We start from the raw sequence: 144,179 nt of genomic DNA on the forward strand, positions 1-144,179 counted from the left end.
GGAGACAGCGGCTAAAAAATTTGAATAATCGAACCCGCAGATACGGAAACCGCAAATACGGAGGGAGAAGTGTACTTTGTTCATGGCTCACATTTACTGCAAGCTGTAGCCTGGATCAAGGGAATTTTTCAAGTACCTTTCTTATTTCTAATCTTAATGTATATTTTCTGTAAACCGCTTAGAACCTAACGGATGTAGCGGTATATAAGAAATAAATTACATTACAAAAAAAAAAAATCATGGAAACTGCATTGGTTGTAGAACAGGGGTGTCAAATGTTGGTCCTTGAGGGCCACAATCCAGTCGGGTTTTCAGGATTTCCCCAATGAATATGCATGAGATCTATTAGCATACAGTGAAAGCAGTACAAGCAAATAGATCTCATGCATATTCATTGGGGAAATCCTGAAAACCCAACTGGATTGCAGCCCTCAAGGACATTTGACACTCCTGTTGTAGAATGACTCGCAAATCCAGCTGCAGATCTGTCTCAAGATTCATAGTTCTCAACTTTCAGTGCATATTAGAAGGCCTGTGTGAATGGAGAATTATTATTCACTCCAAATTGTAAATTACTCTAAACTCATTTCCAAATACTCTATTCATTTATTACCATGGAAAGGATGAACATGAATACAGATATCAGCTTCTGAAAAGGTAAATCAATGAAGTAAACAGAGAATTAGGAACACCAGGCATGCATAACTTCAGAGCGGGGGATTATTACAAAGCAAAACCATCTGGGCTTTGAGGATTTTCCCAAAATGTCATATCTCAGAGGTCTTGGTCACAGAGATGTATTACACCTTCAGTTTTCTGTAAGCGAACTGATAAGAAGGCAAACAGTCACTACAGAAGGAGATAGAGAGATGGGAACAGTAGATGGACAGACGATGTATTTATTATACATGCTGAGGTGTAAGGGTTCTCTGAAATGTAATTCAAACTGTGGGAGCAGCGCAGCCCAGTGGCACAAACAGGAAAGTGCAAAGCCTGTAACCTTTCAGATTCTACACCCATGGGGTTATCCTGTCTCCAGGCATATGAATTCTGAATATTAGTGTACCTTAATCAATTTACTGCATGCTAAATTGATTTAACATATGTTAACTTACAAATGAACATGCATTTAAGTTGAAAATCATGCAACATAAAGTTCTTTTGTGTTAAAAAATATTTAATTAACACAAATATGTGAAATGAATTGGGAAAAAGAAATCTGAAAATCAGGGAACAATAGCTCGCACTAAATGAAACTATTTGCCCTGTGCACATCTCCTCCTTAGCAGCTAACAGCGACCCTATCTTGTTCGTTCACCAGGTGTCAGTCTTGGTTGTGCACAAAAAGACAACAGAAAAGGTGTGTGGTGGGGGGGGGGGGTGCAGAAGGGAACTGCCCACAAGGAACTGGTCCTTTTTAAGAAAAGAGGAGCTTACACCAGAGAAAGCTAACTTCACGAGTTAAAATTACACTAATCCATAGGATCTGTAGGATAAGTAGACATGGAACACAAATTATAATCTATAGGCAGGAGCACTGAGAAGGAACAAAATTATATATGACTCAGGCCAGCTGGAATGTAATCATAGACCCAAAAGCATAAACACAGGAAGCAGGGATCATGGCTAGCTAGAATCAAGAGTATAGACCATGACCACGCAAAACAGGGCAGATATAGTTGTTTATTGAAAAAAGGCATATTCTGCACTCTGTATTTTCTCAAAATTTCTAAGTGGAATACAAATGTACACACATGAAATTTAATAAAAAAACAAAAAAAAAAAACAAAAGACTTACAAATATCACAACTAAATAAAACTAATACAGTACAATGCAATACAAAATATTAAATCAAATTGCCGTAAAGACACTGTACCTTCCAAATCACACCTTCCTCAAAAAATAAAAACAGCGTAATTTAACACGTTATCTTAACCATCAGAAAGAGTCTTTTAAATGCCGGCATTGATCTAATTACCTACACCTGAAATGTTAGCTTATTCTACAACTTAGGCTCTGCTACATAAATATATTGATGCTCTAGAGATTCCTGAAGGCTGATTAATCGAAATGACGGAGCATCTAACAAATACGCTGAAGAAGAGGGTAAAGAATGCATAGGTTGATGTATATGTAGATTAGCAGAAATAACTGGTGAAATACTATTTGTTAGGACTTTGAACACAAGTAACAAAATATCGCATATCGAATTCAATGTTCTATCAGTAATCAGTGTTGAGGTATGATCGAATCTGGACAGTCTATGCAACACATGAGCTACAGAATTTTGTGCAATCTGGGGTGATTTCAGTGCATTCTTTGGTAGTCCTAAGAACAAACCATTACAATAGTCAAAATGCAGAATAACTGTGCTTTGATAACCATTCTAAAATTATGTGGGGTCACATAATATTTAAGGCCCAAATGTTAAACGCCTATTTTGGAGGCACCCAACTAGATAGGTGCCTATCTAAATTGATTAACAAACCCAATTAAGCTTTTTAATCATCACTAATTGAAACTTAGGTGCCTATCAAGAAAGAGCGATTCTGTAACAAGGCGCCTCTAAAAATTTAGATGGCCTTCAAAAAAATAGGCGCCATGCATGTTAGGCGTGGGTGTGGCTTCGTGTTAGGCGCCTTGTTACAGAACCTCTGCTCTTAAGCGTGCTTAAGCGCTCGCATGGGCGCCTAACTTTTAGTTGTGCCTAGAGCTGGCCTATTTATTGGGCACCTCCAAAATAGGTGCCGCTCAGCGTGATTCACTACAAGGCACCCGATTTTTCTTGAATCGCGCTGAACGGTGTCTACTTCGGCACCTAACTTTTGGCCTCTTATAGAATTTGCCCTTAAGTCTTCTTACCAATCTAATCAATTACTTAGTCCAATAGCACAGATCGATGCATTAAATCAGTGTTTTTCAACCTTTTTATACGTATGGACCAGCAGAAATAAAAGAATTATTCTGTGGACTGGCATCGGTCCATGGACCAGCGGTTGAACACTGGGCTAAGTTGTGGGCCAGACCCTGCCCATCTCTACCCAATCTCCACCCCAGACACCACCCCATAATAGTACTAATTGTACCTTGCACGACCCGTGCCTCATCTGGAAGCCTTCCCTCTGATGTTGCAACATAAGAGAGAAGGCTTCCGGTTCAGGCGCAGGATGCCCGTAGGAGCCACTGCCCGTGGCTTTGTGCACTGAATCAGTTAGGAAGAGGGAGCTGGCTCGAAGATAACCCTGCATCGATCGCACCATGGACCAGCAGTTGAAGAACACTGTTTTGGGCCTAATGCACGTGCTGGCCCTATGGACCAGCAGGAAATTTCTGTGGATCCGGCACTGGTCCATGGACCAGTGGTTGAAGAACACCGCATTAAATGGTCCGACGCCCATAGGATTGAACGGGCGTCAGAGCATTTGTCACATGGCCCTCTCGCGGCTTAGTAAAACGAGGCCTAAGTCTAGAAAAAAATAATACCAATTATTTTTCTCACTTGATCTTACACAGTCAGCACTGCATCGATGATCATACCCAAGGATTGAATTATTGATGCGGCACCGACTATGGGGCCCTTTTACTCAACTGTGGTAAGTGCTAGTGCATGCTTACTGCACATTAAAATGGCTTTCCATGGGATGTGCGCTCTCGTCCTGTGGTAAATTTGCCTTTATACATGCATACACCATGTACTAAAAATTATTTCTTAATTTTCAACAAGGGGGTATGTTTTGGGGTGGAGAGTGGGCGTGACAGCGCTAATCAGTGCATGAGGCATTGCTGTGACTGGGTAACAAGAAAACTGGATATGGGGGAGTCCATGGACATCGTGTACTTGGACTTCAGTAAAGCTTTTGATAGCGTCCCACACCACAGGTTGTTGAGCAAGATGAATTCGATGGGATTAGGAGAAACATTAACTGCATGGGTCAATTACTGGCTAAGCGGTAGACTTCAGAGGGTGGTAGTTAATGGTACCCTATCTGAAACATCAATGGTGACCAGTGGAGTGCCGCAGGGCTCGGTCTTGGGCCCAATCCTCTTTAACATATTCATAGGTGACCTGACTCAGGGGCTTCAAGGTAAAATAACATTATTCGCCGATGACGCCAAACTATGCAACATAGTAGGTAAAAAGCACATTGCCCGACAGTATGAAGCGGGATTTACTCTTACTGGAACATTGGTCCTCGACTTGGCAGCTAAGCTTCAATGCTAAAAAAATGTAAGGTCATGCACCTTGGCAGTAGAAATCCGTGCAGAACTTACACCCTAAATAGTGAGACCTTAGCTAGGACTACAGCGGAACGAGATTTAGGAGTGATCATTAGTGAAGATATGAAAACTGCCAATCAAGTGGAGAAGACTTTTTCCAAGGCTAGATAAATGATGGGTTGTATCCGCAGAAGTTTCGTCAGCCGGAAGCCCGAAGTGATAATGCCATTGTACAGATCCATGGTGAGACCTCATCTGGAATATTGTGTACAATTCTGGAGGCCACATTACCAAAAAGATGTGCTGAGAGTTGAGTCGGTTCAACAAATGGCCACCAGGATGGTCTCAGGACTCAAGGATCTCCCATAGGAGGAAAGGCTGAGTAAATTGCAGCTATACTCACTCGAGGAACGTAGAGAGAGAGGAGACATGATTGAGACTTTTAAATATATCACGGCCGTATCGAGGTGGAAGATGATATCTTCTTTCTTAAAGGTCCCACGGCCACAAGAGGGCATCCACTGAAAATCAGGGGTGGGAAATTTCATGGTGACATCAGGAAGTATTTCTTCATCGAAAGGGTGGTTGATCATTGGAATGAACTTCCACTGCAGGTGATCGAGGCCAGCAGCGTACCAGATTTTAAGAGAAGATGGGATAGGCATGTGGGATCTCTTGGGGGGTGAAGTTGGGGGGGTGGGTCATTAGAGTGGGGAGACTTGATGGGCTGAGGCCCTTTTCTGCCTCATTTTCTATGTTTCTAAGGCCCAGATTCTCGTTGGGACACCGAAAGTTAGGCGACAGTAGGCATCCTACTGCTGCCTAATTTAAATGTTTTAATTGGTGCTAAATGATGCGGTCATTGGTGTGGGGGGTGGGGGTGCAGAAGGGAACTGGCCACAAGAAAATGGTGAAATTTCAACAAAACTAGACTAAACTAAACTAAACTAAGCCTTAAGTTTATATACCGCATCATCTCCACGGAAGTGGAGCTCGACACGGTTTACAAAGCTTAAAAATACAAGAAGAGAGGGGAGAGAGAATTTACAAGAGCATATGAAAAGAGGGGAAGTAAGCAGGAGATGTTATATATTAGAGAAAAGCCAGGTTTTCAGTTGTTTTCGGAACAGTTGGAGGGAGCCCAGGTTCCGCAGCGGGATAGTGAGATTGTTCCAAAGGCCCGTGATTTTGGAGAGGAGGGATCTTCCCAGTTTGCCTGCATGGAGGATGTCATGTAGAGAGGGGAAGGATAGTTTTTGTCTGTGGGCTGATCTGGTGGTAGCAGGCGTTAGGGCGAGGAAGGATAGAGGGATTAGTGGCGGAAGGATGCCATGAATTATCTTGAAAGCCAGACAGGAGCATTTGAAGTGAATTCTGGAAAGTACAGGGAGCCAGTGAAGATTGGTAAGTAAGGGGGAGACGTGATCAAATTTGCGTTTAGCAAAAATCAGTTTGGCCGCAGTATTCTGGATGAGCTGGAGTCTGTGGAGACTTTTTTTTGTTAGGCATAGGTAAATGGCATTGCAGTAATCGAGTTTGGATAAGATGATGGATTGTACCAGGACGGTAAAGTGTTTTTGGTGGAAATAGGATCTAACTTTCCTCAGCATGTGAAGGCTGAAAAAACATGATTTTGCCAAGGAATTCAGGTGATCGTTGAGGGAGAGAGAGGAATCGATAATGATGCCAAGGACCTTGCTTGAGAACTCAAGGTGAAGAGCAGGACCTGTGGGTAGAGTGAAGTGGGTGGGCAGGTGTACTAACTTTGGGCCGAGCCAGAGTAGTTTTGTTTTTGATTCATTTAATTTCATCTGAACAGAGAGGGACCAGGCATGAAGTCTCATTATGCATGAGGTGATGTTCTCTTGGAGGTTTGTAAGGTTCTGGTCTGTTTCGAGAAGGATAAGGATATCGTCTGCATATGTGTATATTGTTTCAAGGGGGGATAGTTTGAGAAGCTTCAGAGAGGTCATATACATGTTGAAGAGAATAGGGGATAGGGGAGAACCCTGTGGGACCCCGCAGGATGGTGTCCACGAAGCGGATTTGGAGCCGTTTGCATTGATAATGTAGGAACGTGCGCGAAGGAAGTTTGAGAACCACTTTAGGACAAAGGAGTCTATTCCTATCTCAGAAAGTTGGTAGATTAGTATGTCGTAGTGCACGACGTCGAAAGCTGCGGAGAGATCGAACTGTAGGAGAACAGCAAATTTGTTTCGGGCGTGTAGTTGTTGCACCTTTGAGATTAAGGAAACTAGGAGGGACTCGGTGCTGAAGTTGGGCCTAAATCCGAATTGGTAGTGTTGGAGGATGGAGAATCTCTCTAGGTAAGAGGAGAACTGGGTAGCGATTATGGTCTCCAGAAGTTTTGTTAAAAGAGGGATGTTAGCTATGGGGCGGTAGTTCGATGGTAAGGAAAGGTCAAGATCGGCTTTTTTCAGAAGAGGGGATAAGGCAATGTGACCCATTTCTGAGGAGAACAGGCCCGATAGTAAAGCTTTGTTTATAAGGTTTGTAAGGGAAGAGATGGCCTGCGCTGGGATGTTTTCGTAGAGGTAAGATGGGAAAGGATCTAGGATGCACTTGCAGGATTTAAGTTTGAGGCAGAGTTTAGAGATCTGGGGCTCGGATACAGGTTCGAAAGTAGTCCATGATCTGTCAGCAGGGATAGGGTCGGAGTCTTTCAGAGGAAGAGAGTTGTAAGAGATAGCAGGAGGGAACGACCTCTTTATGGTAGTGATCTTCTCGTTGAAAAAATTGGCTAAGTCATTTGGATATGGGAGGGTGGGGGAGGGGGAGGAGTTGTTTTTAGAAGTTAGGTTTCTGTGGAAGAGTGGATGTGGAAGAGTGTACTGTTTTGGTTTTTTGATCTGGAGATTTTATCTCCATAGAAGATCTTCCTAGCTTTTTTTAGTACGGAGTTGTAGAATTTGATGTTTTCTCTCCAGGATTGCCTATCTGAAGGGGATTTTGATTTTTTCCATCTTCGCTCTAGGGCTCGGCATTTCTGTTTTAATTCCCTGTGGTATGGGAGATACCAGGGGGCCTTGTGAGAGTAGGAGATGGATTTAGTGGCAAGAGGGGCAAGAGCACAGTATGTGGTTTCGGAAAGAGTCACCCAGTTATGCCAGATTGCGTCTGGGTCCATGTGATTGGGAAGAGGAGGGAGTTTGTTGAGGAACTGGGACCAGAATAGTTCACTAGTGATTTTTTTTCGGTAGGTGATGGAGTTTGAGGCTCGGGTAGGGGTACCAAGGACTGACATGAAGACAGGGAGGCAAAAAGAGCCTAGGAGGTGATCAGACCAGGGGACAGGTTCCCAACGGGTCTCATCAGTGGAGGTTTTGTGCTCAGTCAGGTCAAGAAAGCTGATGATGTCGATGGAGTGCCCCTTTTCGTGGGTAGGGGTGGGCGGTGGGGCGGTGAAGCCTAAAGAAATGAGGAAGTCTTTGAAATCAGTTCAAAAATCAGTCTATTCATCACTCGATTTTGCTCGTTTTTCACAAAACATCCCAAATCATTTTTTTTTAAGCTAAACACAGAGGATAAGCCATAAGTAATGCCTTATGTGCTAAGACTAAAACGTAACACTTTACAGGAGTGTATCGCAAACTCTGTGCCTCCTGAAATTTCAGGTGTTCTGCGAGACACTGAGGAGAAGGAGGCACATCCTGTAGGCAACCAGTGCCTTTCCTTCTCTCCATGCGTCTTCCTTGCCGGGGACCCCCCCCCCCCCCCCCCCACTGGTGGCTCAGGGCCCGTCTGGAGGGTCTTTGCACATAAGCGGGCATTGACGTGGTAATGTCACGCATGTGCATGACATCATCACATCGACATCACACACTTCCAGGATGCATCGAGCCGCAGCCACTACGTTGAGTGTGCCACAGAATAGCAAATAGGAAGTCAGTGTGCTTCTTTTAAGAGAGGAGCAACATGGTTAGACATGTGGGCTACAGTGGTCAATCTGATAACCAGATTTTGGGCCAATGTTAATTGGTGTTATGCATAATGCGAAGACCACAGAGTACAGAATTAGCATAATCAAAGTGACTAGATATTACAGCTGGTATCAATTATATAAGAGATTTCTGAGCTAAAACTATATAGACTGATCTAATATGATACAGGTAGAAAAAAAAGCAATATTTTAAAACTACTGAATATGAGAATGAAAAGATAATTGAGGGTCAGATAAAATGCTTACCCCCTACTCCCCCACCCCTTTTTATCAAGCTATGCTAGAGGTTTTTAGGAATTTTATAAGCGTTGGAGCATTTACTGTGTTGGCTCATGCTAAAAACATCTAACACTGCTTGATAAAAGGGGCTGTTAAAGATTTTCAATGTGGTACCCTGGTTTGCGAGCATAATTTGTTCCAGAAGCACGCTTGTAATCCAAAGCGTTCGTATATCAAAGCGAAATTTCCCCATAGGAAATAATGGAAACTCGGACTATTGGTTCCACATCCCAAAAACTTTAATAGAAAATGCAGTACTTGTATTGCAAGATCTCACTTGTTTTGAACAATCAGTACACTGCGGGTGAATTGGGCGTGCGATGTGCGTATGTTATGCGCGCTTGAACTGCAGGTGCATGTATTACATTCAGACGCGATCAGTGATGCGATGCACCTATATTGTGCATTTTTGACGTGATGCACGTATATGTGCTCGTACTACTAGACAACGCTCGTTTATCGAGTTACAATTTAAGAAAATGTTTTGCTCGTCTTCCAAACACTCGTAAACCACGTAACACTGGAATTCGCACCACACTCAGATTGTTCACAATAAAATACACCAACTCAGATATAGTGGCAAAAAGTGGGCCGCAGCTTTATTTTCATTAAGAACAAACCTTCATCAAATCAACTTATCCACATTTTCAAAAAAAAAAACAGTGTAGCTTATACTCAAAATTCTGGAGCTACTCGGTGTCGAACTAGCTCCTCTTCCAAAATTCTCCCCCATTCCCCAATTCCCTTACAGCAAGACGCGTGGTGCCGCAGAGTCCAGCCGCCACCCATGGCGGTATCGCACATGAGCAGTTACAAAATTTAGTCACCAAATCTGTTGCATAGCCACACTGATCCAAAATTGTTTCCCCAACATATAATTTTTTCCACAACCAAACTGCGACCAACCCTACCCACCCACCCCACCCCCAAAACAAAAACCCACCAAAGAGAGAGCCCCCAAAATAGGGATGGGGAGGGTGGGACAATTTACTCCTCCAACCCTAACCTTCCCCACTCCCTCCAAACCCCTAATTCTCCACTGCCCGCCAAATCTCCTCAGAAAACTCCACCAATCCTTAAGCCCCTTTTTCTAGCCAATCCTTGCACGGTTTCACCTACACCTATCTTTACCTTCTTACTTCCACTCCTCCCCTTACCTAATCTGCCTAACAACCCACTACTCATCCTCTTACCTATCTACTACTATTTAATTAACCCTTTCCCCCCCAAAACAATCTTCGCTGGCTCATCCAGTGTTATAAGCCTGCAGATTAACCTGCAAGCCACTTTATTCACTATCCAGGGTTTGATTGTATTTGTAAATGGGAGTTCAACATATTAAACACCTAGCCCTGAAGATATTCATAATCTTTTTCAGCACAAGGCAAGCATATTGTGCAGAACACAAACTTTCCTTATCCTAGTGCTCTCTCTGCTGGACATTTTGAGTTATCGCATGTCTGATTCCATGTGGCTGGCTTGAAGTAGAAAGATGTCAAAATTTGGACTGGGGGGAAAGGAAAACAAGATGAAATGTGGTGTTTTGGTGTTTTTTGCAAGTCACTGAGACCTCTTTCTTTAAACAAAACATACATACACTAGAATATTAGAATTTTCTTGCATTGAAGAGGAAGTGACGTCATCGCCGCGGATGGGAGCTTAATCTGAAAGCTCCGTTCGGGCCCGGCGATCTAACTCTTCAAAGTTGTGTAAACGGCGCTTTTTTCGGCTTCCCGAGTGGTGGTGCGGTGGGTGAAGGCTGGGAGAACCCCATGGCAACGCGCAAAAAAATTCCCGGACACAAACCTGGCCAGCGCACGATGGAGCAGGCGCTGGGCCGGGTAGCACGTGGCGGAGCGGGCCCGGAGACCAGCAGCGGGGAAGCGGCGCACTTGAGTGCACTATCACGGCGGTTGCTGACATGCTGGTTGAGCCTGTGCAGGTGGATGCCCCGCCAGAACCGTTTACTAAAGCGGACAAGCAGCGCTGGATTACTGAAGTAAAATCGGAAATTTTGGCTGTGGCGGTGCAGGTCCAGGAAGCGGTGCAAGAGCTACGCACTGACTTGGTGGAGGTGGGCACCAGGGTGGAGGTTGTAGAGATGAGGCTGGATAGCTGTGAGGAGAATGTGACCGGGGTGCAAAGATCCTTAGAGACTGCCTTTGCTGATTATCAAATCCTCCTGGATAAGGTTGAGGATCTGGAGAACCGCACCCGGCGTAATAATTTGAGGGTGCGGGGCCTACCGGACTTACCAGAGTATAAATATGTGCGAGCTACTACTATTAAGTTGCTTAGGTGGCTGTTACAGGATGATGCCCTGGAACTGGGTCTTGAGCGGGCGCATCGAGCTCTGGGTCTTCGGACCTCTGATCAACCTAAGGATATTGTCCTCTGCCTCCTGAGCTTCACTCTTAAAGAACGGATCTTCCGCAGAGCCCGGGAGATGGGCACAGTCACCTGGGAAGGACACCGGCTGGAGTTCTATCAAGACCTGGCAGCGGGCACGCTCCAGAAACGTCGGGCGTTCAGAGAAGTGACTAAAGCAATGCAGCGTAGTAATTTGTGCTACCGATGGACTTACCCCTTTGGGGTGGTGATTACTATCAATGGAGTTCATACAAAAGTCACTACAGTGCGAGAGGCTTGTGGCTTGTTGCAACAGGCGGGTATTGAAATTCCGGAGGTGGCTGTTCCTGCTGGGGGAGTGGTATCTCATAGAGTGGCGCCTTCCACCCCCTCCCGATGGCAACGAGTGGAGAGAGGATCCCGGAGCGGGAGAGGCGGCCGAGGAGGTGGACCTCCTCTTCCAGTCGCCGCTTCTACATCCAGTGCCCCCCCCTGAGGGCTACCTGACTGTGTTTGTGTGTATGGACCCCTCCTTGGAGCTGGGTGCCTGGACCTGAGTATTGGAATGGTTCAGCGTGGGGGTTATCCGTGGACTGGCTCTGGGGGGGGGGTGGGAGGGGGCAAGTTGACGGGTTATATTGGTGCTCTGGGGGGGAATGTTGTCTTGTGGGGGAGGGGGGGAAAAGAAGGGGAGAGTGATGTGGGGGACTGTGGGGGTTGGCGGGTTGGATGTTGGGGATTGTTGTGGGAATTGTATATTGACAGTTAGTGGTGTGTTGTGGGGTTTGTGTAAGGGGCCTTGGGGATGGATCACTTCCTTGACTGCTGGTGGGAGATCTGTGGACTCTCACTATGGGGGAGGGGGGATGGAGGGGGGGAGGTGGCGGGAGACTGTGGGGACAAGTTGGCGGGGGTTGGGTTTGCATTGCTACTCTTTATACTGGATTATGGAGGGATTCCGGTTAGTCTCTTATAACATCAGGGGTCTCAATTCCCCCAATAAGAGACAAGCTTTTTATAGGGAACTGCAGCGCTTGCGGGCTGATGTTTGTTTTGTCCAGGAGACACACCTACTCCAATCCCATGAATCCCTAGTTAGGGATTCTAGATTTCCTCAGGCCTTTTGGGCTTCCAGGGTGGGCACTTCTAAAAGGGGTGGGGTGGGTATTCTTGTTCGTAAGGGGATTCGATGTGAAGTGAGGGACCCACAGGGTAGATATATAATGTTGGAGGCTTTGATAGAGGGGGTCTTGTACTCCCTGGTTAATGTCTATGCTCCCAATGAGGGGCAAGGGGTCTTCTTTCGTGAGTTGGTGCCTAGAATTCTCCGGTTTAAGGGGGGTGCCCTGGTTCTGGGGGGGGATTTTAATCTTACCGTGACCCCTCATTTGGATAATTCAGGGAGGGCGGATCAGTATGGGAGGTGGGATCGTAAACTGTTGAGGGAGGCCTTAGCTACTCTGAATGTGGTGGATTGCTGGCGGTGGCTCCATCCATCGGTTAGAGATTATACTTATTATTCTAGAATTGATTTTATTTTTGTGGAGCGGGGACTGCTCCGGAGGGTGGAATCAGCGGGGATTGAGTCCCTAACATGGTCGGATCATGCCCTAGTTTGGTTGCGGGTACGGGGAGAGGGTGGTGGCTCGGGACGCAAATTCTGGTGTTTTAATGATAGTCTCCTGGATGATCCTGAGGTGGGAGCACAGATTGAAGGGTGGATACAGGACTATTTGGATGTGAATGTGGAGTGTGGTGCTTCGTTAGAAGCGGTTTGGGAGGGGTTAAAGGCTACCCTCAGGGGCAGATTGATAGCCCTGGCCTCGGCCCGGCAACGTAAACGACGGGAAGAGGCGGCAGCTTTGCTGATTTTGATTGGTCGGTTGGAGGGCTTGCATAAGCGTAGCCCTTGGGATGTTGCATTACGGGAACGTTTGTTTCAGGCACGCCGGGATCTTCAGACTTTAGACCTGGAGCGTTTACACCACAACTTACAGCTTCTCAAGCAGCGTTATTTTGAATTTTCTAATAAAGCTAGTCGACTAGTTGCCCATCGTCTGAAAGTGAGGCAGACGCGCAATCAGATTCTCTCGCTACGTACAGCCTCTGGTGAGCTGTTGCGGAAAGAGGATGCTATTCGGACACGTTTTGTGGAGTATTACTCCCATCTCTACGCATCGGACACTTCTGGGTCCTTACCAGACCTGGACGCTTATTTGGCCTCAGCGGAGTTGCCCCGGATTGCGCAGGATGATGTGGCACAGTTGGACCGTCCTCTCACGTTGGTTGAAGCTCGTGGAGCGTTGCGTTCTATGCCCCTTGGTAAATCGCCTGGATTGGATGGTTTTACTGTTCGATATTATAAACGCTTTCAGGATCTTTTGCTGCCTCCTTTGTTGCGTTTTCTTAACTCCTTGCAAGAGAATAGTGCCCTCCCCTACTTTATGAGATTAGCGGGTGTGACGGTGTTGGCCAAGGAGGGGAAGGATCCCCTGCAATGTGCTTCTTATAGGCCGATCTCGTTATTGGGGGTCGACACTAAGCTTTTTACGCGGATCTTGGCTGACAGATTGATGAGTTGGATCCCTCGGCTGATCCATCCGGATCAGTCGGGTTTTGTAACGGGAAGACAGGTGGGTGACAACACTCGTCGGGTTTACAATTTGTTTGAAAGGGCAAGGGGGGGAGTGAGGGAAACGGTGTTTCTGTCGGTCGACGCTGAGAAGGCGTTTGACAGGGTCTCCTGGCCTTTCTTGTTCAGGGTTTTGGAATCTATAGGTTTGGGTTCGCGCATGCGGGATTGGATCCAGATCCTTTATACTTGCCCCATTGGCTGTATTAAGGTCAATGGGGGCTACTCGGAGACTTTTTCGCTAGCACGGGGAACGCGTCAGGGGTGTCCTCTTTCACCTCTTCTCTTCGCCTTAACGATAGAACCCCTGGCGCAGAGGGTGCGGCTGAATCGGGATATCAAGGGGGTTACGGTGCCGGGTGGGGATTATAAGTTAGCATTGTTTGCGGATGATCTCTTGGTTTGGTGGAGGATCCTGAGGGTTCCCTGCATGCTATCTTACGAGAGCTGGATGCTTATGGTAGGGTCTCGGGATTTCGTGTCAATGTTGGGAAGTCTGAGCTCCTTAACATCAACTTGGCTGATAACCGAGTGGCTTACCTCCGAGATCGGTTTTCGTTCCGGTGGGTTCAGCATTCTCTCCGTTACCTCGGGGTTTATTTTGGACCTCCGGGAGTGGATCTCTATGATTTTAATTTCCCCCCGCTATTTCGCCGCATTCGTCAGGATTTGCTTAGTTGGAAAGATCAGTATTTCTCTTGGTTGGGTAGGGTGGCAGTTGTGAAAATGATGATTTTGCCGCACCTTTTGTTTTTGTTTCAAGTACTGCCGCTCTGGGTGAGTAGGAACACGTTGGAGGGAGTTCAACGGCATATCTCTCACTTTATTTGGGCTGGAAGGAGACCTCGGGTGAATAGGACGGTCTTATGTATGGGTAGGGGTGATGGCGGGTTGGGGGTTCCTAATGTGGTAAAATATTATCAGGCGGCTCAGCTGCGCACCCTTTTGGAGTGGCAGACGCAGACACCGAAACTGTGGGTGGAGATAGAGCAAAGTTTAAGTGGTGGGGTGCCTTTGTTACATCGGCCTTGGTTACCGGGCAGGGTGCGGTTGGAGGGTGGCTTATCCTCAGTGGGAACTTCTTTGAGGGTTTGGAATCAGACCCGGGGTAGTCTATTGCTGGGTAGGCGCCATTCCTGGTTTACCCCATTAAGACACAATCCAGATTTTCTACCGGGAAGGGGTGGTGGAGTGTTTGCTGATTGGGAAACTAGGGGCTTAGTGTGTGTGGGTCAATTGTGGGATCCGGTTCTGGGCCGTATTCGACCCTTTACGGAGCTCCAGGGCAGGTTTGGTTTTGGGGTGAGAGATTTGTTTCCTTACATGCAAGTGGTTCATTATATCAGGGCCTCGGGTCTTTTGAGGGATCTGAGGGGGGGTAAGACTCCCTTGGAACTGATGTTAGGACCGGTGCTCAGGAAGGGAGCTCTCTCTGCTATATATAGATGCCTCAATTGTCAGGGGACTCCACATTCCTACATGAGGGCTTGGGAGGGTGATTGGGGCTCTGCTATATCCTGGGACACCTGGGGGGATATCTGGTCAGAGATTTCTTCGGCGGGTATAGCAGCCTTGTTGATTGAAAATGGATACAAGGTTCTTTTTCATTGGTATTATACCCCTCAGGTGGTGGCTCGTTGGCAGGGAGGTGCGAGTGCTCTTTGTTGGAGGGGCTGTGGGGAGGTGGGTACCTATTTTCATATGTGGTGGCAGTGTGGGTGGGTGTCTGGGTTCTGGATTGAGATTTTTTCTCGGGTGTCTCGGATCCTGGATATCCCCATTCCGGTGGATTGGCGACATGCCTTGTTGTTCTGGCATCAATTGGATTTAGCTTGGGGTGATTCTATGTTCTGTAAGTTGGCCTTTACTGCTGCTAGATTAGCTATTGCCTCCCTTTGAAATCAGGTGCTCCCTCCCACGTGGGCCATGGTGGAGCATCGTTTGCTTACTTGGCAACTTCTTTACCATTTAACAGCTCTACGTCATGGCAAACTTCATGGCTATGCTCATATTTGGCGCAGATTTCGGGCATCTGTGGGGATTAGTGGCAGGGGTGGACTGGGGCACTGAGTCGACTATGCGGATGGATTGGGATAGCGGAGACTGGGAGGAACCTTTATTTATATCCCTATTCCATTCTTTGTTTTTTTTTCTCTGATATTAGATGCTTCTCGACCTAATTGGGTGTTGTGGGAACTGTGTTTTGTCCCTGGGGGGGGGGGGGGAGGGGGGATTTTGACTGTATTTTGGTGGGTTTTGTAGTTTGTTATTGTTGAATTGGGGGGATGATATTTGTATTTGTTCTTGGCTACACTTCAGGTGTTTTTCTTTTTTGGAGTGTGGTTGATTGCATTTTATTTTCTTGCTGCTGTATGCTATATATTTATGTTATGCTTGAGGTGTATTTCAATAAAAGCTGTTATTCAAAAAAAAAAAAGAATTTTCTTGCATTTACATACCCAAGACATCCAAAATATAAATAAATATAAATACATTATGAAAAGTGGAAAATCACTGGACTAACTCCCTTCTTTCTTTACTAACGCATAGTGCGGGTTTTAGCTCCTGCAGTGGCAGTAACTGCTCTGACGCTCATAGACCTATGAGCGTCAGAGCAGTTACCACCGCAGCCAGCGCTAAAACCAGCACTATGCGTTAGTAAAGAAGGGAGTTAGTCCAGTGATTTTTCACTTTTCATATGTTTAATGTGTAAAACATGCAAAATATCTGCCCGATTAAAAAAAAAAAAAATTAAAAATGCTGGCAGAAGCCCTGACAGCACTGACAGGAGGCTGTTTCTCCTGTCACTACTGTCAGTGCTTTAGCGATCCATGCAGTTGGCTGGGGGGCGTGCCAACGATCATCTCCATTTGCATTCAGGCCTTTAGTGAATTCGTCGGCCTGCATGCAAACGGAAACGTATTGCACACGGATCTGAGGGTTAGTGAATCTAGCCCTTTGTTAGCAGAAAAAAAAAACCAAACCAAAAGAAACTGTCCCAGCAGTCCTTTGCTAACAGCTTGCCGAAACTCTTCCAGCAATACAGGCCTTTATATTGTAAAGGTTTTTTCAGAAATTCAGAAAACAGGCCTAAGTCTTTCTCAAATTCAAATTTTTTTATTTTTTTTTCAAACTCTGAACATGGCTCTAGGGTCTGTGGCTCCTCAGGACCCTGCCATTCCATATGGTCTTCTTCTGACTGCTGCTTGGCTTGGAAATCTTACTGCAGCCACTGCTCCTGCACTGCTCTGCTTAGCTTCTGTAAGCTAGGCTTAAGTTTAGCAGGGCCACACCCTAACCTAGCTGAAAGCGAAGCAGGCTTCAGCTCCCTCTGGCTCCCCCGGTGGTCACCTATGAGAATTTCCTGCTCTCTCATAGAAGGGCTGGGGTTAGACAGCTCTGGCTGCACTGAACTACTTTCTATTGTAGGATTGTTTTTCCTTCCTGCCTGGAAGCACAGCTCCTTTCTTTTCCTGGGTGTCAGGGCTGGCTACAAGGTCTGAACCGTCACATGAGGCACCCAATATGCACATAAGTCACAGAATAATAACACTTACTTATGTGATGCATTTACACACGTAAGTGCTAGGCACTATTTTATAATATATGTGCCAAAATCACTTAGGCCTAGATTCACTGCTGTTGGCCGATTCCTGGCTAATTTTAAAACAGCGATTGATTCACTATCTTTTTTGCAATCAAATGATTTGCATGGAGGGGGGCCTAAGGCCCTGATTGGCTCAGGCACCTCGGGCTCCTCCCTTGGGAGCCAATCATGGACTTCCTTAGTAAGTAACCTTAGGAAGTCCCTGATTGGCCATTGCTTTGCCAAATCTCCTTTACTCATATCAGAAACTTGGCTTTCTCATGGCAATTCCGGAACTTGGAGGCGAGGAGGATGGCAGTTTGAGTGCAGAGCTCCTCTCCCTGGACAATCTGCCTGCTTTTAAATATCAGCAGCAGTGGGAGATCAATTGCTTTTACACCTAAGCAGCAACGGGACCAACCCACCAAAAACCCACAGTCCCGGTCCTGCAAAAATATGAGCTCCATCCTCCCTGCAGTTCGCTAGGAAAATCAACTGCTTTTACACCTAAGCAGCAGCAGGACCAGCCACCACTACCAAGAGCCCTTTGCCCCGATCCAGCCAGGCATGTGAGCTCCTCCCTCTGCAGTCCATTGGAGAGATCAATCTACCTGCTTTTAAATATCAGCAACAGTGGGAAATCAACTGCTTTTACACCTCAGCAGCAGCGGAACTATCCGCAACTACCAAGAGCACACAGACCCGATCCAGCCAAGAGTGTGAGCTCCACCTCCCCCTGCAGTCCACTAGGAAGATCAACTGTTTTTTACACCTAAGCAGCAACAGGACCAGCCACCACTACCGAGAGCCCTTTGCCCTGATCCAGCCAAACAAGTAAGCTCTTCCCCCAGCATTCCGTTGGAAAAATCAATATGCTTGCTTTTAAATATTATCAGAAGTAGGAGATCAACTGCTTTTACACCTAAGCAGCCTATAATAGGTGCCCTTGCCCCGATCCAACCAGGCATGTGAGCTCCTCCCCCTATATCCCGTTTAAGAGATCAATCTACCTGCTTTAAATATCAGCAGCAGTAGAAAAACAACTGCTTTTACATACAAGCAGCAGCGAGACCTACCGCAACCACCAAGAGCCCACAGACCCGATCCTGCCAGGAGTGTGAACTCCTCCCCCTGCAGTCCATTGGAGAGATCAATCTGCCTGCTTTTAAATATCAGCAGCAGTGGAGATCAACTGCTTTTACACCTAAGCAGCAACGAGACCAGCCACAACCACCGAGAGCACACAGACCCGATCCTACCAAGAGTGTGAACTCTTCCCCCCATGCAATCCGCTAAGAAGATCGACTGTCGGCTCCGGGCGGCTTTCCCGCAGAGGAGAGAATCCTGCATTCACCGTGGGCCTCATCTGGGGCAGCCTCCTTGGAGCGGCTGGGGCACGGGCAGTGTGTCTGGGAGGGAATGCATGGATGGGAGAACATCGCAGGGGAGGAGACATAGGCATCCTGGGACTGTCTGCCAAGTCTCTTCCCTGAAGAAGCCCTTTCTGGAAACGTCATTCGCTCCTCCTAAACTTACTTGCTCCACTTCATCACTGACGCTGAAACCGTGGATTGAAGACAAAGTTTTATTTTATTTTTCTTTCCAGCTTATGATTTATCTTTAATCTTATCTATTGTTTTGCCTTTTGTCTTTGTTTTGTTCTATTTCTATCATTTAAATTTCTCCAGAATTCTACTGTTCAATGGCTCCCCCTTCTGCTTCTATTCCTTTCTCTCCTCTCTTCTACCTTCCAAAGTATTTAGATCAATGCTGTCTTGTTAAAATGTTTATTTTATTTTTATTTTTCCTCTAACTCTACTTTTCACTTCTCTATTACCCTCCAGGTACTTTAGTTAGATTGTGAGCCTTCGGGACAGTAAGGGAATTTTTCAAGTACCTTTCTTATTTCTAATCTTAATGTATATTTTCTGTAAACCGCTTAGAACCTAACGGATGTAGCGGTATATAAGAAATAAATTACATTACATTAACATATTATGGTGAGCCCAGGTAGCAAGATGCTTCGGGGTCAGGACTAGTGGGCTTATGTCCCACTTTGGTGCTGCCTGGCTTCTTAGTGGGTGGTTGTGGTTCAGTTGAGTCTTCAATAGGCATGCTGGGGTTGGCATTGATTCTGCAGGTATGCTCTGGGTTCCCCTTGAGGGGCCTGAGGCCGCTGTGGTCCTGGCTAAGGGAACAGTATAGGTTTGCCGGGGGTCCTGGGTACGGTGAGGCCCAGTTGTTTTGTCTGGTGGAGAGTTTGGGTGTGAAGCTTGGGGTGTTGGGATGGGTGTTCACATTCTCCTGAGGGACTGTGTTGGTCCTTGTGTCCAGTGGCTGACTGGGTCCATAGTGGTGGCTCAGGCTAGGGGTTGTTATTGGCTCAGCCGGGAGCTGGGTGCACTGGAGACTGTTGAGGAGTTCCAATGGCTGTGGCCTTCTTGGACAACATCTCTGGGGGTACCTAGCTGTCCAGGTTTCTGGGGGTGGGTAGAATGCTGTTGGATTGATAGAGGGAGGAGAGTTCTAATTGATTACTTCCCTCTATTTCTTTGGCGTAGTCCTGATGGGCTGGGTGGCCTGGTCACGGGATTCCCAGTGGGGTTAGGTCTTTGTGGTTTGGCAAATGCTGGTGGTGAGTGCCATGTTTGGTCACCCGTGGGTTTGGGGATTTTGGCTCTGAGTGATTTTGCCCCCATTGTTTTTCTGGTGATGTTCACAGGGTGAGGAACTTTGACTGTATGTCGGAGGCCAACTGGCTGGTCTTTTGTGGCTGGCGGAGCGGCCACTGGGTAAGGGTCATATGGGAGTCCGTGGGCTAACAGGTTCTTCATGATCCCGTATATACTTTGGTTTAACCGAGAGATAGGAGGTGGTCAGCGAGGTCAACTTCCTTGGTCACAGCAGGTCTGGCTTGCCTTGGGGACTTATTTGCTCACATTAGGGGGAAGAGGTCTTCCTTTGCCTTCTTCAGCACGACGGACCGGGGGAGAGGTTGAATCAGCACTGGAGGGAGGCTGGCTTTGGTGTGGCAGGGAGGGAGGGGAAGTGATCGCCTGTCCCATTGTCCTCGCGCACAGCTTCGGGATGCTGTCTCTGAAAAAAGGGACATTTTGGCGTCCCGAAGCTATATGTAGGGACAACGGGACAGAAGATCTAAAAACAGGATGGTCCCGTTCAAAATGGGACGTATGGTCACCTTAAGGATTGGTCAATTTTTACAAGCTAGGAGAATATGTACAACAGAGTTTGATTACAAAAAAAAAGCAAAAGTGTTACAAAATAAATTTTTGGCTAGAGGTTATCCCAAACAGACAGTGCGTCGAGCATATTTAAGAGCCCTTCCTGCAAATCAGGATCTCCTCCTTTCAGACCATCAGGAAGAGACTTATCGAACATCGTAGTTGTTTGAATACAAAGAAACATTCTGCACCGATGGTATCCCATAATATCTCTCATGGTCATACATTTACCCAATTACAATGGTGCGTCATTGAACGAATTCCTATCACATTCAATGGTGATAAAACCACATATCTCTTGATGCGGGAAAATTACTGGATTTTTCATTAAAAAGCCTTTTCTCCTTATGGACATAATGAAAATGTAGATAAATGCCTTTCGGGGTTTATTATGCTACTATGTTGCCATAGTTTTCAGACTTTTATTTATACATACACTTTGTATCCATTTGATGTAATATTGTTACCAATTGCCATACTTGTAAAGACTCTAGAGAAGTGTTCTTTAACCACCAGTCTGCAGAAATTTCCTACCAGTCTCAGCTGCCGGTCCGCGGTGCGATCAATGCGACGTTATCTTTGTGCCGGCTCCCTCTTCCTCACTGCTGCAGTGCACAAAGCCGCGGGCAACGGCTCCTATGTGCGTCCTGCGCCTGAACCGGAAGCCTTCTCTCTGACATCACATCAGAGGGAAGGCTTCCAGATGAGGTGCGGGACACACGAGGAGTTGCTGTCTGCGGCTTTGTGCACTGTGGCAGTGAGGAAGAGGGAGCCGGCCTGAAGATAACACCGATGGTTGCATAAAACGGCCAGGCGAAAGCAGGCCAGAAGTTAAGGCACAGCCTGGAGGGAGGAAGACAACACAGGTAGGGGGAATGATTTTATTTTTGAATTTACTGATTGAATTGTGTCAATTTTGAGAATTTTCATCTGCTGTCTATATTTCGCACTGTTCAGGAAGAAATGCATTTGTTTCTTTTCCTCTGGGGGTTGTACTGCATGCAGAGTCTTGCATCTTAGGGTTTGTTTGTATATATTAGTACTTTTAGTTTTTGGTCCTGTATTTGCACGTATGTGTTCTGGTAGGAATGAATATTGAGAAGCATGCAGTGTGCTTTGTGTAGTTTAATTTTGTGTTAATAAGATTATATTGTGTGTGTGTATATATGAAAAATGAATGGGAAAAATGGTGTTACATTTGATACTATTATGGGGGGGGGGGGGGTCTGGCTCACAACTTAGCCCAGTGTTCTTCAACCGCCGGTCTGCGGACTGGTGGTGGTTCACAAAATAATTATTTTATTTCCACCTGTTCATAGGGGTCAAAAAGTTGAAGAACACTGCTCTAGAGATTTTTGCCTGTGATCTCCTTGTTCTGTGAACTGCTGATTCTTTAACCTTCTTTTCAATTTTTTTTTTAATTTTTTTTTTTTGCTTCTACAGCGTTTGTTGGTTTGCTTTCAAAATGAATAATTAATAACGTTTTAGATAGCATCGTTGTTACATCACAGGGAATGCATTCCCTTTTCACGGTGCGTTTAACCACATCTGATTTTTTCGGCCGCCAATGCTCTTGTTAATGTTACTGCAGAGCGGAGGGAGACAGCCATACTAATTCTCCACTCACGCTTTTTCAGCAGGTTATTTGTTGCTGTGAAAAGTCAGATTCTACCTGCCATTGTTTAAGAAGGGTCATTGGGTTTCTGCTCCTGAAGAAGATAGCGAAACAGAGCTCTGATGGGCAGTGACTAATTTCCTTTGGACTCAGATAAATTGGATTTTCACATGTATTGTTTTTTGATTACTTGTTATGGGGAGTTTGAGCAATGGAAGAAATTAGAAAATGACAGCTGTTTTTTTTACATAGAAACATAGAAACATGATGGCAGATAAAGGCCATCTAGTCTGCCCATCCGCAGTAACCATTATCTCCCTATTGGCTAAGGCTCTTAACATTTGCATCTCGTCTTCCTATAGGCTAAGGCTCTGTGCACCTGCATTGTGAGGCATTATCTCCTCTCCCTATTAGCTAAGGCTCTTAACATTTGCATCTCTTCTTCCTATAGGCTAAGGCTCTGTGCACCTGCATTGTGAGGTCATAGAGCTGCCCATCCGCAGTAACCATTATCTCTTTCTCTTTCCGAGAGATCCCAAATGCCTATCCCAGGCCCTTTTGAAATCAGACACAGTCTCTGTCTCCACCACCTCTTCCAGGAGACTGTTCCATGCATCTACCTTTCTGTAAAAAAGTATTTCCTTAGATTACTCCAGAGCCTATCACCTCTTAACTTCATCCTATGCCCTCTCATTGCAGAGTTTCCTTTCAAATTAAAGAGACTCGACTCATGCGCATTTACATTACATAGAAATTTAAATGTCTCTATCATATCTCCACTCTCTCACCTTTCCTCCAAAGTATACAGATTGAGATCTTTAAGTCAATCCCCATATGCCTTATAATGAAGACCACGTACCATTTTAGTAGCCTTCCTCTGGACCGACTCCATCCTTTTTATATCTTTTTGAAGGTGTGGCCTCCAGAATTGTACACAATATTCCAAATGAGGTCTCACCAAAGTCTTATACAGGGGCATCAATGCCTCCTTTTTCCTACTAGCCTTACCTCACCCTATGCAACCAAGTATCTTTCTAGCTTTCACAGTCACCTTTTCAACCTGTTTGTCCACCTTAAGATCATCACATACAATCACACCCAAGTCCCACTCTTCTGTCATGCACATAAGCTCTTCACTCCCTAATCTGTAACGTTCCCTTGGGTTTTTGCAGCCCAAATGCATGACCTTGCATTTCTTAGCATTAAATTTTAGCTGCCAAACTTACAAACTGCTAAATGAGGAGAGTACACTGAATAGTTTTCACATTATCATTATTATTTTCACTTACATTTATTCTCTTGTTCCTAGGTCTGAAATTGTATTTTGTTAATTTGGGGGAGAGGGGGGTTGCACATATTCACTGGGATATCACGACACCACGAGTGAAGTTCAGCAATCACGTTGACCAGCCACTGCTATTGAAGAACATCTGCAGACACTATTGATACCATCTATATAAAGATAAGTGGACTCTGTTTTGTTTTGTTTTTACAGAGCTGATGTTTTTTTTCTTACACCTTATAAGAATTTTTCCAACCTTTGGTTGGATAGTTTAGCTGGTGCAATGATGTAATAATCATACTGCTGCTTGCTTGCTTGGTGGTTATTTTAAACTGAGCACTCACAATTCACATTTAGATATTATTTTTTTGCTATTCAGTGAGATTTTTCTTTTGATGAATATTAACTTTAAAAAAGTAACACACTGTCAGTGTTTCTGTATACCTTTTGAGCACGTCCTGGACAGTGATGATTGAACTTGACATCCAATAGCAGAGCGACCAATCACTTTCCCCAAAGCCGACTTATCAGGTTAGGATTGGCTACTCTCTTTTTAAAAGCTGAGATGCTGAAGTTACAGAGATAGGACGCTGGCGAGACTGTGAACCAGTGGCGTACCAAGGGGGGAATGGGGGGGGATGTCCGCCCTGGGTGCAGCCTTAGAGGGGGTGCACAGCCGGCCAGGTCCAGAAAATTACTGGGCTGCAACGGCGATGGCACTCAGCGGCATCGGCGCTCTCCTCCCCCCTCCCCCCCGCGATGGCACTCTGCAGCATCAGCACCCTCCCCAACCCCTTGATGGCACTCAGCGGCATCGGCGCCCCCCTCCTCCACGATGGCACTCAGTGGCATCGGCACCACCCCCCGCCCCCCTCGCGACAGCACTCAAGTTCAGCCTCCTTCTCCGGCATCAACAGAACTTCAGATCGGCAACAGGTGCTCAGTCAAAAGCTTCCCTCTGATTCAGCTTCCTGTTTCCGCTCAGGCAGTTCAGTCAGCGGGAAGCTTTTGACTGAGCACCTGTTGCTGATCTGAAGTTCTGTTGATGCCGGGGGTAGAAGGAGGCCCGTTGCCGATCTTGTGTCATTACGGGGAGGGAGGGGGGCCTTGCCGATTTTGTTGCCAAAATTGGAAAGGTGAGAAAGGGAGAAAGATGGGCCTGTGGTGGATGGAGAGATTGAGAGAAGGGGGGCAGATGATGGAAGTGGGGAGAGAGAAGAGGGCAGATGATGGAAGTGGGGGAAAGAGAGAGAAGGGGCAGATGATGGAAGTGGAGAGAAGGGGGAGAGAGAAGAGGGCAGATGATGGAAGTGGGGGGAAGAGAGAGAAAGGGGAGATGATGGAAGTGGGGAGAGAGAAGAGGGCAGATGATGGAAGTGGGGGAAATAGAGAGAAGGGGCAGATGATGGAAGTGGAGAGCAGGGGCAGATGATGGAAGTGGGGAGAAGGGAGAACAAATGCTGAATGGAAGTGGAGAAAGAGAACACATACTGGATGGAAAGAGGGATAAAGAAAAAGGACATATGCTGGATGGGGGAAGAAGATAGAGTTAGTGAGATAGTGGAGAGGTGAAGGAAAGGGGTGGCATGCTGTGGGTAGACATAGTGAAAAGAGGGAATTTGAGGACTGCATAGTAAGTATGAATTTAATTTAGACAGAGGCAGAAAATAAAGAAGGTAGACCAGAGAAGAAAAGGGAAGAGAGAGAGAGGAGAGAGAGATGCCAGAGAATGGGGAAGGAGACAGAGATATCAGATCTGAGCAGAGGAAATGAGAAGAGAGAGATGCTAAAAACCACTGCAGGGAGGGAAAGAGAGATGAAAGGAGAAAGATGCCAGACCATGAGGGAACAGAGGGAAGATGATAGATGCCAGACTATAGGGGGGTGGTCCAGACGAGAGATGGCAGGGGAAGACAGACAGTTTTCTGGATGGGGCAGCCAGTGGATGGAATGGGCAGATGCTGGATTGAAGAGACAGGGCAGATGCTGGAAGGAAAAGAGTGAAAAGAAGATAAAAGCAAAAACCAGAGACAACAAAAGGTAGAAAAAAATCATTTTATTTCTATGTTGTCATTAGAATATATCAGATTTGAAATATGTATCCTGCTAGAGACATAACTGGGGACTGCAAAGCCCAGGCAGTGCTCCTTTAACTTTCAGCTGGCTTAGGGCTCTCTCGGACCAGGGGATACTCTCCTAACACTATTCCTGTCATGTGTGACTGCAGTATTCTGTTAGCATAATATTTCTGTGTAGCATTCTATAATAATTTGGCTTGTTCAGTTTTCTTGATAGTAGAGGGGATATATGTGAAGGGGAGGGGAGACAGGGGTTTTGTTGGTCCTTGCTCTGTATATTTATATTTATAAAATGACAATTGTACAGAATATTGTTTCTTTTTATACTTTAATAAAATATGTTCAATATAAAATCATAACTGAGACTTGTGCGGATGGGATCAGATGGTTTGCGGGGACTGAACTTGCAGAAACGGGGCGGAAATGTGTTTTTTAAATTTCAGTCTTAGAAGTTTGCCGGTCCACAAAATAATTATTTTATTTCTGCCGGTCCACGGGTATAAAAAGGTTGCAAAACACTGCTCTAGAGCAGAGTCGGCAGCTGCGCTGCGGTGCAGGAAGGTCCCCCGATTACTCATCTGCCAGCTTTGCTCCAGAAGAAATAACTTATGTTGGAGGGGGTGGACCCAGCAGACTCAGTCATTGCGGGTCCTTGCTGCAACTCCCTGCGTCTGCCAGGTCAACCCCCTTCGATGTAACTTACTTCTTCCGGAGCAAAGGCTGGAGTCATCACGGGACCTTCCAGCACGCGGCTGCTGATTCTGCTCCAGAGCTAGTACGTCGGAGTGGGGTGGACCGGCAGCCGACAGCTACAGTCATCGCGAGAAAGAAGCAGGGCTGCTGGAATGAAAGAGTGGTGCAGGGAGAGAAAGGGGGCAGGGTGGTATGGAAGGGTAGTGCTGATAGAGTTGATGTACAGGGAAAGGGGAGAGAGACATAAGGGGGAAGGATACAGGATGGAATTGGATTGGAGGGAAAGAAAGGGAGCAGATGCTGATTGAAGAGGGATAGATGGAGAGAGAAAGGGCAGACATTGGATGGTAGTGTGGCGGGTAGAGGGGGAGCCTATGCTGGATGGAAGTGCAGATGGGAGAGATAAGGGAGCAAATGCAGGAAGGAAATGGGAAGAGAGAAAGAGGGGAACAGACAATGGAAGTGGACAGAGAGAAGAAGGTACTAGATGGAAGGGGTAGAGAAAAAGGGCACATGATGGAAGGAGGGGATAAATAAAAGGAGGGCACATGATGGGGGGGGAAAAGAATTGAGTTAGGGAAATACTGGAGGGGGTGAGGGAAAGAGGTGGCGAGTTGTAGGTAGACAGTTAAAAAGAAAATTGATGAGAGGGTAATAAGAACGTAATCTAGATGGATGCAGAAAATAAATTGAAAAGGAAAATGAGGGACGAGAGGGATTGCAGAAGAGAGGTGTGGGAAAGGGAAGGAGAGGAGAGAGATGCCAGACCAATAGGGGTGAAATGAGAGATGGAAGGGGGAGGCATACAGTTTCTGGAAGGGGCATAGAAGGAGAGAAGATGCCATATTGGGGCAGAGAGATGGCAGACAGTGGATGGAAGGAAAAGAGTAACAAGATGAGGAAAGCAGAAACCAGAGAAAACAAAGATAGAACAAAATTTTCTATTTATTGCTTTAGGAGACGTGTCACTGTTTCTGTGGTGTTGCATTGTATGCAGAGTCCAGCTTATTGCTGGTTCAATTTAACCTTTGTCTATGTATTTCTATTTTATCCCCCCTTTTACAAAACTGTGGAGCGTTTTTTAGCGCCAGCCATGGTGGTAGCAGCTCTGATGCTCAGAATTCTATGAGCGTCAGAGCTGTTACCACCGTGGCTAAAATCCACACTACAATTTTGTAAAAGGGGGAGGGGTTAGTTTGTGATGACATATTCCATACTAGGCGAAGGTATTTTCTGTGTTCTGTGTGTTCGAACAGAACAACTCTCTGAATAAAAGTTTTGTTGCTATACCCGAAGATAGGGCATTGCATTAATAAAATGAAATATTGAAAGTGATAAACATATATTTACTTTTGCAGAACTGTGTGAATATACAGGATGTCTGACTGCCCTGAGGAAATGGCTTAGTTCCCATTAGTTGTTAAACACAGTCAGAGAGAGTAGGGAAAGTGATGTGTCTCTCTGCTATTTGATGTCATGCTCAATCATCGCATCATTGTCTTTCTTATCAAGCTGCTTCTTATGATAAAGATTTCCATCCATTATTGATTAGGTGTATAGCTTATAAACATTACAGAAAACTTTTGAAGATTTTTGTTTTCTCCAAATTCTTGACTAGCTAAATTTCTGTGCAACATATTATTTATGTATTTTCCCGTAGCATAATCTTTTGTTAACGCATTGAACTAGCGGTCTAGAAATCTGCTATTATGTTATGTTATCGCTGTCCTGGGCATGCTCAAAAGGTATACCAAAACACTGACTGTGTGTTACTTTTTTAAAGTAACATACCTGGGAGCAAGAGAATAAATATAAGTTGCTCTAGAATCTCAGTCCTCAAAAAGAATAACTTTAGTGACACGTAGGGCCTCTTCTATCAAACTGCGCTAGCAGTTTGTAGCACAGTGAGCCACGCTGCTCCCGACGCTCATAGAGTTCCTATGAGCTTTGGGAGCAGCACAGGCCATTCAGTGCGGCTCTCTGTGCTAAAAACCGCTAGCACAGTTTGATAGAAGAAGCCCTAAGCCACTCATTATGGAAATTTTTAGCCAATGATGTGGGTGGAGATGATTTGAGCTTTAAGCTCTACTATTCAAAGTAACCCATGGTACTGCCCCCAACTACCTAAATAACCGCCTATACCGCTACCGCTCACCCAGATCAAGGAGAATTCAGAACCTATTCACCTTCCCTCCTCATAATGGTACCCGACGGAAGAAACGTTACGACAGCCTACTAGCGACACAGGCAGCGAAAATTGACCCCACCATCACCAAACTGATGATCAAAACAACAGACATCAAAGTGTTTCGAAAATAAATCAAAACAGTTTTATTCAAAAAACACGTCCTTACTTACTAATCTCCTCCCACTCGTACATGCTTTCTCCCCCGTGAATAACACATAAGTCAATCCCTCGAACCATACCTACCAAAAAATATCCAGATTCCTAAATAAGCATCTACCACATGTATCCAATAAACTTCTTCCTTCAATGTTAGGTAATCTTCTTCTGTTACCTGAATATATTGTTATTCTTCACTGTATCCTGTAAGTACTTGAATCTTTACTATGTAATTCCATCAGATAAATTCAGATATCTTCTAATTTGTAATTCTCAACTGTATCATGGAATTGTTATATAATTCTCTCGGTAATGTCCAGATATCTTCTAATTTGTAATCCGCTTAGAACCGCAAGGCACAAGCGGAATAGAATCACTAATGTAATGTAATGTAATGTGATGTGTACTTTACATTCCATTTCATTACGTGTTGTTATTCTTCTCAAAAGAGCATACTGCTTCTTTTTTTATATTGCTAAAAAGACAGGCACATTTACAGATCAGCCAAGTTTATTCCAAGGCAATCACAGTCTAATCTTGGTCTTCTAACTCCATTCCCACATTCTATCTCCTACATGGTGTTTCATTTCTAAGAGAAATTACTAGAGCCAAAGTCTATGGCCTTGGAAATTAGAAAAAGACAGGATTGCAATGTTCTGGAATTGGCTGTGGCAAACAGGCTGAAGATGACGTTTATGCCCTTGCATAGTTGGTAATTCTTGTGTGTCCCCCCTTTGGTTTTGAATTCCTATGAGCATCGGAGCAGTTACCGCCTCATAGAATTCCTATGCGCGTCGGAGCAGTTACCACCGCTGCCAGCGCTAAAACCCGTGCTACGCGTTAGTAAAGGAGGGGGGGTTAGTTCTATACACTCACGCCTTTATACAAAATATCAACTAAGGAATGAAGAAATATACATAATAAAATATACCTAGAATCCAAAGTATGGTAGAGGCATTAAGAAGATAATTTTATAACGCACATCTATTTTAAACATTGTTTCTAAAGAAAAGTAGGGGTCTACAGAAAAGGATGACACAAATGATAAAGTGGATGGGACAATTTCTCTATGAGGAAAGGCTAAAAATGGTAGGGTTCTTCAGCTTGGAAAAGAGATGGCTAAGAAGAGATATGATAGAGGTCTATTTAGCTATGCAGACAACATCACTGTTTTAATTCCTGTACATACTTCTTTCTCTCAAATCAATCAAACTGTTATCAAGATTCTACAGACAATTGAATTTTGGATGGTAGAATTCAAATTGAAAATTAATACAGAAAAAAAAAACAAATTTTTCTTTGCATCACCAAATTTAAATGAAGATGTTACATCTATTACTTTAAATCAAGGGTAGGGAACTCCGGTCCTCGAGAGCCGTATTCCAGTCGGGTTTTCAGGATTTCCCCAATGAATATGCATGAGATCTATTTGCAATTTAGATCCACCTCAATTAAATATAAAACATAGGCACAGATTAAAAACAAGTATTAAACAACTGCCGGGATGCCCAGCCTCCATCCCAGCACTGAGAAAAAGAGTACAGTAACCTTAGTTCTGGGCATTTCACATCAAGAGTACTGTTACATTTCAGTGAAAGTACAAAAACCAAAGAATACAACAATAGAGTTATTGTACAAATTATTCAAACAGGAAAGTTTTCATTGACTTTCTGAATACGTGGTGGGGCATAATCGAAAGGGACATCTTAAGCCCATTTATGTCCATCTCACAAGTCGTCCAAAGTTAAAAAGAGCCTAAGACACATTTTCGAAAGAGACGTCCAACTTTTTTTTACTTTTGAAAATCATCTAATCATACGTCTTGCTGATCTGATCGTCTAAGCCGCTAAATCGTCCATCTTTCTACCACATTTCCGTCCAACTTTCCGTCCAAGTCCAAAACGCCTAGAACAAGTCCTGTTGGACATGGGAGGGGTCTGCAAAGTGATGGATTGAACACCCTGACATGGCACCTAAATAGTGGGATACTTTACAGGGTACCTAAATAGTGGGGACATTACAGGGTACCTTTCACAAAAAGGGTGCCATGGCTTCTCCTCACTACAGCTCCCTTATAGGTGACGGTGAGCCCCCCAAACCACCTCTAGAATTCCCTAGACCCACTTATCTACCACCCCAATAGCCCTTTTGGCTGCAGGAGCCACTTATATGCCAGTCTAAAAGGGTTTTGGGGGTGTATAGGGCAGTGCACATGTTTAAGTATCAATGCATGGGCATAGGTCCTCTTCTCTATGGATTCCTAACCCACCCCCAATATGACTTAAGCTGCCTCTGGGCTGGACGACTAGGCTTTCCTATGCCAGGCGATCAGGTGATGATGGTCTGGAGGCTGAAATTTAAAGTTGTGAATATAATTTTTATGTGGGGGGGTTGGTGATCACTGGGGTAGTGTGTGTTTGAAGTTCTTATCTGGTGAGTTTAGGTGGGTTTTACATGGTCTAAGTCACAACGTCCAAGTTCCGTCTAGGCTCTGTTGTTAAACTTTCGGTTATACATGCTGTACGACTAAGTCTAAGCCGGCCCACGTCCCACCCAACTCCCGCCCTCGACATGCCTCCCGAAATGCCCCGTTTAGCTTTGGATGTTGAGCGGCACTATGAAGGCCTAAGTTGTTTAGAAATATGTCCAAAACCCGGTTTTATTATTGGCACTTGGACATTCTTGAGAAATGTTCATCCAAGTGCAGACTTAGGCCATTTTTTGGACGTTTTTCTCTTTTGATTATGAGCCCCATAATAAGATTGTGAATGTGCAATCAAGGAGCTCATCCAAGAATTCGTTTTTCCAGTTTGAAAAGCAAGTGTCCTTTCCAAAAAAAACCTCTTAAAATGGCAAGCTTTTGGGGTAGGATACGTGAACATGTCGGAATTTCTTGTATTCTTATTTGACATGTATAATTTCAATTGGGAAGATAGGTACGTTGGTAATAAACCAAAGCTACACTATACCTTCCCCCCTCTCACCCAGAAACCTCCCTCCCCCTTCCCAAACCCCACCAACACTCTTCCCCAACCCTTCTTAGCCCTCATACTTCAAAAAAACCTTCATGAGGATCAGTCAACAACCAAAGTGACGCTCACAAAATCTCCCTAGAAAATATAAAATCATACAAAGAATCAGCAAGCACTTCAAAAATACACTTTGCTCACTATTGTACAGCAAGAAATATGCAGCTTGGCATCCATTCCACAATCATTCACAATTCCGCACAGTCCAATCATAGCAATCCCCAAAGTCCCAAAGAAAAGTTCATTTACAGTCAATTATTTTCACCAGCGCTGTCCCCAACAAACAAAGATCGAGGAAATGGTGTTCCCAGCCACATATGCCATCTAGGCCACAAAACACAGCTGAAAGCTGCTCAAATAAGTATAGTCATAGTTAAAATCCCTTTACTTGGTCTGGAAACCATTGTGAAAGTGGGTTTCGGGAACCAGCACTGGTTTCAAATACGAACGGCTGTCCATTCTATAGAACTCTTAGATGCGCTGGGAACTGGAGTGTAAAATGCAACTTCTCTGTGAACTGTTTGCAAATATCCACAAAACCTCACTGCAAGGATGCCACATGCGCAGAATAATCTTGAAAAAGAAGCACTCGGTGATTCTGGAAGGTGAGTTCATAAGAACATAAGAATAGCCTTACTGGGTCAGACCAATGGTCCATCAAGCCTAGTAGCCCGTTCTCATGGTGGCCAATCCAGGTCACTAGTACCTGGCCAAAACCCAAGGAGTAGCAATATTCCATGCTACCGATCCAAGGCAAGCAGTGGCTTCCCCCATGTCTTTCTCAATAGCAGACTATGGACTTTTCCTGCAGGAACTTGTCCAAACCTTTCTTAAAACCAGCTATGCTATCCGCTCTTACCCCAACCTCTGGCAACGCGTTCCAGAGCTTAACTATTCTCTGAGTGAAAAATAATTTCCTTCTATTGGTTTTAAAAGTATTTCTCTGTAACTTCATTGAGCGTCCCCTAGTCTTTGTAATTTTTGACGGAGTGAAAAATCAATCCACTTGTACTTGTTCTACTTCACTCAGGATTTTATAGACTTCAATCATATCTCCCCTCAGCCGTATCTTTTCCAAGCTGAAGAGCTCTAACTGTTTTAGTCTTTCCTCATATGAGAGGAGTTCCATTCCCTTTATCATCCTTGTTCGCTCTTCTTTGAACCTTTTCTAGTACCACTATATCTTTCTTGAGATAAGATATAGTGGTGCGACCAAGTTCCTTGCGTTGATGAAAATTTTGCAATAATAAATCTTTGTGAGCAAAGTTCAAGATTCAGGATATTACTATCCGGGTCTTATAGAGCCATCTTGCTTTCTTCCCACTCTGTGAGCCCATTCCATCCACAGAGGGCCTGCACATGGTGCAACCAGCAGCTCTCCATTAGCCATTTTCCCAGAGTAGGCACAAGATCACTATCGTTCAACAACTCTGGTAGCCCCACAAGTTGGATATTGTTCTGCCTGGAGCGATTCTCCAAATCATCTAACTTCTCATCAAAACCGTCCAGTTTGCGGCAAAGTTGAGTCAGCTCATCTTGTACCGCTGTTATAGAATCCTCAGCCAAACTCACTCTCTGCTTAATTTCAGAGATTCGAGTATTAAATTCTGTGACTAAGGTGAATAACCTGGTAAGATTTTAATTAACCTTATCTAGTCATGAGCTAAAAGCTGCCACCACCGCTTCCATGAGCTTTTGCAAAAGGTTATCACTCACTGTGTCAGGTTCCTCGGTACCCGCCGCCATTTTTCCATTGCTGACTGTAACAATCTTAGCTCTGTCTCGCTCTTTTTCCCCAGCCTTTACCAACATTTCAGAAGCATTTTTTTGCACAAACTTGTCCATAAGAGTAGAAGTTAAAAATGGGTAACAAAGTATACAGAAAATTGTTGCCGTATTTAGTGCCGAAAGGTTAGTAAGGGTGTGAAAAACTGTGGAGCTCAGGAGAAACATGACCTCCTATCTCACTGCATAGCCACGCCCCCACTGCCATGATTTTTTTAACACAGTATTAATTTGCATGATCATTATTTTGAACATGCCATGGCAATTTTTCTGCACTAGTTTCACAGTAGAAAGAATACTCTACTGTGAACCTTTGACCATCGGCCTTTTTGAGCACCCAATTTATGCCTGCTAAAACCTGGTGTAATGCTGGTGCCCAACTTAGGCATAGAAATGACATCATTCTATAACATCATGCCTAAATCCTGATCTCATCAGTGTCTTTTCAACTAAGATTATTGGGAAAAAATTGTGGTCTTAGCCCAACTCCAGGAATTTATTGATATTCATGGCATTTTGGATGCTCTTAAAGTTGGCTTTCCTGCTGCTCATTGTGTGGAAATGTGTTTGTGTCTCAGTTTTGATGTCATTTGCTAGGGCTTTGAATTGGGTGCTTCATGCTTTAGCCTATAACCTGGATGCCCTGGGTAGGCCCACTCTTGCTAATGGAAGCTAAGTAGGGTCAGGCCTGGCTAGTGCCTTGGTGGGGAACCACCTGTGAACACCAGGTGCTGTAGGCTGAAGGGCCCTATGTTGGGCAGCAGCAACATAGTGGAGCCATACCCTGCATGGGAGAAGACAATGGCAAACCACTCCTTACTTGAAACATCACAGGGAGGATTCCTCATTGTGCATGCAGCCATGGGTCATTGGTTAACTCAAAGGCATACACACAAATGCTTCATGTTAAAGACTTACTAGACATCTCAGCAGCAGTGACACAGTCCATAGCAATATTATAATTCAACGATTGGTGGAGTCAAGAATTTCTGGTCATGTAGGAGGTTGAGTCCAATTTACCATCATTATTTGCTTAGATCTCAATATAGTTCAGAGCACATATTTCTGATATAACTAGAAGTCAATATGCTTAATTTGCTTTACATAACACCTCTTCTAGCTAGGTTGAATTTATACGATTTTTCAGAAATTAAGCATACCCTAATATTTCTTCATCATCTCTATCCCTTCCCCTATTTGTAGCATCTTACATGTTTCTTTCAAACATTGTGCATAAAAGCATAGATTCTGTAAAGTGTGCCTAACTTTAGGCATGCTTTAGGAGTCCGATTTAAGTGGATAATGAGTGATTTAAGTGGGAAGATAGATATGTTGGTAATAAACCACATTTAAGTGGGAAGATAGGTATGTTGGTAACAAACCATCTTTAGCTGCACTCACAGAGCAAGGTGGTGTACAGTCTACTGATACAAATAGGAAAATTATTTGATTGCATCAAATCAGAAATAACCTGGTGTGCTATATGAAACAAGATGCAGTTGAATCTGAGCTAGCTTAAACGTGCCAGACTAGCTTTATAAAACAGGTATTTTATGTTTCTAACAGGTGGAGTCGCTTGTAAAGTGGGTGAACTCTGTAACTGGACAAACAATTCAGAACTGGTTGTTCTTTCAGGAACACTTTAATCATATGATTCAGAACATCTGATGGTTCAGCATGTCTCATTTAGTCTAAGTTACCCTTGGGTGTGAGCCACAGAGGCATCGGCGGCAGCCACAGAGCAAGTGCATGAGAGCAAAAGAGGTACAGGTGAGTTAATAATTAAAATAAAGTGTTAAGGAGGATAGCAGAGAATAAACAATATATAGGGTTTATTATCTATACAGTCATTTAGAGGTCCTTTTATCAAGCCGCGCTAGCAGGGTTAGCATGTCGGACATTTCATCACGCGCTAAACCCCGTGGCTGGCTAAAAAACTAATGCCTGATCAATGCAGGTGTTAGCGGCTAGCGCAGCAGGCGGTTTAACACGCGTTAAACCCTTACCACAGCTTGATAAAAGGACCCCTTAATCTAGTTTAATTTGATGTGCTGCCTATTGTGTATACATCAAAGCAGTGTGTAATAAAATAAGGCAAGAATCAAAAGGTTGAAATTACATATAAAATAGTAATGACTTCTTCTGGGGGAGTTCCTTTTTTCATCTATTTTTTCTTTTCTTACTTGTTGTATATCTGCAAAATCACTTTTCTGTACAAAAGTTTATTCATTTTTTTTTAAATCTTTATTAAATTTTCAATGCTAATACAAAGTGCATAAAATTACACATATATTAATAATCAGAATCAGCACTTACTGTAACCCCCTCCTTCTCAGACTGAGGTAAAAGGTATCCCAAATCCGCTTCATGGACACCATCTTGTGGTGTTCCACAGGGCTCTCCCTTATCCCCTATTCTCTTCAACATATATATGACCTCCCTGAAGCTCCTTAAACTATCCCCCCTTGAAACAATTTACACATATGCAGACGATATCCTCATCCTCCTCGAAACAGATCCAAACCTTACAAACCTCCAAGAGAACATCACATCATGCATAATGAGACTTCACGCCTGGTACAGATGAAATTAAATGAATCAAAAACAAAATTACTCTGGCTCGGCCCAAAATTAGCTCACCTGCCCGCCCTCTTCACCCTACCCACAGGCCCTGCTCTACACCTTGAGTTCTCAAGCAAGGTACTTGGCATCACTATCGACTCCTCCCTTTCCCTCAACGATCACCTGAATTCCCTGGCAAAATCTTGTTTTTTCAGCCTCCACATGCTGAGGAAAGTTAGATCCTATTTTCACCAAAAGCATTTCACCGTCCTTGTACAATCCATCATCCTATCCAAACTCGATTATTGTAACGCCATCTACTTAGGCCTAACGAAAAAAAGTCTTTGCAGACTCCAGCTTATCCAGAACACTGCGGCTAAGCTGATTTTTGCTAAACGCAAATATGACCACATCTCCCCTCTACTTACCAATCTTCACTGGCTCCTAGTACTTTCCAGAATTCATTTCAAATGCTCCTGCCTGGCTTTCAAGATCATTCACGGCATCCTTCCGCCCCTAATCCCTCTATCCTTCCTCGCCCCGACACCAACTACCACCAGATCTGCCCACAGACATAAACTATCCTTCCCCTCTCTACACGGCATCCTCCAGGCAGGTAAACTGGGTAGATCCCTCCTCTCCAAAATCACCGGCCTCTGGAATGACCTCACTGTCCCGCTGCAGAACCTGGACTCCCTCCAACTATTCCGAAAACAACTGAAAACCTGGCTTTTCTCTAGCATATAATAATCTCTTCTCCTGATTACATCCCCTCTTTTTATGTTTTGTAAACTCTTTCTCTTCTCTCTTCCCATATTTTTTAAACTCTGTAAACCGTGTCGAGCTCCACTTCAGTGGAGAAGATGCGGTATATAAACCTAAGGCTTAGATTAGTTTAGTTTAGTTTATCCCTCTTGAAATAAGATTTGTTTTGTAGTCGTGCACACAAAGGGTTAAATTGATACCTTTCCTCAGGAGAAGGGGTGAATTACATAAACAAAATAATAATATGTTATAACCTTGAAATAAAAATAGTTATTAAATGTATAATAAAATAAATATAAAGAAGCACTAAGGATTCAGAATTTAAATTAGAAATAATATTTAATAAACAAATGCTGTAAATCAAATCTAAGCAAAGAGATTCTACTTCTCCTCTGTAAAGTTCTTTCCTCAGATTTGGGTATTTGAGGCTTTATTTTCTTGCTGTGTAGGAGTACCATGTAGGCGCGCTGTTGCTAGCAGAATCTCTTGCTAGCAGACTCTTTTGCTGGAAACAACCTACTATTCTGACTTAAACAAACCAATAAGGGAAAACCCTATCCTAATCTAATAACCCCCAAATTGCCTAAATATACTTTCTAAGCTAGGAAAAAAATAGATAATTGATATTCCCTATACTTTTCCCTCCCCAGAATTTCTTATTTCTAAAATCACTGAAATTTCCTTTATCTCAAATCACTCAGATTCTCAATAAACTTTACAACAGATATTCTCAGGAAAAGGTTCCCAAAACAATTTACCAATTTTCTTTTATCAATATTCTCTTATAACATTCCACAGGAATCTGTCACAAGATCTCTCATAAAAATCTCCTCGAAAAATCAGCACCACAGAAGTCACTCAAAAATCCTCTCAAACATTTCCCAGAAGAGTCTCACAGAAGAGCAGACTGAAACTTTCCTCAAAAAATCAGCACAATAAATTTCTCACTTGTAGAATCTCTCAAACACTTCAGACGATTCTCACAGAATATCTGAAACTTTATTCAGAACTCAGCACCATATATTTCTTAGTCAGGGAATCTCTCACACATTTCCCAGAAGATTCTCGCAGAACATCACAAAAACTCTGTACAGACTCTCAAACATTACCAGCATCAATACCAAACTTCAGACCTTATCCAGAATTTCACAATCCTTCACAAATTCAAATAAAAATCACCATAATTACCTTCTCACCAGGCACAGAAACCAAAACACCACCACACAGATCCAAGTCACCCTCCCAACCGTCAAATCTGATAGTTAGAATGTTCAAGCAGCTGATGCTGATCTCTGCATGAGGACAGCAAACCTGTGCAGGAAATTATTAACAGAAAACCTCAAAACTGCACCCAATACAAACCATACAAACTAAACCCCTCAAAGTAAGAAAAAAACGCAATTCTTGAATTCCAGACCCTCTCTGCTTCTTTAAACCCTGTTTTTTCACTCAGTATCTTTTAAACTTTTAACCCTGGTTACATTACAATCAATAACAATACAAAATTAATTCTCCCCACTCCCATCCACCCCCACCCTTCCCATGATTAGATATTTACTTAATACTTATATATAATAAAAGTAGTAATGACATAAACTGGTAGAAGCTGTAGTTTGTAAAAACTACTTCACCCTATGGAAATTACAAACTATTAGATTTTACTTTGAATTTGCTGCTTTTAGATTATTGGTTTAATCGCTTTTATTAAGTCTCCTTGATTATTGTAATATTATTTATTTAACAATTACTAAGAAAGAGTTAGCGAGATTTGTACTGATACAGAACACAGCGGTCAGAATGATCTATGGTCTAAAGAAATATGATCCCGTTACGTCTTTTTACTGTGAGTTGCACTGGGTGCCTGTGGAGGCTCGTGTATTGTTTAAGTTGGGCTGCTTCTGTTACAAAGTTCTCTATGCCATAGCCCCTCTATACTTGGTTAATAGATTTTCCTTGGCATAATACAGACATAGTAGAAGAACTGTAATCTATTTGCATACCCAAGCATTACCGGCTGCAAATACAAAACCTTTCCGGATAGAACTTTTATGTACCAAGCAAACAAACAACAAAACTGGTTACACAACTACATTAATGGAGTAAGACTGATCTATGACGCCTTTAGAAAAGCCATAAAAACTTCCTTATTCGACAGAAATATCACCTAAAAAGTATCTCCACTCCTGATATAAGTAAAAAGTATGTCCACTTCCTGCATATAAGTCTGAATCTTCTAACATTTGCTAACAATCTGTATATTATATTTTGCTGCCTTTTAAGATTCTGTATGCTGTATATATTATATTTCGCTGTCTTTTTAAGAATCTATATGCTGTAACTCTCTGACTTCTGCATATTGTAACTCGCTGACTGTCCAGCTCTCTTCAATGTAAACCGTCTAGAAGTCTCACGACTATGGCGGTATAGAAGAATAAAGTTACAGTGGTGCCTCGCATAACGAACGCCTCGCACAGCGAACGCTGCGCACAACGAACTTTATGTCTTGCTCCCTACAACGAACTTCGTTTCACACAACGAAGTCACCCGAGCTGCATCCTTCCGCGCAGGCACTGCGCTTAACTGCCCTCTCTCCGCCTGGCTCCCTCTTGCCCCCCCGACTCCCCGACACGATCGGGGCAAAAAGGAGCCCAAGCCCTCTTGCCCCGCCGATTCCCCAACTCCCCGACAATATCGGGCCAGGAGGGAGTCCAAGTCCTCCTGGCCACGGCGACCCCCTAACCCCACCCTGCACTACATTACGGGCAGGAGGGATCCCAGGCCCTCCTGCCCTCGATGCAAACCCCCCCTCCCCCCAACGACCGCCCCCCCAAGAACCTCCGACCGCCCCCCCAGCCGACCCGCGACCCCCCTGGCCGACCCCCACGACACCCCCAACCCCCTTCCCCGTACCTTTCTGTAGTTGGCCGGACAGACGGGAGCCAAACCCGCCTGTCCGGCAGGCAGCCAACGACGGAATGAGGCCGGATTGGCCCATCCGTCCCAAAGCTCTGCCTACTGGTGGGGCCTAAGGCGCCTGGGCCAATCAGAATAGGCCCGGGAGCCTTAGGTCCCTCCTGGGGGCAGGGCCTGAGGCACATGGTCGGGTTGGGCCCATGTGCCTCAGGCCCTGCCCCCAGGAGGGACCTAAGGCTCCCGGGCCTATTCTGATTGGCCCAGGCGCCTTAGGCCCCACCAGTAGGCGGAGCTTTGGGACGGATGGGCCAATCCGGCCTCATTCCGTCGTTGGCTGCCTGCCGGACAGGCGGGTTTGGCTCCCGTCTGTCCGGCCAACTACAGAAAGGTACGGGGAAGGGGGTTGGGGGTGTCGTGGGGGTCGGCCAGGGGGGTCGCGGGTCGGCTGGGGGGGCGGTCGGAGGTTCTTGGGGGGGGGGCGGTCGTTGGGGGGAGGGGGGTTTGCGTCGAGGGCAGGAGGGCCTGGGATCCCTCCTGCCCGTAATGTAGTGCAGGGTGGGGTTAGGGGGTCGCCGTGGCCAGGAGGACTTGGGCTCCCTCCTGGCCCGATATTGTCGGGGAGTTGGGGAATCGGCGGGGCAAGAGGGCTTGGGCTCCCTTTTGCCCCGATCGTGTCGGGGAGTCGGGGGGGCAAGAGGGCTTGAGCTCCCTTTTGCCCCGATCGTGTCGGGGAGTCGGGGGGGCAAGAGGGCTTGAGCTCCCTCTTGCCCCGATCGTGTCGGGGCTGCCAGGGACCACACGGAGTCACCCACCGTACCACCCGATTCGGGTAAGCGCAGGTATCGGTGGGTGGCTTATTTGCGGGGGGGGTGCCTTATTTTACATTTTTTTCTAAAAAGGGGGGGCTGTCTTATTTGATGGCCCTGCCTTATCATCGGGGAAACACGGTAGAAAAAAAAAAAAAATGAACAGTTAAGTCCCAGTTTTTGCCGCTGAGACTCTGCCCTCTCTCACTGTAAAATTAGACTCTACTTAGTCTGTCTTTAAATTTAAAAAATGTGTGTTGTTTTAAAAAACAATTATGTTTTTAGATGTATCTAAATAAAAATAGTAACCAAAAATTTATCTTTTTTTATGTCACCTTAGCATATTTTATGCTACAGAACGAATTATTTTTTTTAACATGTATTCTTATGGGAAAACGCGTTTCACACAACGAACGTTTCACATAACAAACTTGCTCCTGGAACGGATTAAGTTCGTTGTGTGAGGCACCACTGTATTATTATTATTATCCTTTCTTTCTCTCTCCTTCAATCCAGGGTTATATAAGTATAAAATTTCTCAATCACACTTTGGCCACCCAAGCGGCCCTTCACGATAAAGAATTTTGAGCTTTGTTGCTAGCAGCTCACTCTTATAAAGACTTTAGATTAGTGGTTCCCAACCCTGTCCTGGAGGACCACCAGGCCAATCGGGTTTTCAGGCTAACCCTAATGAATATACATGAGAGAGATTTGCATATAATGGAAGTGACAGGCATGCAAATCTGTTCTATGCATATTCATTAGAGTTATCTTGAAAACCCGATTGGCCTGGTGGTCCTCCAGGACAGGGTTGAGAACCACTGCTTTAGATCACAATTGAAAAACTATTTATTTTCTAAATGCCTGACCAACAAACTCCCTTCATCCCATGAATTATGATTTTCTTTAGTAATTTTTCCAGCACTATTTCACATTTTTAAAGCTGTTCTTTCAACAACTAGTATGCCAGTGCGATGATTAAGAGCCTGAGATTCAGATGTGAAAACAACTGGGATTGTCCCGAAGTCTGGTCCGACGACAAAACCTTCTGAGCACTGTTCTACATTGTTGATTCAAGCATTTGAAAACATTATCAGTCCTTTTTTCTTTGATATCTCACTATCTGACCCTTATGTTTTGCAAAGTGTTGCAAATTTTTAGTTCTTTTTAAAAAAAAAAAAATTATTGAAATTTTAGGTCATAACAGTGAAATAAATCCAAATATAACAAAAACTAAGTCCAGAAATGGAAGCAGGACATGTTACAGACAAGCTACATTAAAATCTGTGTAAATAACAGTGTTTTAAACATGTTACAACTAGTCAAAACATGTCAAACTTGTAGCACAAAACCAGCTTAAAATGTTAGCATATAAATATATAGGTAGGTATAGTAGATATAGTAGGTATAGTAAATTTTAGTTCGTTTAATAGATGAATTGATTCCAGGGCATACACCTTAATCCATCCTTAGAACCACCCTTAATCCATCCTTAGAACCACCTCAATTAAATATAAAACATAGGCACAGATTAAAAACAAGTATTAAACAACTGCCGGGATGCCCAGCCTCCATCCCGGCACTGAGAAAAAGAGTACAGTAACCTTAGTTCTGGGCATTTCACATCAAGAGTACTGTTACATTTCAGTGAAAGTACAAAAACCAGAGAATACAACAATAGAGTTATTGTACAAATTATTCAAACAGGAAAGTTTTCATTGACTTTCTGAATACGTGGTGGGGCATAATCGAAAGGGATGTCTTAAGTCCATTTATGTCCATCTCGCAAGTCGTCCAAAGTTAAAATGAGTCCAAGACACATTTTCGAAAGAGACGTCCAACTTTTTTTTACTTTTGAAAAACATCTAAACTAAACTAAACTAAACCTTAAGTTTATATACAGAATCATCTCCACGGATGTTGTTGAGCTCGGCACGGTTTACAAGAACTTAAATATAGGAAGAGAAGGGGAAAAAAAAAAGGTTTACATGAACTTATATATAGAAGAGAAGAGTAAGGGGGGATAGAATTACATTTTAGTGAAAAGCCAGGTTTTCAGTTGCTTGCGGAATAATTAGAGGGAGCCTAAGTTCCGCAGCGGGGTAGTAAGGTCGTTCCAAAGACCTGTGATTCTGAAAAACATCTAATTATACGTCCTGCTGATCTGATCGTCTAAACCGCTAAATCGTCCATCTTTCTACCACATTTCCGTCCAACTTTCCGTCCAAGTCCAAAACGCCTAGAACAAGTCCTGTTGGACATGGGAGGGGTCTGCAAAGTGATGGACTGAACACCCAGACATGGCACCTAAATAGTGGGATACCTTACAGGGTACCTAAATAGTGGGGTACCTTACAGGGTACCTTTCACAAAAAGGGTGCCATGGCTTCTCCTCACTACAGCTCCCTTAGAGGTGACGGTGAGCCCCCCAAACCACCTCCAGAATCCCCTAGACCCACTTATCTACCACCCCAATTGCCCTTATGGCTGTAGGAGCCACTTATATGCCAGTCTAAAAGGGTTTTGGGGGTGTATAGGGCAGTGCACATGTTTAAGTATCAATGCATGGGCACAGGTCCTCTTCTCTATGGATCCCTAACCCACCCCCAATATGACTTAAGCTGCCTCTGGGCTGGACGACTAGGCTTTCCTATGCCAGGCAGTCAGGTGATGATGGTCTGGAGGCTGAAATTTAAAGTTGTGAATATATTTTTTATTTGGGGGGGGTTGGTGATCACTTGGGTAGTGTGTGGGGGTCTGTGTTATGTGTTTGAAGTTCTTATCTGGTGAGTTTAGGTGGGTTTTACATGGTCTAAGTCACAACGTCCAAGTTCCGTCTAGGCTCTGTTGTTAAACTTTCGGTTATACATGCTGTACGACTAAGTCTAAGCCGGCCCACGTCCCACCCAACTCCCGCCCTCGACATGCCTCCCGAAATGCCCCGTTTAGCTTTGGATGTTGAGCGGCACTATGAAGGCCTAAGTTGTTTAGAAATATGTCCAAAACCCGGTTTTATTATCGGCACTTGGACGTTTTTGAGAAATGTTCATCCAAGTGCAGACTTAGGCCGGTTTTTGGACGATTTTCTCTTTTGATTATGAGCCCCATAATAAGATTGTGAATGTGCAATCAAGGAGCTCATCCAATAATTCGTTTTTCCAGCTTGAAAAGCAAGTGTCCTTTCCAAAAAAAACCTCTTAAAATGGCAAGCTTTTGGGGTAGGATACGTGAACATGTCGGAATTTCTTGTATTCTTATTTGACATGTATAATTTCAATTGGGAAGATAGGTACGTTGGTAATAAACCAAAGCTACACTATACCTTCCCCCCTCTCACCCAGAAACCTCCCTCCCCCTTCCCAAACCCCACCAACACTCTTCCCCAACCCTTCTTAGCCCTCATACTTCAAAAAAACCTTCATGAGGATCAGTCAACAACCAAAGTGACGCTCACAAAATCTCCCTAGAAAATATAAAATCATACAAAGAATCAGCAAGCACTTCAAAAATACACTTTGCTCACTATTGTACAGCAAGAAATACGTAGCTTGGCATCCATTCCACAATCATTCACAATTCCGCACAGTCCAATCATAGCAATCCCAAAAGTCCCAAAGAAAAGTTCATTTACAGTCAATTATTTTCACCAGCGCTGTCCACAACAAACAAAGATCGAGGAAATGGTGTTCCCAGCCACATATGCCATCTAGGCCGCAAAACACAGCTGAAAGCTGCTCAAATAAGTATAGTCATAGTTAAAATCCCTTTACTTGGTCTGGAAACCATTGTGAAAGTGGGGTTCAGGCACCAGCACTGGTTTCAAATACAAACGGCTGTCCATTCTATAGAACTCTTAGATGTGCTGGGAACTGGAGTGTAAAATGCAACTTCTCTGTGAACTGTTTGCAAATATCCACAAAACCTCACTGCAAGGATGCCACATGCGCAGAATAATCTTGAAAAAGAAGCACTCGGTGATTCTGGAAGGTGAGTTCATAAGAACATAAGAATAGCCTTACTGGGTCAGACCAATGGTCCATCAAGCCTAGTAGCCCGTTCTCATGGTGGCCAATCTAGTACCTGGCCAAAACCCAAGGAGTAGCAATATTCCATGCTACCGATCCAAGGCAAGCAGTGGCTTCCCCCATGTCTTTCTCAATAGCAGACTATGGACTTTCCTGCAGGAACTTGTCAAAACCTTTCTTAAAACCAGCTATGCTATCCACTCTTACCACAACCTCTGGCAACGCGTTCCAGAGCTTAACTATTCTCTGAGTGAAAAATAATTTCCTTCTATTGGTTATAAAAGTATTTCTCTAGTCTTTGTAATTTTTGACGGAGTGAAAAATCAATCCACTTGTACTTGTTCTACTTCACTCAGGATTTTATAGACTTCAATCATATCTCCCCTCAGCCGTATCTTTTCCAAGCTGAAGAGCTCTAACTATTTTAGTCTTTCCTCATATGAGAGGAGTTCCATTCCCTTTATCATCTTGGTCGCTCTTCTTTGAACCTTTTCTAGTGCCACTATATCTTTCTTGAGATAAGATATAGTGGTGCGGGAAGCTTGAAGATGGCCGCTGAATGTCTAAACTGAGCGTCACGCGTTGGTGAGCTCTTTACTTACTTTTGGATTCCCGGGCGAACTTATCACAGGATGCCCAAGCGGAGGGGTCGGAGCACGGCTGGGGCCTCGCAGAGCTCTGTCGGACCCGGCTTGGGTAACATTGAGGAGCTGTTCCGTCGCATGCAGGGCTCCCTACAGTTGGAGGCGCTCCCGCTAGAGACACCCCGAACGGGCAGAACGGAGGCGATCTCTCTGGGACTTGAGACCACGCTAAGCCCCGACATAAGGGCTCCGCCCCCACACCCTCAGGTTACCAGCTCCCCGCAGGCGGGGGAACTCTCCAAAGAGGGAGTGTGTTCTGCCCTGGAGGCCGTTGCAAACCATGGAGGGAGCAGGGATCCAGACTCTCTACATTTTCAAGAGAGTCTGTATGAAGAAACAGAGGAGTCGACAGCAGAGGGGAGCGGACAGATCCAGGAGAGTGCTCAAAAGGCAGTTTCACCAGAGGGAGAAAAATCTGCAGCTTACTCTTTTCATCTTCAGAGACCCCATGAGGTAACACTTGAAACACTTGAAACTATCTGGTACCTGGTTGCCAATATTCCTAAATTGTTAAAACCTCAATTAAATCAAATAGAAGAAAAAATAAAACATCATGATAAAAGACATACAAGAAGTAAAACAGGAAACAGAGCTTAGAAAAGAGTTTGTCAGCATCAACCATGAGTCATTTAAATCCAAACAAATTTATGAAACATTAATTAAGGATAATACCAATCTTAGAAGAAAGTTAGAGTCCTTGGAAAACTTTTCCCATGGAAATAATCTAAGATTGGTAAATTTTCCTAAGGTCTTAATGATTATACCTCGGGAGATGCTGAAAAGATACATGATGGAAATTTTGGGTTTGTCTGAAAATATGATACCACCATTTACACAAGTTTACTATCTTCCTATTAATCAACGGAAACAACAGCAAGAGGGTGAACAGGAAAATTTGGATGTGTCCACTATATTGGAATCCTCGAATACTGAAAAGGCAGTCCCAGCAACCCTATTATTAACAGTGGCATTGGCCCCGGACAAAAACTGGTTACTGAGACTTTTCTTTAAAAATAAATTGAAAATATTTTTAGGAATGCAGATACATATGTATCCTGATCTTGCCAGAGAAACCCAGAGGCGTCGTAAAGAATTTCTATTATTAAAGCCAGGGGTGTTGGCCCTAGGGGCAACTTTTTATTTACGTCATATTATTCTTCTCAGAAATTTGTCTTCTTTGATCCTTCCCAGCTGGTGACCTTCCTGTCGCTGTGTCTCGTTTGGACAAAGAAAAGGATGATAAGATCTAGCCCTAGATAGGAAGTTATTAAGGAGCTTTGAGCTCAGTTTAGATTAATCTTACCATTCTTTGTTTCTTTTCTTAACTTAAACTGTCCCTTGTACATCTAGATCCTCAAAGTGGACTTGAGTTAAAAATTTAAGTAACATAATGGAGTTTTCTTTTTTCCCTTTGAAAATATGGATATGTATTATTCATTTGTTTCTTTGTTTTTTGGACTTTAATTTGATGTACATGGTTATGTATCCTTAACTTAAATTTTTGCTTTCTGTACAAGTTTATACTTGATAATCAATTATAAAATGATAAATAAATAAATAAATTAAAAAAAAAAAAAAAGATATAGTGGTGCGACCAAGTTCCTTGCGTTGATGAAAATTTTGCAATAATAAATCTTTGTGAGCAAAGTTCAAGATTCAGGATATTACTATCCGGGGTCTTATAGAGCCATCTTGCTTTCTTCCCACTCTGTGAGCCCATTCCATCCACAGAGGGCCTGCACATGGTGCAACCAGCAGCTCTCCATTAGCCATTTTCCCAGAGCAGGCACAAGATCACTATCCTTCAACAACTCTGGCAGCCCCACAAGTTGGATATTCTGCCTGGATCGATTCTCCAAATCATCTAACTTCTCATCAAAACTGTCCAGTTTGCAGCAAAGTTGAGTCAGCTCATCTTGTATCGCTGTTATAGAATCCTCAGCCAAACTCACTCTCTGCTTAATTTCAGAGACTCGAGTATTAAATTCTGTGACTAAGGTGAATAACCTGGTAAGATTTTAATTAACCTTATCTAGTCATGAGCTAAAAGCTGCCACCTACGCTTCCATGAGCTTTTGCAAAAGGTTATCACTCACTGTGTCAGGTTCCTCGGCACCCGCCGCCATTTTTCCATTGCTGACTGTAACAATCTTAGCTCTATCCCGCTCTTTTTCCCCAGCCTTTACCAACATTTCAGAAGCATTTTTTTGCACAAACTTGTCCATAAGAGTAGAAGTCAAAAATGGGTAACAAGTATACAGAAAATTGTTGCCGTATTTAGTGCCGAAAGGTTAGTAAGGGTGTGAAAAACTGCGGAGCTCAGGAGAAACATGACCTCCTATCTCACTGCATAGCCACGCCCCCACTGCCATGATTTTTTTTAACAACCCCCTTTCCCTCTCCCCCTGTTCTGCAATGGCTACCTGCTCCGTGGCCCCTTTCTGTTCCTCCCCCACCTGATTTCTGTCTGCCCCAGCACACCCCTCCCCCCAAAGCAGCCCCCTTTCCCTCTCCCCCTATTCTGCAATGCCTATCTGCTCCATGCTGTCTGCACTCAGAACAACCCTCCCACCAAAACAGCCCCCTTTCCTGCCTGCTCCATGGCCCTTCTTTTTCCTTTTCCCCTCCCTCCATCCATGGTTCCTGCCACCGCTGCCACTCTTATTTAAAACGGCCTGCTGAGGTTCGCAGCCGCCTGTAGCGAACCTCACAGGCCGCTGTCCACCTCAGTACCATGTTCCCTCTGACGCAATCGCGTCAGAGGGAACGTGCTACCATGTGGAGAGCTACAGCTGGCCGCGAACCTCTGCAGGCCGCTTTGAACATGAGCGGTAGCGGTTGTTGTGGGAGGGGGGGTGGAGTCGGCGACGTGCAGGCTGCTGTGAACAGGAGCGGCAGCAGCGGCAGGACCATGAGCCAGGAGTGAGCTGTTCGGCTTCCCCTATCTAGGGAAACCGCAGTGCCGAAAATGGCATTGCAGGAGAGCAGGGAGTGGCGCGTTGTAAAATTTCTCAGCTGCGCGTGGGGCCATAGTAAGAGCGGGGCAAGCTGCACTTTTGGCGGCCACGGACCTACGGATCATGGAAGCATGCCGATAAAAGTGCGCATGCGCCGCCTACGGTTTTATTATATTGATAAATGAAGAATAAAGTTACCCAAATGTCACCATCAATATTTATTCCCCTCCCTTCAACCCACCACTCCCCATGGATGTGTAAAGGTGAATGAACAAAAGGAAAGATAAGATAAATATACATTATTATAATTTTACAAATTTAGTCAATGGGCTCCAAACTTTATTAAATACACCACTAAATCCCCTACACTCTGCATTAATTCTTTCATATCTCTAAGTGGTACACATGTTCACCCACCAAAAAGTATAACTTATTCTGTCATGGTTCTTCCAGTTACTCGTTATCAATTGAATGGCTATACCTGTCATGATCATAAATAGATGACTCTTATATTTATCTAGAGTGGGTTTCACATGTAATATCGTTCCACAAATTATAGCCTCATATGATAGTGGAACGTTTGAATCCAAAACTAAATTTATTTGTTCCCAAATTGACTTCCAAAATATAAATATAAACGGACAAAAATATAGCAGATGATCCAAAGTCCCTATATTAATTATTCTAATTTTAGAAAGCAGGTAAAGATTTTGTTTTGTCTAGTGTTTGGCACTTAACTATTATTGTGATGAGAAAGCTGACTTTCATAGGTATTCTGAAGAGTTTGAGACAGTATTGTTTCTTTACTCTTGCTGTTACAATAAGTCTAAGATGTTTTACGTATGTTTAATGTAGTATTGGGATTTTTTTTACCCTACTTAGAACTGTGGATATGTGGACTATGTATAATAACTTGCAAAATAGCAAAGCGTCTATCCCTTGGAGAGCTGAACTCTTGGCTCCCAGGTCTATCTTTACCCCACAAGGAGATTTTCTGTGTAGCATCAGCTGGAGTCCCACTTCACAAAAATTTACTTGACTATTCAAAGTGGCAGAAAGCACATGACTAGGGTTAGCAAACATCTGGATTTCCCCAGATATGTCCTCCTTTTGTCTGGGTTTTGAAAAGCTTTCTTTCGTGCAGGAGGGCATCCGCGCATGTGCAGATACGACGTGGTGACATCATTGTGTCTCATCCGTGCTGCCTGATGACAACAGGCAGCGGGGGGCAGGGCTGGAGTGGGATCGTGGGCATGACGGGGCCGAACCGTTGCGTGACAGGGCAGGGATGGGTGGAACTGGGCGGGCCTGGGGGGGTCTAGGGGGTCCGGATTTTACAGATGGAAAATCTGGTAACCCTACACATGACCAGCTCATTTATCCTTCTTTTATCTCTAGTTGAAGATTAAGGCCAGCTGTACCAGCATTTAGTAGCAGCATGCATATTTAGTACCAGCTGGAAAAAGTACAGAGACCAATTTGTTATTTTTTAGGTGGATTATGAAGAAGCCCCTTGAAAGCCCCTAGAAAGTTCAGTCAGGCACTAAAGGAGATGGAGAAAGCTCAACCGTTCCTGAGCAAAGAAGGCAAGAGGTGGAGTTGTGTGAGGAAGAGGCATTTTTTAATTATAGAGCATGGGGTGTTTAAAGGAAAACTCCCAAAGCCAATTATTTTTTTGTATTTATAGCTTTATTTGGTACAACCAGTTCTGTCTGAAATAAGTGCACATTGCGATCGCGTCAGAGGAAACGTGCTACCATGTGGAGAGCTACATGTGCAGAAGGGCATTGACTTAGTAGAGAAAGAGAGATAGTTCACCCTCTCCTAGGTGAAGAGAACTAGAGGGCACTCGCTAAAGTTAGAAGGGAAAAGATTCCATACAAACGTACAAACATAAGGAAGTTCTTCTTCACCCAGAGAGTGGTAGAAATCTGGAACGCTCTTCCTGAGGCTGTAAGAACATAAGAACATAAGAAGTTGCCTCCACTGGGTCAGACCAGAGGTCCATCCCGCCCAGCGGTCCACTCCCGCGGTGGCCCACCAGGTCCTTTGACCTGTGAAGTGATTTGACCATTTTTATATCCTACCTCTGCTTCTATCTGTACCCCTCAATCCCTTTATCCTTTAGGAACCTATCCAAACCTGCCTTGAACCCCTGTACTGTGGTCTGGCCTATCACAACCTCTGGAAGAGCGTTCCATGCATCTACCACCCTCTGGGTAAAAAAGAACCTCCTAGCATTTGTTCTAAACCTGTCCCCTTTTAATTTCTCCGAGTGACCCCTAGTGCTTGTGGTTCCCCACAGTTTGAAGAATCTGTCCTTATCCACTTTCTCTATGCCGTTCAGGATTTTGAAGGTTTCTATCATGTCCCCTCTAAGTCTCCTCTTCTCCAGGGAGAACAGCCCCAGCATTTTTAATCTGTCAGTGTATGAAAAATTTTCCATACCTCTTATCAGTTTTGTCGCTCTTCTCTGGACTCCCTCGAGTACTGCCATGTCTTTCTTGAGGTACGGCGACCAGAACTGGACACAGTACTCCCGGTGCGGGCACACCATTGCACGATACAGCGGCATGATGACTTCTTTCGTCCTGGTTGTGATACCTTTTTGATGATGCCCAGCATTCTGTTTGCTTTCTTTGAGGCTGTCGCACACTGCGCCGATGGTTTCAATGTTGTGTCCACCATCACCCCCAGGTCTCTTTCAAGGTTGCTCACCCCTAGCAATATTCACCCCATTTTGTAGCTGAACATCGGGTTCTTTTTCCCTACATGCATGACCTTGCATTTATCTATGTTGAAACTCATTTGCCACTTTTTTGCCCACTCCTCTAGTCTCGTCAGGTCCCTCTGCAGGTCTTCACAATCCTCCTTGGTTTTGACCCTGCTACAGAGTTTGGTGTCATCAGCAAATTTAATGACCTCACATTTCGTCCCCGTCTCCAGGCGTTGATAAATATATTGAACAGGAGTGGTCCCAACACCGATCCTTGAGGAACTCAGCTCGTGACCCATTGCCAGTCTGAGTAATGCCCTTTTACTCCAACCCTCTGTTTTCTGCCCGCCAGCCAGTGTGTGTACATCCCCTTGTACCCCGTGATTCCACAGCTTCTTAAGCAGCCTTTCGTGAGGTACCTTGTCGAAGGCTTTTTGGAAGTCAAGGTAAATTATGTCTATGGCTTCCCCCTTGACAATCTGGCTGTTTATTCCCTCAAAGAAGTACAGTAAGTTCGTGAGGCACGACCTACCCTTGCAGAAGCCGTGCTGGCTCGCCTTCAGTTGTCCATTTTTTTCTATGTGCTCGCAGATTATGTCCTTGACCAGTGTTTCCATCATCTTTCCCGGGACTGAGGTCAAGCTCACCGGCCTGTTGTTTCCTGGATCTTCCCTTGATCCCTTCTTAAAGATGGGCGTGACATTTGCTATTTTCCAGTCCTCTGGGATCTCCCCAGTTTTCAAGGATAGATTACATATTTGACAAAGTGTTTCCGCTATTTCATTTCTCAGTTCCTTTATTACCCTTGGGTGGATGCTGTCCGGGCCCGGTGATTTGTCGCTCTTCAGTCTATCTAGCGACAAATCACCGGGCCCGGATGGCATCCACCCAAGGGTAATAAAGGAACTGAGAAACAAAATAGCGGAAACACTGTTATAGGGGAAAGCACCCTTCAGGGATTCAAGACAAGGTTGGATAAGTTCCTACTGGAACAGAACATACGCAGGTAAGGCTAGACTCAAAGAGGGCACTGGTCTTTGACCTAAGGGCCGCCACGTGAGCGGACTGCTGGGCACGATGGACCACTGGTCTGACCCAGCAGTGGCAAATCTTATGTTCTTAATGCCAATTATCAGGACAAACCTCAGCAGAAAGCAGTCTGGATAATCAAAATGCCGGAGCCGGATGATTGGACATTATTTTTTGTTTTGTTTTTAATAACTGTTAAAAAAATACCGTCAGCACTGTGCCCCCCCCCCAACAAAAAAAGGCAGTGTTTCCCCTTGTGACAAGCCCTGTTGTAGGATGGCACACCAGGTTAGTGCCTCAATCCCAGGAAGAGTTGAATATCCCTTTGATAACAAGAAAGATCATGCTTGAGAATGGCAGGACAATGTGGAGCAGAGAAGCTTTGACATGGCTGGGACAAGCCCAAGGGAAGCACTGAAGGACCAATTCCGGATGTTAGGAAGGAAGCTGAAGACCAGAACACCGAGGGTAGCGTTCTCGGAGATCTTGCCAGTACCCAGGGCCGATGGGAAGAGGCAGACGGAGCTGCAGTCAACGCATGGGTGAGGCACTGGTGTGAGGAAGAATTCCACTTCATAGAAACATAGAAACATAGAAGATGACGGCAGAAAAGGGCTACAGCTCATCAAGTCTGCCCACTATGCTTACCCACCCCCTGTCTATGCCCTAATGACCCAATTTCCTTATCTTGACCCTCGTAGGGATCCCACATGGGTATCCCATTTATTCTTAAAGTCTGGCACGCTGTCTGCCTCGATCACCTGCACTGGAAGCTTGTTCCAATGATCAACCACTCTCTCTGTGAAGAAATACTTTCTGGTGTCGCCATGAAATTTTCCGCCCCTGAGTTTGAGCGGGTGCCCTCTTGTGGCCGAGGGTCCCTTGAGAAAGAAAATATCATCTTCCACTTCGACACGTCCCGTGAGGTACTTAAATGTTTCGATCATGTCTCCCCTCTCCCTACTTTCCTCAAGAGTGTAGAGCTGCAATTTGTTCAGTCTCTCTTCGTACGAGAGACCCTTGAGCCCCGAGATCATCCTGGTGGCCGTCCGTTGAACCGATTCAATTCTGCGCACATCTTTACTGTAATGTGGCCTCCAGAATTGCACACAGTACTCCAGATGAGGTCTCACCATGGCCCTGTACAACGGCATTATGACTTCAGGCTTTCGGCTGACGAAACTTCTATTGATACAACCCAATAGCTGCCTTGCCTTAGATGAAGCCTTCTCCACTTGATTGGCAGTTTTCATGTCTGCACTGATGATTACTCCTAAATCTCGTTCTGCTGAAGTCCTAGTTAAAGTTTCTCCGTTCAAGAGAATGGATGGATTTCCGCTTCTGAGGTGCATGACCTTACATTTCTTAGCATTGAAGCCTAGCTGCCAGGTTGAGGACCAACTTTCCAATGTAAGCAGGTCCTGCGCCATATAATTCTGTAAACTGCATTCACTTACTATATTACATAGTTTGGCGTCATCGGCGAATAGTGTTATTATACCTTGAAGCCCTTGAGTCAGATCCCCTATGAATATGTTGAAAAGGAGTGGACCCAGGACCGAGCCCTGCGGCACTCCACTGGTTACCTCCGATGTTTTAGAGAGGGTACCATTAACCACCACCCTCTGAAGTCTGCCACTCAGCCAATCATTGACCCACGCAGTTAGTGTCTCTCCTAACCCCATCGATTCCATCTTGCTTAGCAGCCTGCGGTGTGGGACACTGTCAAAAGCTTTACTGAAGTCCAGGTACACGACGTCCAAAAACTCTCCCAAGTCCAACTTTCTTGTTACCCAGTCAAAGAAGCTGATGAGATTGGATTGGCAGGACCTACCCTTGGTGAATCCATGCTGACTGGGATCCCGAAGATTCCCTTCATTCAAGATTGTGTCCAATTTGCTTTTAATTAGTGTTTCCATGAGTTTGCACACTATTGATGTGAGACTCATCGGTCTATAATTCGCAGCCTCTGCCCTGCAACCCTTTTTATGCAGAGGAACGACATTAGCTAATAATTTCCAGTCCAGGGGAACTTTCCCCTTACTTAGGGAGAGATTGAATAGCTCAGCCAACGGTTTCGCCAGGACATCGCTCAATTCTCTGAGCACTCTTGGGTGCAAATTGTCTGGTCCCATGGCTTTGTTCACCTTGAGTCTTGCCAGTTCACTGTAAACTTCACCTGGTGTGAACTCAAAATTCTGAAACGGGTCTTCTGTGCTTTGTGTTGCCTTCAACTGCGGTGCCTCACAGGTGAAGACTGAGCAGAAGTATTCATTCAGTAGTTCGGCTTTATCGGAATCTGCTTCCACGTAACTTCCGTCCGGTCTTCTAAGGCGTACTATCCCGCCTGTGTTCCTTTTTCTGTCACTAATATACCTGAAGAAGGATTTGTCCCCCTTTTTAATGTTTTTTTGCCAAAATTTCTTCCACTCGAAATTTTGCCTCCCTAACTGCTATTTTGACCGCTGTAGACCTGGTCCTATATTCTATTTTTGCCTCTCTTTTCTCCGTGCACTTGTAGGAGAAAAACGCTTTTTTCTTCTCCTTAATGAGGTGCGAGATCTCCGCGGTGAACCATTGGGGTTTATTGTTTCTTTGCTGTTTATTTACTGATTTTATGAAGTGGCTAGTTGCTTCATGTATGGTTGATTTCAGTGTTAACCACTTAGCTTCTATATCATCGGTCTCCGCTTGGTGTAGAAGCTAAGTGGTTAACACTGAAATGTTAACTTTGTGCGCAACTGGACGACGTTCTAGGGGAACAGCAAGCTATACAGGAAGGATGGACTCCACCTCAGCGGAGACGGAACGAGGCTACTTGCAAGCAACATCAAGTGAGAAATTGAGAAGTTTTTAATCTAGGAAGAAGGGGAAAGCCGACAGTCGACCAAGAGTCGATGGTTTGGGAAACGGAATAGCTAGAATGAGATTAGGACATAGGCAAACTAGGCAAGTGAATCGGGCCCAAAAGTTTAAGGGGGGGATTATCAACTGTGCTCTGGATTCAGGAAGCTAGGATTATAAACTGTTTGGAATTTCTGTGATTTTTTTCAGGATTCTTAAAAGATGTAACTTACCTGCTCAAAGACAGAAGGATGGCTAAGTGTGTGTGGATATTTTTCAGAGTTTAGCCCTCTACAGCTCTCCATGCTCCCCCCTCCCCCCCCCCTTCCACTGCAGAGTCTGTGGTAGCTCCAGCCAATGGGAAGGCTGCTCTAGTCACAGGAAGGAGAGGGAGCTTTGGGAGAAGCAGTGCATTGTGCAGGGCCTTTGGAGAGAGCCAGAGGAACTATAGCAGTGAGTGGGTTTGGGGGTTGTCGAAAAGCATTAGGACTGAAGAAAGGGACTGGGGGGGGGGGGAAATGTGGAGCAAATACCAGAATTTACATGATGGTGGGGCGGTTGGGAGTTCTGCCTGAAGGACAGCACTAGAAAAGAGAGCTAGAGAGTGCATACACTTGGGTATGCTTCTGTGTCTCTCGAGAGAGGGCAGTCTCATAAACAAAGCTTCTCTTTGAAAATCTGGACTGGAGTGAAGAGGTTCATTGGTACCTGTGCCCATACTTAGGGCTCCTTTTATGAAGGCGTGTTAGGGCATCAGGCCCAAAACAGTGTTCTTCAACCGCTGGTTCGCGGTGCGATTGATGCAGCGTTATCTTCAGGCCGGCTCCCTCTTCCTCACTGACTCAGTGCACAAAGCAACGGGCAGCGGCTCCTACGCACGTCCTGCACCTGAACTGGAAGCCTTCTCTCTGATGTCGTAACATCAGAGGGAAGGTTTCCAGATGGCCCTCAATTTAGCTCAGTGTTCTTCAACCGCCAGTCCACAGACCAATGCCGGTTCACCAAATAATTATTTTATTTCTGCCGGTCCTTAGGTGTAAAAAGGTTGAAGAACACCGCTCTAGAGCAGCCCACCCTTGGGATCTCTGATTTATAGCAGAGGCAATGGAGAGTGAAAATGACTTGACCTGCTTCCCTGATTCGCAGCCCACTGCTGCAGAGCTGCCAAGATAACCAGCTCCAGGAGGGAGACTTTTTGGTTGGCTCAGCTGCAAAGGACTTTTTTGGTTTTATTTTAATGGGCTCAGCTGTTGTGTGTGTTGTGTGCTCACAGAATACACACACACAGTAGCTAGCAGCAACTCCAAAGCTGCCGGAAAATTTTGGCACAGATTATTTGATGCTAGGGGGTGTTCCCATATGTGTGTTGAAAAAAGAGTTTGTTTAAATACTAATGAGCTCCTGCTATGAGGATCAATAGGGATAGCATATTTGCTGATGGAAAAAGCTGGACGCCTGGCCCTGCCCCATTCAGCCTCCAGCCCCGCCCCCAAAAAGCACATCTCTCTTTTTCCTGACTTCCAGGGGAGGGCATCCAGCACGCGCAGATGCATGTGACATCATCCGCACATGCTTGTTGAAGGCCTGCCATACGCGGCCGGAGCTTAGGGCTTTCCAAAACCCGGACCAACTGCCAGGTTTTGGAAAGTCTATCTGGGAACCTGAACAGTCCTCTAAAAAGAGGGCCTGTCCGGGTTTTCCCGGACATCTGGTAACCTTAATCAATAGCAGCCATGGAGAACCCTTTTGAGCATTGGCAGGAGGGTTTCCATGCTAGTAAAGACTGCTTTAATGAGTCTTACTGGCATAGAAACCTTTTATGCATTGGGGCCTGAGTTTCTCCAGCTTCACCTATTAAGCTTCTCCATGCAAAGCATGTGTTTGTATAGTCTCCATGCTCACTCACAGCTAAGCTCTGAACTTCCAGCTACTTCTGGAGAGGTGAAATAATGGTGGAGGAGCGAGATCCTGGTAAGGGGGCCCTAAATATATGCTTGCCTAGGGCCTAATATAGAGTTAATCCGGCCCTGCCCGTACCCATTCATACAGTAAAGTGATCTGCAATCATATACCCTCATTCAAACAGCATAGTCCCAAACACACTGTGAAAAAGTGCTACCAGCAGTAGTCTGATTGACTGAAAAACTTTAGGTTTGAGGCACCAACTCTGCAGCAAACAGAGAAAAAGAAAAACAGCTTCATATTCAGATGTGTCTTCCTTTGCAGCTCCCAGAGCTCATGCTGTTCCCTCCAGCCTTTAGAAACCTTATTCCAATCTCCTCTTGCTCCATGTTGGCATCTCTGGTGCAGCTCTCTTCCTCCAGTTCCACCAGGCCCAGGTATTGCGCCACCCCCTATGCTTCCTCCACCAGTTAGACTCTTATGGTTACTGACCACTGTAAATACGAGCCCAAATAAGAAGATAAGAATTGCCATACTGGAACAGACTGAAGGATTGTTGAGGATACGTTTAAACCCTCAGCTCAATGTGCGGCTACTGGTAAGAAAGCAAATAGAATGTTAGGAATTATCAGGAAAGGAATGGAAAACAGAGATGAAAATGTTATAATGCCCTTGTATCGCTCTATGGTACGGCCGCACCTCGAATACTATGTGCAGTTCTGGCCACTATATCTCAAAAAAGAGAAGGGCGACAAAAATGATAAAAGGGATGGAATGACTTCCCTATGAAAGGCTAAAACGACTAGGGCTCTTCAGCTTGGAGAAGAGGTGGCTAGGGGTGATATGCCAAGTCTCACAAGGTCCTCTTGCAATTTTTTACAATCTTCTTGCGATTTAATAACTTTGTGTCATCAGTAAATTTAATTATCTCACTAGTTATTCCCATTGATAAATATATTAAATATATTAAAAAGCAGAGGTCTGTATCCCTAGCAACTACCAAATAGCTAACTCACATGACAATGAAATACCTACAGACATGATCTGGAGTTCCTTTCTAGATCCAGAATGGAATACCTACACCAAACTCTACAACAAATACTCTAAATCTCACAGCATCCTAGGTACGTGCCCTCCGAAGATTATGAAAGCGGCACCACCAGAATTCAAAATATCACTATTACACTACCTAACCCACAACCTAAAAAATGGGACTTTCCTCACTAACAACGGCCACATAATAATAACCCCCATCCCAAAAAATAGAAAAGAATCCTCAGCGCTAATAACAAACTACAGACCAATAGCATCTATCCCATTCATTGTAAAAATCATGGAAGGACTAGTACACACCCAACTAGTGGACTACCTTAATCAATTTTCTCTCCTGCATGAAACTCAATCCGGCTTTAGAACCCTATTCAGTACGGAGACAGTAATCGCTGCCATCCTAGACTATCTGCGCCTATTATTTAGTAAGGGCCTCAACGCCCTGATCATGCAATTCGACATGAGCTTTGCATTCGACTTGGTAGACCATGAGAAAATGATGCAATGCTTAGACGCCATTGGTATCAGAGCTGAGGTACTAAACTGGTTTCGTGGCTTCCTCACATCCCGTTCATACCAGGTACGCTTTAACAACGAACACTCCAACACCTGGAGCAACTCATCCGGAGTGCCACAAGGGTCACCGCTTTCCCCACTGCTTTTCAATATCTACATGTCCTCATTAGGTGTGAAACTAACCCAACTAGGAATAAAACTATTCAGCTACGCAGATGACTTTACGATCATCATCCCATTCGCCAACTCCATCTCGGAAACCATTCCCAAGGCATCCAATGCCATAAATGAGATGGAACAATGGATGACAGATTTCAAGCTCAAGCTCAACCCAGAAAAAACAAAATTCTTCGTTGCCTCCCCTCACCCGCTTGACAATAAAACCCCACTATGCATCAATAAACTCAACTACCCTATTCAGCCCACCATGAAAATACTAGGTGTTATTCTAGACCAATGCCTAACAATGAAGGAACAAGTGGATTCCCTATTCAGAAAAGGTTTCCTTACTCTCTGGAAACTCAGAACCATTAAATCATACTTCGATATATCAACATTCAGAATCCTAGTGCAATCCCTCATACTGAGTCAGCTTGACTCTGCAACATCGCCTATCTAGCAATCTCACAAAAGAATATGAGACGTCTCCAAATAATGCAAAATGCTGCGGTCAGACTTATCTTCGGGCTGAAGAAATTCGACCACGTGACACCCTACTATCGGCAGCTGCACTGGCTACCAACGGAAGCCCGAGTAAGGTTTAAATTTGCCTGCCTCTGCTTCAAAGTACTATACGGCCTGACCCCCAAGTACATAATGGACCTTTTCGCATTTTCTAATAACAAACTCAAGAGAAACACACACCCAAAACTCATTTCCTTTCCAGTTAGAGGCTGCAAAATGAAAAAACACCACGAACACCTTCTCTCTCACCAAGCAGTCCTATGGGGCAAAGACCTAGACCAACTGCTTTCGCCCACTACATACGGGGAATTCAGGAAACGCCTAAAAACATACCTGTTCCAGAAATACCTAAACAATTGACCCGCTCTCCCTCCCCCCTCCCTATTCCACCTGAACTTACAGCACTGTTATAAATATAATCTGTTATCTTCATCTTATTGTAACTTTATGTTGCTATTTATCCCCAACAGGTCCTGTCGGACATTACCTACTAAAATGTACATATTACATTTTCACTCAGCAAATTGTATTTCTATACTATTGCCTCCTGAGGTCTCTGATCTCTGTATTTCCTCTGAATATCTACTTATTGTATTTCGCTGAATGTCCAGCACTCTTGATTGTAAACTGCCTAGAAATCGCAAGATTGTGGCGGTATAGAAGAATAAAGTTATTATTATTATTATATACTGTTTGTTAAATTCCATGTTCTCCATGCACTTACTGGTCCCAGCACAGACCCTTGGGGAACCCCACTATTTAACCAAAAATATATACAGGATTTGAGAAAGAACCAAATAATCTCACAAAATACCTTTCTCACAAAAAACTTTAAAGAAATTTTAAACAGAATCACTCGGGAGTGTTGTTCTGCTATGAGAAACTCCTAACTGCTTAATGTACTATATTTCCATTAGTTTTGAAAGGGGAGGAGCCTCAGAGCCCCGTGAGTTGTGAAACTTCAACAACCACACTAGAAAGGGAATTTACCTCACCGGCTCATCTCCCCCTCCTCCCTTCATAGAAACAGATCATAAAGGATCACAAAGGCCCAATAGATAGCCCCTCCAACTACAGACCTATCGCTTCAATACCATTGTACGTTAAAATAATAGAAGGCCTAGTGGCACAATACCTCACCGAATATCTGGAAAAACATAACCTACTCCACCCCTCACAATCAGGATTCCGAACTAACCATAGTACAGAAACACTACTTGTCACATTACCGGTACTAGATACAGCCCGACAACACATCAGTAAAGGAAAAAAAAATGATATTAATACAATTAGACCTCTCCGCAGCATTTGACCTAGTTGACCACACCTTATTACTACAAATTCTCGACGCCATAGGAATCTCAGGCAAGGTCTACAAATGGTTTCAGGGGTTCCTCAAATCTAGAACCTACAGGGTAAAATACAATGATATCAAATCAGAACCATGGACAAATCCCTGCGGAGTTCCACAAGGATCACCTCTCTCACCTACGCTCTTCAACCTCTTTATCTCCTCCCTAGGAGCCACTTTAGATACCCTAGATGTCACATCTTTCAGCTATGCTGATGACATCACCATAATCCTCCCATTCGACCCATCAGAGACCACCACCACAACAAAGCTAGAAACAACCTTAGACACAGTAGAAAAATGGATGATGGATCACAAACTAAAACTAAATTCTGAAAAAACAAAATTCCTTTTGCTCGAAAAAGCCCAAACTCCTACCATCACTGAACTGAAAATCAAAAATACCAAATACCCAATACAACCCGAACTAAAACTCCTAGGAGTTACGATAGACAGATGTTGCACAATGCAGCCCCAGATCAACAAAACAACCCAAAAAGCTTTTCTAACCATGAGAAATCTCCGTAAAATCAGAAAATTCTTTGACCAAGCACAATTTAGACTAATCGTCCAATCCCTAGTCTTAGGTCTGCTGGATTATTGCAACTCCCTATATCTTCCTTGTCCAGCCACTATGATAAAACAACTCCAGACCATACAAAACACCGCCCTCAGATTGATCTACTCACTCAAAAAATATGATCACATAACAACTGCCTTCTTAGACTCTCACTGGCTACCCATACAAGCACGAATCCAATTCAAATTCTACTGCCTGATATTCAAAGCATTACACGGCTCTTCCCCCTCCTATCTAAATAACCGCTTAAACCAAATCTCCACCTCAAGACACAGAAGAACATCGAACCCTTTCGCCTTCCCCCCACTCAAAGGCACACAACGCAAGAAAATGTTTGACAACCTTCTAGCAACACAAGCAGCAAAAATCAACCATTCCATCTCCAATCTTATGACAATATCAGACAACTTCAAAACATTCAGAAAAGAAATCAAAACCCTGCTTTTCAAAAAATTCATCCAAATATCTTAACCCCTCCTCTTTTACCTCCAGAAGATTCACCTACCTTCAGATAACCTTCCCCAAATTACCCACCTTAACACCTTCCAATTAAACAAATACCATAAATAGATTGTAACCTACCCTCTCTAACTGAATTCCATATGTATTTTTCATACAGTTCTTCACTGTCAGTTTAATTTCCATCCTATAAATTCACATAGAATTTTTCTTTTTTCAACCATCTTTATTTTCTCTTCTTTATTAATTTCCAGGTACTTTAGTTAGATTGTGAGCCTTCGGGACAGTAAGGGAATTTTTTAAGTACCTTCTTACTTCTCATTTATAATCTTAATGTATATTTTCTTCAAACCGCTTAGAACCTAACGGATGTAGCGGTATATAAGAAATAAATTACATTACATTACATTACATCTTAAACAATGGACAGTCAATGGATAGTGCTGAAAAAAATCAAAAAGACTTAACTTAAGCTTGTCACAAACCCGGCACTGGAATTAGGTTTGTGTCAGGAAAAGGACAAAAAAACCCTAATCTTTAGGAGGGCTTATCAATGTAGCAGCCCTTCCAACAGCAGACAGCAAGTCTCTAGCCCTTATGAGAGCACCCAAGAGCAGGAGCCCTGGGAGGAGGGGAGGCAGAATGAGTTTATTAACTTTTCTAAGCCTAGAGCAGCTTCTAGCAAAATGCACCCTAGCAGGCAGACTCCTAATCATGCTAGCACTCACCTGCAAAAGCCAGCCCATCCCCCACTCAGGTTAGGACGTGGCTTTCTAAGGTCTAGTAAAATTCAGCAGAGCAAGCTTGACAGAGGCAGTCTAGATCCAGCAGTGGAAGGAGACTTATGGCCAGGAAATGAGATTGAAATGGAAGACTTAGAAGCTTCTGGTGTCCTCTGGTGAACCAGCCGGTCTGCTCCCAGGCAGAGGAAGATATGGACACTTGCCTGGTACCTGAGGAGTTGCTTATGGAACAAAGCTAAGTTTGATTTTGGCTTTTTTTGCTGACTGTGTTTGTTTTTTAATGCTGAGACTTGTGCTGGGAGAGTGATCTTTACCAAGCTCACTGCTGAGGGACTGTGCAATCTTTCAGAGGAAGTATGTTTTTGTCTTTCTTTTCCTCTGTTTGAAGAACTGTGACACTGAGCATTAGTGGGAATTGTGGGGAGAATCCACAGAAGATCCTTGGGCTGGGATTATGGGGCCAGTATTGGCAGCATTGATTGTGGATTCAGCAATTCCCCATCTCCACCAGTTACTGAAGCTGGTTGGAAAGGCCTGATTGCAGCTGGGCAACTGCAGTGTGCTTTAGTGAGAGCAATGAACTTTTATGATTGACTGCTACAAAGACTGTGCTAGTTTATCAGCTCCTGTTTTTGCATTTGTTCTTTTCCTTTTGGGAACAAGCTGACTAAGGACTGTTATACTTACCTGAAGAAAGGCAGAGTGCAGTCTCATGCAGGACTAAGTCCTGTTTGCATTTGTTTCTTTTGTTTTTGCCTTAACCTTTGAAGCATTAGCCACCTGGCTGAAGGAAGCTGTGTTAGGCATTAAAGACTTATTATTCTGAGGAGAACCAGGCTGTTCTGAACTTTATTTTACTCCTCATATTACCACCAGCAGGCCCTTCAACCCGTGAAGGCACACCAGTGACTGTGTTTTGCACACCACCCAGTAGCCATTCTGACTACCCGGTACTGGGGGTGTGACAAGCTTCAGGGCAGGCGAAGGGACCAGCAGGAGAGATAATTACCTGCATTTAACACTCAGTTTTCAATGAACCCTGCCCTGCCTTGAAGCTTCAGGTAAGTCTTTTTGATTTTTTTTCAGCACTATCCATTGACTAAGATCTATTTCTATGGAGGGCAGGAGGGGGAGATGAGTTGGTGAGGTAAATTCTCTTGAAGTTTCACAACGCACGGGGATCTGAGGCTCCTCCCCTTTCAAAGCTAATGAAAATACATTAAGCATTTAGGAGTTTCTCATAGCAGAGCAACATTCCCGAGTGATTCTGTTTAAAATTTCTTTAAAGTTTTTTGTGAGAAAGATATTTTGTGAGAACCCCACTATTTACCCTTCTCCATTGAGAATATTGACCATTTAAACCTACTCTTTGTTTTCAGTCTTTCTACCAGTTCTTAATCCTTAATAGGACATTACCTCCTATCCCATGACTTTCTAATTTCCTCAGAAGTCTTTCATGAGGTATTTTGTCAAATGCCTTTTGAAAATCCAAAAACACAATATCAATCGGCTCAGCTTTATTCACATGTTAATTCACCCCTTCAAAGAAATGCAGTAGATTGGTGAGACAAGATTTCCCTTGACTAAGGGCTCCTGTTACGAAGCTGCGTTAGCGGTTTAACATACGTAATAGCGTGCGCTAATTTGCCGACCACGCTAGCCGCTACCGCCTCCTCTTGAGCAGGCGGTAGTTTTTCAGCTAGTGCGGGGGTTAGCACGCGCTAAAAATAAAGCTAACGCGGCTTCATAAAAGGAGCCCTAAATCCATGTTGGCTTTCTCTCATTAAGCCATGCTTATGTATATGTTCTAGCAAATATTCCAAAACCCTCAAGTTCATTCTTCTCACTGACCTCAGCGATACCACTCACTGCTCACACAAGCTCATGGCAGTAAAGCTTTATGTGTCAAATTGTCATCGGTCCCAATATTTTAAACTTTAATTTTCTTATCATCCCTTCAGTTACAGGTTTTTTGTAAAAATGTATTTATTTTTAAAGATTTTCAGCACAGTCCGGGAGGTTTAATCCAACATTTTTGCCTGTGGCTTTTTCAAGGATCCTCTCCTACGGAGCAATCACAACAATGTCCCTTACAACCAAAATTTAACAAAAACCATAACTTACACTAAGAACCCTTATCTTAAAAAGATATAAAGTTATTTCTTGCCATATTATTGTCCCCAAGTATATGCTATAGGGCTCATAATCGAAACGGAAATACGTCTAAAATCCTGCCTAAATCGGCACTTGGACGATCAAAAAGAGAGGTCATCCAAGTGCCGATAATCGAAAAGGGTTTTAGACATATTTAAAAACAGCTTAGGCCTTTTCAGTGCCGCTGTAAGCCCAGAGCTGAAAGTAGCATTTTAGGAGGAGTGGTGAGGGCAGGATTTGGGTGGGACATGGGCTGACCTAGACTTGGTCGTACTGCAAGTATAACCGAAAGTTTGAGACTGCTTAGATGGAACTTGTACGTTGTGAGTTAGGCGATCTAAAAAAGGTCTATGTTCCCAGAAGGTATCCAAAGTGACCAGATAACCACTGCAGACACAAAGTACAGACCCCCCACACTGCCCTGGTGATCACTGACCACTCCCCAATACCATAAAAATTGAAATAAAAACGTACATATTTGCCTGCAGAACATCAGCACCTGACATCAGGAAAGCCTAGCAGAGCTACACAGAGGGCTTAAGTAGGCTGGGGGGTGGGCTAGTGAACCATAGAGAGGAGGATCCAGGCCCTTAAGCCACTCTAACCACTGCATTCATGGTGAAACATGTGCACCCCCCAAAACCCTATTGTATTGCCATATAGGGCTATTGGGGTGGTAGATATGTGGGTCTAGCAGGTTTTGGGGGTGTTTGGGGGGGCTCACCATGACCTATAAGGGAGTTGTGGTGAGATGTTTATGTGGTATTCTTTTTGTGAAGTTTGCAGCAGTGCCCTGTAAGGTGCCCCACTACCTTGTTGCCATGTCTGGGTGTCCAGTCCATTACTTTGCTGACCCCGCCCACGTCTAAAATGTCTTGTTCTAAGCGTTTTTGACTTGGACGAATTTTTGGTTCGAAAATGGGGTATAAAGATGGACGACTTAGCGGTCTGGATGATCAAACAGCTGGACATAGAAGTAGCTGATTCTCGAAAAAAAAAGTAATATTTTAGACTTTTTATATGTCCGACTTTGGGCGACTAGCAACTTAGGCCCAAAACGGACTTAAATGTATTTTTTGATTATGCCCTTATATATATTTTGACTATACCATCTGTGTGTGAACTGGTATATATATGTTCTGTCATTTTGTTCTTTATAATAGTCTCTACCATTTTGCCCAGCACTGACATCAGACTCACCAGTGTATAATTTTCCAGATCACCTCTGGAACCCTTTTTAAAAATCGACGTCACTTTGGCCACCCTCCAGTCTTCTGGCATGATGCCGGATTTTAAAGAAAAATTATAAATTACTAATAATAGCTATGCAAATTCATTTTTCAATTCTACCAACACTCTGGGATGTATACCTTCTGGTCCAGGTGATTTGCTATTGTTCAGTTTATCAAATTGACTCATTACATCATCCAGTGTTACAGAGACTCAGTACTTACACTATATTTCTTAACTTTCTCTGATTTCCTTAAAAGATCTCCTTTTTTTTTTTCTATGAAAAGTAATTGCTGCCAAGTCTGGGAGTAATACCACATCCTGATTTTCCCAATTAAAAATCTGTTTTTTATTCATAGTAAATAACAATATCTCCCTCAGTTCATAATCATGCATGCAAATTTATCTTGTGGTTTGTCATCTTTAAACAGCTTCTATAACTGGACCTACACCACTCCCATTTCCTCTGTTTGCTCCCCCAACAAAATTAGTTTCATCAAACTGCTTACTGATTTATATACACGTCCTCTTCTTTAAGCTATCCTACCTTCCCCATGATGTCAGTTCTTAGTGCAGTTATATCTCCAAATCACTGCTGAATATATTTGCTGCTTGCTGGGGTCCCACGTCTTCATCAGTGCCTCCTTCACATATTGAGCCTCTTTCCCACCAGAGCTAAGATGTGATGCCTCCACAGTCATAGCTATTTTACTGCTCTCCTGACCTTCAAAAGCAGATTTGTGCAGATCCATCACTTTCCTCCAGTCGTTTGCCATTTCACTGTCCAGTCCCTGCTCTCAGACTGTGCTCTGGGACACTCCACTTCAATGTAGTACAATACTGCCACTTTTAAAGACACTTTGCTGGGTCTAGAGTTGGAGCACCATTAGTTCACATCTGCCCAGGTGGGTAATGTCATTTCTTCCCCCAATGCATCTGCTTTCTAACAACCACTGGCTTCTTGTGACCTTTTGTGTTTGCTTTAAGATTCTTATCCTCGCCCAGTATCCCATTCTATCTGTATTCTATAAATTTCATAATTTAAATAAGGTATAAAGAGGTGTAACCTGCATGGAGCAGCAGGCACAATTCTAACCACTGGACAAACTAGATGGACTATACAATTCTAACCACTGGACAAACTAGATGGACTATACAGTTCTTTATATGCTGTCATTTACTATGTTTCTATATGTATATGCTTGGCCTTTCTGCACTCACCCATTGCCTTCCATTTCTTTGTAAGCATTTTCAAGTTTTTATTGGCATTTGATGAATCGCCTATTTGATTTGCTCTCTGTTCTTCCAGTTGCACAAGCCAGACTTGATTTTAATAAACAAGCTGCCTTCTTTGTGGCTCTTGCTTTGGCCTGAACCCTTTCTGAAGAAGTTTTAAGCAGACATATACAGTATAACAAACTTTAAGGTACATGCAGTATAATGTTGCAAAGGAAACTCTGTATAGAAAAATAGTGTGTGCTAAATCTTGCCCCTCTTTATACCAGAAGAAATGCCACAAGGAGGTAAGAGACGCCAAAAAGGTCTATGAGGAAAAGATAGCGCAAGAAGCCAAAAACTTCAAGCCCTTTTTTAGATACATAAAAGGGAAAAAACCAGCAAAGGAGGCAGTGGGCCCTCTCGATGACCAAGGAAGAAGAGCGTGCATCAAGGAAGACAAACAGATTGCAGATAGGCTAAATTCATTCTTTGCGTCTGTCTTTACCAAAGAGGACACTGCATCAATGCCCGAACTAGGGAAAGTATTCAACGGAACAGTTGAGGATAGCCTCACCACAGTGAATGTGGACTTGGACATGATATACTATCAGATCGACAGACTAAGAAATGACAAGTCCTCTGGATCGGATGGAATTCACCCGAGAGTGCTACAGGAACTTAAAGAAGAAATCGGAGAGCTATTACAATCCCTTGCTAATTTGTCAATTAGAACCAGGCGAATACCAGACGACTGGAAGATAGCGAATGTCATTCCAATCTTCAAAAAAGGATCGAGAAGAGAGCCAGGCAACTATAGACCCGTGAGTCTTACGTCAGTTCCTGGGAAGATGGTTGAAGCATTAATCAAGGATAGCATAGTGCAACACCTGGAAAATCACGACCTGATGAGAGCTAGTCAACATGGCTTCAGGAAGGGGAAGTCATGTCTGACGAATTTACTTCAATTTTTTGAGAAGGTGTACAAACAAATCGATAGCGGAGACCCGGTGAATATAATATACTTGGACTTCCAGAAGGCATTCGACAAGGTACCACACGCTAGGCTTCTGAGGAAACTACAAAGCCATGGAATTGAAGGGGATATACTAAGATGGATAGGCAATTGACTGGAGAATAGATTGCAGAGGGTAAGCATAAATGGGAAGTTCTCAGACTGGGAAGGGGTGACAAGCGGTGTGCCCCAGGGCTCGGTTCTTGGGCCAATCTTATTCAATATATTCATAAATGATCTGGAAGAGGAAACGACAAGTAATGTAATCAAGTTTGCAGATGACACAAAACTATGTCGGTCAGCTGGGTCACAAATGGACAGCGAAGAATTCCAGAGAGATTTGAACCAGCTAGGGAAATGGGCTGAAAAATGGCAGATGAAGTTTAATATAGACAAATGCAAAGTGATGCACCTGGGCACGAAAAACAAGGAACATGAATATAAAATGTTAGGTGTGACATGGTGTGACATTGGGCAAGAGCAAACAAGAAAGGGACCTGGGGGTACTGATAGACAGGACCCTGAAGCCGTCGGCACAATGCGCAGTGGCGGCAAAGAAAGCCAACAGGATGTTGGGCATGATAAAGAAGGGTATCGCGAGTAGATCGGCGGACGTCATAATGCCACTTTACAGAGCAATGGTCAGACCACACCTGGAGTACTGTATCCAACACTGGTCTCCTTACCTAAAGAAGGATATAACCCTGCTGGAGAAGGTGCAGAGGCGAACCACGAAGCTAGTAAAAGGTATGGGAAATTTGAGCTACAAAGAACGTCTCAGAAAACTGAGCTTGTTCACCCTTGAGAAGAGAAGACTGAGAGGGGATATGATAGAGACTTTTAAAATACTAAAAGGATTCGACAAAATAGAGCAAGAAGCATCGTTATTCACGTTGTCAAATGTGACTCGGACGAGAGGTCATGGACTGAAATTGAGGGGGTGACAGACCCAGGACAAATGTCATGAAGTTCTGTTTCACACAGCGAGTGGTGGACGCTTGGGATGCTCTCCCGGAGGAGGTTGTGACGGAAACCTCCATTATAGGATTCAAGTGCAAGTTGGATGCACACCTCCTTGCAAATCACATTGAGGGATACGGGTAAAAAGGTCTTCATCAGGGAACACCTAGGTATTCACTGGGGAACACCTAGATTGGCCTCTGCATGTGCGGGTTGCCAGACTAGATGGTCTGATTCGGTGAAGGCATTTCTTATGTTCTTATGTAGCTGTGGGCCACATGGTACTTAGCTGAATGCTAATGTGTGTTAGCATATGCTAAGCTTTATGTATAGATAGATGTTTTGCACTTTAGTTTGTAAATACTAGCCAATAGGGATTTTACAAGTAAATTAAATTTTTAACCATATTTATTATTTTAACTCTTTTTAATGTTATAATGCAATAAAATTCTTTGTGCACTTTATCTTCATCTCCCATAACATGAGTTCTAGGAAACGAATCTAACAAAACTCGGCGTAAACATCAAATATACTACCAGCATAGGGATGGGCAGGCTAGATGGGCCATTTGGCGTTTATCTGCCATTATGTTTCCATGTTTCTGTGGTTGTTAGCTTCAACCAAAGAGGCTCCCAAATTTATGTAACTCTTTGTCCTTGTAAAGAATCTATGTCGTGAAAGCTGCGCCGCTCCAAAGATGCTTGAACAATCAGGGATTTCCAGTGAGCATATGTAGTCGGATCAGGGTGTATCCAGACTTTCAAAATAGCTTTTTTACCAAACAGCACAGTTCTAACCACAAAGGCAGACATACCCTTAGGTCTCAGAGATGGTACAGAGTAACATCCAAAAAGGGCCTATTGCTGAGGGATCCATCAACATCTCCAAAGGAAGGAAACGTACTTCCAAAATTTTAAAGGTAACAAAGTCCTAAATAAAGACCAACCCGAATGTGTAAAAAATCAATCGCAATTGCAAACACAAACCACATTCCTGAATCCTCAATGGTCTACATCAGATCTTTTTGAATAAAGAATATCTCAATCCCAGTTTTTCAGGCCTTTGTGCTGTGTATTTGAGTCGGTTGTTGATTGTGCACTAGTCTGATCCCTTTTTTCATGGTGTCTTGGACCAAAGGTGAAGTACAGGATAGATTGTTACGGCTGTCTGGGTCATGCCACATTTGAGTAAGGGGAACTAATATTTCAGCCATCATGCTGTGGCTTTTTTCAGGGTATGCTGTGAAGTCTGCAGTTTGTCTTTTATATAGTGAGATCTCAAACCTGATTAGTTAAAGTATGAAGTGGGTGGTTTCCTCAGGAAAGTGGGAGATTTTGGCGGGAAATTGAGGCAGAAAATGTTGTTTCCATTATGCAGACGTGGCAAGATTCAGACAACTGCAACAATCATGTTGCCAACGGCAGAAACTTAAGAGAAGTATAGGTTTGTTGGCCTCAGTGAATCATAGCACAGGTACCTACTACAAGCATTAACTATTGTTGCCTATCATGTCTTTTATCTCCTGCAGGACCTATGACACTCATTCACTATGAAGCATAAAACTTTATTTCCTGTGGTGCTATTGACGTCTATGTTTATAAGCTTCTTTTTCTATTGGAGCTTTGGAAAGGTATTAGCAAATTTTTTTTTTCTCATGTGAATGTACCGTCATTTTTATACACTGCATATACGGTATATCTAAGTGGTTTACAGTGAGTGGTGATCAGGTGCTCTAAGGGTTTCTCTATCTGTCTTAGCAAGCTCGTAATCAATGAAGGGTTAAATGACTTGCTCAGAGTTACAAGGAGCGGTGCTGGGATTAAACCTACAACTTCAGGGTGCTGAGGTAGTAGCTCTAGCCACCAGGCCACTCCTCCACTCCTTTAGTACTAAGACGTGCTAGCCAATTTAGCACACGCTAAATGCTAACGCATCCATTATAGTCTATGGCGCTAAATCTAGGCGCTAAATCGGCTAGCGCACCTTAATAAAAGAGGAGGATATTTAATTATTATTAATATCTGTGGCTAAAATATCATCATTTCCTCTACCATTTTCTTCCCAATCACACAGAACAATTATAAAGGGACCCTGATGGCTGGTTGAATATTCTGTGCACTGTCTCTGGACCATGTGATGGTCAGTATATCAAGCCATGAATAAACTTGAAACTTGAACTGTCTCTGGAAGAATCACCAGGGGGAAACTAATATTTTATTAGGATTTTATATACCGCCTATCAAGGTTATCTAAGCGGTTTTTACAATCAGGTACTGAAGCATTTTCCCTATCTGTCCCGGCGGGCTCACAATCTTGGTTTGTATAAATATAGCAAGACATACCAAAAAGAGAAGAACAGAAAAAAAAATCAACTTCTATGAAAAAGATCTGCTTTCTTCTGCTAATCAGGGGGAAAAAACGAATTACATGCGCCTATATAAAATATAAGTGGAGAAAAGGACCGCGTTAACACCCAAGAGAGCCAACCAAACTGTCGGCAAGTACAGTGGTTAAACTGCAGTCAGATTTGAGGGATTTGACTTCTATATTTGGGACCTATCTTAGACACAGCACCGAAGTGGTCAGCATGAGTTAAGTGGCTGTTAAACTGAATTTTTTCTTGACTGCTGCCAAGTTTTGAGTGGCTGTGTTTTAGGGGTCCATATGGATTTATCACATTTGCTGCAACCTGTTATTCTGGGTGGATCTGAATGCCGCCTATACTAAGTGGAGGCTTTTTTTCTGACCTATGACTGCAGTTTAACCACTGTACTTGTTTAAGAATTTGTGCTGACAGTTTGGCATTTTCTCCACTTGTATTATACGTAGGCGTATTTAATTCAGTTTTTCCCCCTGATTAGCAGAAGAGAGCAGATCTTTTTCATAGTAGTTTGTAAAAAATATACCCAATTCTTGAGTCCTGCCCAGGAAAATAATAAACTCACCTAAAACTTAGTTTTATAGACCGAGTCATCAAATAAGAGGAGCTCGACTCGGTTAACAATAATTTAATACGTAATATATAATACATAAACTTGACAAGGAAAAGTAGACTGAAATAGTTAATTTCCAAAATGTTTAGCAAACAAAAAAGTTTTCAGAACTTTCCGGTATAAAGCAAAAGAACCTAAACTTCTTAATATAAGCAGTAAAGCATTCCAGAATTTGGTTAATTTAAAAGCAAAAGAATGAAAACAATGGGGCAATGGGGTTGATATTCAGCTGGTGGCATTCATTGTTTTGCTAACTGCAGCCAGCTTTTTTTTTTTTTTGTTTTTTTTTACTGGATATTCAATGCTGGACCATGTCTGGGCAATGGCACTGACTATCTGAGCAAATGTGGCCAGCTAAAACATGGCCAGTTAAGTGCAATATTCAGCCCTTAATTGAAAATGATGAACTACGTAAAGATAAGACTGTGTTGTATGAGGTCTTACAGTATTTATGCAATTATCTTAGCCAGTTAAGGGCTGAATATTGTCATTTAATCAGCTAAGTTCCAACTCTATCCCCAGAACACCCATAAAGTATCTGGTTTGGGCTTAGGTGCTAGCCAGGCACTTCCAACAGTAGTATCCAATTAAGGGCCACCGAATACAGTACAGTGCTCCCCCGTGAATTTGCGGTCGGCGATTCGCGGTCCCGGTCATTCGCGGTATTTTCCAACCAGGCAGGAGAGGGCAGCCGGAGCACCGGCGAGTGGAGGAAATCACTCGCAGTATGCTCCGACCGCCTCTTCCTGCACTAAAGTCGGGCCTCACCAATCAGGAGCTGCTTTGACACGCAGCTCCTGATGGGTGAGGCCCAACTTTAGTACAGGAAGAGGCGGTCGGAGCATACCGCGAGTGATTTCCTTCACTCGCCGATTCTCTGGCTGCTCTCGCCTGCCTCTTCGGCTGCCCTCTCCCGTCTCCCCCGCTAAAAACTGTATTCGTGGTTTTTCAACATTGGTGGGGGTTCCTGGAATGGAACCCCCGCAAATATCAGGGGAGTACTGTATATCCAGTTAGCCACAGACAAGTGATTTAAATAGCTAGGACATGTTTATGGCCATTTAAATCACTTTGAATATTGATCCCCAATAAGGCATACACTCCCTCATTCCATAACTGGTTGCCTAAATTAAGTGTCTTTTATGAACTTACATTTCTAATCCACAATATTCAGTGTTGTTTAACAAGCCTGGATTGGCTTTTGCCTGGTTAAATAGCATTCGGCCGGCTATCTACTAATATTCTGTAGAAGATAGCCACTATCTCCCGCTGAAAATCTTGGTTGCTGCTAGTGGCTAGGTGACTATATCTCGTGACTTAGCTGCCCAGCCACGAATATTTAGACGCTGGCCGGCTACATTTAGCACCTAAGATAGGCCGCTTAAACTATGGCCACTATGGTTTAGCACTGAATATCATAGAGCCGACTAGCTTTTTAGCAGCCAAAAATCCATAGATATTTAGTGCGGTCACCAGAAATGGTGCAGCATTGAATATCTGGGCTCAGTGCCAACCGTGGGAGTTAGCCAGGTTGCCTCCCTTGGTCTGAATATCAGCCCTAATGAATACTGGCATTCTAGCAGCTAAGTACACACACTGAAGCATGTAAAAGACAACAGTGTGCCTAAGCACCAATCTCTTCTAAATGATCATTTATGCATTCATGACACCATATGGAGGCTTTATGTTTAGAAGACAGCATTGCTTAGTGTCCTTGTCCAAACTATTTAGTGGTGCTCGGACTAAAGAGGACTGCAAAGAATTACAAAGGGACCTAAATGAGCTAGGGGAGTGGGCGACGAGATGGCAGATGAAGTTCAATGTAGAGAAATGTAAAGTATTGCATGTAGGAAGCAAAAACCCGAGGTACAGCTATACGATGGGAGGGATGTTATTGAGTGAGAGTACCCAAGAAAGGGACTTGGGGGTAATAGTGGATAAGACAATGAAGCCGTCGGCACAGTGCGCAGCGGCCGCAAAGAGAGCGAATAGAATGCTAAGTATAATCAAGAAGGGTATTACAACCAGAATGAAAGAAATTATCCTGCCGTTGTATCAGGCGATGGTATGTCCGCATCTGGAGTACTGCGTCCAATATTGGTTGCCGTACCTTAAGAAGGATATGGCGATACTTGAAAGGGTTCAGAGGAGAGTGGACGCGTTTGATAAATGGTATGGAAAACCTTCCATACACTGACAGATTGGAGAAACTGGGGCTCTTTTCCCTGGAGAAGAGGAGAATTAGAGGGGATATGATAGAGACTTACAAGATCATGAAGGGCATAGAGAAAGTGGAGAGGGACAGATTCTTCAAACTTTTGAAAACTACAAGAACGAGAAGGCATTCGGCAAAATTGAAAGGGGACAGATTCAAAACCAATGCTAGGAAGTTTTTCTTCACCCAACGGGTGGTGGACACCTGGAATGCGCTTCCAGAGGATAGGACAGAGTACAGTATTAGGGTTCAAGAAGGGATTGGACAATTTTCTGGAGGAAAAGGGGATAGAGGGTATAGATAGAGGATTACTACACAGGTCCTGGACCTGTTGGGCTGCCGCACGAGCAGACTGCTGGGCATGATGGACCTCTGGTCTGACCCAGCAGAGGCACTTCTTATGTTCTTATGTTGTGACATTTATTTTGACTCAGCTGTTTGTTTGCTCTTTGTTGGGCTTCTCGTTCAGTTGAAGCTACCAACTCTTTCAAATGCTCCCCTTCCTCATCCTTTTACTGAGCTGTAATATCAGAGAGCCTTAATAGTTGACTCCATGTAACATCATTACAGAAGCTATCTATGAAAAACCATCACAGAAACACTCTAACTCTTTATTATAACACCATTACAGAAGATCAAGTATTGTAACACCATTACAGAAGCTCATGTAAACCGCTATTAATTGACTTCCTAGTCCAGGGGTGTCAAAGTCGATCCTCGAGGGCCGCAATCCAGTCAGGTTTTCAAGATTTCCCCAATGAATATGCATGAGATCTATGTGCATGCACTGCTTTCAATGCATATTCATTGGGGAAATTCTGAAAACCCGACTGGATTGCGGCCCTCGAGGACCGACTTCGACACCTGTGTCCTAGTCATTAGTAGCAATATAGAAGCTTTTAATAAACCATAAGCGCTAAAATGGCTTAGTGCAGTGCTCATCAATCTTTTTGTGGCCATTACCCTATGATAGTGGCCAACTAAACAGTGTTAACCCCTCCCTCCCCTTTGAAGGTGCAGAATAATGATGAATTTTGCTGTCCTACATTTCAGGCATCTTTCATGGCCCTAGGGCGGGGGTAGGCAATTCCGGTCCTTAAGAGCCAGAGCCAGGTCAGGTTTTCAGGATATCCGCAATAAATATGCATGAGATAGATTTGCATCTCAAGGAGACAGTGCATGCAAATCCATCTCGTACATATTCATGGTGGAGATCCTGAAAACCTGACCTGGCTCCGGCTCTTGAGGACCGGAATTGCCTACCCCTGCCCTAGGGAAATGCCTAGGGCCACTTAAGCTGATCCAAGGCCACTTCCAGGCGAAATCACACCCACGCCCATCCGTGGGCGAGCTTAAGTATCTCGGCACATCTCCCTGCACTGCGACAGATGCTTACAGTGTAGGCGGCCTGCCTCTGGTTTTTTGTTTGTTTGTTTGTTTTTTTAGAAAACATGCCTCCCGATTGGCAGTTTAGACAGCTGTAGGATGCCTACCACTGCCTACAGTCGGGATGCTGTTTATAGAATCTGCCCCTCAGTGTATAGGGGTATGAGATATATCCAGACTTGCTCTCCTGTTCCTTCTCCTTTCAAACTGTGAAGGCCCTTCTCCCCTTTTCTGGGGTTTGGACTCTCCTCACTTCTCACAGAAAGCTCATCCTATTAGGAGTAGGTAAACAGGATGAAACCCAGACATAGATCTACTTCTTATCATACCAAGTCTCCTGCATGTACTGTCACATGGCTTCTGGGCTCCAATTCTTCTCTGTGTTGGATTTGGAAGTTACAATTTTACTTCTTTCACTTTTTTTTTTTAAGACATGATCCTTCCCAGTGATTCCTCCTTTGTCTCTGGGTTCAATTGTGGATCAGACTTCAACTCTCTCTCTCTCTCTCTCTCTCTCTCTCCACACTCCTTTCTTATGGGGACTGGACCCCTTTCCTGTTCTTTCTCTCTGCTTATCCTTCGCCTCTCAGTTAAAAGAGCAAGGTCCTGATTGGCCCCTAGAAGGGAAAAACCATCACCTCTTCTACATCTCTTCTTGGATTCCCTCTAGTGAAGGAAGACCGTAGGTACCTTCCAACACTCTTCTTTATACAAAAAGATATACTTCCTTCCAATTCTTTTTTTAGGAAACACATATTTCTAGGGCTTCCACTGAATAACCTAAGAACATAAGAATTGCCACTGCTGGGTCAGACCAATGGTCCATTGTGCCCAGCAGTCCATTCACACGGCGGCCCTTAGGTCAAAGACCAGTGCCCTAATTGAGTCTAGCCTTACCTGCAGACGTTCTGGTTCAGCAGGAACTTGTCTAACCTTGTCTTGAATCCCTGGAGGGTGTTTTCCCCTATAACAGCCTCTGGAAGAGCGTTCCAGTTTTTTACCACTCTCTGGGTGAACAAGAACTTCCTTACATTTGTACGAAATCTATCCCCTTTTAACTTTAGAGAGGACCCTCTCATTCTCTCCACCTTGGAGAGGGTGAACAATCTCTCTTTCTCTACTAAGTCTATTCCCTTGATTATCTTGAATGTTTCAATCATGTCCCCTCTCAGTCTCCTCTTTTCCAGGGAGAAGAGGCCCAGTTTCTCTCCTCCAGTCCCTTCATTACTTTGAATGGTGCTTCCGTGGGAGTAGCCTAATGGTTAGTGTCGTGGACTGAGAGCTTGGAGAACTGGGTTCAAGTCCCACCATAGCTCGTGACCCTGGGCAAATCACTTAACCTTCCATTGCCTCAGGTACAAAAAAACTTAGATTATGACCAATGCTCCCTCTAAGAATGCCTGAGTGCTTGCAAATTTTTTCTCATGTGAGTGACAAATTCTAAAAAATATTTTTCGTGTGAGCAACAAGTTATAAAAAAACAATTTTATAGATTTGCAAGTATTTTTGTAAGCAATCATGGAAAATTTGTGAGAGACGCTCCTAGAATGTATGACCGATTGCTCATATGTTTCGCTTAGAGGGAACATAGATTGTGACCCCCACCAAGGACAAAGTACCAGCACAAAATAAAATGTAATTAGCTGTACCACAGAAAGGTGGTATATCAAATCCCTGACCCTTTACTCTGGAGCAAGGACCCTGCTACATGTGGAGCAAAATTTGAAATATCTCCTGTTGTTTAAAAGAAATTCTGTCTGGTTTTGGAAAAAAATGAACAAATTGGTAAATAAGATTTTAAATGTGAAAGTCTCCACACCAAGATTACATGAAAATTCCAATACTGTATTCGAAAGAAATTTGTATAACTCAGCAAATGAATCCTGATAGACAGAGGGAGGCAAGGTGTCCCAAAGCCATCACTGTGTGATTATGGAAAAATATAAACTCCAATCTACTCAAAAAAGGTCCATTCTGAGGAATGCTTTTAAATAAAAAGTTAATCTTTATTGAGATGAAATCCTCAATTTAAAAGTGCACAAATGACATCAATTAGAGATCATTTATAGTTCTTTTATGAAGTATCTTTTCAAAATCAGAACAAGTAATTCCTTTTTATGAAGTCAGATAAAGCACTGCCTGTAGTTCTCTGTGCTACTTCCTCTTATATTAGTACTTCTTCTTTTCCTTGCTGTGGGTCCCAGCTTGGGTATCCCATGTGTCTCACTCTCTCACTTCCAGATTGGGTATCCCATATGTCTCACTCTCTCTCATTATCCCCTATGTCTCATATATCTCACTCCTAGGTTGGTATCTCATATGTCTCACTCTCTCACTATCCCTTATGTCTCACTCTCTCACTATCCCTTATGTCACGCTCCCAAAATCAAATCCAAGCCCAGAGCTTTTATGGTATTTTGTTCAAGCCAGAGATATAGCTATGGGTGAGCTTGCATGGGCCATGACTTTTCCACTTTGGAGTCAGGCCCAATTCAGTCAGTGGAAGGAGCTCAGGCCAATGAGAGAAGAACTGGAGATTATGTCAACATCTGCACTATGTTGTGCCCACGAATTAGACTTGCGCCCCACCAAAAAAAATCAGTTCTGGCTAGGCCACTGGTTTAAGCACCTTCATCAAAATAGTTCAAAATAGAACTTTAGCTCAATGATCCAGCATGCTTCTCCCATTAAAAAGAGCCTGTGGACTATCAAAGCTGACAGGCTTTCAGGCACATTCCTCTTTTTCATTTAAACAATATACAGTAGATACATAAGATAGATCAGGCCAATAATCAAAACTACTTATCCAGGTAATAGGTGCTGCTACTTGGGTAAGTTCTACTGACTTTGGCCATCTACAGATTTTCCACAAACTGCCCTGTACTATTACATTACATTACATTAGGGATTTCTATTCCACCATTACCTTGCGGTTCAAGGCTTACAAAAAATTTATAAACAGGGTTACCATGGGAGAACAATAGATTTGCTAGAGTGGTAGACAGCAGATATTTTGATATTTCTTTGGTAGTTAAGAACAGGGAGGCTTAACAGAAGATTTATAAATACAATTGTCCTTGCTATGATAGTAAAGGGTAGATCCTTTGTCTATTTTAGTGTTGTTGAGAGTACGTGAGGTTAGGGCTGTTTCAGGAATTTCTTGAAAAGTATAGTTTTTAGTTCTTTTCTGAATGTCTTGTAGTCTGGGGTGGACATCAGAAGGTTGGAGATCTGGTTGTCCAGTCTTGCTGCTTGAGTGGCTAGGAGGCCGTCGTGTAGTTTGATCGTTTTACTTCTTTGATCGGGGGGAGAATGAATGGGGAGTGTGTTTTTCTGTGTCTGGTTATGGATGCTGGGATGAGGCGGTTGTTCAGGTAGGATGGGCTGTCTCCGTTAAGAGTTTTAAATAACATGCAGTAGAATTTTGAATTGTATTCTTTCTTGGATTGGTAGCCAATGTGAGTTGATGTAGGCTTGTGATATGGTCATGTTTTCTCAATGAATAGATGAGTCTTAAAGCTGTATTTTGGATTGTTTGTAGTTGTTTGGTCATAAAGGTTGGGCATGGGAGGTAGAGGATGTTGCAATAGTCCAGTAGTCCTAGGATTAGGGATTGTACTATAAGCTGGAATTGTGTTCTTTCAAAGAATTTCCGAATTTGTCTGAGATTTCTCGTGATAGCGAAGGATTTCTGTATTGTGTTGTTTATTTGCGGTTGCATGGTACAGCATCTGTCTATAGTTATTCCTAGTAGTTTTATGGTGGTTTGGATGGGGTAGTTGATTGAGTTGAGTTCTAGGTTGGCTATGGTTTGGATTTTGTCATTTTCAAAGAGAATGAATTTGGTTTTGTCTGGGTTGAGTTTAAGTTTGTGATCTTTCATCCAGGTTGTAATGGAGTCTAGTGTTCGTTGTAGTGTTTTAGTCAGGGAGGACTTTGATTGATCATAGGGTATGAGAATGGTAATGTCATCCGCGTAACTGTAGGTGGTTATGCCTAGATTGTCTAGATGTGTTCCGAGAGAGACAGTGTATAGGTTGAAGAGGGTAGGGGATAGTGGGGATCCCTGTGGTACTCCGCAGGGGTTTGACCAAGGTTTTGATTTTTCTGTGTTAGATTTGACACTGTAGGTTCTGGATTTTAGGAAACCTTCAAACCAAGAGTATACTTTGTCTGAGATACCCATTGTATCCAATATTTGCAGAAGGATATTATGGTCTACTAGATCGAATACTGCAGTTAGGTCCAGTTGTATGAGAAGTATTTTTTTTCCTGTGCTTAGTTGTTGTCTGATTGTATCCATGAGGGAGCCAAGTAGTGTCTCTTTGCTGAAGTTTGTTCTGAAGCCAGATTGCATGGGGTGGAGTAGGTTATGGTCATCCAGATAGTTGGTGAGGAGTTTGGCTACTAGGCCTTCTGTGAGTTTGACGTATAGTGGTATTGAGGCAATAGGTCTGAAGTTGGATGGTTGATCTGATGGACCTTTTGGGTCTTTTTGGATTGGGGTGATGATGATTTCGCTGAGGACCGAGGGGAAAATGCCGTCTTTGAGTGTGGTTTGAATCCATTGTAGAAGTAGAGTACGGAATTTTACACTGGAGGTAGTAAGGAGATATGAAGGGCAGTGGTTGAGGTCACAGGAGGCGAGGCTGTATTTTTTGTAGAGATTGTTGAGTTCGGACCATTGTATATTGGGGAAATGTGACCAAGTTCTGTCTGCTGCAGTTGAATCTTTGTCTGTGGGGCGAGTTGTTATTATGTTTAGGAGGGATGGGGTAACATTGAGGGTGGCTCTGGCGTTTGTGATTTTGTTCTTGAAGTGTTCTGCCAGGAGGGTAGCTGATGGGGGAGGGGTATTATTAGTGGTTGTGTAGGGTTTGGTATCTGTGAGGTCTTTTAAGATTTGAAATAGTTTTTTGGTGTCTTGGGTTTCTGTGCCTATAAGATTTGTGTAATGAGTTTTTCTCTTGTCCTTTAGTAGAAGTTTGTATTGTTTGTTGATTTTTTTCCAAGCGATTTTAGTTTGATCTAGGTTTGTTTTTCTCCATTTTCTTTCTAGTCTTCTACACTGTCTTTTGAGTTGGAGCAGTTCATTGTCGAACCATTGGTCTGATCTCCTGCTGGTTCTGGTTTTGGTTTGTAGTGGGGCTAGTTCATCAAGGATGTTGGTTGATAGATTTTTCCAATGAGAGATGAAGTCTATTGGGTCGCAGTCTTGGATTGTTTCATCTACTTTTAACCAGAAAGTGGTTTGCTCGATATGTTTGCGTGAGGTGTATGTTATTTTTTTGGATTGAGGTGTAGTTTTGGTCTTGGTCTAGCTGAGGTTGAAGTTGTATGTGTAGTGGTCTGACCAGAGGGAGGGGGACCAGGTTCCGTTGGGAGTTAGGATTGCTGGGGGTGGATGTTTGGTGGGTCATGAATGCTACGATGTCCAGTTGATGGCCTTTTTCATGTGTGGTTTGTGGGTTTAGGATCTGGAAGGATAGGGCATTGAGAAAAGATAGACAGTTTTTTGCTGGTGTGGAGGCTGGGTCTTCTAGGTGAAGATTTAAGTCTCCAAGGATGAGGTTATATTCTGCTGTTAGAGTTTTGGTAGATGAAGTTTTCGAATTCCGGTCTCACTGTTGTCCAGTTACCTGGTGTTATATAACAGAGCATGCAGTTTAGTGAGTTTTTTAGTGTAGTGCTTGTAAGGTGACAGGCTAGGAAGTCCATTTGCGGGGTGGAAGTTTTTTCTAGTATGTTTAGGGTTAGGGAGTCCTTTATTATTATTGCTATTCCTCCTCCTTTTTTTCTCCCTGCAGGTCACTGTTATTTTGTACCCCTGAGGGCATACCTCTGTTATTCTGGGGTCTGTTTCAGAGGTTAACCAGGTTTCTGTGAGGAAGAGGCAGTCTAGGTTTTCTGTTTTTATCCAATTTTTTATGTGTTCTGTTTTGGGTCCTAAGGCTCTGATGTTTACGTAGTAGGCACAATTCAGCGAGGCGATGTCTGTTTGATGATAGTGAGCCGTTTTAGGGTATATGAGTGCTTTGGAAAGAGGTTGAGGTTTGGTTTTGGGATGCGTAGGTCTTCTTCTCCAGGTTAGGGTGATAGGATGTTGAGAGCTGGTATGGTTGTTCGAATTTCTTGTTATGAGGGGTCTTCTGGTGAGATGCTGGATATTGGTTGCAGTGGAACATGTGGGTGTGGTGGGCAGGTTGTTTGCTTTTACTTTCCATCTGGTGATGAGGAGGATTATCAGTAGGGTGGCTTGAGTGTGTGTTTTCAGGGCTAGCTTCATGTTTGGTGTCTGGGGATGAGTGAGTGGATTGGATCAGAGTGTTGGCGAGTGAGTGGATTGGACCAGAGACGCTGGGGTTTCGGGGGGTGGAGCAGGGCTCCCACACGGCCCGAGGTCGCTGGTGTAGCAGAAGCAGCTCCCGGTGGCAGAGGAGCTGTTTTTGTAGAGGCAGTAGCGTCGCTGGGGTTTCGGGGGGCGGAGCAGGACTCCCACGCGGCCCGAAGTTGCTAGTGTAGCAGAAGCAGCTCCGGTGGCAGAGGAGTTGCTTTTGAAGAGGCAGTAGCTTTGCTGGGGTTTCGGGGGGCGGAGCAGGGCTCCCACGCGGCCCGAGGTCGCTAGTTTAGCAGAAGCAGCTCCCGGTGGCAGAGGAGCTGCTTTTGAAGAGGCAGTAGCGTCGTTGGGGTTTCTGGGGGCGGAGCAGGGCTCTCACGCGGCCCGAGGTCACTAGTGTAGCAGAAGCAGCTCCCGGTAGCAGAGGATCTGTTTTTTTAGAGGCAGTAGCGTCGCTGGGGTTTCGGGGGGCGGAGCAGGACTCCCACGCGGCCCGAAGTTGCTAGTGTAGCAGAAGCAGCTCCGGTGGCAGAGGAGCTGCTTTTGAAGAGGCAGTAGCTTTGCTGGGGTTTCGGGGGGCGGAGCAGGGCTCCCACGCGGCCCGAGGTCGTTAGTTTAGCAGAAGCAGCTCCCGGTGGCAGAGGAGCTGCTTTTGAAGAGGCAGTAGCGTCGTTGGGGTTTCTGGGGGCGGAGCAGGGCTCTCACGCGGCCCGAGGTCGCTAGTGTAGCAGAAGCAGCTCCCGGTGGCAGAGGAGCTGCTTTTGAAGAGCTATCCAGACAGAACCGGAGCAGTTCGGTGGTAGAGACTGGTCAGAGGCAGAATTTATCCAGACACTTGCAATATTCATAACCAGTATGTAGTCAACTGTATTGATAGCTGAGGAGAGCAAGTGAGCTGTCCCAAATATCACTTTTATCTGAATACCAGTGATGCTTTCTGCCATACCCAAATATTCAGCACCAATATCCGCATATCAGCCAGCACAGAATAATCAGGTATATGTTTAAACACCACAGCAGTGTTTTAAAAGCAACACCAACTGCAGCATTTAGACAGTGACCCGTACATTTTTCTGCTTAAACAAAGCTCTTGTTCTTCACAGAGACGTCTCAGCATTTGGTCTTTTCGTGTAAACAACACTGAGCAAAGACAGAACAAAGAAACACCCTTGGCTGCCTCTCAAGCTAGGCTGATGGAAATAGAAAAGCAAGTTAAAGAAATCTTTAAGAGACTAGACCAGATGGTCCCCAAAGTCACTTTTACCCACATGAATAACACTACAAGTGCCAAGATGAGTAGAGCCATTCTACTGTACTCCAAAGATAAGTATTGCATCGGAGATATCTTAATTGTACAGCTTGATATGTATGATTACTTGGGCAACAGAAAAAAATATGGAGGAGACTTCCTGAGGGCAAGGATCTACTCACCAGAGCTTCAGGCAGCAGCTTCTGGGAGGATTGAAGACCTGAATAATGGGTCTTACCTTGTGCATTTCACTTTGTCATGGGAGGGCAGGGTACAATTTTCCTTACTACTATTTCACCCCAGTGAAGGAGTGTCAGCACTGTGGAGGGCAAGAAATGAAGGGTATAACAATGTAGAATTTATGGGTATATTTACCAATGCAACCTATAGAGCTACCACCCAATGCAATTTCAACCTGAGCACAGACCAAGAGCTGTGTGAGTACCTAGAGACTGGGGATGGTGATTATTTTTACTGTGTTAAGCCTCTAGGTTTACCTTGTGGTTCTTTGATCAGAATGCAATCCCACAACACAGATAACTCTTATCTCAATGCCCTGGAGAAAAGCCTCTTAGCCAGGTAAATATGTTCAGATTCCAGACTCTGAAATTAACATAAAAGTGATGTTCTTACATTTGGGGTATAGAATCAGGGCAGGAGTGGTCAACTGACATCACCTTTACGTCATGTAAGTTGATAGCCCCTGAGAAAAATGCATTCCATATGAAACATTATCAGGGAGGACATTTTCTTTACACTGGGTGATTATAGCTAGTCTAATTAAGGTGTGTATCACTGGACTGATGGGCCTGGTTTTATCTGGACTTTTTGCAGCAAATGGAGTCAATGTTCAAAGCAATTTAAGTGGATATTAGAGGACCCTGCCTAGTAAAATTGTGGTGGCTGGTCCAGAAGCAAATATTCAAATGGAGACAAAAATAAAACTCTTAGGAGTTACCATTGATAAAGATCTATCATTTCATGATCATATTAGTTCGGTAGTTAAAACATGTTTCTATAAACTACGCATAATTCGTTCATTGACCTCAATTCTAGAAACCGAATCCATCAAAATTCTTATTCACTCACTAATAATCTCTCACCTAGATTACTGTAATTCCCTACTCAACGGCCTCCCACAAAAAGAAATTTGCCGCCTTCAACTTATACAAAACACAGCAATAAAACTCATCTATAACCTAGGTAAATATGATCATGTTACGCCTGCTTTGAAAGATGCCCACTGGTTACCCGTGACGCACCGAATCACCTACAAAATCATCCTTTTGTCATTCAAAATAAAATCTTCTCATCTGCCGTCATATCTCCACAAACTTCTTATCCCTCAGTGCTCTACTCGAACTTTGAGATCTTCAAATCAAAATCTCTTATTGATTCCGTCTATAAAAGAATTTTATTACACACGCAAAATAAACTTTGCAGTAACTGCCCCGACATTGTGGAACTCCCTTCCACAATCACTTCGTGACGAACAAAACCTTGACAAATTTAAGAAAAACTTAAAAACTTTTTTATTTCGAGATGCATTCTTTTCCACTTAACTTCTATCCTCTTAAATTCTTTTCTATCTAATTTTGCTCTTTTATAAACATTCAATATATCTTATCCCCATCCAACATGTTTTTTCCTTAACCCCTCTTTCTCCTTTTTCTACTTACAATGTAACTTTACCCACCCATTCCCTCTCTCCTCACTGTCAAGTCTGTCTTGTTATTGTTTTTAATGTTCACTATACATTATTTAAATTATTTAATACTTTTCGTGGTTTTTTTTTTTTTATTTTTTTTTTCCAATTGTTTCTACTCTTGTCTGTCAATTTTTTAAATCTAATGTAAACCGTCCAGATATTTGCTTGATGGTCGGTATATTAAAATCTAATAAACTTGAAACTTGAAACTTCAATGGCATTTAACTGTTTCACTCCCTCATGGATCACCCCAACATTAACTGAATAGAAGCAGCTCAAGATATTAGGAAATTATAAAGTTTCATTGGTTGTCAATTAAATATAGAATCCAATTTAAATGTTAATTTTAACACATCAAATCAAGCTTACTATATACAAAATCTGAGTTATCTAAACATGATTATCCCATACTCGCCTAAGAGAGTGTTAAGATTTCTACAAGGCTTTAGAGTATCATTGCCTCATCTAAATAGATGTAAGTTGGCTTCAACTAGAACAAAGACCTTTTCTTTTTTGGCTCCTTCCCTATGAAATGGGTTGTCTCCATATTTGAGAGAATTAAGTTTTAAGAAATTTAAAGTAGCATTAAAGACTCTATTTTTTCTTTAGCATTTAACATTGAACTAGGAGACAACGTAAGAGTACATTAGCAATTCTGGGGGATGTAATCAGTGGTAGATTTGGGATGAATTGATTTTAAGCATGAATGAGCATTAGGCATTCCTATTAATAACTAGATTTCTTAGTTTAATGATTATGATGCATTTTACTTGTAAACCGCTTTGTTCTCATTATTGTAAAGTGGTATCTCAAATTATTTTAATAAACAAATTCAGTGGCACTAGCTGAATATCTGGGCAGAACCTAGTCGGCATGAGTTAACCAGACAGGAGCTGCTGCCAGCCAGCTAAGTTGCACTGAATATCAACCCCTAGAATGTTATTTGAATTTAACAGTATATACAAGAAATAACTTGTGTTACAAAATACAATGCAAAATAAGACAGAGCAAGAAAATAATATACAAATACTAAAGGCTCCTTTTGCTAAGGTGTGCCAACGAGTTTAGCACTTGCTAACAATTAGTATGTGATCTCCCACTAATTCTATATACTGTATAGCGCTCAAAATTACATGCTCAAATTTGGACACGTGCCCAAAATGTGAAAATAATTTAATTGCTTAATGAGCCAATTAGCAGTGTTGGAAACTAATCATTTATTGGTTCTAATTGGTAATAATTGGAATTTAAGCGTGTATTTTATAGTCGCTAATCTATACAGATGTGCATATAAATTTTTCTGCATGGAATCTGAAAAGGAGATGTGACCATGGGAGGGGCATGGGCAGGTCAGGGGCATTTCTAGGATTTGGATGCATTGTTAATAGAATTTGGCAGATCCATGCTTAATTTAGGTGCAGGGATTTATACCAGGGTTCAGTTGGTGTAAATCCTAGTGCCCAGCTATTGTATAAATGGCACCCAACTTTAAGCGCCATTAATAAAATAGCGCTTGGCACACAAATTTTTATCACCCAATTTGGACACTATGTACAGAATTGAGTCCCATATGCTAAGAAGCCCGTAGGAATATAATAGGCTGCATGCCATTTAGGGCCTGAGTCTGTAAACGCCACTTGTAGGCGCCACTTGGGGCACTTATCAATTAATCACTGTGTGCTGCTTATAGAATCCCACCTAGCGGTACCTATGCATGCTTAATCGTCGTTAGGTGTCCTAGAGGTAGGCATTGGTACATTAGGCCAGGTTTTACTTGGTCTAATATACCGGCACCTTACCTAGACACTTAGTGACACTTAAGTCAGTCACACTTATTCTCCGCCCCTTAACCACGCCCACTTTGCAGGTAGGCGTTGTTAGGTGTCGAAGGGTGCCTTGACTTAGGTATCGCTAGGCGTTCTATGAGTTTGGTGCCGAACTCTTAATTGGCTGAAAACTGGTGTGCTCAGTTACCATGCTAATTTTAAAAATGTTGCGCGCAGATCCCAAAGTTAGACATTGCTAGGCATCCTTGAGTGGGGCATCTAGCAGTGCCTAATGTAGGCATCCTATACATAATCTGGCCCTTAATGCCAGATTCTATAAAGAGCGCCTAAATCAGCAGCCACCGGTCACATGCAGGCATGTCCATACTGTTGCAGCATTCTTCTATAAATTAAATCTGATGACTGCTTGCTACTCCTCTACCATACAAACAGCGAAGGGTGCTACCATTTTGTATATGGTGCCCTACTACTGATTAAGCATTGTCACCAACCCTCCGCAAAGTAGGGCTGCCGGGTGACAAACACAGGGATTCTGGCGTGTCCCCTCCAACCAGGGGTACCTTCAGGACTTTTTCAGGTGGCCCTGGGCAATTGCCTGGGCCTAAGAGATGCAAGGTAAGTAAACAGGTTTCACCATATCACCAGCCAAAACAAGTTCTTTAGGAAAGAATAAGTTGTTTATTCTGACCCACAGGTCAAAAGTATGCAACAGAAAACAAACATCATTTTTGCAGGTCATTCAACAAAAATAGTAGATTTTGCAAAAATAAAGCTTTACTGTAAATTCAAACTAAATCAAAACTCCTTAGGCAAACATAGCCACAGCAAACTCTGGTAACAGTTCAGCTTTTCTCTCAGCTCCCACATGCAGGCAACATCACACAGCTGAGACAGATAATCTAATTAGCTTTCAGAACGGGAGTCACAGCAGGATTTTTAAAGTTCCAAAAACCAAACTTAACTAGGTCAGTTTGAGCTTCAGGTTCACAAACTTGCTTTTAAATCCATTCCTCAGTTTGAAGCAAGTATTATTCTTACTCTCAAAATACTTATAAAGTTCAAACATATCTTAACTTCTTCAGGCATAGTTTGCACAGCAGAAACAAACCAAACATCAACAAAAGAAAGAAAGAAACACAAACCACTAATGGTTTCTCAGTTGCTGCATTCTTTCATGCAACTTCCATACCTTCCGTCTGGCTTTCTAACATAGGGCCAGCCAGTTCTATCTCCATGCCTTCCACACGATCTAGAACCTGGTAGTTTGAAGTAGGCAGGATTTCCTCCAAATCCTGCATGGAATAATCCAGCACGTTTTTCTCTCCTGCTCTGTTCCACAGCTCTTCACCTGCCTTGAGCTGTGGGAGTGACCCGCCCTGGTCACTCGCTCCCCCCCCCCCTCCTTGACTCAACCTGCTTTTAAACAGATCAGAGCCAATCCCCTTCAGCCTGTAGCGGGGGATGGGTTTTGGCTCTACAGCAGTTTTTCTCTGCCTAGGTTTTTCTACTGCAGCTACCTTCCTCGTGGCTTCTCTAGCTGCTCTAGAGACAGGAGGCTGTTGTTGCCAATCTGCCTGCCTCTGTTCCAGTTCACTATCTCTTTGGTTATGGGGGCAAGGGAGGTCAGCCTCAAGGTGAGTGCCAGAATCGATCTGGTCTGCTCTTCTGCATCCGATCCTATCAGGGACCGGACTAGTGCTGGTGCTGGGTTTGTCACATTCCCCCACCCTTAAAGGATGACCCTCGCTTGTACCCTGAGGAGTCCCTATATTCTCGGGGATGCGTGACAGAATATCTACATTGGTGTTAAGTTTTCCTGGCCGATGCACCACCTTAAATTTGAACACCTGAAGGGCTAAATACCATCGTGTAAGTCTAGCGTTATTGTTTCGCATGGTATTTAACCATTTCAGGGCTGCGTGGTCCGTCACCAGTGTAAACTCCCTGTCCTGTAAATAATGCTCAAGAGTCTGAACAGCCCATTTTACCGCTAAGCACTCCTGCTCCACCGTTGCATAATTTTGTTCATTAGGATGGAGCTTCCGACTCAGATACATAATGGGATGTTCTAACCCTTGGCTTTCTTGACTTAGGACTGCTCCTAATCCAGTGCCAGAAGCATCAGTTTGTAAGATCAATGGTTGGTCAAAATCAATAGCTTTGAGCACGGGCCTTTCACACAAACTAGCCCTCAATCTTTGAAAAGCCTGTTTACTCACATTGTCCCAACACAGTGTCTCTGGGCTCCCTTTTTTCAACATGTCAGTCAAGGGTCCTGCCTGGGACGAAAAGTGCGGGATAAACCTCCTGTAGTATCCTACCAATCCTAAGAAAGCCCTGAGTTGTTTTTTGTTGTTAGGAGCCGGGTATCCCCGAATGCATTGCACTTTATCCACTATAGGCTTTATCTGCCCCTTTCCCACAATATATCCCAAGTACTTTACTTCTTGTTGACCTATAAAACATTTTTTTGGATTTATTGTGAGGCCGGCTCCCCTCAGAGCTTCCAGGACCGCCTTAAGGTGTTGCACATGCTGTTCCCATGTACTCGAATGGATCACTATGTCGTCAATGTAAGCGTCCGCGTACCCATGGTGATCCCGTAGCACCTCGCGGACTAGGCGCTGGCATGTAGCCGCCGCCCCATGTAAGCCAAATGGCATGCGCCTAAATTGGAATAGGCCCCGTGGCGTGCTGAATGCAGTTTTAGGCTTAGCCGATTCGGTAAGCGGTATTTGCCAGTAGCCTTTTGTAAGGTCAATGGTAGTTAAAAACTGGGCTGATCCTAATCTATCCAGTAATTCATCTACCCGTGGCATTGGAAATGCATCAAACTGAGACACCTCGTTTACCTGGCGAAAGTCAATACAAAAACGTGGTGTCCCATCAGCTTTAGGAACAATCACAATAGGGCTACACCATGGGCTTTGCGAGGTTTCTATAACCCCTAAAGTCAGCATCTCTTGTACTAACTCCTCCACCAGAGCTTTCTTTTCCTCTGACAGTCTATAGGGGCGTACCCGTACCACCTTCCCTGGTACTGTTATAATATCATGGGATACTACCCCCGTTTTCCCTGGCACCGAAGAGAACACATCCCCAAACTGTCGGACTACTTCCTTCACCTGATGAACTTGTATCTGTGTGAGGGCAGTTCCTACATTAACTTCCCCCTCAGCCTTGAAGTCCGTAACCTGAGGTCCTAGGTCATCTTCCTGCCCTTGTTGTGCCACCAAGGCCAACACCTCCCGATCTTTCCATGGTTTCAATAGGTTGACATGATAGGTCTGCAGTCTCCCTTTATCATCCTTGACCCGATAATCCACCTCACCTATCCTTTCCACAATGGTGGCCGGGCCCTTCCATTGTGCCAAGAATTTGTGCGGATCAGTGGGTACTAATATAAGGACTTGATCACCTATCTGTAATTCACGTTCTTTAGCCCTTCTGTCATAGTAAGTCTTTTGCTGTTTCTGACTCCACTCCAAGTTTTCTTTTCCGAATTCCAGGGACCTCTGCAACCTATCCTTAAGCTGAGCTAAATATGTGATAACATTACTCCCCGATTCCTCGGGAAACACCCACTTCTCTTTCAACATGTCCAGCACCCCCCTAGGTGGTCTCCCAAACAATAATTCGTAAGGACTAAGTCCCAAAGAATTCTGCACCTTCTCACGCGCCGCAAAGAGCGCAAAAGGAATAAACCTATCCCAGTTCTTAGAGTCTCCTTCTATGCCCTTTTTCAGCATTTGCTTAATTGTCTGATTAAAACGTTCCACCATACCATTAGCTTGAGGGTGGTAGGCAGACGTTTTAATATGACGGATGCCAAATCCCTCATAAAACATCCTCATTTCGCTAGATAAAAAATTACTACCCTGGTCCGTAAGAATCTCCCGGGGAAACCCTACCATGCAAAACAATCCTAACAGTTCTTTCATAATAATGGTAGATGTGGCCTTCTTTAATGGAAAAGCCCAAGGGAACCGTGTGGCTACGTCCATGACTACCAAAATGAAATTATTTCCCCTAGGTGTTTTCTCCAAGGGTCCCACAATATCCATGGCCAACCGCCTTAATGGTTCCTCCACCACAGGTACAGGAATGAGGGGTGCCCTGGCCGGTTTCGCCAAAGACAGTTTTTGGCACGTGGAACAGGACTGACAAAAATTTATCACCGCCTGCCTTAATCCCGGCCAGAAAAACCGTCTTTCTATCTGTTTGATAGTGGCTTCTGCTCCTTTGTGACCCGATAACGGGTGATCATGGGCTATCCTGAGTATCAGTTTTCTAAACCCTTGGGGAATCAATAACTGTTGTACCATTTCCCCTTCTAGGTCACCCGGGCCTTCTCTATACAACAAGCCCTGTTTCTCGACCCAGCATTTACCTTCTGTACGCTCCTTTCCTACTCTCTGCCATTCTTCTTTCAGGGTTGGGTCAGTTTTCTGCTCCTCCCGAAATGTAGGAAAAGTATCCATAACATCCTTGGGGAGCCATGGGACTTCTCTAGTTTCACCCGCCCTATTCATGGCTCTACTTCTTCCTTGCTGTTGTCTCTTGTTCTGGGCCCGGGTCCTACGCTCCTGCCTTTGTTCATATTCCTGAAAGGCTTCTCCCGTAAAGGGAAATATCCTGCCTAACCTCCCTTCAGGTTCAGGATTAGAGGATCCCTGTGATCTTGTGTTAACTAAACACTGTTTTTCCTGTAATGCTACAGGAAACCCTTTCCAATCTTTCCCCAGTATCACATCATAAGGTGCCTCCGGCACTAACGCAAAGGAAGTTTGATACACTCTATCTTTATACTTCACTGTGGTAGGCCTCAATGGGTATTGTTTCGTGTCCCCATGAATACACTTGATTCTTACTCTCCCGATAAAATCATGCCCCTTTTCCCTAGGAAATACTGTGTTCCAGCACCGGTGGGCTAACATTGACTGGTCCGCCCCTGTATCAAGTAAGGCCTCCATGTCCTTGCCTCCTATTGATACCACCACCAGATATCTCCCCCCTGGTGTAATCTTACCCTTTTCTAGGTCACAGGTTACTGTAAAACCTTTTCTTTCAACACACTCCCCCTGTCGGTGACCTTTTCCCCCACACCTGAAGCAATAGATGGGAGCTGGATTAAAGGGTTTCTGTATACGATTCTGAGGGTTCCTGGGTGGCATGTTATTATTAGTAGGAGCCTGAAGTGTAGTGTCCCTCTGGAACTGTGTCTGGGGTCTATAACTTGGGCCTGGTTTCTCGGGAAGTCCCTGGGCGTCCAGATAAGCTTCTGCCACAGATAATGTCTGTGTCAGATCCTGGCATCCTTGTTTCTGGATCCACCCCTTTATGTTCTGGGGCAGAGCTTCTAGGAATTGTTCCCTGACTAACTCAGCGAACATCGCTCGTGGGTCTGCCAAGAAAGGCTGTAACCACCTCTCTGCAGCTTTCGTTAGGCGTTGTAACAGCGCCTTAGGTCTTTCTCTAACCTTTAACTGGAGAGCACGAAAGGTTTGCCTGTAATATTCTCTTGTATACCCCAGAAAGTCTAGGATATGTGCTTTCACAGCTGGGTAACTACTGGCCTGCTCCGCAGCAATGGTCTGAAAAGCCGCAAGGGTCTCGCCAGCCAAACATGGCAGAAGGCGAACCGCCCACTGCTCTGGAGGCCAACCTGCTGCAGCAGCAACTCTCTCAAAAGAGTTTAAAAAATCATCTGGGGCATCCTGTGGTGTTATTTTACTTAAATTCAATAAATTTAGTGAGTTTTGTCCTACCGTAGGTAGAGTACCACCAGTCCCCAATACCGGTATATGTATCTGTCCACCAGACGTAGGCTTCAATAGTTGCGCCATTAACTGAGACTGCTGCTCCATGGCTCGCATAAAGTCACTGTGATGACGTTCACTAGCCTTCTGGCTTGCCTGCCATAGTCCGTGACTAGTCTCCAGGACCTTCTTTAAGTCCTCATTTTGCCGCTGTCGTTCTCCAGCCACCACTGCTAACGCCGCCGGCTCCATGTAGGCTCTGTAGGGAAATCACAAACACACAATCCAAGTGCGATACCACTCAGTTTCTTTCCCCCCAGAACTATCTTCACCAGACCCTCTGTAAAATATGCTTACCAGAGGTACTGATGAATCATCGCCTGCGTGCTCATTACAGGGTGCACCACCCTTCTTCAGAGACCTCTTGGTCCCCCTTTTGTTCCTCGCCAGCTCCGGATGATGGCCTCGTCTCCCGGTCTGCTATCCGCACCTCCTGCAACCGCCAAACTCAGGACACTGGAACCGTTATCCTTGCACTGTTTAAGCCGCTTCCCTTCAACAGCAGTTGTAATCCTGGTTCCGATGAACCACACAATTGTAGAGAGTAAGTTAATTAAAAAAAAAAAAATTTTCCACCTTTGCACTCCCTAATCTTCACCTGAAGAGGTACCAGATCCGCACTCCTGATACCAAATTGTCACCAACCCTCCGCAAAGTAGGGCTGCCGGGTGACAAACACAGGGATTCTGGCGTGTCCCCTCCAACCAGGGGTACCTTCAGGACTTTTTCAGGTGGCCCTGGGCAATTGCCTGGGCCTAAGAGATGCAAGGTAAGTAAACAGGTTTCACCATATCACCAGCCAAAACAAGTTCTTTAGGAAAGAATAAGTTGTTTATTCTGACCCACAGGTCAAAAGTATGCAACAGAAAACAAACATCATTTTTGCAGGTCATTCAACAAAAATAGTAGATTTTGCAAAAATAAAGCTTTACTGTAAATTCAAACTAAATCAAAACTCCTTAGGCAAACATAGCCACAGCAAACTCTGGTAACAGTTCAGCTTTTCTCTCAGCTCCCACATGCAGGCAACATCACACAGCTGAGACAGATAATCTAATTAGCTTTCAGAACGGGAGTCACAGCAGGATTTTTAAAGTTCCAAAAACCAAACTTAACTAGGTCAGTTTGAGCTTCAGGTTCACAAACTTGCTTTTAAATCCATTCCTCAGTTTGAAGCAAGTATTATTCTTACTCTCAAAATACTTATAAAGTTCAAACATATCTTAACTTCTTCAGGCATAGTTTGCACAGCAGAAACAAACCAAACATCAACAAAAGAAAGAAAGAAACACAAACCACTAATGGTTTCTCAGTTGCTGCATTCTTTCATGCAACTTCCATACCTTCCGTCTGGCTTTCTAACATAGGGCCAGCCAGTTCTATCTCCATGCCTTCCACACGATCTAGAACCTGGTAGTTTGAAGTAGGCAGGATTTCCTCCAAATCCTGCATGGAATAATCCAGCACGTTTTTCTCTCCTGCTCTGTTCCACAGCTCTTCACCTGCCTTGAGCTGTGGGAGTGACCCGCCCTGGTCACTCGCTCCCCCCCCCCCCCCCTCCTTGACTCAACCTGCTTTTAAACAGATCAGAGCCAATCCCCTTCAGCCTGTAGCGGGGGATGGGTTTTGGCTCTACAGCAGTTTTTCTCTGCCTAGGTTTTTCTACTGCAGCTACCTTCCTCGTGGCTTCTCTAGCTGCTCTAGAGACAGGAGGCTGTTGTTGCCAATCTGCCTGCCTCTGTTCCAGTTCACTATCTCTTTGGTTATGGGGGCAAGGGAGGTCAGCCTCAAGGTGAGTGCCAGAATCGATCTGGTCTGCTCTTCTGCATCCGATCCTATCAGGGACCGGACTAGTGCTGGTGCTGGGTTTGTCACAGCATGCCATGCCATCTATTGGGCAATGTCAACACTTCCTCTAAGAATATATGTATCTTACCTAAACCGGAGTTTGAAATGCTAGGGGTGTTCTATTTTATGAAATACTGTCAATTTGCTGTTACTTTGTAAAACACCCTCATACTTATATATATATATATATATATATACACCTCACCCCTCCCCAGGAAATGCTGCTGTTAAAATGTGGTAAACAGCCTTTAAAAATTATACTTTACTCTAAAGACCAGACAAAGCCTTAAATGCTGAGTTTACTGCATAAAGAAGCCTGGATGATACAAGTCAAATTACAAAGGGTCTGAATTTAATCTGAATAAAATCTTGACAAGAACACGGTTAATAGTCTGTATGAGAACAAAGATTGTGTCAAGAGTTTTATAGCTAGAAGAATTGATTAATCAGCACATATGCCACCATCCTGGAAGCCACTAATTTGCTTTTCTCTTACAGGTCCAATATCGGAATAGAAATTCCCAGACCATTTCCATACATTGATGTTTTCCCTTGTGGCAGTAAGTGTCTGTGTTTGGAGTTCATGGTTCCACAGGTTTATTGTAAGGCAAAAAGCTCCTTTTTTGGTTACTTTAATCTTAGGAGTAGTACCACAAGACTAACACTAGAAGTTGGAACCACCATTTTGAATCCAGGACTTGGACTAGGCAGGAGTAGCTGGGGATCATTCCTGCCTCTCTCTAGACCAGTGGTTCTCAACCAGTGTGTCAGGACACACTGGTGTGTCCTCAAGAGGTGGGACGTGTGTCACAAAATTTGGTGTAGACAGTAAGCATGTGTTTCCTTTACAACCATAATTGCTTACAAGTTGGGAAGACCAGCAATCTTGAGAGTCAGGTTCTTGAAATCCCTATAACTGGTCCCTATTTCTGCTAACCCACTACCTCCAATAGCTGCTGCCTCCAGCCCCAACTGAAAATGTTGCATGTCTGCTGTCCATAGATTCTGTTTACTATATAGTTTCTGAGTATTATATTTGCAGGTTTTTTTTTATTTTTTTTTGCTTTGTTTCACAGTATCTGGCAGTGCAGGGATTTTGTGTTGCTGTTACTGAGGTGACATTAGAATTTGAATATATTTGCTTTGTTGTATGACAAGTGAGAAATCTGTGACTAATATATTGCAAACAGCTTTTAGATATGGAATAAACAAATCAAACTAAACTTACAGTTAAACAATGAAATATGTAGGCATGCTTTGTTGAGCTCTGAATTTTAGTGTTTGGTGTGTCACATACTGTACATGAACATTGTCTGTTAGGTGTGTCACAAAAGAAAAAAAGTTAAGCTCTAGACACCAGGGACTGCTGACAGGAACTGGGGAGGGAGATGTCAAGATTGTGAGGGTCTATTTGGCTTTGATGTGGAGACATCCAGATTTACCCTGACATGTCCTCTTTCTAGCTTTACCCTCTCTTTAGATTTGCCTGGACAAGCCGGCACTTTGTCCAGGTTTTGAAAAGCTTCCTCTTCAGATTGCTTCGGGAGGGGGCATTCTCGCATTCCTGGATACCCTCCCAACTAATGAGAGCAGGCTGAGGGGGCAGGGCTGAGGTATGGGGTATGAGGTATGGGGGTGGGTCTATGGGCCTGGATTTTACATAAGTAAAATCTGGTAACCCTGGATGTAGGGTGATATGGTTTCACCTACTTTGCAGTATAAGTGACAGTCTATGCTAAAGTCCCAAACACTAACTACTCTGTGCAGTACACAGCCACTCTCTACCCCAATCGCACCCCCTAATGGGGCAAGCAGTGAGGGCCAGATTCTGTAAGCAGTTCCTAAAAAAGATAGGTGCCTATTGCATATCAATTATACTTAAGCGTTCATCACAGAATCACGCTTAGCGGTACCCACCTTAAAACTTAGATGCCTCTAATGCAGGCCAGGATTTAAAAGGCCTATATTATAGGTTCCCTAAGTTCTTTAGAGAATTGCACTAAGCCGTGCCTAAGTCTTTCTCCATCCCTAAACATGTCTACTTTGGTATTAGGTGCCAATAGGCACCTATCTTTTTTTAAGTTCAAAATTTTATTGAGAATTTTGCATAATATACAAACAGGAGAACATAAATTTTGCAAAAATATGCTTAACTCTATTGGCACAAGCATAGGATATACATAAACTTACAAGATAACCCACCCACCCCTATATGCAGAGAGTGCAGCATCCATTCATACATACAAACCTAATCATACTTCCAACATCATTCAATCCTTACCCACAGTCTATCAAATTTTGCCTTCTTACCCCTCTTTTCCATTATAGTTGTTTCATACTTCCCAATTAAACAAACTGAATTCCACCAAAATTGAAATGACAGTAATGACGCGTTCTTCCATGTTTTTAAAATAGTTTGAATTGTAATAGTGTCAGTATTGCTATTAACCATTTATTATCACTAGTTATATCTTATGAAGCCTTTTTTATAGAATCATGCCTAAGAAGTGATGTAGGCCGCTGTCCAGGCCTACCTCGGTATATATTTATTTAGTCAATCAATAACAGCTTACAAGAATAGATCATATAGTATATAGTGTAACAGAAGGTGATACAGAAGGTGACCTCTAGGCCTAGAGGTCCTCTGATGTCTGTTCTGATCTCTCCCTTCTAAAGGCCTGGTTTTTATACATTTCTTAGTGGCCAACACCACGTTGGTCTATATCACATGATACATTCTTATTGGCTATTTACTTATGCATTACTGCCTAACTACAGTCATTTATTGGCTATTCTCACCTACGTCATGTTATATGCTTTACTCTGTTTTCCGTAAAACCTACCTTTTCCCCGAAATGCCTGTTTCCCCACCATATTAGTATTTCCGAGCACAAGCCCCCCTCCCAACTTTAAACATCTCCGATACTTTCTATTAGGTGATGTTTCTTATGAATTCTTTCTTCTGAGAATTCTGTCTTCTGACCACGGTCTGTTTATCTCTTTATGGTATCTGGCTGGGTGGGCCTTGGTGTAAAACCACAGCTAGCCCACAACCTCAGGACCTGTTGCTTTTTCTCTAGTTTTATTCCTACAGTAGCTAATTGAACTCATAAAACAGTGTATTTCTCCATCTTTGCATGCTCTTCAGTTAATGGTGAAATATCTTTCCATAGTTAATCTACTGTTTCTATCATCTGCAGAGATAGATAAGGTAGATGTCAGTTGCAGGGGGTGAGAGCAGATTTTTCTGTAAAGAGAAAAGTGATCTTTGTCTTCCTTTTATCCCCCTTCACCTGTCTAATGTCAGGACTTTCCTCGGGATATATCCCACTTCACCTGGCTTGCTAATGTCAGGACTTACAGGGACCAGAGCCTCCATGCTTTATTCTCTCTCATCCCCTCTTCAAAGCCCCTCCAGGTGGCTTTGACCCCTGTTCATTCGGTGAGGAGTTAGTTTGTATCAGAAACTGTATATTATGGGCCGGGGCTATGTGCTAGGAACTACCCATGGAAAAGGAAAGAGACAAGTACCCACCCTTGCTATGCTACCGTGAACAGAGCAGTATAACATGTCGTAGTGTACTTATTGCTTATAATACTAGGCTAAGCAGTCAATAATTCAGATATTTGTGTAAAGCAGAAATCATGGGCATTTAAGCTTCAAATAAACGACTTATACCTGCCGGGCTGTGATAGAAACATCAGCATAAATTACTGATGTAGTGGGGATAGGTGGTGACTCGTGGAGCTGTTGGTGTTTCATAGGGAGGTACATTAAAAATCAGCCAAGTCAAGATTATCAAAAATGTTGTGTATGGGTCTGTGTTGGGGTCTCTATTTCAACATTTGGGATAGTTCGGGCAACCAGGCATCTGCAGGGGTTCATAATTTAACCTGATACATTTTAATATATTCTCTCTTTATGGCTTCATCCTGTTATGAGCATACTACATCCAAAAGGGATGGCGGGATAAATTAATAAGTTAGATTATTTCCATGCTCTTCCAAAACAGCTGGGATCGGTGCAGACTCGGCTGGGTCCAGACGCCAGGGGTGAAAGTCCAGGTAACCACATCAAATCTTACGTCATCATCCTTCAGCTGGGCTCATCACTTCCACTTCACTGCAGTTCTCCTCAGCTTAGCAGCAAGAAAGGGAATGGAAAGAATCCAACTGGAGGGGAAAATAACTAGGGAGCTATTGTGGGAGTCAAAACAGGATGAAAATGCATAAAGTCACAATCAAGAATAACACATGAACTTGCAATAGGGCTGTTAGAAATAATTATCAACACATGAAAATATATATATGTACTAATACTGCATGAGTCCATAAAAGAGTTAAAGTGCAAATTAATAAGTCCATAATTAAAGCTGTAAAAGTTCAAGGTCATAAAGGTCATCCCGTCTTTGGTAGCAACAGTCAGGAAGTCTTCGCTGGTAAGTCTCGGCATTTATCCAGTTTCTTCTCCGGTAGCAAGATCCTTCCGTTGGGGCTCATCCGTCATCGGGGTTTCATACGGCCGAACATCTTTCTTCCAGCGATGATATTTCAAATAGCATTAGTCCATAATTATGCAAATAAGTCCTTAATAGACATTAAAAGGATGTAAACACGGATTCTCATGTAGCATACAGCTTCCTCTGATAGGCAATTGTCTTTGTGAAGTGATCCATAATTAATAAGGCAAAAATATCTGTACTGTATATATCATTTAACTTGTTTCCAACAATACCTGAGCAATATTACTAACAGGATAAGTACAGCGTTAAAAGATGACATACAAAAGAAAACAAAAACTTATCTGCTTTAATTCAAATAGACTAAGGTCTAATATATGTATTGGCTGAATTATATTTGTCAGCCTAAGGGAGTTATAGTTACAATGGCATATGACGTTCAAAGGACAGGAGTAATATGCTAAACATAAATATGAATTAGCAAAGAGTCAAACCCAAGCAAAAGGATGGCTAAGATATAGCTTTAAACATATTAACACATAGGTTATATTGAAACATACTAAAATAAAGAGGATAAACCCTAAAAATTAAAATAAAATAGGATTTATGGGAAAAATGTCCTTCCCATGGGATTCTATCAAATCATGGGTTCAATTTTGTTTCTTTCACTAATATTCTGAATGTCAATCAGCAAAAAGACCTAAACTACAGTATTTTGAATTCCAATCAATAGGACTGGATATTTCCTTCACCAACTTATTAGAAAAGTTCTTAAACAACAGTTAGAACCATTTTTTTTTTTTATAAAGCCAAACGCTAATTGCATTGTGTTAAACCAAAAAGTATTTCTGCGTGTATCAGAGAATATGTAAGAAAAAGAAGAAGTAACATTTCTTTTACAAGTTCCAAGAAAAGACAGAGAGAGAAAGACTGCTAGAAGTTTGGTTTTTTTCCCAAAACTATTATGATAAGTAAAGGAACAATAGTTTCCCTTTTATATTGCTGTTAACCGTGCAATGGGTTAACAGTACAGTACATGAAGAAAGCAGAAGTTACTTTCGCTTCGGTGTGTTAGCACGACATTAATTAATATTACCATTTGGGATAGAAGCGGATCATAAGAACCCTATGCAATATGTTCCAGCTATTGTAGAGACATGAATAATGAAAAAACAAAACGAAAATAGCAACTGATAATTTCAAGTTAAAGAAATAAAGCACTACATTTCCCAGTGTCCCTAAACATAGACACATCAACCAGGAAGTAGCTCGGTATGTTTGTGTAAAGGAAAAAAGAAGAAGAAGCATAACTCATTTCTTAAACTTTGATCACAGACAAAGAATAAGGTTTGAAATCGTTGTAGTGAGTAGTAAAAAATAAATCTTCTTTTATTATATTGGTAATTATAGTGAGCGCTCATAAATGGAAATCCACTCGCATTTCCATAAACACTGAAATTAACACAGGGCACAATACAACAGATAATGACTCATAGTAACATAAAAGACTGTAACGCTGAAAAATAGACAGACATTAATTGCTAGCAAGTATTAAGGGAGTCCCCCTCTTGTATAATTCAAGTGCACTGTAGTTTTTCCTAACTCTAGAAAACAAATGATCGTTAGTAATGGGAAAAAGTGAGGTGATGGGAAAAGCCCATAATAAAAATCCCAGACCTAGAAAAACAAAGGGTGCGTTTATTTTTACATTGTCAGTTATACTTAATGCCTGTCAGTTATTCGGTTAGACATAAACACTTGTCACGAATCCTTCCTATTTACGTACACTATCCTTATATATTCCCTTCATTTCCAATCCAACATAACACTTTCTATTGAAAACGATAGTGATCCAAATCATTTCTGTAATTTCGTTCTTCTCTTTCTCAAAAACAATCCTTTATAATCCAGCAAACTTATATGAAATAAATAATTGTTTAATGAAAGCTTATGGTAACATTGAAACGCAGTTAAAATATATACTTCCTCTTTCAGTCTCATTCACTCTCATCCCCCTCACCCCCCCAATTTTTTTTTTTTTTTTCGGTCGTGACCACAAAAGAACAGGAAACAAAAAACCCACGAGAGCAATGCTTTCGCTGTCTCACAAAGCGCCATATGTTACACAGGTCAGTACACAAGCGACAGCTAGCATAAACGGAAGAATAAAGGAAGCCTGTAGACAGCATGACAAGCTGAAAATATTACAGTAAAACACAGACTCAGAGCTAGAAGGCTAGAAGACCCCTCTTGTTAGTAGCAAAGAAATAAACCCATAAAAACAGAACTAATAAGCCAAAACCCATACAAAATAGTGGCCACACATGATAATACTACATCATAAGGGGCTAGGTAACACAAAGCACAATGCAGAGAAGAGGTGTATACTTTCGGCTCAACAATGGTAGGAAATATGGGGGCAAAAGGAGGAACAGGATTGTCTAAGCAACCGCTTAACAGAAGATCCAACGGGAACAGACAAGAGAAAGAGAAGCTAGGGCCAGGGGCACAAGACAAATAACTCTGGCTAGCACTGGCAGCCAGAGAAGTATAAGACAAGGGGATTCCTAAGGTCAGCAAGAGCAGGGGGCGAAATCAGACATAGCGGGCTCCGAGACAAAAACACTACTTAAGCACAGTTTCCTGGAAAGTGGGGGAAGGTGGGGAACGGGGTGCATTGCTGTTGAATAGTTTCACAGATATCATCTAATGCCTGAGAGATAGTGGCCCACGGGACAGGGGAGTAACGACCAGTATATGTTGTAAGAGTGCGATCTGCCTGCCATTGCACTTGGTGTGCAAAGGGAGGTAGAGAGACAGGGTAAGGGTTAGGAGTATACGCTGGGGAGAGAAAAGGGGCAGTTGCCAGTGGCAGAGAGTGATACAAACGGGAGGATTGAGACGCTAGCAGCAAAAGCGGAGAAGCAGGAGAAGAAGGGGGTGGGAGACTGCAGGAGCAGGCAACATGGGAGAAATAAACAATATATCCAACTACAAAGTGTACAAACTAATGAGTCTAAAAATAAAACTAATAAGAATACTTACAAAATGATGCAATGTGATCACAGAAGAGCAGGTACCTTCGTAGCAAAAACCCAGGCGTGGCCAGAGACCACAGAAACAGCATAACCACCAGTCAAAGCTGGGTCAACAGTCACACCATAACAGTGATAGTTTGATATAGCAGAGGAAATGTCAGGCGTGGCCCAAGACCACAAGAAATAAAGAAAATAATTTAACCAGCAATCGAATCAGTGTCTGTACCAAAAAAAAAAAAAATTTTGTTTTCAAAGGAGAGTATAAAGAGGGTACATAAGAGGAAGTGTTAGTGAGTGACAATACAGCTGCGCTGGACTATACCTAAATACCGGCTACACGACCCACCGGTAATTGATTAACTGCTAATTACCTACGCATATATACATCAACTACGCCCTAAACTAGAGGCTGACTACACAACCCGCCAACCATTCTGACTCCTATCCTATTCTGACTCCTATCCTAACCTATGGACTGACTACCACCCACCAGTCATAAACATATATACATCCTAATTCCTAAACTATTCCTAAGCTATGGACTGGCTACCACCCACCAGTCAGAAACATATTTACATATATCCTAATTCTTAAACAATTCCTAAATTATGGACTGGCTACCACCCACCAGTCAATTCTTAAACAATTCCTAAACTATGGACTGGCTACCACCCACCAGTCAATTCTTAAACAATACCTAAACTATGGACTGGCAACCACCCACCAGTCAATTCTTAAACAATTGACTACCTAAGCTATCGGCTACCTAAGCTATCGGCGGACTACTCGACCCATCCGCAAGCAAATATATCATCTTATGAACTATGGACTGCCTACCACCGGTCAGTCCTACTAACTACCCAACGCGCTAGTCTATACAGGACCCGTAGGACAGCTAAGGATGGTAGCCCGGTCCTGGGCGAATTGACGTGAATTCCTGCTCCAGGGTCCGGGATCCTCCAAAGTTGACGCCACAGGGCCTGTGTAACGACAAACAAACAGGATTAGTAAGGAAAGAGAAAGCAGTGTTTAAGGCAGACCACATTCCATTGCTGGCTGTAAACTAGAAAAAGAAAGAAAAAACCGCATAAAAGGGGAAGTAAAATAACACAGCAAATCTGCAAGAAAATAAGGAAGTTTAGGTAGAGACACTGCATAAGTACAAGCAGGCAACCCAGAAACACACTTTTGGCCAAAAGTAATGGAGAGGCAATCTGACAAGCAGAGTATAGGCCTTCAATCCAGTGAGGTCTCTAAAGGGGCATGTTCCCTTTATTTCAACGTCGGGGTTCACCACTGATGTAGGCCGCTGTCCAGGCCTACCTCGGTAATGAGACCTCGAACACTATATACTGGCTTCAATAAGTATATATTTATTTAGTCAATCAATAACAGCTTACAAGAATAGATCATATAGTATATAGTGTAACAGAAGGTGATACAGAAGGTGACCTCTAGGCCTAGAGATCATCACCTTCTGTTACGCTATATACTATCTGATCTATTCTTGTAAGCTGTTATTGATTGGTAAAATAAATATATACTTATTGAAACCAGTATATAGTGTTCGAGGTATCATTACCAAAGTAGGCCTGACAGCGGCCTACATCAGAAGATAGGCCCACCCTCTAAGATATTCAGAGATGTCTGAATTCACTAAACACAAGAGAAACCGGTTCAGAAGTTATCCCACCATTCCTCCTGAAACGTTTTTTCGCAATTTTCGGCCCAGAAATTCTAGACCTGGTCCTCACAAGTCTAACTACAGGAACCCTACCCATCATATGGAAGGAATTGGTCATATATCCTATAATTAAAGACCATAAAGTTAGTGCTCATGAAGTAGCAAATTACCGGCCTATAGCAAACATCCCTTTCCTAGCAAAACTTACTGAGAAAATTGTCTCCCATCAAATTTCTGACTTCACTGAAAAAACTAAAGTTCTGCATTCACACCAAACAGGATTCCGTCAACACCACTCCACAGAACTTTCACTCATAGGCCTGACTACAAAAATACTATATCATCTTGATCACCATCAATCAGTTCTGCTTATTTCTCTAGATCTATCCTCAGCGTTTGACACGATGGACCATAAACTTCTATTGCGTCTTCAAGAAATTGGTATCAAAGATCAGGTTTTGAACTGGCTCGTATCCTTCTTTACAGAGCAGTCCTCTAAGGTAATTTTTAATGCAATATCCTCAGATTCCTTTAAAAATGAATACAGCATCCCACAGGGTTTGATTTTATCACCCTTACTATTCAATATCTTCATGGCCCCTCTTCTGACTCTAGGTCAATCGATCGTCTTCACAATGTTCGCTTATGCGGATGATGTTCAACTAATACATCCCATAGACTTAAATAATCCAGATGAGATAACCATTATAACTTAAAAATTGGAAAAAATTCAATTCTGGTTAGATTCCAATATGTTGTCCCTCAATATTGAAAAGTCCAAATTAATGATATTTCCCTTCAAAAAGGGACTATCTATTCAGGCCGTTCTCAAATTCAAATCTCTTCCCATCAAAATCGTACCTTCATTAAAACTGCTTGGGATCACCTTGGACTGCAAATTCACCTATCACCTTCGCATCAGCCCAGTGGTCAAACGCTGCTTCTGTCGTCTAAGAATGATCAGATCTCTTTCCAAATTACTTGAGCCGTCCTCTTTGAACACCCTGATTCACTCATTAGTAAATCTCCTGTATAGACAAGGGCATAACAAAAAAAGAAATGACACCTTCAGATCGTTCAGAATACCGCTGTAAAAATCGTATTTAACGCAAGAAATTTCGACCATGTTTCTCCCTTACTGTACAAAGCACATTGGCTTCCAGTAGAACATAGAATTAGTTACAAAATTCTGCTATTAACATTTAAAAACTCGTCAAAATAATCAACCTGAATTTAGACAGACTCCTTATTCCCCATAACTCCTCTAGAACTCTTCGCTCCATGACTCAGAATCTGGTCTCGGGCCTATCCCTCAATCTTATAAACGCAATGAGACCGAGTATTTTTACAGTGATTGCTCCCTCCCTTTGGAATTCCATTCCTAACTATTTACGTGTAGAATCATCGCTAAATCAATTTCAAACAAAGTTAAAAACATTTTTATTTCTTGATGCCTTTGAAACCTAACTGTCCTTGTAAGGGCGAAAACATGCTGTATTCCACCGCAGCAATCCTTCCCAGTGTAATTTCCTTAATTATTTCTCTTTCTCTATAATATTGTAATTCTAACCTTTTTTTCCTTTTTCCTGTTTGTCCTCGGTTGAAGCGTCCTTGGATGTATTAACTACCCCTAAAGATGTCTACCAATTTTAAATTTGTATTATAGTTAATATATGGGGTTTTTTAAATATTGTACACCGCCTAGAAGTTTGATTAGGCAGTATAAGAAATTTTAAATAAGCTTGAATTCAAAAGCCTAAGGGGCAAAGTGAGAGTGTGTGATGCAGTGATTAGAGCTATAGCCTCAGCACCCTGAGGTTGAAGGTTCAAATCCCGCACTGCTCCTTGTGACCGTGGGCAAGTCACTTAATCCCCATTGCCCCAGGTATATTAGATAGAGTGGGAGCCCACTGGGAGAGTTAGGGAAAAATGCTTGAGTACCTTGTAATCTGCATAGAATTATAGGATATGCAGAATATAAATTATTTAAAAATAAAAAAAACTGAGTATGTAGAGGAAACCCATGAAGACTCAATTTTATTTTTTTTCAATTATGAGTCTAAGGCCCTTCCTAGTGCATCCCAGGCTGGGAGAGGCCTAAGACCCTGATTGGCTCAGGCACCTAAGGCCCCTCCTAGGGTCTCTGCAGGAGGAGGGATGGGGCTGTCTTTGCAGGCTCGATATGATGGCTGAAACATCGGTTCTACCTCCCAAGATGTAATAAGATCCGAACTACAACAATCAGGAAGAGAAAATGCTCACATGTATTTCCATTTTTATTTTGTTCCAGATAACATCAACTCAACAAAGGAGAAATGCAAGACTGGAATGGATTCACCTTTTCCCAGTGGCTTCATCTTAAGGAATGTCTGGAATCCTGTATTTTGCAAAAAAACACCACTAGACACTCCTGATCAGATCATGCAGTGCCTTAATGGAAAAATGGTGTATTTCATGGGAGACTCAACTTTGCGCCAATGGATTCTCTACATTTCAAAAATTGATAAGTGTGTGTAAATCTTGAACTAGAGTGCTCATAATAAAAAAAAAAAAAAACCGTCTAAAAAGTGTCCTAAATGGCTACTTGGACGATCAAAAAGCCTGATCGTCCAAGTACCCATAACCAAAGCTGGTTTTTAGACGTATCTAAAAATAGCTTAGGCCTTTCTCCTGCCTCTAAATGCACAGAGAGAAAAGAGGTGTGCTTAGAGGAGGGAAAAGGGCGGGCAGTGGGCGGGAGGTGGGCCGACCTACACCTAGGCGTACAACAGGTATAACCAAAATATTTACAGGTTGCCTAGTCGGCACTTAGACCTTTTTGACTTAGACGAAGTCAAACCAGGTCTAAGTGCCGAAAAAGGGGCCGCTGAGCTGATGGCCACTGGCACCATCAGTTCAGCGGCCCAGCAACCTACCCACCGCAAGCATCGCGGCAGGAGAGATGCTTCATCTCCCCTACCGCGATGCCATCACTCCTCTACCCGAACTGCCATAACCCGTGGCAGGAGAGATGCCCTATTCTGATTGGCCCAGGCACCTCAGGCCCCACCTGTGGGCGGGGTTTCTTCCGCCTGGGCCAATCCGGCCCCATTCTGGACCCATTCTGGCTGGCCTGCCGGACGGGCGGGCTTGGCACCCGTCCGTCTGGCGAACGTACAGGTACGGGGAATGGATGGGGTGGGTGTGGGGAGGTCGTGGAGTCGGCCGGGGGGGTCGTGGGTCATCTGGGGGGGCCCGATCGGGGGTTCTGGGGGGACGGTCATTGGGAGGAGGGGGTTGTGTCGAGGGCAGGAGGGCCTGGGATCCCTCCTGCCCATATTGTAGTGGGGGTGGGGGATAGGGAGTCACCAGGGCCAGGGGGGCTTGGGCTCCCTCCTGGCCCAATCCAGTAGGGGGGGGTCGCTGGGGCCAGGAGAGCTTGGGCTCTCTCCTGGCCCGTTGAATCGGAGGGGGGGTCGCCGGGGCCAGGAGAGCTTGGGCTCTCTCCTAGCCCGTTGAATCAGAAGGGGGGTCGCCGGGGCCAGGAGGGCTTGGGCTCCCTCCTGGCCAGATTGAATCGGGGGGGGGGGGGCGCGATCACCGGGCCAAGAGGGCTTGGGCTCCCTCTTGCCCCAATGTTGTCAGGGGGGTCGCGGTTCAACGGGGCAAGAGGGCTTGGGCTCCCTCTTGCCCTGATGTTGTCGGGGGGGGGGGGGGGGGTGTTCGCAGTTCGACATGGCAGGAGGGCTTGGGCACCCTCCTGCCTGGATCGTTGTGTGGGGGGGGGATTCTGTAACCGGTATTGTTTTTTGACAGACACCGGTTACAGAATCCAGCTTTTAGGCGAAGGACTGGCTCCTCCTTCACCTAAAAGCCCTTCTGTTGGACGTTTGGGGCTTAGGCGTTTTTTTGGTTCATTATGGCCAAAAAGTGTAGACGTCATGAGGGTGTACTTTTAGACATAGTGGTGATCTGGGCGTTTAGTAGAGGCAGGCCATAATCAAAACAAGAACGTTTGTTTTGGTTATGGACACTTTCCCTGCTTCTACTTTGAACGTTTAAGGACTATGTCCCTCTATATATCAAATATATAAACATAAGCCCTGCTAATGATTCAAATTGCATATGACATTCAACCTTAGCAAGGCTAGAAAAGGCTAGTAGTGAAAGTCAGAATGATTGATGATGCTACTTTCTGTACAAATTAAAATTCGGAGTTCACAACAGGATTAAAGTCTGTTCAGAGTAAAGAAAAACTGAATTTTATCTCATGTCCAGGACTGTTAGTGTTATTAAGCTAGACTGGCTGCTTGTGATCTAAAAATATCAGCCCAATGATGAATAAATCCAGTTGCAAATAGTCACTATTTAAATTACTCATAATATGACTAGATTTCACTAGTAGGCAGTCACATAGCTGCAAAATTTTAGATGGACTGCAGGGGTAAAGAATTAAATCACAGCTAACTCCCCTGTTCTTAATGAAAATAGGTGCAAAGGCTAGATTAGTCTGAATCCTAGTTTCCATGCTCAATGGATGAATGTGCAATGCAGTTTCTTTTGCTTCTTAATATTTATGCTGCCTTTTCATCAGGCCTTTTTTCTTTCATTTTAATCAGCACTGAAATATTTTGACCTCCATAGAACTGGACTGGTGTCAAAACTGCTTGCAATAGATATGGACTCGAATTTCCTAATACAGTGGAAGAAGCATGGACATCCATATATAGCACACAGAGATTATACAGTCAAGGACAATGTATACCTCTCAAGGGAAATTGATCTGCTGGATGGAGGGAAATACACAGTCATTGTCATCACTCTTGGCCAGCACTTCCGACCCTTCCCCATACACATGTTCATTAAAAGAATGCTGGGCATTCGCAAAGCCATAGAGCGCCTCTTCATGAGAAGTCCAGACACCAAGGTCATCTTAAAAAGTGAGAATACCAGAGAAATGTCTATAGACATGGAAAGGTTCAGTGATTTTCATGGATACATCCAGTATCTGGTGGTAAAGGAGATTTTTCGTGATCTAAACATTGGTGTCGTTGATGCTTGGGACATATCAACTGCTTTTGCCTCAAATAATGTACATCCACATGTCGATGTTGTTTCCAGTCAAGTTTACATGTTCCTCTCTTATATCTGTTAAAAATTATCCTGAGTAGGGTGGATTATTGTAATTCACTATACTTAGGATTTGTGAAAGGGAAGTTGAGGGCTTTGCAAATGCTTATCAACTCCACTGCAAGATTAATCACGGGTTCCTAGGAGTACCCATATAACTCTTGTTTTGAAGAAACTACACTAGTTATCTATGCAGCAAAGAGTGCAGTTTAAAATTGTTGTGATTATACATCAGACATTGTATCATGCTTCCACAAAGATCTTACAAGAATTCTTTAAACCGAGAAGAGATCTATAAACCGAGAAGAGAGCTTAGAGATGTAAATGGGGTGAAATTAAGTTTGGAGGGTAGAATGTCAACTATGCATGCTAAGATCGGAGCATAAATGATATCTGTGGCTGGCGTAGAACTATAGAGTGCCTTGCCTGGTATCCTGCGGTTTTGTAAGGGGAGGATGAATTTTAAGAAAATGCTGAAAACTCAATTATTTGCCAATGCCTTCTTATGGTAAGGTATATTTCAGTTGATAATCGCCTTTTAGAATTTTTTTGACAGCAATGTATGATTTAAAGTTTGCTTGTATTTCTGAATTGATTGAATTTGCACTCTATCCCTGTTTAGACATGTCTATGTTATATGGGATAATCGTAGGAAACAAGATTTTATGTATGTGATATGGAAACCACATAGTTGTATACGGTATATACATTTTTAATAAATAAATAATATATGTGCATATATAATATATGTATGTATTTATTTATATATATTTATCCCAGGACAAGCAAGCAGCATATGCTCTCATGTGGGTGACATTATCCACGGAGCCCTGTTACGTACAGCATTAAAGGTGTAGTATCACTTTAAGTTTTTAGAAACTTCGTGACTGCCTACACCGCACATGAGCAAGTGCCTTCCTACCCGATGTAGACTCGCGGTTCCTCAGTTTTTCATTTTCCGCAGAACAATGAAGTCATTTTTGACCTGAACTTTGTTCAGTTTTACTTTGTCTTCCTGCTACAAGTCTTTTTTTTTTTTTCATTTTTCCTCTACTCTTTTCTAGAGTATCTATATTTTTCACTTCAGTTAAAAAACAAACAAAAAAAATAGTTTATTTCTTTTTTCGTCACTTGTTGGCTTCAGCCTTCATGGCTTCTTTTTTTTTTGGTAAAATTGAGTTTAATTTTGATGAAACCATATTCCCATCCATGTCGATACCATTAACAGGGTTTAAAAAGTGCTGTAGGTGTCAAAGGCCTATTTCCCTCATCAACCCTCATAGTTGGTGCCTACAGTGTCTTGGGCCTGAACACCGGGTGGAGTCTTGTACCCGGTGTTCCACATTACAGAAGCGCTCTATCACAGCCCATCGGCTTCAGCAGGAGAAGTTCTTCAGCACAGCCATGGACATTGAAAACACCTCTCAATCATCGACATCGAAGACTCCTGCATTGACATTAGTATCGGGAGATCTTGCACCATCAGGGAAGCCAGCTAATAAGCCGCCAGCTTCCTAGACATCGTTGCAGGTCACAACAGCATCAAGTCACTTGATGCAGACCAAGCAGTGACATCCACTCTTGCGGCTTCTCTCTCCCTTGAGGTGTGCATCCTCATCGAGGTCACCATCTCTGAGGCAAGCCGCTGCACTGATGGTACCAGCAGATAAGCCAACAGTACCAGTGCTTTCTTTTAGGGAGAAGCTCAATAAGTTCTTCCGGAGGGAGATTGGCGATATGTTCAAACTCCATGCACCAACATTTGCATCCCTTAGTACCAACCCAGTCTGAGCATACAGTCATGAAGCCCGATGGTACTGCAGTCAGTTCTCCTGTAGAATGTCGACATGAATCTTCGAGTCATCATCGATCCTCGACCCAACATTCTACTCCTCGACGTCGATCATTGCATTGAAGATCCAGTTCTCCATCAGTGCACCGATCCACTTCATCCAGACATCAACATTTTTTCTTCTTCTACTCCGACATTCCAAGTTTAGGAAGCATCAATTTACATTACGCACATCAAAACGGAAAAGAGCTTCACACCGAACCTCATCATCATCTTCCTTGGATCGGTACCGAAGTCGTAGGAAACATCAATCCTTTTGTCGCTCACCTTCTCCAAAGCTTCTTTATGACTCTGGTTTACAGTCTGATTCAGAGGGTAACATCTCCAGTTCTGCAATAGAGGCTTATGACACCCCTTTTGAACCATCTCCTCAGAAAATTCTTCCAAAGTCAAGATCTCCTACATAAAGACTGTTTTTTCCAAATATATTAGACAGCTTGGCAAAGACCTGTTAAACTAAAAACTGACTCTGTCTTCAGTGCTGAATACTTAGAAGTTCTGGACTATGATGAGCCTCCAAAAGAGCTCCTAAACTTGCTTCTCAATGGTATTCTCAATGAGACTCTTCACAAGAATTGCTCTGAGAAAGTTGGATTCTATTTATAGAATCATTTCTTCTCCAGGATTTAATAAACCACAGCTTCAATATAAGTCACTAGTTGTGGAGTCAACTTTAAAAAAAGTCCTTTGCTTCAAAGGTCTATTCCTCGACATCACCTGAACGAGAGGGGCAAACTATGGACAAATTTGAACATCTCCTGTATCAAAATTCTATGTTGGTGAACAGAGTGCTTAATTATAACTTTTTGTTATCTTGTTATATGAAACATCTAGTATGAAAACTACCTTCTTTTGACAAATATATTCCTGCACATCATCTTCAGGAATTTCACATCTTCCACACTCTTTCCCAGACTAGAAAATATTTGGCGCGATCTGCTTATAATGCCTTCAAGTTATCATCTAGAGCAGGGGTCTCCAAAATACGGCCTGCATGCCACATCCAGCCTGCGATATGATTTTATCCGGCCTATGGAAGAATTCTGTGGAAATGCGCCAATTGGACTAATTTTCCAATGTGATAAAAATATGAGAATTTGCTGGTAGTGTTCGTCATAATTTATTTACGATAATTTTATCTCACATACTCTGTAATTAGTTTATAAAAATTTTCTGCTTTCAATAAAACTCATATCTAGTTATTTATTTTTTAGATTTTTTTGTTACTACAGCCCGCTGAAAGGTGCTGAAGAACCCAATGTGGCCCTCGTAGCAAAAAGTTAGGAGTCCCCTGATCTACAGCATCTGCTATGTTAGTGGTGACAAGATACTTAGCATGGATGAGGATCTCCAAGACAGATTAGCTAATATTCCCTGTTTGGGTAAAGAACTGTTTGATGATTCCATTGAGGTAGCCAAACAAAAGTTAATGGATCATGAAAAGAATTGAAATGTGTTGGTCAGAATGAAGACTTAGCCTCCCTCGGCTTCAGAGGCATCTAAACCTGCCTCTTCATATCAGAGGTCAGCTCCAATTATACCATCAACGTTGGATACTGATAACAACTGATTTGTGGGTTCTCAAGGTCATTCAAGAAGGTTGCTCTCTTCATTTGTCACTACACCTTCAAATCATCCTCCAAAAGAGTCCTCTTTCAGCCCTCAACAGATGTCCCTTCTTTTTCGGGAGGTAGAGTCTCAACACCTTATGAATGCCATAGACAGAGTACCCCCTACTCAAAAGAATCAGGGCTTCTACTTCCAGTATTTTCTCATCCCAAAAAAGACGGGAGGTCTCCATCCAATTCTAGACCTGAGAGACTTGAACAAATTCTTGATTTAAAAAAAAAAAAAGTTTTGAATGTTGTCCTTGGTGACTCTACTGTATATCCCCTCTTAGATTTCCTCACCCCAGACAGACTCTAATGCCAGACACAGAGGAGCTACTGATGTTGGGGGCGACAGATATGCTTCATGCCCCAGCAAGAATGGTCTTCCTCCTTCTGCCTTCGAAGCGAGGCTGGCCTCACCAACCTTTGGTAGGGATCCCGCAGTAAAACGGTCCATCATCTGCTGTGCCAGGGGCAGTACACCAGCCATGGAGGGAATGGCTTGAATTACCCCTTTTCTCTTGGTATGCAGCGTATCTGCAAAAAAAGTAAGTAAATATAACAGTGGAATTAAGCAGAGCAGATCTGAATGTTCTTTCAGCGTGGAATGAGCACCGCCATCTTAGCCACTCCCCCAAGACATTAGATAAAATTTCCCTCCGTGGCAGCAAAATTAAAAGCCATTTTAAAATAACATCATTGTTCTAAAGCAGGGCTGCCCAAGTTCGGTCCTCAAGATCTACTGGCAGGCCAGGTTTTCGGGATATCCACAATGAATATGCATGAGAGAGATTTATCTGCACTGCCTTCTTGGTATGCAAATCTCTCTCTCATTCATTGTGCATAGCCTGAAAACCTGGCCTGCCAGTAGATCTCGAGGACTGGACTTGGGCAGCCCTGCTCTAAAAACTCCTGCAAGTTATATTTTTTTATAACTGACTTAAATTTTATTAATATGATGTACTAGTGAGTTTTACACATTGAACCAACCTAATTTCATTATTTTTTATGGCATTTGATATACCTTCTCTCAAAAAATATCCAATGAAATGGTTCATAATTATTTATTTATTTTATTTATTTACAGAACTTGATATACTGCAGAAGCCATTATTGGCATCTATGTGGTTTGCAATAAATATAATATCAATTTTCTGGAGGAGAACAAAGGGGGGGGGAGAGAGTTTCAGTATAGCAGAGTGAAAGGGTAGGTGGAATGGGACTTGTATACTGCCTTTTTGTAGTTTTACAACCACACTCAAAAGTAGTTTATACACAGGTATTTCAAGCATTTTCCTATCTGTCCAAGCAGGCTCAAAGTCTATCTAATGAACCTGGGGCAGTGGAGGATTAAGTGACTTGCCCAGGGTCACAAGGAGCAGTGTGGGGTTTGAACCCACAACCCCAGGGTGCTAAGGCTGTAGCTCTAACCACTGCACCACACTCTCCTACTCAGTTTGTAAGAAGGGCTTGGGACCATACATAAGTTTTAAGAGCAACCTTGAATTTGAGGTAAGAGGACTCACAACGGAGGGCAATAGGCAAAGCATTCTAGAGTTTGGGTCCAATGTAGCAAATGGCAGAAACACAAGTAATGTCTAAATGCTTAATTGAAGGGGAGGGGATAGTGTGAGTTGACAAGCATAAGTCCAACATAAGATTGTTATCCAATGACACATGGCTTCCTTCTTCAGATCTCTTTAGATGAATTTTAAGTTGATTGGATATAGGTTGTCATAGCTTCAGAGGATCCAGTTCTCTGTAGATTCATTATGTATGACAGAATTCCATAATGCAGTGGGTTAAAAAATGATCTGAAAAACCTTCAATGGAACTCAAGCACTGGTTGAAACTAATTTTTCTGCCACAAGATGGCTCTGGCTTCAAACTAAGAAGGAAGCACTGGTACAAGGAGAATGTGAAATTCTTCCTGGCTGTAATATTACCATAAAGTTGAATTAGTATAGATTTTTGCCATCCCATGTACAGTTTAAAGGTAATTTTAACTTGTATATTATGCACCCATGCATGTTTTCCTCTTGATAATTATCCCACAAAGAATGCTTAGAAAAATAGAAACAAACCCCTGAAATTCAAGGCAACTTAAGCAGACGGAAGAGGGCCCTGCCCACTTAAATCACCTATAGCCACTTAACCCCCAATATTTAGTGCTGCTGAATAGCGGCCCAAGTAAAAGTGTGCAGATCAGGGGTGGTTCAGTGGGCAGCGCTGGGGAAGAACCAGTTATATGGGAGCCAGCAATAGTCAGTTCTGGGACCTACATAGTTAAGCTGGTGAATTGAGGATAGCTCCAAAACCCAGTCACTCCTTGCCCTTGTAGCTGCCATTGGAAAATAGCTGCTGTGACTTCTTGTGGCAGCCTCACCGTACTATACAAGCTGAAAGAAGCAGGAGAGAATAAGCTTTGTTTCTTCCCCCATCGCCCCACTAGGACCACCAAGTATATCAAGTTGGCCCATGGGGGTTGGGGGCAGTTTTAGGAAAGGGGGAGGGGTTTGAGTGTCAAGGAGTACGAGAGAGGGATTAGGAAGGAGGGGTACTCATGGTGGAAGTGGTGGAGATGAAGGAAGCATGGAACAAGCACGTGGAGGGACATAATCAAAACATACGTCTAAGTCCAATTTGATTGTATGGCGCTAGATGCCCAAAGTTGACTGCAGGAAAATGCCCATTCTTGAAAAATACGTCCAGTCTGCACCTACTTCCCATGGCACTTTTAAACACTCTGGGGCTCATAAAAAAAATTGTGTCGGAGGGGTCGCTGGGGCACGAGGGGTTGGGCTCCCTCCTGCTCATGTCGAGTCGGGGGGGGGGGGGGTTCAGGGCTTTATCAGGGCAGAAGGGCTTGGGCTCCCTCCTGCCCCATTGAATCGCGGGGCTGCATCGGGGCAGGAGGGGTTGATCGTCCAAGTACCCATTTAGGCCACTTTGTAGAAGTTTGTTTGTTTGTTTTTTTAATTATGAGCCCCAGAGTGTTTAAAAGCGTCATGGGACGTAGGTGCAGACTGGACGAAAAAAACGGAGGAGTAAAATGAAACAGAACAGCTTGGCTAATAAAAAGACTAAAAGCTAAAGGAAACACAACCAAGCAAAAACCATGGAGCATGGCAGAACACGAAAAAGGAGGGGAGGGGTGAATGAACACAAATGGAAACCAGGAGGAGTAAAAAGCATAGCGAATGCAGAAACTAAGGAACGTTTCTTACAAAGGAAAATGACCGCAAACTAAGAGAAGCAAAATACCTGTTGTAGAAATGCTGTGACGCACACTGCAAGGGGGGGGGGGAATTAAAAATCTAGTGATTGGCGGTATGTAGCACAGTGAAAAACAAAGTAGAGTTAAGGAAAAGTCAGTGCACTCATCTATAGAACTAACACGGCACGCTCCGAAAATTGATCTTCAAAAGAGAAAAAGATCGTGTGGGAGAGTGTCTGCTTAAAAGGTGAAAGCAAAAGCAAGAGCTTAATCAAGTTTCAAGTTTATTAAAAATTTGATGTACCACCTTATCAATTTATTTCAAGGTGGTTATACATTTTAAAATAGGGTAAAAACAAATAATACAAATTAACATAACTTTAACAAAAAAACATACTCGACAAAACAATAACATACTAGACTAGACAAACGGGTACAAGTGGAAAAAAAGGGTAGAACTACAATGGTTAAAGAAAAGTAAGATATAAAGGTATAAACATAAGGAAGGGGTTAAAAACAAATAAGTCCAACACAAGAGGACTCATAAAAAATAAAGAATTTTTTTTTAAAAATCTTTATTCATTTTTAAACTTATAATAAGTGTGATAACATATCCATACAAATAACCATAAATATATCACTTAATAATCAACAATGATACACATAATATTCTCTTATCTCCCCCCTCCCCACCCTTATCTATCATATAATCAATACTTATACAACATGTAACAATAAAAATACCCTCCCTCCCACCCCATAATTGAACTTGTAAATTTAAGGGAAACAAGATTTTTCTAATCATTACAATACTTTTAATTTTTAAAATCCTTAAAAGGACATTATTATACTTGAAAGGCATCTTTAAAAAGGAATGTGTTAAGAAAAGATTTAAATTTCTCAAGATTAGTTATCTCTCTTAAAGCATTTGGTGCCGAATTCCAGAGTGTTGGGGCAACTACTGAACAGATAGTGTTTCTTCTAGTGTTGATATGATTCAGAGTTGGAATTGCTAATAAGTTTTGCTCCGAAGAACGAAGAAACCGTGATGTAGTGTGCAGTATCAAAAATTTATTAATGAATTCTGGCTGATGACATAAACGTGCACTGCATGTCGGGTTACAAAGGGGAAGTGGGAAGAATTTTTTTTTTTTTAAATCAAAACAGAAAAGCATAAAATCGATACCTGGTGGAGAATTAAATGGGAGAAAAGAGGAGAAAGTGTTTGAAATGAAATTGCAAAGCACTGGCAAAAAAAGGGAATAATAAAAAAACAAAGGGAACAAAACAAAAGGGAAAAGTAAATAGTGTGTATAACGAAACGGAAGGGAGAAAAAGTGTAAATATGAGATCAATTGGGCAATGCCTGAAGAACAAATTAGAGACTGAAGAAAACATATTCAAAAGTGCATGAATCATGTAAGAACAAAATATTGAATATGGGATGAATATGAATAAATAAAAACAGATACATCAATCATGAACATAATGACATATATGGGAAAGTAAGTATAATTGAAGTACAAATACTGTAAACTGAAGAAACCTTACCGTTACTATGCCACTGACCCCAATGCTGCCTTTTTTCTCTGCAGACTTGTGCACCTTGGAAGGCACCTCATGATCCTTCTTTAAAAATGCTGGAAATTGTTCTAAATGTTTCTGATTACTGTGCACACTTCATAACATCACGGAACATTTAACATATTTTGGAGCGATCAAGCTTGTTTGTGCATAAAGTAGTCTGTACAGAGATGCGCACACGAGTCTAAAACAGTGATATCAAATTACAATGTATTTGCAGGTAGACCATTTATGCTGTCAGGCTAGAAAAATCAGTCACAAAGCATTTCAAGGAACAGAATACAGAATCCTTTCTTTCGGACTGCTAGTAATTCTGAAGCATTTGAGAGACGCAGTAATAAAAGTAAGTCATATTAGATCTTTTAGTCTTGTTTAAAAGCAGATGGGTGGAGAAGAGCTGAAAGTGGGAAAAGGTTGATTCTGTTTTCTGTGTAATACAGAATTCACAGTCACAGAGGTGGAGCACTAGAAAAGTGGAAAAAGTCTACAAGTCATTGCTGGCATAATATAGAAATAGCAAGTTGCTTGCCCTAGAATTTAATTTTCCAGAATTCCTGGAAAGGTTAAAAATCCACAGAAGAGATCTTTGAGTAATTATAAGTTTCGAGCATCTGAGTGTTCTTGTTAAATCTTTTTTTTTTTCTTTTCTTTTATTGTGTTTTTTCGACTTCCCTGGGGACAGGTTTAGAACCAATGCTAGGAAGTTCTTTTTCACTCAGAGGGTGGTGGGCACCTGGAATGCGCTCCGGAGGTTGTGATAGGACAGAGTACACTATGGGGTTTTAAAGAAGGATTGGATAAATTCCTGAAGGATATGGGGATTGAGGGTTACAGATAGAGGTAGAGATAGGATTATGAAAGGATATAGATAGAAGCATAAAGGGGAATAAAGGGTTTTAGACAAGGATCACCTTACAGGTCATGGACCTGATGGGCCGCCGTGGGAGTGGACTGCTGGGCGCGATGGACCTCTGGTCTGACCCAGCGGAGGCAACTTCTTATGTTCTTATGTTCTTACAGGGTTGGAGAAAGACTTGGCTTAGTAATGCCAAAATGGAGGGGTAAATGTGCTGCTGGAATTTCCCGGCGGCCAATATCAGCCATTTCTGGGTCATTAGATAATTTTTTAACAAGACTCCAGAATGTTATGGCATCAGAGAGGGGCCCGCTGGAGACACCACTCATGAGCAGAGGAGCGGTAGATCACCTTGGGCTTGAAACCACATTAAGTCCTGATGCCAGCGTTCCTCTTTCTCATCCTTAGACTACTAGTTCTCTGACGCGGAATCAGGAGCAGCGAAGTTCTAAATCTCCTCCTGACCCTGACTACCTAGAGTGACAGCCGCAAAATTGGACTGCCCTATAGAAGATGAGATATCAACTGAAGAATCAGTAAACTTATCATTAGCTGAATTGGAGCAAGCTTCTAGTGGAGATGCGCAGGAAGAAAGACAGTGCAGTGAGAAATTAACAACTATACAAATTCAAAAATTTCCTTTGAATAAACCTCCTCAAGTTACTATGGAAGCTATGTAGAACTTGGTGGTTAATCTGGGGAAATCTTTGTCCCCACAAATTCAGAGTCTTAAGGGAAGAATAAGAAAACAAGAAGACGAAGTAAAAGAATTAAAGGTCGAAATGACATTATTAAATCCTTAATTGGATAAATTGGATAAGGATTTCATTGAATTGCATTCAATCCAAACTGCTGAGATTAAAGATACTATAGATCTAAGAAGAAAGATAGAAATATTGCAGAATAATGTATGAAATAATAATTTACATTTTTTGAATTTCCCTCAAGTACCTACGGTAACACTGAGGGAAATGTTAAAAAGGTATTTCCTAGAAATTTTGTCGATTCCAGAGACAATTCCTCCTTTCTCCTTAGTCTATTATTTACCACAAAAAAGTTACAAGATCAGCAAACTAATGATCAAAATCCAAAGGTAGATTTATTAGACATTGGATAATGAAGATGTTCTTCCAAAATAGACACAAAGGCCCGGATTCTGTATAGGACGCCCGGTCTCAGAAGCCAATGGGTGTCCTATATAGAATCAGGCCTAAGGCTGCCTTAGGTAAACCCGATTTTCTAACCAACGTCTAAGTTACAGACGCTGGTTAGAGAATCGGGTTATTGTAGATGCGGCCACTAAGCTTATCGCGGCAAGGGATCTCCCTGCCATGATAAGTTTAGTGGCCACGGCTATGGCCACCAGTCCCCCCTCCCAAACAAACGTGGCAGGAGGGATGCCCAATCCCTCCTGCCTGGAACATCCCCCCTTGAAAATCGCCAGCAGAAGGGTGCCCAATCTCTCCTGCCGGAACACCCCCCACCCCCCACCCTGAAAATCGCCAGCAGGAGGGTGACCAATCTTCCTTGCTGTTATTATAACTGTACCCTTCTCCTCTATTGCTAACTCCAGACTTGATTCCTTTTATCTTGCTGCACCATACAAGGTCATGTTTATCTCTTCAGATCTTTCACAAAACCTTAAAAATCACTATGTTTCATCACTTTTTAGGCTATAACTCCAATGAATGTTAATGCATCTTTCTTTGTGATCTAATTATGTAAACCGAATTGGGCTCCTATTTTTTAGGAGATGATTTGGTATATAAGATAAAGAATTAGATTAGATTAGATTATTCTTCTCATCGTTTTACTGTTGTTTTCTTCCACGTTGGATTTTGTTAGCCAGCTGCCTTGATTTTTGGAATTTTTTGGGATATGCAGGCATTGCCATTCTAAAACATGAATATCCATGTATCCTGAAGATCACCCAGACCATGCCCAGAAGGCATCTTCTTCAACTTCCTGTATGTTGCCAGCACATACAGATACCTATAAACAAAGAAATAGATATTCAGTGGAAGAAAAGCACCAAGGGTCTTCAAGTATGGGGCGACCAAACTTCTTTTTATTGATGGACCCGACATGGGCCGTGTTTCAGAGTAACCGCCTGTGTCAGGGGGCCAGATGGTTCTTTACCACATTTTAAAGATCAAATATGTAGAAATTCCACTGAACTTCAAAAATATGGAAGTTTTCCATTGTAAGTCACCACATTTTATTTCCTAGAATAGGGAAAAGAAGGGCTATGCAGCAAGCACCAATTCTAGAAGCTTCTTGTTGCTGTTTGTTCTTCTGCTAAACCTGAAGTGGTGGACTTCTGTTATACAAAGTCATAGGTTTTCAAAGATCAGCTGAATGATGACTTTGTTAATTTTGTCCAGAGATATTCAGTCAATCTGTAAACTGCTTAGATCTTTTGCAATTGGTGGCATGTGCAATAAAGATGAAAAAGTCACAAGCCTGGCTAAAGCTTCAGCTGAATAACCTGTTAAACATTACAGCAGTGTTTGTTAACCATTTCCTGGAAGAACACCTGGCAAACCAGATTTTCAGGATTACCTCCATGAGAACTACTTACCTGGATAAGTATACTTCCAGGCTATATTCCCTCTAAGCTAAGCACATGAGCAACCACTCACAAAAATATTTGCAAATCTGGAAAATTATTGTTTTTTAGAACTGGTTGCTCACACAAAAACTTTTTTTTAGAATTTCTCGCTCACATGAGAATCAATTCACACGTACCTAGTCAGTCCTTAAAGGGAGCATTGCCTCCAAGGCATAATTGAGAAGCACTACTTTAGGGCACAGATGATTTAAAAGCCTCATGTTTTCACTCTAAAACTGGCAAACCTTGGTTTCCCAAGAATAGTCCTATTAAAGCTGATGCAAATCCAGTTTTCAGCTAATCATGAGTAGAAAGCCATTCATGAAATGGAGTAAACTAAGAACTGGGTTAGTTACCACATCAGAAATTGAATAAGTCAGTTGGTAGTCTATGTTATATTATCAGGTGTAAAACACTGGGAGAGAGGTCAGAGGTATCATATATCATCTGTATGTTGGGTCACGATATGCTGAGTCACACAGAATTTCCTTTCCCATTGTTTAGAGCACAGGTGTCGAAGGCTGTCCTCGAGGGCCGCAATCCAGTCGGGTTTTCAGGATTTCCCCAATGAATATGCATGAGATCTATTTGCATGCACTGCTTTCAGTGTATATTCATTGAGGAAATCCTGAAAACCCGACTGGATTGCGGCCCTCGAGGAGGGACTTTGACACCCCTGGTTTAGAGGGTTACTCAAAACACCACTGAATTGGTGGTCAATGACCTGGCAGGGGTATTGTTAAAAAGAGAGAGGATGACTCCTCAGTAAAAGGAAAATTACTCGTTGATGCCATTAATCTTTGATTCAATGCCCAGGAAATATGCATTCATCAAACCCAACTTTTTTCACCACTAAGCTGAGCTGGAATTGGGCTAGTGGCCTAGAGGGGAAAAGCTCTGTCACCTTATGCCAGTGGATTCCACCATGCAGTCCACACAGTCCATTTCTGCAGTTCTCATATTACCACCCCCTATCGCTACTATGGATAGAGAAAAGGCCCTGTGAAAATCCTCTGGTTCACATGTGCCTACATAGTCACATCGAGGGTCATGCACGTGCTTGCACAGGAAGAGGTGAGTCAACCAGCATTTGCATATAGGCGAGCATGTGCAAGCGTGTCAATGTGACCATGCAGACACGTGTGACCCAGTGGAGCTTCACATGGCTTTTTCTCTACCCAATATTGCACCTCTGTTCTAGCTCAGCCCGGAAATCTATACAAAGCGGAATTACAGGTTTACTGCTGTGAGCATACACCTCTCATTTTAATATTGGCTTCCTAGGATTGAAAATTAGAGAAAAGATCTGTGGTACTTTACACCAAGAAGGGCTGAAAGGCAATAATGGAATCGGTGGCATGCCATCAGGGCTTTCAAGGGATTCAGTGAATCCCCACAGCAATTTCTTTCTTTTTTTTTTTTTTTTTTTTAACTATACTTTTGGCTTCAAGCAGTTTGATTGGTTGAGCAGACTGTCTGCTCAACCAATCAAGCTGCATGAAGCAAAAAAGCATGCCTGTAGGATTTGAAATTCATTAACTCCCACCGAAGACAAACAGCCAGAGCCAGCTGAAGAAATTGAGACCCAGCCCCATCGCTACTATCCTCACTTCCTGGAGAGTTTCTTGCTCCCGCATCCCTCCTCTGACATGAAGGGGTAAAGCTAGAGAGCCAGGAGCTAACTATAAAACCCCTTAGTGACAATGTTATGCAATTACATTACAATTTAATTTAATGATTACAATTAAATTTATGACACGTTATAATCATGGTCTGATGTTTCTTTTTTTATATATATAAATTTTTATTCATTTTCAAACTTTGACAGTGCAAAACAATTAATTGAACATAAACGATGCAAGTAAATGAAAAATCTTTATTGCTAAAGGTCTTAGAAATGTGTGAGCAATGGAACCCATTACATCTGTCTTGGTGGGGGAGAGTTCAGACAGTAAAAATGACGATTTTGCCTGTAGTTTGCTACCAAATGGGAATGTTACCAGTTTATTTTCCGGGGTCCTTACTAAATTTATTTGGCTGGGTTAAAATGCTAGAATTGCTTTAGTATCTTTACAAAAACCGATTGCAGAGGTTGGGGTAAATCTTCCCAACTTTTATAGGTACCATCAAGCCTATATAATGCATCAGGGAATGTATTGGATCCTCCCCGAGCTCATGGAGCATCTCCCAGATTGGCTACACCTAGAATGGAAAATTATGTCCCCTATGCGACTATCTCATGTATTAAGCATCAGACTTCCTAGATATACTAAGGATAATACTATAATTTTGGACACATGGAAAACAATTAAATATATTGATAAATTAGCAGATGTTCCTATAATGAGATCTACTTTTTAGTCCTTAAGGTTAAATTCCATGGTCTGATGTTTCAATAGGTTTCCCCTTCACTTCACACCAACACAGAGCACACATTTAAATATTTGTGTTTATTTGTAGCAACAAAAAAATAACAAACCAATAACTATTGAAGATGAAAGAAAACTAAATAAGTATATCCAACAATTGTTGTTATTAGATGTTATTTAAACAAGGTAAATTAAGTTTAAATATAAATGAATAGCAAAGCTAATTTACCATTCATGTGTGATCAAGTTTACATTGATAACACCATTATAGTTCATGATAATTTTCAAACCGCAAACAAACATGTGATGCCTTTCAGCTTAATACCAACTTTGTTCCAGGATATCTAAAACCACAGGTATGCATTTGACCAGGTGACTCTTAAAGCCAGAGAGTGTCAATGTTGAAGCCTTCGGTTTCGATGGCTGGGAAGTTTTATCGACTTTCATGCTGGTACCGAATAACTTTTCCTACTGTAATTTGTGGCTTTTGATGGTACGTTTCTGAAGTGATGAACAATGCACACAGGACTCAACACGATGTTATAAATCCTGTGTTTTAGGGTAGCACTGATAGAACCTGCAGTTTTGTTTAAAATACTGTGTTTTAGGTGGTATAGAGCCTATATTTCTGCCTTACTTGTAGTCTTACTTATAGTCCCACCAACCCCAGGGACCACTATTCATATATAGAGACCCATATAATCAGGACTACTCAAATCAAGTCACTTCACAACCAATCAAGATGACCTTTATTCTATGCAATCACTGTGGTGCTTTAATTCCAAGACATACTATTTGGAGACTTAAGGCTTGCCCCATCTGTCTTCAACTTGCCAGTATTAAGGAGGAGTCTGCAAACTTAAACAGGAATTGAATACAATTAAAGCAGCTTCCATCACTCCACAAAATCATACCAACTTACCACCTCTACCTCAAAGAATAAAACAGCCCAGGAATAAATGGGTCACAGTAGGCTCAGGAAGACTGCGACATATAACACAGAAACATCCACCTTCACTAATATTACCTCTACAGAATTCCTTCGCTCCACTAGTGCACTGCGATACTCAGGAAAACAGAAGGGAGGTGGGACTTGAACCAATGAAGGAAACTCAAGAGAACAAGAGCACCCTAAGTACAAATAAAAAAGCCAAAAACAGAAAACTATTACTGTTGGGGGATTCCATCATCAGAGGCATTAACCTTGGAACACAGGGCGAGGAGTCCAAAATAGTGAAATGTCTTCCAGGATCCTCAGCTACCAGGAGTTCCAGGCAAATACTGACTATAGTTAAGGAAGAAACTAAGGATTTTAACACTGATGTTGTTATCCATCTGGGAACAAATGACCTGGCCAACAACTCCACACTTGCAGCACAGAAAGCTTTTCGGGAGCTTGGTGAGGGCGTGAAACCTTTTGTAAAGACTTTAGCTTTTTCTGAAATACTGCCTGCATATGGAAAAGGAGAGCAAAGAGTGAAAAACACAGAGGACTTTAATAGATGGCTCAGAGCCTGGTGTCATCAAGAAGGCTTCAGGTACATAGGAGGATGGGGAAATACATGGAAGGACAAGAAGCTATATTGCACTGATGGGCTACATATTACTACAGCAGGAAAAAGAAACCTTGCAGAGAAATTTAGACAATATTTTTCTAGGCATTTAAACTAGAAGGTGGTGGTGTATGTACGAAGGACAATTATAGAGACCACCCCCGGCAAAAGAAAAGATGTGATAGTAGTAAAGGCTGCAACATAAGCAATATCAGCAACTCATTTCTTAGTATTGCAACGGAAAGTGAAACGACACAAAAATCCATACGAAAAAGGAGATTATCGCTGAAAAATAGCTGGAAAGCGATGACCACAAATGCTCGCAGTCTAAGCAACAAAGTTCATGATCTGCAAGCCCTGATATTAGAGGCAGATCTAGATATTGTTGCTATCACAGAGACATGGTTCAGTGAATCACATGGATGGGATGCAAACATACCGGGATATAATCTTTTTAGGAAGGACAGAGATGGTCATAAAGGTGGAGGAGTAGCTCTCTATGTAAAGATCAATATCCAAGCGACCGAAATGCAAGGGACCTGGGGAGAGGAAGAAGCGATATGGATTGCTCTGAAAAGAGAAGATGGAACTTCTATCTATGTGGGTGTAGTCTACAGACCTCCGACTCAATCGCAGCAAATTGATAAGGATCTGATTGTGGATATCCAAAAGTTTGGAAGGAAAGAGGAGGTTCTGCTGTTGGGAGATTTCAACCTGCCGGATGCGGACTGGAATGTTCCGTCTGCGGAATCGGAAAGAAGTAGGGAGATTGTGGATGCCTTTCAAGAGGCTCTGCTCAGACAAATGGTGATGGAACCCACAAGGGAAAAAGCGATATTGGATCTGGTCCTCACAAATGGAGAGAGTATCTCTAATGTTCGAGTGGGTGCTCACCTGGGTAGTAGCGATCATCAAACGGTTTGGTTTGATATAACGGCTAAAGTGGAGAGCGGCCGCACGATACTTAAAGTCCTAGATTTCAAACGTACGGACTTTAATGCAATGGGAAAGTACCTGAAGAAAGAGCTGTTAGGATGGGAGGACATAAGAGAAGTGGAAAGACAGTGGTCTAAGCTGAAAGGAGCGATAAAAATGGCTACGGACCTTTATGTGAAGAAAATCAATAAAAACAAGAGAAAAAGGAAGCCGATATGGTTCTCCAACCTAGTGGCTGAGAAAATAAAGGCGAAAGAGTTGGCGTTCATGAAATATAAAAAAACCCAAGAAGAGGAGAGCAGAAAGGACTACAGGGTGAAACTGAAAGAAGCCAAGAGAGAGATACGTTTGGCGAAGGCACAGGCGGAAGAACAAATGGCTAAAAATGTAAAAAAGGGAGATAAAAATTTTTTCAGATATATTAGTGAAAGGAGGAAGATAAAAAATGGAATTGCTAGGCTAAAAGATGCTGGGAACAAATATGTGGAGAGTGATGAGGAGAAAGCAAATGTGCTAAACAAATACTTCTGTTCTGTGTTCACAGAAGAAAATCCTGGAGAAGGACCGAGATTGTCTGACAAAGTTACACGAGAAAATGGAGTAGATTCTGCGCCGTTCACGGAGGAGGGTGTTCATGAGCAACTTGAAAAACTGAAGGTGGACAAAGCGATGGGACCAGACGGGATCCATCCCAGGATACTAAGGGAGCTCAGAGAGGTTCTGGCGAGTCCTATTAAAGACTTGTTCAACAAATCTCTGGAGACGGGAGTGATTCCTGGGGATTGGAGGAGAGCGGATGTGGTCCCTATGCATAAAAGTGGTCACAAGGATGAAGCAGGAAACTACAGGCCGGTGAGCCTCACTTCAGTTGTTGGAAAAATAATGGAAGTGTTGCTGAAAGAAAGGATAGTGTATTTCCTTGAATCTAATGGGTTACAGGATCCGAGGCAACATGGCTTTACAAAAGGTAAATCGTGCCAAACGAACCTGATTGAATTTTTTGATTGGGTGACCAGAGAGCTGGATCGAGGACATATGCTAGATGTAATTTACTTGGATTTCAGCAAAGCCTTTGATACAGTTCCTCATAGGAGGCTGTTGAACAAACTTGAAGGGCTGAAGTTAGGACCCAAAGTGGTGAACTGGGTCAGAAACTGGATGTCGGACATACGCCAGAGGGTGGTGGTTAATGGAAGTCGCTCGAAGGAAGGAAAGGTGACTAGTGGAGTCCCTCAGGGTTCGGTGCTGGGGCCAATCCTGTTCAATATGTATGTAAGTGACATTGCTGAAGGGTTAGAAGGAAAAGTGTGCCTTTTTGCAGATGATACCAAGATTTGTAACAGAGTAGACACCGAAGAGGGAGTGGAAAATATGAAAAAGGATCTGCAAAAGTTAGAGGAATGGTCTAATGCCTGGCAACTAAAATTCAATGCAAAGAAATGCAGAGTAATGCATTTGGGGATTAATAATAGGAAGGAACCGTATATGCTGGGAGGAGAGAAGCTGATATGCACGGACGGGGAGAGGGACCTTGGGGTGATAGTGTCCGAAGATCTAAAGGCGAAAAAACAGTGTGACAAGGCAGTGGCTGCTGCCAGAAGGATTCTGGGCTGTATAAAGAGAGGCGTAGTCAGTAGAAGGAAGAAGGTGTTGATGCCCCTGTACAGGTCATTGGTGAGGCCCCACTTGGAGTATTGTGTTCAGTTTTGGAGACCGTATCTGGCGAAAGACGTAAGAAGACTTGAGGCGGTCCAGAGGAGGGCGACGAAAATGATAGGAGGCTTGCGCCAGAAGACGTATGAGGAGAGACTGGAAGCCCTGAATATGTATACCCTAGAGGAAAGGAGGGACAGGGGAGATATGATTCAGACGTTCAAATACTTAAAGGGTATTAACGTAGAACAAAATCTTTTCCAGAGAAAGGAAAAGGGTAAAACCAGAGGACATAATTTGAGGTTGAGGGGTGGTAGATTCAGGGGCAATGTTAGGAAATTCTACTTTGCGGAGAGGGTGGTGGATGCCTGGAATGCGCTCCCGAGAGAGGTGGTGGAGAGTAAAACTGTGACTGAGTTCAAAGAAGCATGGGATGAACACAGAAGATTTAGAATCAGAAAATAATATTAAAGATTGAACTAGGCCAGTTACTGGGCAGACTTGTACGGTCTGCGTCTGTGTATGGCCGTTTGGAGGAGGATGGGCAGGGGAGGGCTTCAATGGCTGGGAGGGTGTAGATGGGCTGGAGTAAGTCTTAACAGTGATTTCGGCAGTTGGAACCCAAGCACAGTACCGGGTAAAGCTTTGGATTCTCGCCCAGAAATAGCTAAGAAGAAAAAAAAAAAAAAAAATTTAAATTGAATCAGGTTGGGCAGACTGGATGGACCATTCGGGTCTTTATCTGCCGTCATCTACTATGTTACTATGTTCCAGGCCCAGGCACTACATACACCAACAATGTGAGTCGGTGAGAGATATGAGCCATTGACATCTGCCACACTTCTTAAAACTCATTAATGGATGGGACATCGAAGGGAAGACCACCTCAGGCAAATCAAACTCAATGACTGAGATGGACAAAAGGCCCCCATGGCGAACGCCTGTGAGAGGAAAAAAAATAAACCCCGCTTTATTTTTTCTTTTAAGAAAAACGGGAGAAAAGAAAATATGCAAGAGCGGGAAGGCAACAAGGCAAAATTGAACGACGTTCAAAAAATACAACTTCTTAGCTCCTCGGAAAACTATTAACTGAGGAGCTGCAAGCCTATGTCAGGCGGGAAGGCACTCGCGCATGTGCAGTGCAGTCAGTCGTGAACTTTCTAAATATTTTAAAGTGGCGATACACTTTTAAAGCTGTCCGTACCGGGGCTCTGTGGATTATGTCACCCACATGTAAGAATATGCTGCCTGCTTGTCCTGGGATAATGGATATTTCCTGCCTTATAGGTGGTAAATGGTGCTGAATCCAGGTATACAGCCCTTTCTGGGGTCAGAATTGCAGGATCCTGGCACATCCTGCAAGATCCTAGCAGGTGCTATGCTTTTGATGTGGAAGGAGTGCAGGAATGGATGTTTCCTCACTTATAGGTTGTGAAAGATGCAGAATCCAGAGGGATACAGCACTCCCTGGGGTCAGAATTGCAGGATCCTGTAAGCTACTGGTAGATCCTGGCATATCTTAGGCCTATTTTCTAACTTTAAAAAATCCAAAACTCTCCTAAACTGTTTCTCCGCTGCCTGTTTTAATGTGAGTGGCACCGGAGCCACAACCAGCTGAGCTGATAGGGGAGAAGGTAAAAGCCGCCATCAGCTGTGGTGGCACAGTGCCACAATCAGCTGTTCGTGGCTATGATGTCGGCTCTGCTGATCGTTGTTCTAGACCAGCTCAGCTGAAAGATTCTTCTTTTCTCCCTGCCGGCTTACCTGTTCGGGGCACAGGTGATTGCTAGCTGATCATATGGAAGAACATCTCATCGATAGGTTTAAAAGCAAGTTAAAATGCTTTCTTTTTAAAGATGCTTTATGACTGCTAGCTTGTTATAGTCAGGTCACACTTTTAATTCCATCCTTTGATCTTTATTTTTTATCCCTCGCTATTATCATATCCCTTACTCGTCTCATTTATAATCATACATTATATTTATTCCCCCACTTCCCTTTCGGGCCTGTTTATGTTATGTGACTTGTCTGTTATTTGTACTGATTCCCTGTTTATGGTGATGTATTTTTTTTATTTTTTAGATTTGTTCATTGTTTCTCGGTTTTATGGAAACTCCGAACCATTAAGTAATATTTCAAAGTATTATCGTTTCGCTTGCTAGTCCAGTCTTCTATATTAACGTGTTCTTGACTATTTTAATATAATTTACTTGAGCACATACAAGAAAACTCTTAAAAGACTTGGAGTTATCCAAAATTCAGCAGTACGGTTGATTTTTGGTTTGAAAAAATGGGAGCATATTAGTCCCTATTATCAAAAATTACATTGGTTGCCGATGGAGGCAAGAGTTCTGTTTAAATTTGTCTGCAGTCGTTTTAAATCAATATTTGGTATGTCTCCAGTCTACCTGGTTTCCCACTTTCTCCTGGACCGTTCTAATAAGCCCACACGCAGAATTCATATGTTTGCTTACCCAACAGTAAAAGCCTGTCTTTTTTAAAAGATTTCTGGACAGAACTCTTGCTTTTCAGGCAGGCAAAATGAACGACCGGTTGTGAAAAATTATTATGTGTGTTTCATCTTATTATTCTTTTAGAAAAGTAAAAACGCAGTTGTTTGATCGATTTGCAACCTAAGGTTTTACAGTTTTTATTTATTATGTATTTCTGATGATTTGTACGCTTCACTGATTGTCCAGTTCCTCTTACTGTAAACCAACTTGAACTATTATGGCTTTGGCGGTATATAAGAATAAAATTATTATTATTATTATTTGTATTAAGCGATTCATCAAATTTTAAATAAAACTTGAAAACTCAGAGAAGGGGATAGAGCTGTGCCTATCTTTGCTCTTCTGAGCAAGTGCAAGTGGCAGGCACAATTCTTCCCCCTTTTACCAGAGCTGCTCCGCATAAATAGTATGCATATAATTTGCATGCTATTGTGCTGAGCATCACCCTATCAATTTAAATCGCTCACAACACTGTATTTATTACCATGCTGTTAGAGCATTGTGCCCCCCTGCTCTAGCCCTCTATCTTTAAAAGGCCTAGTCTGCTCTTATTCCCAGGCAGTTCTGTCAACCGATTCTTGATCCTATATAAAAGAGGCCAGGTGGCACTGCTAGAGCCAGAATGAGGGGAGTAGGGTGCACTCAGATAGGGTTACCAGATTTTCCATTTGGAAAATCCAGACCCCCCCCCAGACCCGCTCCCAGGCCCACCCAGTTCCACCCATCCCTGCCCCAGTCCTGCTCCTAATTCTGCCCTAGCCCCCCCTCCCCGCCTGCTTTCATCAGAGAAAGTGCCGGGTTTTGAAAAGCTGTCCAGAGGACATGTCTTGGGAAGTCCGGATGTCTGGTATCCCTCAAAGCCACCTCAAAAGCAAAACCAGGCTGCAGCTGGTGTGACTGCAGGCAGAAGGGTTTTGAACTTCTTTTACAGGATGCCTGAAGTTAATTCACACTCTAGGTTAGACTTTTCTTTTAAACTTGAAAAACTCACAGCCCAGAAACATGGGGAGAGGGCAATAATCTATAGTGCACCTGGGAGTCCTGTAACGTTTGAACTAGAGAATGACACGGTGACAAAATTCATCACCGTTCCCATCCCCGCGGATAACCGCAGGAAACCATCTTCATGTCATTCTTTAAGGAGAGAGGGAAGAATCGGAGTATGAATGGCCACAACCACTGACCCTCAAGCTTTGCTTTGAAGAATGCTGGTGTAGAAGGACTGAGGTTGAAATAGACACTAAAAAATGACATGGGATTATTTCCCACAGTTATCCGTGGGGACGGGGACGGTGATGAATTTTGTCACCGTGTCATTCTCTAGTTTGAACACAAGCATTATCTGGCAGAAGACAGATTCCACCTTTTCAACAGTCTCAGAAGGTGCTGATCTTCTCCTGCTGCAGGTTTAAAAACAGTAATGGAAGGAGGAGCAGCTACATCCTGCTGCACTGTTTAAAAGACAGTAACTTGCCTAGTAATTAGTTGCAATAAGATTGACCAGATTACTAAAATTCACCTTTTAAATCCAAAGTATTGCTGGGTTTTTTTTTCCTCTGCTTGGATAAGCTACTGCTGGGGACTCCACTTAAATGCATAGCAGCAGCTGTGGCAATAAAAAAAGAGGAGGTCTGCTCCTGCAAATCCTGCTTTTGTACCAGGCTCTCAGTACTATTCAACGAGGATCCTGGAGATCCTGCTTTTACCTTGTTCCCAGCTTCACTGCCTAGGTCTAGGATCCTAGGCAGTACCGTACCCAAGCTAAAAAGTCTCTACTTTCAGACATCCCATCAGCATGGGGAAGGATTTATTTCATGGCACTAGTAGAGTGAAGAACGTGTTTGTCCAATCACACGACCTAGAAGCAGACTTGAGAACTGTGCTTTATATTCCAAAGACTCCAGGCTGGTCGCTGCCGAAGGTAAATGCTGGAGCATCAAGCAGAAGCTCCAAGAAATCAGGTAAGTGAATGAAAGAAAAATATACATTCCAAAGCTTGGGTCAGAGGATAGAGGAGAAGAAAAGGCAAATTATGAAAAGAAGGATCACAATTTGAGCCAGAACTAAAATGGAAAATGTGAAATTAGCATGTTGCACTTAGTTATTCTTCTAAGCAAAGTAGCAAAATACTCGATTTGAAAATATTTACAATTTAGCAAGTGCCAGAGTCTAAATGGGGGAAGGGGTAAAATGTGGACCTCGCAGATCTTTGGCTCTGATGGTCCCTAACTCCCTAATGCTTCTCCCTCTCTATGCTGAGACTAAAAGTGGCAAAACTTTTGCCCTGAGGTCCGTGCCACTTGTAGCCTCAGCATTAGGGTCCTTGAGAGCTAAAGTGTCATTGATGTCTGTCAGAGCCATGACCTATGCTGAAACTAAAAGTGGCAAAACTTTATTATTTCATAAGCTATAAAAGTAGCCTAGCAGTTAGGGCAGCTGTCTTGGGCCCTACTGATCTGGGTTCAAGACCAGGTTGAATCAAGCAAAAATATATTTTCCTGCCGTAGCTCTGGGGTAAAACGCAGACCTCCCTTAGCTGAAGTGTTTACTCAAATTAAATTTTATTCCATTGTTTTTACCCCTGTTCTTATTTTATTAACTGAATTCTATTGTTTAATGGTTCCTCCCTTCTATTCCTTTTTAGATATTCCTTTAATTCATTTAGCTATTGTCAGCATAGCTATTGCTAGCAATCAGCATTTTCAGTTGGCATAACTAATGTCAGCAAAGGTCTATGGGAAATTATATCAATCTGACTCTAGAATGTTGATGCAGAATTCTGTGCTCCTGCACAGAATTCACATGCATTAATCATCCAGCCAGACTGGATTGTTTATCAAGAAGATAGGCTGCTTGAATGGGACAAAGAAGCCAGAGACTAATCCTATCTACCATGCCTGCAAGTATCACACTCTCCTTATCAATTAAACTAACCATTGTTTCAAACAGTTTACAAATTATAAACAGAAAGATACTGGGAAATATAATAGTTTCTGTATTCAGAATAAGATTCCAAGCTATAAAAGCCTCCTTTCTGCAACACACTTCTATTTCTTTCTCTGTCTATCTCTCTGTCTATCCTTCTCTTTATCTATGGAACCCGAAGCTTAGACCATCACCCCATCCCCCTTTCTCAATCTCTCTCTGGATCTCCCTGGAACTTCATGCTTCTATGTCTCTCTTTTCCTCTGAACTCTGTAAGACAGGGAAACTGCTTTGCTCTCTCCCTAATTGTAATGCTTAATTGTAATGCTTATGAATATTGCTTTTCTGTAAGACTATTTCTATAATATATTCTTTATGCCATCACCTCTGGCTGTGCTTCTTATTTGATTCTATTCCTGGTGAATCTTCAGTGAGGGAATTGAACCTGGGACCTGGCGTTTGTAAGGGCCCCTCTCATGTAACCCCTACAACCTCACCTTGTGTGGGACCTGACCTTCAAACCTTACAGCTATCATTTACATAGATGGTGCTCCTATCTGTAAAGTTAGGAATTTCTCTGAAATATTCTACATGCTTCTCTCCTCTCCACTCCTTCCTGCCCTCTTCTAACCCCTTCCTCTGTAATGTCACCTAGGGCTTGTATAGGTATGGGTGATGCACAAATGGAAGAAGTAAAATAAATAAATAAATAATAAGACTGTCAGCACAGATCCGTGGAGTCAGAAACAGCAACAGTTACAGCGGTGGCATGAGGGGCTAAAACGCAGACCTGCAGACATGAAATCTGAAACCTCAGCTGTCAATAAATGAAGATTTCTAAGGGCGTGCGGTTAGGATCCGCGAGGTCCGTGTTTTACCCCTTCCCGGGCTTGTGCTTTTATCTCCCTGCAAGACTACCCACACCCGCTCGTGAGATGTGAAATACAGGGGGGAAAGTTTTTGCATCTCCCTTTCAGGTGAGAACTCCTCATCTAGACTACCCTCTGGCATAGGAGTCAACTTTTCAAAATGATTGGGAGGGGGGGTGCTAAATCCAATGGAATTTATCCCATTTCTGGACACAGTCAAGGAGTTGACATATTGGGGGTGCTCAAGTATCCACAGAGTGGGCTCTTATGCCCCCTGGCAACTGGTAAATTGTAAAGATTTTGAAAGCAGTATTAGATGAATGCCACCTGATATATGGGTTTAATTAATTGTTTACTGATTTCTTAATTTGTATTTTTCTTTAAAGAATCCCCTCCATGGGTAAATTGGATCTCCTTCGATAATGGTGGTCTAAGAAAGAGAATATTTGTAATCTTTCAATTATAATTTCCTATATACAATGTATTGTTTCTGTTTTTTTCTAACAAGTGTATTACTTGTATAATAATTACAAATCTGATAAAAAATAAAAAAATAAAAAAAGACATGAACATGATATATGAAAGAGTAGGTATTATAAAGAACTAGCCCCCCCCCCCTTTTTATAAAAGCGCAGAAGAGGTTTTTAGTGCCAGACGGCGTCCTGAATGCTCTGCACTGCTCCAGCGGCCATAGAGTTCCTATGAGCGTCGGAGCAGCACAGAGCATTCAGCGCATCGGCTGGCATTAAAAACCTCTTCCACACTTTTGTAAAAGGGGTGGGGGTAACTGAGGCCAGATTCCTTAAGTTCCAACATCATGGTAAAAAAAAATACCATGGTGGGAGTGATTTTTGTTTTACTGGAGATTCTCTGCACAACAGTATGCAAATTATATGCATGTTATTTGTGCTGCGAATCGCAGGTAAAAGGGAGGAGGAACTGCGCCTGCCACTTGCTCAGAAGAGCAATCACTAGGCACAGCTCCTCCCTCTTGTCAAAAATGAAAAAAAAAAAAAAATCCATGCCCACAGTTGCTGCTCTCCCTGCTGGCTCAGCTAAGCAGGGCTCCCCCTGCCACAATCGGCTTGGCTCAGCTGGCAGGGAGAACCCCTTCTAACCACCAGGCCAAGCACCCCCCCCCCCCAAGCCTCTTACCCCCTACCTCTAATTTAAATTGGCAGGAGGGATGTTCATTCCCTCCTGCCAGCAAGCTCATCACCCCTCATGCCACCACCCTCACCCCCCCTAAACTGAAGATCGGCAGAATGGATGCCCACTCCCTCATGTCAAAAGGGTCTCCTACTCTGGTGGTCTACTGCAGCCCCTGACACTGCCCCCACTCCACCCCCATACCTTGTTAAGTAGGTCAGCAGGAGGGATGCCTCTTTAAAATGGTGTGCCTTCCCCATCCCAGTGCATCCTGGGATGTACTGGGAGGGTCCTAAGGCCCTGATTGGCCCAGGCACCTAAGGTCCCTCCCAAGGCCACTAGGGGAAGGAGTCTTAGGCACCTGACTGCTTTAGCTTTGTGTTATTTCCCGTTGTTTACAGGAATTTTCATCATATTTGGCTATTCTTAACCATTTTGTCATTATGGGAGCAACCTTGTTAAGTGTGAATGGGGCTTTCCCTCTGACCTGTTATGCCTCTTCGACATAACTTCCTGTTTCTGCAAGGGTGGGACAGGTAAGAGGGAAAACCATGGTGCTAGATGCAGTGTATGAATATTGCTGCCGCTGCCAGGATTGAAGAAGAGACTTGATTTTAAGGTACACCCGGGAGAGGGGGTAGAGAAAGGGAATTCAGGGAGCAGTGCAACCACAGGCAGGCACAATAGCGTATCCATAGGTGGGCCTGGGTAAGCCCAGATCCATCCACGTTGGTTTCAGGCCCACAAAGTAGCAGCACACTTATGAGGTAGCTGGTGGGGATCCCCAAGCCCTCCAGCGTACCCTGAAAAATTCCCCTTCTGCCAATATAACTCAATTCATAAAAATATTAAAAATGACAGACTGGGGAAGGGCAGATAATAATAATAATAAGAGCTTATATACCGCAATACCGTGAAGTTCTATGCGGTTTACAAAGATTAAGCAAAGGTACAAATTGATTGACTTTAAGAGGGGAGGAAGAAAGAGGGTTAATATGACAGGAAATCCATTTTTAAGGAGGGAGTGATCAATAGAACAAGTTAATCGCTATAGAGGGGAGAGAGAAGAGAGGATCAGTTGTCTAGATACTTAGGAACAGGTGTGTTTTTAGACGTTTCCTAAATTCCTCATAAGTAGTGGGCGAAAGCAATTGTTCTAGGTCTTTACCCCATGGTGCTGCTTGGTGTGAGAGAAGATGTTCATGGTGTTTTTTCAGTTTACAACCTCTCACTAGGGGGGAAACAAAGTTGGAATGTGAGCTTCTTTTCTTGACACTTTTCATTTCATATCATTGAAACCAAAAGTGCCAAGAAAAGTGTGGAATAACTTCTAAGTTTCATGGTTCCACATCATTCTCTTCTTGGTTTGGCTGAGATCTTCTCAGTGGCCCCTCGTATTGTGATGTCATAATGCCTCATTCCACCAATGCCTAAGAACCAACCTCATTGGTGATGTCACAATGGTTTGGTTTCCCTATACTTGTGCTTGTTTGCTAAATGCATTTGCTTCATTGAAATGAAAAGTGTGGAAGAGTTTGTAAGCTTCATGGCTCCATATAATTCTCTTCTTGGTTGGGCTGAGAATTTTTCAGCGGCCTCTCGTAGTTGTTTAGATACAATAGATTCAAAAGTTTAGTCAAAAATGCAATGTGGTTATCCACATTGCAGCATCAGATGGCATGGTTTTAAAATCTGAGGAAAGGCAAGATGATAGGCTTAATCTAGCCAGCACTGAAGTTACTTTTTAAAAAGTCAACCAGATTCTATCAGCTGGTATAGAATAACCACCCCCCCTGATGGGGCAGAGCAACCAAAAATGAAGAACTGGGATAAGCATGTATAGTGCTGCGAAGATTATCTATCTTATTAGAAAAATAGTTTGCCCTTGTCTTGGCATCTGAACTCTCCAGATTCACAGAAAACTGAGAAGATGAAGAGAATTCTCCAATTACAACAACTAATTTTGCATTATATAGTTTTCTAGACTTAAAAGTTTAATTATATATACAGTATGTACATCATATTCTTCCGTTTTATTTTACTTCTTATTGAGAGGATGAATAAACACTTCCATGTTTAGAAATATCATTCTTTTTCTTCCTCAGGACATCTAACTGGTGGCCAGCACATGCAGTCAAGATGACATTTAGATTTTATTTTCTCATCGGAATGAATGTCATCATCCTGCTAAGTTATGTATACTATAGAGGGAAGATACAGGTATAAATATTCTGCCCTTTTTAATATATGTGAATAAAGTGCTTAGGGATCGTGCAAGGTGCAATACTTGTACAATCATCTATCCGAAGATGTGAAAACTGTCCATAAACAATATGGAATAACTTCAGACTTGGGCTGAAAGTCAACCATAGTGCAACAACGACTGAGAGTTATCTTAATAAGGGTGGGGAACATTTGCAAGAAGGTCAAATTGGTAGGTGCAGCACAGTTTATTAGCTCTATAAAGCATATTTATTGTGTACAAAAGCAAAAACTGATGTATTTCGTGCATCACTGTGATATGTAACATCGTTAAAATCGTCCTTAGTACCTGAAGATTGGAGGGTGGCTAATGTAATGCTGATTTTTTAAAAAGGGTTCTAGGGGTGATCTGGGAAATTACAGAGAAGTAAGCCTGACCTCAATTCCAGGCAAGATAGTAGAAACTATTATAAAGAATGAAACTAAAGAACACGTAGGCAAACATGGTTTAATGGGTCACAGTCAGCATAGGTTCAGCCAAGGGAAGTCTTGCCTCACCAATTTGATTCATTTCTTTGAAGGTGTGAATAAACATGTGGCTAAAGATGAGCCAAAGTTTCTCATGAGAGACTCCTGAGAAAATTAGTGCCATGGAATAGGAGGCAATGGGCTCCTTTTACTAAGGTGCGCTAGCGTTACTGGCGCATGCACAAAATTGCCGGACGCTAAACTGCGCGGTACATGTCTAGAATAATGCCAGCTCAATGCTGGCATTAAGGTCTAGCGCTCTCGACAATTTAGCGCGCGCTATTCCACATGTTAAGGCCCTAACGCACCTTTGTAAAAGGAGCCCAATGTTCTGTTGTGGTTTAGGAATTGGCTATTGGACAGAAAACAGGATTAAATGGCAAGTTTTCTCAATGAATGAGGATGAGGAGTGACATAAGGATTTTTACTGAGATTGGCGCTATTTAACATTTTTATAAATGATCTGGATGCTGAAACAAGTGAGGTAGTGAAATTTGCAGATGACTGGAAACTATTCAAAGTTGTTAAAACATATGGGGACTGTGAAAAATTGCTGGAAAATCTTAGGAAATTGGAAGACTGGGCATCCAAATGGCAGATGAAATTGAATGTGGATAAGTGCAAAGTGATGCACATTGGGAAGAATAATCCAAATCATAGTTACTGCATGCTAGGGGCTACCTTAGGAGACAGCACCCAAGAAAAAGATCTAGGTGTCATTGTAGACAATACTCTGAAACCTTTCACCCAATGTGTGGCGGCAGCCAAAAAAACCAAACAGGATGCTAGGAATTATTAGATAAAGGATGGTAAATAGGACCAAGAAGATTATAATGCTTCTGTATCACTCCATGGTGCAACTTCACCTTAAGTATTGTGTGCAATTCTGGTTGCTGTATCTCAAAAAAGATATAGCAGAGTTAGTAAAGGTTCAAAAAGATTCTGTTTTGTAGACACTAGACTATATGGAGGAGTATTGTATTTTGGGACTTTGTAGAATTTTTTTTTTCCAATGGAAATTGTTAGCATTGGGATTTTGTGGTTATTTTAGAATCATCATCATTTATAAATAGTTCATTTAAATGTCTGGAATTTCCCAGATGTTTAAATTCCTTGTTGAAACAGAAACCAGTCATACGTGGGGAAGGAAAATATGGGTAAGTGAAAGGGAAGGGAGGGTATGGAGATGGAATGGTCTGAGCAGGCCTACAGTACAGATATACGTTCCCTATTTCACAGAGGGAATCAGCATCTGTATTGGGAAGCCAAGATGTTAGAATCTATACCTGCTCCAAAGCATATCTAATTGCCTGGTATAGGAGCAGGTATAAATCCCTATGTATGGTCCCTCGACCATCTCCCCTTCTGTGGCACTATGCCACCACTGTACCATCAGCTCTCCCTGTAGCAAACTCCAGTCTCACCATTTGATAGCCTCCCCATTGATCCCACTCAATAGCAAGTACTCCTCAACTGTAACACCCCTCCCCCGATACCAAACTCATTCCCCTACTGACTCATATACCCAATGACTTCTAATGTTAACCCTACCAAAGGAATTTCCCCTCAGTGCAGGCCCCTCTCCCCTCCCCCATGTCTGAACATGTGCTGACCACAAGTTCCAGCCCCATATATCTTATCTATATACTGAAGTCCAATATCTGGCATTACTTATAGAGGTCTTAGCTGGAGGAGCATGGCAGTAGAAATGAGAAGGCATTGCTTTTGCTCCAGTAGACTCCAGGCAATCTTGGTAAGGCCAGGGATTGGCCTGTGAGGGGGGGGGGGCTTAAGTCTGGGAAGGTTGGATAGTGCTGTGAGGAGGGTTGCAGTCATGGTGGGGGGGGGATGCTATGAGGGGGAGCTGCTACCGATCTGAGCCATTTGGTAAGGGAGCAATGAGTTTAGAAAGCTGCTCTCACATCTGTGTGGAGGAATGAATTATGGATCTTTTTCCACGTTTGCACTTGCAGCTTTCTAAAATTGCTGGTCCTTCTGGATGGAGGGGGTGTTGTTTCATTTTTTTTTTGGGGGGGGGTTATTTGTACTTGGGTATTTATGTAGAAGCAACAGGTAAATGGGAATAAATAAATAATATATTCTTACCTAATAATTATAATCGTCCTATTAATACCATTTTTGTTTTACTTTTGAGTATTCCAAACTTAGGTACCTGGAAGAGAACTGTAGAAAGCAATTAAGGCATGAAGAGGTGGTTAAATCCATGCCAAGTGCACTTCAACAGAATGTGAGTGCAATCTTTAACAAAATAGACAAGATGGTCCCCAGTGTCACATTCACCCATGTAAACAACACAACGAGTGCCAAAAACAGCAGAGCCACCCTACTGAACCCCCAAAAAAAGTACTGCATTGGGGATAATCTAACTGTCCAACTTGATATGTATGATTACTCAGGCAACCCAAAAACGTATGGAGGAGACTTCTTTAGGTCAAGAATCTACTCACCAGAGCTCAAAGCAGCAGCTTCTGGAAGGATTGAAGACCTGAACAATGGAACCTATCTTGTGCATTTCACTTTATTTTGGGAGGGAAGAGTTAAATTTTCTTTAATGGTATACCATCCGAGTGAAGGAATTTCAGCCCTATGGAGAGCAAGACATGCAAGCGACGGAGTTATAAGTTTCCAAGGCAAGTTTAAATATGGATCGCAAGAAGCCATCACTAAATGTGGTTTTCGATTAGATGAGCCTGATGATAAACTGTGCAAATATCTGGACCACAGGGATGAAGAATCCATACACTGTGTAAAAATTCCAAACCTACCTTGTGAGTCTTTGACCTACATGAAGTGTGTGTTCCATAATCCCACATACCTCACAGCCTTGGAAAAACAGCTCTTTGTTAGGTAAGCATTTTTTGAATAGTAAATTGAAATTCTATGCCCACTTTTCAGTCTAGGCCAATGGTCTCATAGAAACATGATGGCAGATAAAGGCCAAATGGCTCATCTAGTCTGCCCATCCACAGTAACCATTATCTCTTTCTCTCTCCGAGAGATCCCACTTGCCTATCCCAGGCCCTTTTGAATTCAGACACAGTCTCTGTCACTCTCCACACCACCTCTTCTGGGAGACTGTTCCATGCATCTACCACCCTTTCTGCAAAAAAGTATTTCCTTAGATTACTCCGGAGCCTATCACCTCTCAACCTAACTCTTGGGATAGACCCAACCGGCCATTTATACAGGATATCCATCATGCATGAATATTCATTGTAGATATCCTGAAAACCTGACTAACGGTAAGTGGAGGACTGCTGCTGTAAACAAGGCCCCAATGTTTTATGCAGTCATTTAATTCCAGAGTTATAAATTCAAATAGCCACCACTAAGTCCGCTGTTACAGCTAGTACTATGAAGTATTCCAAGGAGAGGGGACAAACAAATAAGAGAATTAATTTATTATGGGTTATACAACAGTAGTTCCTTGGAGCTTTCTTGCCCACCAGTTTTATGCTGCAGTTAACCATGTCATGAACACTTTCATTTCTAAAACTCCAAACTTCTTAATGTTATAACACATTTTCTTCATGCAAAGCATGTGTTATTCATGGAAATACTTCTTTTAAAATCTCAAATCTGAATGCACATGTACAAGTATACCTGTCAGTAAGATAATGCTTGCTTACTTACTCACGTACCATGGAGAAAATATTTGTTACTCAGCATGTAATTAAATTCTAGATTTCGATCCAGAGAATGTGATATAAGCAATTAGCTCAGCAGGGTTTAAAAAGGGTTTTGACAAGCTCTTCCAAGAAAATTTCATTGTCAATTATTAAGATGGACTGAGGAAAATCTACTGCTTATCCCAAATATAGGTGTCTATATGTTCGATTTTCAAAGGATTTATGCTTCTTCTCTTTTACTAGCTGTAGTAAGTATTAACAGGTGCTTACTGCAGTTTAAAAAGGGTTTCTTTGGGATGCGCTAAGGCAACCCATGGTAAATTTGGCAATTTGCACATGCATACTGCATGCTAAAAAATAATTTTCTGAGAAGGGGGCATGTTTGGGGATAGAGAGTGGGTGGGATGGCGCAAATAAGTTAGCACAAGGGATTTTGCTGTGCACTAAGGGCCAGATTCTCACAAAAGTTGCCAAAAGTTAGGTACCAGCAGGTATCTAGATCTTGCGCCATTAAAAAACAATTAAAATCACTTCTTGGCCTTTTGGCTAAGCTCAAGTGTTTCATCATGGCAGATAAGGAACACATAAGAAAAGCTGCTGTTGGGTCAGACCAGTGGTCCATTGCGCACAGCAGTCCGCTCACGCGGTGGCCCCCAGGTCAAAGACCAGTGCCCTAACCGAGACCAGCCCTACTTGCGTTCGTTCTGATTCAGCAGGAACTTGTCCAACCTTGTCTTGAATTCCTGGAGAGTGTTTTCCCTTACAACAGACAGAGCATTCCAGTTCTCTATCACTCTCTGGGTGAAGAAGAACTTCCTTACGTTTGTACGGAATCTATCCCCTGTTAACTTTAGAGAGTGCCCTCTCGTTCTCTCCACCTTGGAGAGGGTGAACAACCTGTCTCTATCTACTAAGTCTATTCCCTTCATTATCTTGAACATTGCGATCATGTCCCCTCTCAGTCTCCTCTTTTCAGGGGAGAAGAGGCCCAGCTTCTCTAATATCTCATTGTATGGCAACTCCTCCAACCCCCTTAACCATTTTAGTCGCTCTTCTCTGGACCCTTTCGAGTAGTACCGTGTCCTTCTTCATGTACGGTGACCAGTGCTAGACACAGTATTCCAGGTGAGGGCGCACCATGGCCCGGTACAGTGGCACGATAACCTTCTCCAATCTGTTCGTGATCCCCTTTTTAATCATTCCTAGCATTCTGTTCACCCTTTTCGCTGCCGCCGCCACACATTACGCAGATGGTTTCATTGACTTGTCGGCCAGTACTCCAAAGTCTCTTTCCTGGGGGGTCTCTCTAAGTACCGCCCCGGACATCTTGTATTCATGTATGGGATTTTTGATACCGACATGCATTACCTTACACTTATCCACATTGAACCTCATTTGCCATGTCGCTGCCCATTTCTCGAGCGTGTTTATGTCCTGTTGCAGGTCTTCACAATCCCCCTGCGTCTTCACTACTCTGAATAACTTCGTATCGTCTGCAAATTTAATCACCTCACTCATCGTACCCATTTCCAGATCGTTTATGAATATGTTGAAGAGCACCTGTTACTTCAAGCGTACGGTGGTGAAACAGCTATGCTGCAGAAATTTGGTGGTGGAAGCTATAACATTTCAAGAGTTTCAATACCGTTGTTTCCAAGTTTAACACAAAATTTGATCATACATCTCTGGCATACTGTCACAGACACGTCTTCCTCATCTGCCAAGACAAAAAATACAAAGTTCTCCTTCTCACTGTAACTTAATAATGAAGACTACGGCAGTACAACTACAGGTTCAGAAACGTGAATGTATGAGCTTCACGAGAGCCAGCACAGCATTGCCACACCTACTTCTTGGAAAGAAAAACAGAAGCACTCATAGGCAGCGGAATGTTTTTTTGTTTGGGGGCCCACAAGCTCTTCCCCCAGACCCTGCCCAATCTCCACCCCAGTCCTCACCCCCATAATAGTACTAATTGTAATACCATTTTCTGCATTCATTTTTCATATATACATACAATATAATCATATTAACAATACATAATGGTTAACCACAAAATTAAACTACACAAAGCATACTGTATGTTTCTCAACATTCATTCCTACAAGAACACCTGGCCTTGGTCACACATGCAGATAACCCCTATGCAAATACAGAACCACTAACTAAAAGTACTAATATATACAAACAAAACCCTAAGATGCAAGACTCTGTATGCAGTACAACCCCCAGAGAAATAGAAACAAATGCATTTCTTCCTGAACAGTGCAAAATATAGACAGTAGATATAATTTCTCATAACTGACACAATTCAATCACTAAATTGAAAATAAAATCATTTCCCCTACCTTTGTTGCCTGGTGATTTTGGTTTTCAAACCATCTTTCCCAGTCTCTGGCTGCACTTCCTTCTGTCTGTGCTCTTAACTGTGTATCCAGGGCCACCTTATCCATTTGCTGTTTTTCTCTCCTTCACTTTCTGCCATACATCCATCTATACTAGCATTAACTTTTAAAATTCAACTTTCTTCCATTTTTCTGCTTTCTTCTCAAAATCTACTTTTTCATGCCTTCCCTTCCCATCTATCCACGTGTACCATCTTTTCCCTCTTTCTTCTCCCCTACTCCCATCTATCCATAAGAAGCATTTCTTCTTATCTCTTCCCTGTCGCACCCATCGCTGTGCACCATCTCCTCCCTCTGTCTCCCCTTCCCCTCCATCCCTATGCACCATCTAATCCCTCTCCCATGTTCAGACATCTGTCCTCATATGGTCTGGCATCTTCTCTCCTTCCCATAGCCTGGAATCTCTCTCCCCTCCTTCCCTTCCATTCTGTGGTCTGACATCTCTCTCTCTCTCTCCTTCCCATTCCAGTGGTCTGACATCTCTCCCTTATTTGGGTCATCTCTCCTCCCTCCCAGTGTAACATTTCTCCATCCCTCCTCTCCATCACTATCATGTCCAACATTTCTCCCTCTTTCTTCCTTTCCCCATATACATCATCTCTCTTTCCCTCTCATGCCACACTCCTATGTCCAACAATTCTCCATTCCTTTTCCCTCCCCCACCAGCAGCATTTCTTTCTCCCCTTCCTACTATTCCACCTGTACAACATCTCACTTTCCTACCTTTCCTAACTCCCCCAGCCCATGCATTTATCCTTCCCAACCCTTTCCCAGTACATGTAGTATCTGTTTTTCCCAACCCCCTGAGCATCTGTCCTCCCTTCCTTCTCAACTCCTTACCCCCTGCACCCAGCCACCCCCTCCATCAGACTCTGCACCCTCCCTCCCTCGTTCGCTCTCTCTGCACCCAGCCCCATTCTCCTACCTCCTCTGGCCTAGTGGTCCAGAAGTGCAGCGGGCAGGAATGAGCTTTCCGGCTCCTGTCCCACCGCTAACCTGGCCGGTCACGGCTGGTTTCTTCTGCCGCTGAGTGCCAATCAGCGGGAGCACGCTTTGATGCTCCTGCTGGGCGATCAGGGGCTTCTTTGACTGGCTCCCGTGAATTCTCCTCCTTACTTCCATTGTGAGACCCATGAGAACTGATTGCAGGCATTGAGGAAGCAGCGTGGGGCCAGGCTGGATGCTGAAAAGATTGCTCATTGGCTGCGACATTGGAGGAAGCAGCCAGAAGCCATAGGTATGGGGGACTCCAGTAGTGTCGCAACTTATTTAATGGGGCGGATTATCTGGGAATTTTAAAACGAGAATAGGCGTTTCCTGCGGCCTATACAAAGGGGCGGCCTATACATGGGGAAATACGGTATGTGGTTATTATGACCCTTAGTTTAGAAGCATATTCATGTGGAAAGAATGATATTAACACATATACCTGAGTTTGCATACATGTATAAATGATGATTTCAGAAAGCAGCTACTTATATGAGAAGATTCATACCATACAGAGAAGTCAAGGGCATGTGGTTGTGGGTTAGTTTGGGGATGCCTTCGGGCAGGAGTAAAATCTAAACCTGTATTCCCCATTTTATTTTATTGAATCTTTTTCTTTTATATATTTCTCTACAATTAGAAATAAAGTTATGTACAAAGTAAACTAAAGTAATAATCAACATTCTTATATCACAAAATAACAGACCCTACAATCCACGCAAGGGAGAGATAGAAAACCTATCCCCTCCCCTCCCCCTCCCCCCTTTAATCAAGCCACTTTCAGTTTTTTATTGCAGGCCGCAGTAGTAAAAGCTTCAATGCTCATAGGAAATCTGTGAGCATTGGAGCTTTTACCGCTGTGG

At 43.0% G+C, this 144,179-nt stretch overlaps 2 protein-coding genes across 7 annotated transcripts in view; both read left to right on the top strand.

Moving 5' to 3' along the window:
* The first annotated feature begins 34,028 nt into the window (after positions 1-34,028).
* LOC117347368 (NXPE family member 1-like) lies at positions 34,029-108,355 on the top strand. Of its 6 annotated transcripts, none has more exons than XM_033918194.1 (6): positions 34,029-34,864; positions 69,743-69,844; positions 82,249-82,973; positions 94,055-94,116; positions 105,029-105,247; positions 107,337-108,355. In XM_033918194.1, exons 2-6 carry the CDS (start codon positions 69,764-69,766, stop codon positions 107,870-107,872), a joined length of 1,623 nt encoding a protein of 540 aa, XP_033774085.1. In that variant the 5' UTR covers positions 34,029-34,864; positions 69,743-69,763; the 3' UTR covers positions 107,873-108,355. The 6 variants fall into 6 exon arrangements, with proteins under 6 accessions (XP_033774085.1, XP_033774089.1, XP_033774088.1 ...); XM_033918198.1 differs by having other exon boundaries at positions 34,029-34,858; XM_033918197.1 differs by lacking the exon at positions 34,029-34,864 and adding an exon at positions 56,585-56,694.
* A 27,284-nt stretch (positions 108,356-135,639) lies between these two features.
* LOC117347816 (NXPE family member 2-like) overlaps positions 135,640-144,179 on the top strand; it is an 18,635-nt gene continuing 10,095 nt past the window's right edge. Inside the window, exons 1-2 of the mRNA XM_033919222.1 lie at positions 135,640-135,764; positions 138,430-139,142. Coding sequence (XP_033775113.1) covers positions 135,684-135,764; positions 138,430-139,142 — 794 coding nt within the window. The 5' untranslated portion in view covers positions 135,640-135,683. The remainder of the gene's footprint in view (positions 135,765-138,429; positions 139,143-144,179) is intronic.

This window comes from Geotrypetes seraphini, chromosome 13, assembly GCF_902459505.1.
Source record: "Geotrypetes seraphini chromosome 13, aGeoSer1.1, whole genome shotgun sequence".
In the NCBI taxonomy this organism is placed as follows: Eukaryota; Metazoa; Chordata; class Amphibia; order Gymnophiona; family Dermophiidae; genus Geotrypetes; species Geotrypetes seraphini.

Excerpts from the sequence above, each read along its gene's own strand:
- LOC117347368 (XM_033918194.1), top strand. The coding sequence starts at position 69,764 with ATGAAGCATAAAACTTTATTTCCTGTGGTGCTATTGACGTCTATGTTT. Across the intron at positions 69,845-82,248 it reads TCTATTGGAGCTTTGGAAAG|AGACGTCTCAGCATTTGGTC; the intron begins GTATTAGCAAAT and ends TGTTCTTCACAG. Across the intron at positions 105,248-107,336 it reads CATTTCAAAAATTGATAAGT|CACTGAAATATTTTGACCTC; the intron begins GTGTGTAAATCT and ends CATTTTAATCAG.